Source organism: Monodon monoceros, unplaced genomic scaffold, assembly GCF_005190385.1.
Source record: "Monodon monoceros isolate NGI ecotype Baffin Bay Population unplaced genomic scaffold, NGI_Narwhal_1 Super_Scaffold_11, whole genome shotgun sequence".
NCBI lineage: Eukaryota > Metazoa > Chordata > Mammalia > Artiodactyla > Monodontidae > Monodon > Monodon monoceros.
Window position 1 is genome coordinate 10,518,831 of NW_021703767.1, and position 144,179 is coordinate 10,663,009.

General features: G+C 46.1%; 1 protein-coding gene and 2 pseudogenes across 3 annotated transcripts; 2 read left to right on the plus strand and 1 right to left on the minus strand.

Annotated features, from left to right (window-relative positions):
- Positions 1 to 18,998: 18,998 nt before the first annotated feature.
- On the plus strand, positions 18,999 to 113,922 carry RCAN1 (regulator of calcineurin 1). 3 transcript variants are annotated; one of them, XM_029214672.1, is made up of 4 exons: positions 18,999 to 19,305; positions 107,974 to 108,147; positions 109,778 to 109,937; positions 112,146 to 113,911. In XM_029214672.1, exons 1-4 carry the CDS (start codon positions 19,072 to 19,074, stop codon positions 112,316 to 112,318), a joined length of 741 nt encoding a protein of 246 aa, XP_029070505.1. In that variant the 5' UTR covers positions 18,999 to 19,071; the 3' UTR covers positions 112,319 to 113,911. The 3 variants fall into 3 exon arrangements, with proteins under 3 accessions (XP_029070505.1, XP_029070507.1, XP_029070506.1); XM_029214674.1 differs by lacking the exon at positions 18,999 to 19,305 and adding an exon at positions 73,437 to 73,485; XM_029214673.1 differs by lacking the exon at positions 18,999 to 19,305 and adding an exon at positions 104,916 to 105,254 and having other exon boundaries at positions 112,146 to 113,922.
- LOC114890799 lies at positions 35,782 to 36,521 on the plus strand (annotated as a pseudogene).
- Positions 113,923 to 122,655: 8,733 nt separating the features above from the next.
- The window catches only part of LOC114890790, a 22,151-nt pseudogene continuing 627 nt past the window's right edge, over positions 122,656 to 144,179 (minus strand).

Sequence of the window (144,179 nt, forward strand, 5' to 3'; positions counted from 1 at the left end):
TTTACGGCCAACAGCATCCTGACACAGGGCACTCTGCTTCCTATTCCTGTCCCCCCTGAAGTCTTGAAATCATCCATTGGTGGCTCTTCTTTTCCACTGACCCGTGCGGGGCAGGCACGGAACACACATCCCACATCTGCCACCCCGCACAAGTGAGCACCCAGGGGCCGAAGGTTTGGGTGTGCCCGGCCAGGTTTATGCTGGGACCATCAGCAAAAAGCCTAAAAGAAAGTCATCCTTTTCCTAGGATGGCCTTTAGCTACACATGCCCCCACCCTCCCCCATGCTGTCCAGTCCCCACCCCTTGTCTATGCCTTGTGAATAGAGTCACCTCTGGGGTAGGAGGTGGGTATACACAGGAGGGTACCCTGGAGCTTCTAAGCTTCTAGCTTGGGTGGTAGCTACATGGATATCTGTTTGATTACTCATGAATCCAGACATAGATCTTTTATGCTCTCTCATGTCTAAGATGCGTCTCACGACAAAACAAATTCAAGAGGCAGCTGGGAGGTGAGATGGGGAAGAAACAACCACAGCAGCGACCACGGTTCAGAGCTGGGGGAGCCACACTCAGTGCCTCCCCCTCGGAGACCTGCCCAGCTCCTCTGCGCCTGCAGAAGGAAATCCAAAGCCCTCAACCTCAGGCCTCCTGTTCTCCATCCACCTGCCTTTCCAGGCCTTCATCTTCCATTGCTGGAGTTTCTTCTGAAACTCCTCACTCACCATGGCCTTCAGCCTCCCCTGACACCCCGTTGCCACTGCAGATCCCCGCCTCCCCTGCAGATCCCCGCCCAGAATGGGTCTGAGGGCTCTGGGCTCTCCGGACCACGGTTGGGGTGTCATTGCACCATTTGTGTTTCCTCGTGCAGCCAGCCACATCCATTTCCTGCAGCACAGGTGATGGGCTCTACCCCAGGGCTCCCTCCCAGCTGGGGACCAACCAGGGGGTCGGTAACCCTCTGGGTTGCCCAGAAAACTGCACTCACAGGCAAGGCGAATAGGCAGCCGCAGCTGAGGGAAGATGGGGGTAAGGGGTGAGGGCAGGGAAAGACCCAAGGCCAGTGGCTCTAGTGACTGCCTCTGACTCCCAGGACTTGCAACAGAGACAGAAAGATCGTTGATTCTGTGACTTTAATACTAAGTTCAGGTCTGTGGGTCTTTGGGTTCAATCCCAGTTCAGGCCGAGGCTTGGAGGCCCTTGGACTTTGTGAGGAATCAGGACCTAATGCAGGGCAAGTGGGGATTCGAGTCATCGAGTACCGCCATGTGGGTGATACTGTGGCTGAGCAGGCAGGTGGCTGATGGCTTTGGGATCACATCAACGAGCTCTGCCCATCGTGGGCAGGGACCACGCCCTGCTGCAAGTCCCACATCTGCTCTCCAGTCCTCGGGGTGCCTTTTTATCTCGAATCACCATCTCAGCAATGGACTTTTGTAGCAGCATCCTGGGACACTTCAGGCTACCATTCTAGGCACCGCTTGTCTTCCATCCAGGTACTTGGGGTGCTGACTAGGGATCAGCAGGTTGCTTGGTGAACATGGACCAGAGCACAGACAGGCGCTTAACACGGGTTGTGAGGGACATCTGATGACATGGCATTGGCTGCACAGCCCTGGGTGCCGAGACGCTTGCACCTTCCAATTCCGGACCCCCTCTCTTTTTTCCCCTAGACTCCATACTGGTCACAGTCTGTTTCTATGGCTGTTTTAAATATTACACAGCTTTCTCTTAAATTCTGAAACCCCAAGGTTTACACAGGTCTCAAGAGGGAAGTGATCCTGTCCCCATAGAGGACCTACAGACAGCCCCCTCATCTGTTACGTGGTGAGTTTACAATGTAGACCCCCAAGAGTGCATTATCACCCCCAGCATCCAGGCTACCTATGGTAACCACCTTACACAGACTTAAATAATGCGTGCTCTCAGTGGGAAGGAATCAGACAGAGGAAGGATTGGCAGGATTGAGCAATGGGTTGGATGTGACAGTCAAGGATTTGGGATTAACAGATACACACTACTGTATATAAAGTAGATAAACAACAAAGACCTACTGTATAGCACAAGGAACTATATTTAGTATCTTGTAATAACTGATCATGGAAAAGAATATATACGTATGTATATATAACTGAATCACTTTGCTGTACACCTGAAACATTGTAAATCAACTATACTTCAATAAAAAAAAATTTTTTTAAGTGTTGGAGAATTTGAGTCCTTGTGATGGTTAATCTTATGTGTGGGTAGACTCGCCATGGGCTGCTCAGATTAAATGTTATTTCTGGGTGTGTCTGTGAGGGGCTTTCCAGATACTTAGCGTTTGAATTGGTGGACTCTTAACGAAAATGGCTCTCCGCAGTGGGGGCGGATATCTCCCAATCCACTGAGGGCCTGAACACAACAGAAGGTGGAGGAAGGACGAATTGTGCCTGGTTGCTTCAGCTGGAAATATTGTGTGATTCCACTTATATGAGGTATCTAGAATAGTCAAATTCACAGAGACAGGAAGGACAATAGCTGTTATCAGGGGCTGGGGGAAGAGGGAGAGAGAGATTTATTGTTTAATGGTAACAGAATTTACGCTGGGATTGAGGGAAAAGACTTAGGTGTAGACGATGGTGATGACTGTGCAAGCAGTTACTGCCAGTGGACTGTATACTTACCCATGGTTAAAATGATACATATTAGGTATATGTGACTGCTGTTAAAAGAAACACAGAAATGTATTTTCTCAGAATTCTGGAGCTAGAAATCCAAAATGAAGGTATTGGGAGAAAAAAGAAGGAAAGAAAAGTAGGTCAGAGATTTTATTCTTTTAAATGAAGTTTATACAATCTACTGTGATAAACCCAACATCTTAAATCCCATTGGAATAAGGTGGGGTATAAGTACATGCATACGTACTTCCCCTAAGATCTCTGATAGCGTAAGGTGTACTGCTGCTCGTGGACAGGTGTGTGGCTGTAAGGACCGATGTGCTTCCTGTCCTACACAGCTGACCCACTGGAGAACCTGGAGGAAACAGTTAGTTAAGACTGCCCGGGCCCATTCCATCATTCCTCAGATCCCTTGGAAAACAGCTTGAGACAGGTATTAAAATATCTGGTCATCGTATTATTCTGATGACCGGAATGCCTAAGACTGGTGACTTCCAGATTTTAGTGTGATTCAAATCATCTTAGATTCTTATAAATGCATATCCCCAGAAATTCCAACTCAGTAAGTCCGGTTAAGCCCAGGCGTCAGAGTGTTTAGCATGTATGTCCAGTAAGTCAGGCATATGTGGTCACTGGATCCAACTCAATAAGTCCTGTCTTAGGTACTCATTTTCTGAGGGGAAGAAATTGTGCTTTGTCAAAAGCTATTACTTCATTTTTTTCAAACTTGCATCACAACACCAGTTTCATCAGCGTTAACGCTATGATCACCATAGTCTTGGAAATCTCATGGTGGCCCCAGTAACTCAATAGAGTGTTGTAGGAGGTTCCCTTCACCAATCACTGATGCACCGTAACCGGGGTCATCTCCCTTCTCACACTCAGGGTCATTTGAGTTCTGTTGCAGGTGCAACTGAGGTTTCTGGCCTAGGGCCATCAGAGGGTGACAAAACTCCTGAGCTTCCCCCATCAGGGGAAGAGTCAAGTACAGCTGCCCTCAGGTGTTGTGACCTATTACATCAGCTCCCAGTTGGTGCTGGTGGTTTGAATGTTCTCCTTCAGAATCCATTCTCTATGTCCTTGAACCTGCAGGTAGAGCACCGTGAATTCTTCCAAGGTCTGGGTAGGGATCAGTGCTCTTCAGCCCACAGCTGCAGGCCTCTGGGAATTTCCAAGCTGTGTGTCTCTGAAAAGAGGGCTGCCAGGCCCCATATTCCAGCAAGATCATACCACTCCCACCCACCAGCTCCTGGGGAAACTCAGAAACACAAAAATACTTTACACCAGTATCCCAACTGAAAGCCAGAGCAAATGTCACCAGGCCTCTCACCAAAACCCAAGGCCTCTGCCTGGCCCAGAGGGACGCTTCATTCCAAGCCCTGGTGCCTGTGATACTGCAAGCCCTCACATTCCATCCCTACTAAGTCAGCTTGCTAACCTGAAAGGCCCTGTGGTCACTTATCCTCTGACGGTTTCTCATCCTCATGCTGTTGTCTTCCCTTCACTGACTTATCCTCCCGTCTACTGTGTCTTCAGGGACCACAGCACTGTGTAAACATGCTCCCCTACACTGTCCTGCCTCTTCTTCACTGGGGTCATACCTGGGTTCAGACACCAGGGGAGGCCCTTACAACCTCTAAGCCTCGTATAGCTGTTCATCTTTCCAGGTCTCACCTGTGGAAGGGGTGTGAGTGTTCCCATCTCTTTCAGCATCCCCTTGCAGCTGTAGGAACCAGTCTAGTTATTTTAAGCAGAAACAGATTTAATATCAGATCTATGTGCTTACAAAACCTTCAGAAGGGCCGGAGAAGCAGGCGGCAGATGAAGCTCCCAGGAATGACTCAGAGAACTAACCCGCCAGGGAGCTGCCTCTTCTACATCCAGCAGAAAGCTCCGGAATCAGGAGGCTGCACAGCCCGGGAACCTCTGCTTGCAGTGACAGAACACCTGAAGTGGTCCCTCCACACCTATTAGATCTGCCCGGGCAAGTAAAGAGAGAAATAAGTAGATGCCCCCGACTGTGCCTCTCTGTGCATCTAATCCCATTCCAAACTCAAGTCTCTCCTGGCTGTAGCTCCTCTGCAGCTCCGGAATCATGTCTAGAGCCTTGTTTGCAAGGCAGGCTGGCAAATTCAGTTTTAGCCTCTCCAGCAGGTTGGAATAGATGAATGAGATCTATCACAACAGCCACACCACCTCATAGAGGCGTTAGGAGGAATCTAGCCAGCACCGTCTGACCTTCTCCTCATTTCATTCACTCATTCATTCAGTAAGTAAGTACGTCAGTCAGTATTTATTGCCATTTATTGTACCAGGAGCTCAGTGATGAATGAGGCACAGTCCCAGCCCTCAAAAACCTTACAGTCTATGCTCTGGACTGAACTGTGTCCCACCCCAAAATTCATATATTGAAGCCCTTACCTGCAAGGTGACTGTGTTTGAAGATAGGTCTTTTAGGAGATAAAGTAAAATGAGGTCATAAGAGTAGAGTCCTAATCTTCTAGATTCAGATAGGGTGACCCAGCCTTCTCTTTTTTCCCCAGACTGAGGGGGATAGCCATTCTGGTTATCAATGATGTATCAGGAAAGCTATAGAACAGGCTGCAGACAAGCAGACTTCCAACAGCTGGCCCTTTATTGGGGCAGAAACAGCAGAGAAGAGATCCCCCTTAACTAAAAGGAGCCCAAAGTCACAGACACACCAAACCAAATGCAGCTCTGGCACAAAGGGAAAGGATGTCGTTCCTTGTGGATTATTCTATAAAGCAACTCAGGCAGGGTGTTGTGGGTGACCTCCCCTCTCAAAAAATGCATGTTGAAGTCCTAAGTCTCAGTCCCTGTGAATGTGACCCTACTTGGAAACAGGGTCTTTGCAGATGTAATCAAGTTAAGGTGAGGGAGTATTGGATTAGGGGCCCCCTAATCCAATGACTGGTGTTTTTGTAGGAGAGGGAGATTTAGAGACAGAGACACACAGAAGAGAAGGCCATGTAAAGATGGAGACAGAGATTGGAGTGATGCTGCCACAAGCCAAGGAATGCCTGGAGTCACCAGAAGCTGGAAGAGGCAAGGAAGAATGTTCCCCTAGAGCTTTCAGAAGGAGCACGGCCCTGCTGACACCTTGATTTCTGGCCTCCAGAACTGTGAGAAAGTACATCTGTGACTTTGTAAGCCTACCAGTATGTGGTATCTTATTTCAGCAGCCCTTGGAAACTGATATACAGGATAATCTGGGAAGGAGCATCAGAGGCTGAAACACTGCCTGGAGTCCCTTCATCGTAGGAAGTTTCCTCCATTAAAGCCAAGCGGCCTAGAATGGGCCAACCATTCACCAGCTAAAATGTTTCACCAGGGGCTGCTGGCAGCCCGAAGCAAAGTCAGGGCGTGGCTAACGCTTGTCCTCGCAGCCTCCCTGCTTCTTACTCCACGGGTCTCTCCTGCACCTGGTAATTGGCGTCGCTCTGCACTTTCTCTCAGCCAGGAGCCCTGGGGTCCCCGCCTCGAGCTCCAGAACCTCCCACCAAAGTCTCCATTCCTGCTCCCCCTTTTAAAGTCAAAGGGAAACATCTCTTGGTACCCAGGAAGGAGGGCTAGAAGGCTGCCTATTTCCAGATGACATGGGAAGTCTCTGGGTATAACATACCCCCAAGCGCCCCCAGGATTGCCTGGTGCACAATAGGTGCTCACTAGAGACCCACTGAATGAAGGGTAGCCGTGCCTTTTGGCTGTACCTTCTGCATCCTGTGGGAATCGACATCGATAGGAGCATATGGGCAGCATTACGTGGCAGAGATGTTTTTAAGCAGACAGATTCTGCAGTGCCTTTGCCATCACTCTTATCTGTGTAGGAGCCTTCTGGGTTCTCCAGATCTGATCCTTCTGCCAATGTCAGTCTGTTTGATGGAAAATGCTAGGGATCTGACCACGTGGGCATCCCATCCCTCCCTCTCCTTCTCATGTTCTTTTGCCCTTCTCTCATTTCTTCTCTCTCCCAGCTTTTATAAAGGGATGTGGGCCCTTTCCCAGTGTTAGTGATAACATCACAGAGTCTGACCCGTGCAAAGCCATAATCCAAGTTTTTGAAAGTCTGTCTTCTAGCACTAGGTGGCAGTGTTTCCACGGCTTGCTGCCCCTCCCTTACCCTGCAACTTGCTAGGAGCGGCCCCCATAGACAGAGGAATTTGTTCTCTCACTGTTTAAGGAGGGAGAAACCCACTCACCATTAGCTACTCTAAGACCGAATCATTCCTTTGACGTATGTTCTCCAATATTATCCCAGAGAGGTACAATTTGCAACTTGTGTTCCGTCAAGTTTACTTGGCTTTCTTGCTTTAAATCAGGTGTTTTGTGGCCATATTATTAGGCATTATTTTAATTAATATTTTTTCAGACGAGTTTTAGGTTTACAGAAAAGTTGAGCAGAAAGCACAGACAGTTCCCTTTTATCACTTCATCACCCCAGCCCTTCCAACAGCACAGTTTCCCCTCTTGCTAACATCTTGTGTTGGTGAGGTACATTTGTTACTATTGATGAGTCAATATTGATGCATTATTATTGACTAAAGTTCATAATACTTTAATCATATGGCATGACGATTCAGCAGAAGAGTGGACAGGACTTGGTGATTGGTGGTCTGGAGTGGGGGACGGGTCAGTTGGTGTGTGTGTGTGTGTGTGTGTGTGCGTGTGTAAGGCAGAGGGAGCAGTCTGTGGGATTCCTGGTTTCTTCCCTGCTGACCGGGCAGACTGCAGGGTACAGATTAAAAGAGAGCAGAGCAGGATGAGCAGGTTCGTTGAGAAAGGTGAGGACTTCTGTTTTGGCCTTTTGAATTTGAAGTGATCTTTGGATACTAACCTGTGTTTCGGACCCCAGTGATGAGCTGGGAGGGTGAAGGGCGAAGAACTCAGTAAAGCCCAGTAAGCCCCATGGTCAAAGGTCACAATCCTGGGTCAAAGAGAGAGAGTCCAGGTGGAGAGAGCTGTCCTGGGTGAGTCTTGTCCATTTCTGTTTATTTGCCCTTCTGGTTCAAGGCACTCACTGGGGTGCGTGAAAAATATTAGGACTTCTGTTTTATTAGTTTCTATCAAGAAAGAAAGAGAGGAAGAAAGGAAGGGAGGGAGGGAGGGAGGGAGGGAGGGAGGGAGGAAGGAAGGAAGGAAGGAAGGAAGGAAGGAAAAAGGAAGGAAGAAAGAAAGGAAATTATGGTCTGTCGATCTGCTATGTGGGTTGACCCAGCTCACTCTCACTGCAGGAGCCAGACTGGCAGGTGTCACGGGGGTGCACCAGGCACCCTGATGGGACATCTGGGGCTCCAGGTGGCATGGGTTGATGCCACTCCTCACACCTTCCTTGTTCCAGAATTTTGCTGTTATTGAAGATCCCAAATTCCCATTAAGAGAATTTGCAGACTATCTCATCCAGTTTTTAACTAAACAAATCCTCGTGAAAATGGACAAAGGTGCCCACTACACAATGGCATGAAGATATTTCCAAGGAAGTAAGCAGAGGTGGACCAGAAGAGGGTGGGCTGGCACTTCTCCACTCCAGGTATGAGCAACCACCAGCCGATTTATGAAGTCTGAGCCTTGGCGGGAGTTTTAAATAAATCAATGAACAAACTTAACCTGCACCTTCATGGTCAAGGCAACAACTAACAATGAGTGAGAGAGTAACCACTGTCAGGGACGTGTGCTAGGGAGAGAACATTTTGAAAACAGAAGTTTGGAAAGGTTTCTATCATTAAGTGTTGTTATTGCCAACAAATGACGTGTGAAGCTCATAGCTCACATTTTAAAACTTGGAAACACCATTTTCTAACCCATTAAAAAGCTTCCAAGGGATTCTCTGGGGTTTAAAACTCATTTGTGAAACATATAAAAACAAATAACTTCCAATTAATTTGCAGGAACCACTCTCTGACATCAAGGAGCATGAAGAAGTACTAACCGCACCTCAACAATAATAAAAATAACTTATAATAAACGTCTGCGTATTTGGCAGACGGGACTGAAAAATGAGTGTTCTGATTTAACAAGCAGGTGCACACAACACCCACTATGATTTTTCCAAAAGGATGAAACAAGTTCAATCACACCACTCTCACTAAGACATTGTTAAAAGTAACTGAGAGTAACAGAAGATTTTTGAGAAAACAGGATGTTTTTGATTGTTGATAAAGACTTTGCCTTCATTGATCTTCCAAACTAGAGGAGATGAAGATAAAAACACAGTTGAATGGGGAAATTGGGATTGACATATCAACACTACTATGTATAAAACAGATAACTAAAGAGAACCTGCTGTATAGCACAAGGAACTCTACATATTGCTCTGGGGTGACCTAAATGGAAAGGAAATCCAAGAAAGAGGGGATATACGTATGCACGTGGCTGATTCGCTTCACTGTACAGTAGAAACGAACACAACATTGTAAGACAACTGTACCCCAGTAAAAAAAATTAAAAATAAAAAAATTTTTAAACACACAATAAACATTTAAATTTGTGTTTGTTTCTCTCTCCTTACACTTTAAAATTTTCTATTTCTGTGTATGTTTTATAATATGCATCACATGTATTCTGAATAGAGCTGGGGAGACAGATAACTCACAATGTTTTAATTGTATATAATATAGATAACTCACAAATAAATGTTTTAATTGTATATAATATACACAGCTTACTAATGTGCTATCATGTATATTATCTGCATGTATTTCTATATGCACATATGATGGATGAACATATATTCATATACCATATTAAATTCATATATATTAGATACTATTGATAATTATTTTGTAGTATGTGTTATATTATACATATATATAAATATTGTACTTGTTTATACCTATTAATATTGTATATATTATAATTATATAAATGCATTTACATATTGTAATTTACATATGTCACACTACATTTGTGTGTATATGTAACCCTACATTTTCCTAGTCCATTCACCATTCACGCTCCCGCATTCTTGGAGGACTTCTTCACATTTTCTTAACACGCCTTAAACTCTCAATGCCCTGCCTCTCATCCTCACCCTCGGCTGACAGCGTTGCTTCCTATTTCACTGAGGAGATCGAAGCAGCCACAGGCAACCGTCACTATCCCCGCCTCGCTATCCCATCACCCAGCCACCAGCACCTGTGCTGAACTTGCTACCTTCTTTCCATGACAGTGAATGGATGCCAGTCTTCTATCTGGGGCCCGCCTCTCCACTCATGTACCAGGTGCCCTCCCCTCCTATCTGCAAAGAGATGGCTCCAGAAATCCCCCCCACCCCACCCAGTCATCAGGCTTTCCCTCTCTACTGGGTCATCCTCATCAGTGTGCAAACCTGGGGTTTCTTCTCCCGTCTGTAAACACCAAAAAAAACACCCCCAAACCTACAAAACTCTTCCCTTCCTCCCACTTCTTCCAGCTACTGTCCCATTTCTCTGTGCCCCTCTACAGCACAACTTCTTCAGTCACTTAAAGTCATCGCCTCCAATTCTTCTTGTCCCAGTGGCGCATTTACCTCCCACTATTTCTCCAAAATTTCTCTTGCCGAGGTCAGTAATGACTTCCAAACTGTGAAATCCGAAACTCACTTTCCAAGGGTCCTCAAAGCCAGCCTTTCAGCAGCATTGGACACAGGGGACCTTTCTCTCCTCCGTGAAGCCCTCTCTGGCTTGGTTTCTAGGACACCCCACCTGCCCAGGCACCTGCTGACTGAGCTTATACTCCTCACTCCCTCCAAGGGAATCCCTCTCGACAGCCTCATGCCTTTAAATCCCACCTAGAGCTGCATCCCCCAATGCATGATCCCAGCCTTCTCCCCTGAACTCCAGATTCACTATCCAGTGGCCTCCCTGACAGCTCCCCTTTCAAGTCTAAGTGGTCTCTCTAGGCTAAGTTGCCCCTCTGTGAGCTCTTGATAAATGCTCTCTCCCCACGTGCTCCTCTCCTAGGGTAGAGGCAGCCTCTTCCTGGCAGCTGCGCAGATCACAAGCCTTGTAGTTAACCTTGACCCCCATCTTTCTCTTAGTGTGACATATACAATAACGGTCCCCCCAGAAGATTCCCACATGCAAAAACCTGGAACCTGTGACTATGCTACCTTTCAGGCGACAGGACTTCGCCGATGTGATTAAGGTAAGAATCTGGAGAATTGGGAGAGGATCTAGACCATCCAGGTGGACACCACAGTGTAATCCCAAGGGTCCTTATAAGAGAGAGACGAAAGGGTCAAGGTCAGAGCAGGACATGTGACGGTGGATTCAGAGGTTGGAGTGACACACAGGAGCACAGCTCTGCTGACCCATTTTAGACTTCTGACCTCCAGAACAATAAAATAATTTGGGGGTGTTGTTTTAACCACTAAATTTGTGGTGTTTTGTTGCAGCATCAATAGGAAAAGAATACACTAAGGAAATCCTGTTGGCCGACCTTCAAAATATAGAGAGACTCTTAGCACTTTCTCACCACTTCAGGTCTTCCATCCTGATCTGAATCCCCATCACTTCTCACCTGGATTATTGCAGTAGCCTCCTGAGTGGTCCCCAGCTTCCACCCTTGTCCCCACGCAGAGAACTGGGCACATAGCTCCTGAGCGAGCCCTCCTGAGAGTCATAAAAAGTCAGAGCATGTTAGTTGTTTTCTGATCAGGCCTTCCGTTGGCTCCCCGTCTCAATGGTGGTGAAAGCTAAAGCATTCACTGCACCTTACAAAGCCCTTTAAGATCAGATCCTACCACCTCTCTGACCTCAACATTACTCATGCCCTGATCACTCACCCCAGCCACGCTGGCCTTCAAATGATCCCTTCAACAGGCTAAGTAGGTGTTGCCTCAGGGCCTTTGCACTTGCTCCTCTCCCTGGAATGCTCTTTCCTAGAAGCGGGCATGTTACCCTCTCCCTTCCTCAGGTATTTACTCATGGTCTTCCCTGGCTGACCTAATTGACATCCCTCTCCCACCCCACACACACAATTTCCAATCACTCTTCCCTGCTTTATTTTTTGCTCCTCAGTACTTATCAATGTACATCTACATGTCATATTTATTTATAACCAACAACTACACGTTGTCTTTATTTATCTTGTTTATTGCCCCCCCCACCCGTCCACCCCCAGCAATCACCCAAGTACATTTCATGAGGGCAGGGGTTTCTGTCTGTTTTGTGTACCACCATATCCCTAGTATTCCAATGAGAAGGGGAGTCCCCAGAGTCAGAGCCAGGGTGGGTTTGGGCTTGAATGCGGCTGGCTTGGTGTTGTCACTTTAGCCCTGCTCCTGGTGAGTTCTCCAGCACCAAGTCGCATTATGCAAAACACCAGGCACTGTTAGGTGTCACAGGCAAGTCACATGCGGCTCCTACGCTATAGGGTAAAATCAAAGAAGGAACCCATCGCAGTGGTTAAAACCATCCCTGAGCAAGGGCACTGGGAGAGGCACCTGTGATGTCCTACCTTGACCCCTAAAACGAATAATGATGACATCAGCTAGATATCAGGACAGGCTCGCCCAGCACACACAGGTGGCTTCCAAGGACAGACTGTCAATAGACTGGGTGTGAAGTAGGACAAATCATTAATGTACCATCCATCTCACAGTCTAAAGAAGAACTCATAACAATTACAATAAGTAACTCATCCCTAGACCCAGCCCCTGCCCTGGTTTCATTCCCTAGAAGCTGGCCAGAGGGGAAGATCGATTTACCTGTTATTCCTATGTTAAAAGACTTTAACATAGAGGAGAAGGGGGTCCAAGTGGAAGACCACAAGTAGAATTCCAATCCTTCCATTCTGAGCCCCTCCTCTGTGCCAGGAAGCGGCTCGACAAGGTTTCTAACCCCGGCAACACTTCTGAAAGGAAGCTATATTTCCATCACCTATCTATACGAGAGCATTTGGAGACTCCGACGCGTCAAGTGTTCCCCAAGGCCACAGAGATAATAAATAAAGGACAGAACTGGAATTTAGACCAGATCTACCTGGCTTCTGGAGCTATACAGGAGATTGTGTGATACTATCACAGGAGTGATCATTTTATGTCAAAACAAAGGGAGACATTTTGAACCATAAGCGCTCACTGAAAATGCACGGGCTACGAACTTTCAGAAATGGACACCCATTTGCATACACACCCATCCCCCTTCTCCAATGGTCTCAAGATGCTCCAAATGACAGCCTGGCTTCTGGACAGCCATTGAGGTCTGGTTTCTAGGACCTTCCCAAGGCCTGGCTGCATTCCTGCCTTTGGCTACCATGAGATGCCTGACATCTTTAATTTAAACCAGCTCCAGGGGTTTTGGTTACTTGCAACCAGAAGAATCCTAACTCAAGTAAAAGCCACACAAGTGTCAGCAATTTTGAAAGAGAACTTAGAGTAAAATGTAAAAGTCAGTGAATTTTCTTTCTAAACTCGGAAAGGCAAAGTAACCAAATTCCAATATTTCCCCCCAAACCTAATTTATAATTCTGGCTTTCTGATTTAAAAAGCACCAGAAGACCATTGAAAATAACAGGGATTTTTAGGGGATTGAGAGGTACAAACTCTTCTGTATAAAATAAGCTACATGGATATACTGTACAACCCAAGGTATATAACCAATAATTTAAAAAATTACAGGGATTTTTAAGAGGGGATTGTAAGAATGAAACTTGAGTAGGGAAAATCATTCCTTTCTCTAAAACAAATGAAAACAGCAACAACATAGGACATATTTTCATTCACTTGACAGGAGGTAATAAAATGGAAATTTTCAGTTGGGTTATTTAAAGGGTTTACTGGTTTGAGCAATCTTTGGAAAAGTTTATTCTTCGTAAAAGCAAACACTCAAAGACAGCTATTTGCCTTCTATCTTAAGTTTTTAAATGTCTATAATTTCCCGGAATGTGCAGAAATGCCTTTGGTTCATTTAATAAGCATTCAGCGGGTGCCTCCTGCACACAGCCCCCTTCCATTTCCAGAACAAAATAGGAAGAGATTGAAAGTGTCCAACAGCGAAACTTTCCCACCTGGCAAATGAATAGACTGGTTTATCTTCGCACAGGCATGTTTGCATAACTGGGCTGCGTTAGATGCAAGAGACAGGTGCTGAGAACAGAAATAACCAAATGTGGCTTTCTCAGCACCTCTTCGCCTTCTGCATTCTGTATTTGTGATGGCTGACACGAAGGAAGTGTGAGGGGAGGAACGTGAATGGGAGGTGGTAGTAGGATACACTAATTGAAATGTGCATCCCTTCCCTCGTTCCAAAAAAAAAAAAAAAAAAAAGAATCACTGACAGCAGCTCTTTACCCATGTTGGGTTCCCTTCTTTTCTGGGTATCTAAAGATGTGGATCAAATCTGCTCCTTCAAGCCAATGAGGAGGAAAGGCTCGCTGGATAGAGGCCAAAGCAGGAAGCAAGGACCAATCTTAGATTCCACTGCCACTGTTAGAAGAAGAGGGACAGCTAAGAATTCCCAAAGGATGCTTCAGGAATTTTGTATCTGTGTTATGGTGAAATAACTCTTAAAAGATTACCCTCTCAAGTTTAATTGATTTCATCCTTAAAAATGTCTGCACTTGGGAAATTCCCTGGTGGACCAGTGGTTAAGACCCCGAGCTCCCATTGCAGGGGGCGCAGGTTTGATCCCTGGTTGGGGAACTAAGATCCCCACATGCAAAGAGGTGTGGCCAAAAAGAAGACCCCTAAAAGAAAAAATAGAAATGTCTACACTCATACTTAAGTAGCATGTTTTGCTTCGTTTCTGCCTGTGCTGTTGACAGCTCGTATTTTCTGTTTTTTCCTCCTTGGGAGAGACCACTGGTTGCTGATGTTAATTGTTAGAGTCAGTGGGTGAAGGCATAAGACACAGCGTCTGCTATTCTTAAAGACAGAAGTTACTATAAAATTTTATTTTCTAGATGGAAAGGAGAATCTGACATTTTATTACTAAAGATGTCTTCTGCGGTAGGGCAAGAACCTTGGGCACCCAGATGTGGAAGGCATGATGCTAATCCTATTTATTGAGAGTGTCAGTGGAAAAATGTTGCCTGTCGTATCAGTAAACAAAGAATGTTGCAGCCATCAAGCCATCACATTACAGCCTCCCCAAAGGTGAGCCCTGAGGGAACGCATAATAGAAATAGGATGCCCACCATCAAGCCATCAGGCTGCAGCCACCCCCAACAGTGCCCCCTGAGGAGACTCACGATGAGAAAGCACAGTATACTGGCCCCAGATAGCTAAGGTGCATATCAAAGGAATGATTGCACTGAGCCCAGATTCTTGCATCTTCCCACATAGAGAAAAGTGATCAATTCTTTAACTTGACACGTCTGGTTTTCTTGATTTAAGAGTAATCTTTTGATGTTCCAACTACCTGGTCTTTTTTGCAAAGACTCCTTTATATCCTGGATCCTCCCTTACCTCTTTGGAACTGTCCCTCAGAGCAAATCCTTGGCTTAAGTCCTCAGTATGTCCACCGAATAAAACACAATTCTCAACTTTTAGGTTGTGCATTATTTTTTCAGTAGACAAGAGCTTCCATGATTTCGCTCTGATATTTTGAGAGCTCTCTCTGTCTCAAACAGCTCACGCAGCACTGGCCCTGTATGTGTGAGAGTGGGCCCTGCCTGGCCGGCTCTTCCAGGCATCATCACTTTGAACTGCCTGAACATCTTACTTTCTGCTCTCAATCCCCTTACCTCTCCCTTTCCCCTTCTTTGTCTCTGCTTTATTTTCCCTCTCCTCCACCATTTTGCTTTGGCTCCTTCCCCTTTTCTGTTTCCTATAGTCCCAAAGGGCAGAGGCAGTGCTGGGATGAGAGAAAGAAAGCTGGTGTCCTGCTTCGCCATTTGCTGTGTGTTTGCTTATGGGGAGGTCACTCCATTTCTTGGAGCCTCAGTTCTAAGGATCTGGAGTCATATTAACTGTTTGTGAGAACGAGGTGAGCTAGTTTAGGTGTACCCCCATTAACTCTTTAAGAGCCACCCAAATAAAATTGATGTTATTACTGCAGACATACAAACAACTACACAATATTACCCTCTTTGCTGCCTGCGGAGGGAGAGGAGAGAGAGAAACGTGGGACTCCGAAGTCACTGAAGGAATGTGTGAACATTTTGTGTCTTAGTGATGACTCATAGCGTTCCAAAGTCAATCACAGGTAACTTTGTCTTCGTCACTTGCCTGAAGTGGAACTTGCTCTTTCCTCTCTTAGCTCAGTTTCTTTCCTTTGTACTTTTTGTCCACCAGGCCCAGTCCGCTTGCGTCAGTGGTCTAGGGAAAGCCGGGATTGAAAGAGCTTGCTGTCCTAAGGGTGATGACAACACAGACCAACCCGGCCATGGTTTGGCTGGGTGTTACTTTTCAAAAGTGGTGCCTGAGGGGCTTCCCTGGTGGCGCAGTGGTTGAGAGTCCGCCTGCCGATGTAGGGGACATGGCTTTGTGCCCTGTTCCGGAAAGATCCCACATGCCGCGGAGCGGCTGGGCCCGTGAGCCACGGCCGCTGAGCCTGCGCATCCGGAGCCTGTGCTCTGCAAGGGGAGAGGCCACAGCAGTGAGAGGCCCGCGTACCGCAGAAAAAAAAAAAAGAAAGAAAAGAAAAAGTGGTGCCTCATGCCCTTTGTTAGTTTTTTCAGAATGTCTGGCTGAGCTTTCAGAGAGTTTTATATTCTGTGATGTCACCCACTCTGCCACACTTCATCTAACTCCTGATGGCCTTTATTACATTCTCTTTTCCGTAAATACCAGCTTTATTGAGATACAGTTCACATACCATAAAATTCCGCCTTTAAAGTGCAATTCAGTGATGGGTAGTATATTCATGGAGTTGTACACACATCACCACAATCCAAGTTAAGGAATTTAGTGCTTTTCTAAGTATGGGAAGATGCAAGAGTCTGGGCTCACTGAAATCTTTCCTTTGACATGCACCTCATCCTATCTGGGGCCAGTATCCTCTGTTTTCACATCCTGAGTTTCCTCAGGACTCACCGTAGGGAGTGGCTGCAGTCTGATGGCTGTCAGATGGCAGGTATTCTTTCCTTGCTGAGTTTCCTCAGGGTTTACCAGCTCACGTTGGAGAGCTGCAATCGCTGATGACTGTGCCATCCTTTGTTTACTGATATGGCAGGAAATATTCCATTTCTCATTCCCCCTTCTTTATTCTCCCAGTCCCTGGAAACCACTACCTACTTCCTGTCTCTATGAATTTGCCTACTCTGGACATTTCATATTCATGGAAACATACAATAGGTGGCCTTTTGTGACTGGCTTCTTTCACTTACCATCATTTTCAGCGTTCTTCATGTTGTAGTATGTATCAGTACTTCATTCCTTTTTATGGTTGAATAATATTCCATTGTATGGATCTATATCCGGTTTACCCATTCATCAGTTGATGAACTTTTGGGTTATTTCTACTTTTTTGCTACTGTGAATAATGGGGCTATGAACCTTCCTACATAGACTTTATTTTATTTTATTTTTTGCGGTACGCGGGCCTCTCACTGTTGTGGCCTCTCCCGTTGCGGAGCAACAGGCTCCGGACGCGCAGACTCAGCGGCCATGGCTCACGGGCCTAGCCGCTCCGCGGCATGTGGGAACTTCCCGGACCGGGGCACGAACCCGTGTCCCCTGCATCGGCAGGCAGACTCTCAACCACTGCGCCACCAGGGAAGCCCCTACATAGACTTTTGTGTGGACATATGCTTTCATTTCTCTTGGGTAGATACCCAGGAGAGGAATTGCTGGGTCATGCGACAACTCTCTATGCTTAACTTTCTGAGGAATGGCCAAACTGGTTTTCTGAAGTGGCTGCACAGTTTTACATTCTCACCAGCAATATGTGATGGTTCCAATTTCTCAAGATCCTTGTAGCACATTCTCTTTCATGAGTTATCTCTGCGTGCATACCACTACTCGCCTTGGATTTAAACTCCTGAAGTGCATGAACTGCACTGAGATTGTCAGAATAGCAACCACAGCACACGGCAGGTTCTGAGTAAATCTCAGCTGTTAGTTGCATAAACTTTTAATTATAATCACTACAGTTCCTAACTAGAGGCCTACGTTAGGAGAAAATACAGGTCTAATTTCATGTCTTCCAAAGACACCTACACATAAACAGTACTGCCATTTATTGGGCCCTTACTGTATTCTTACCATATATGACGTAATTTTTCAGATGAGGAAACTGAGATTCAGCTTACTTGTCCAAGTAATTAACAGCAAAGCGGAAATTTAGACTCAGATTTTCACTGAACCACATTGCCCTTCACAGTGAAGGAATTCTATTTTGCAGGAAAGGTGGAAGGGGGAGAGGGAGAGAGAGAGACACTTATTAGAGGACCTCCGTTTTCTATCTGTAAACTCCCCAAAGGAAAGGACCAACGTTTTACTTCTTTCGTTAGCTCATATTGTTCACAGTACATAGTGGTAACTCAATGAAAGTATTTCTGATTATATAAAATTTGAACAATGATATAATGACTAATAAGCTAAAATCTAAAAGTAAGGTATTGTCGCAGGGGGGTGGGATGAATTGGGAGATTGGGATTGACATATATACGCTACTATATATAAAATAGATAACTACTGAGAACCTACTGTATAGCACAGGGAACTTTACTCAATACTCCGTAATGACCTACATGGGAAAAGAATCTAAAAAAGAGTGGGTGAGTGGATGTACGTATACATATAACTGATTCACTTTGCTGTACAGCAGAAACGAACACAACATTGTAAAGCGACTATACTCCAATAAAAAATAATTTAAAAATAAAAAAAGTAAGCTATTGTTAACCACGGTCTCGTTCAATTCACTATTGCGGCTATATCTGACAATATACGGTAAGTATCTAACCACTTGCCAAAGGCCATAGCCAGGACTATATCTCGTTTAAATCCCTCAAAGTTGGCCTATGTGCCTCAAAAACGTCACCCATGGGAACCACAGAAGCGCTGATTCTCCAGCTATTAACCCTGCGCCCAAGACACTGCCTGGCGCCTTCAGCTGGCATCGGATGTCAGAAAAGCGGAACTGGCTGAAGAGACCTTTGCCCCTAACCAACATGGCCGCTCTGAGGCTTCAGGCTGAGGGCGGCAGAATGAGGATCACGTGAGAAGAATCCCGATCCTCTATTCGCTTTCTCTTCCGGACGGCGGCGGGAAATGACCCACGTGGGCCGGCCTTAAAGGGCCCACGTCTAAATCCGCCGGAGCTCCGCCCTCGTTGCCGGGCGGGGCAGGCGCGGAGCGGAACGGCGGCGGGCGGGGCCGGCACTCCGAGGCCGCGTCTCCGGGAGCCGTGGTGACCGCAGCCCGCTGCGACGCAAGCCCGAGGAGGTTAACCGCCCAGTCGGCGGACGGGAGAGCGCGAGGATCCCGTGCGAGCCCGGCACAGCCGGCGGGGGCGCACGGCCGCGGGGATGGAGGACAGTTTGGCCGGGCCCCGGCTCGGGGCGGCGGCCGAGGCGCGAGCGCAGCCCGGGGTGACGCTGCGGCCCTTCGCGCCGTTCTCGGGGGCTGCCGAGGCAGACGAGGGCGGCGGCGACTGGAGCTTCATCGACTGCGAGATGGAGGAGGTGGACCTGCAGGACCTGCCCAGCGCCACCATCGCCTGCCACCTGGACCCGCGCGTGTTCGTGGACGGCCTGTGCCGGGTGAGGGCCGGGCGGGGCGGCCGTCGGGCGGAGGGCGGACACTTGTTGCCGGGAGGAGGCAGCGCCGAGGTCCGGCCGGCCCGGGGCAGCCTCTCCAGCCGGGCCGCCGGCGGGGCGGGAGGCCACCCCCGGGGACGCGACGACGTCCCTGGCCGCCCTGCCGCGGTCCCCTCTGTCCCGGTTGGGGTGGGGGTGCTCTCCCCGAGGTCCCAGGTCCCCAGCACCTGCCGGGCCGCGCGCTGCGCGCCCAGGGGCTAGCCTTTCACCTGGGGTAGTAACCCCCTCCTAGCGACGCTCCAGTCCCCGGGTGTTAACTCGGGTGGGGAGGGGGGCGACGTAGTAGGAGACAATCGGAGGATGAATTAGCTCCCCGAGCGGCCGGCGAGCTCGTATCGTCACCTTGGGGCTTGGAACGTGCCGGGCACTTACTCCTTTGAGGAGGGGGTCGCCTCATTCATGGGGAGGAGGAAACAGACGTTGAGCGGCGACGTGACTCAGTGTTACAAACAGGACGGCGTCTCGGCATTCTCAATCTGCACGCCTGGAAGCAAAGCCAATGTTTGGGTGAGGATCCGCGGTTGCTCATTATCTTGCACTTGGCCAGTTTTGGTGGAATGGTGTTGGGGGGAAGGGGCCCATTCTCTACGCCTTTAGGACATTTAGTCTGGAATCTTGCTCCCTGAAGGGGTGACAGGAGACACTCAGTACAGGGAGAGTTGGATTTTTTTTTTCCTCTACATCCCCAGGGTTTAGACATGTTGGAGGGAGAGGGGGCAGGTATGAGTAACCAAGGGCGGTGGGAAGGAGGAATTTATTTGGAATCTGCAATTAGCGTGCAGAATAAAATTTGGACAACGTAGGCGTTGCAGAATAAAGCCTGTCTTTGAGAGAGATGCCCCATTAGGAGAGCAGCTGTCAAAGAAAGTGCTGCTTTCAGTGCTTGGCTCTGAGTCTGCATACTGTCAATGAACTGTAGTCAAGGTGGCTGCCAAGAGGAACACCACCGTGGAACAGAGAATGGTGTGCTTAAGACCCATTTATTTATAATGTATAGGCTCATCTACTCTCAGGATTTACAGTGGTTGTGTGCTTAGATAAGGTTCCATGCGTGCTTTCTAAAGGAACTATTGGCACAAATACAGGGTCTCACTCATTTTACTCTCCAACCTTTTCCCTTCTTGAGGCTAAGGTCTAACAGCATATCAAGTCTCTTTCTTAAGGGTCCTAGGCTCTCATGCTAAAGAAACAAGATCAGATCATGTAAGATGCTGCTTGTTTGCCTAGCAATTCATAGTTTTACGGTCTTCCCAGTGTTGGGGACCATCCTGAAATTGCTTTGTCTGAAATGTTGCCCCCTTTGGTAGCTCTTCATTTTAACTAATATGTGTGGAGATTCTGCTGTGAGCCGGGCACTGTTCTAGGCTCTGAGGGCACAGCAGTGAATAAAATAGCATTACTGCTTTCAGGGCTGGCATTTTTGTTGGGGGAAACAGACAGTAAACAAATAGATAGCAAATTTGTTAAGAGGTGTTGGTGCTATAGGAAAAAGTTGGCCTTGGAAGATGGGGGGGGGAGGGGAAGATTGCTGTTTTACATAAAATGATCAGGGACAGGCTTACAAGGTGCTGTTTTGAGCAGAGACAATGGGCTAGCGTTCATTCATTCATTCACTCATTCATTTATTCTTTTGCTGTTTATCGAATGCTTACCATGTTCCAGGTACTGTTTTAGGCCCAGTGGATAGAGTGGTGAACACAGTGAGCTTCCTGCTTATGTACTAGCAGTTGAGGAAGAGATAGACAGTCAAAACAAGTAAGTGAACAAGGTGATTTCAGATGGTGGTCAGTGCAGTGCAGGACATACCCAGGATGATGTGATCGGGAGTGACCAGGGAGAGGAGAGGGACCCGGTGATATCAGTCAGGGCCTAACAGGGACCCTATGGTATCAGTCAGGGCCTAACAGGGACCCTATGGTATCAGTCAGGGCCAACAGGGACCCTACGGTATCAGCCAGGGCCTAACAGGGACCCTACGGTATCAGTAAGGGCCTAACAGGGACCCTGTGGTAACCAAGAACTGGTTAATTGGGGCAGGACTGAGGGAGTGTTGGGAGGAAGTCGTATTGCTGGAACCCTAGGAGAGGAGCCTCTTGGCAGGAGCTACAGACGTGGAGGGATGGAATTGAGATGCTGAAGCCGCGAGTTGCAGGTAAGAAATACCCCAGCTTGCCCCAGCTTTCTGATCTCGTTGGCAGAGCCCAGCTGGCAGCCAGGAGGCCAGGGAGTCCAACCAACGCAGTCCGTAGGTGGGTCAGCCTTCCAGGGCCCAGAGAAGAGTGGAGAGAGCAGAGAATGGCTCTGGGATCAGTGCAGGTAAAGAGGACGTGCGGAGAGGGTCAGCCTGCGGCCGCTTTAGACTGAGTGGCCCCAGAAGGCCACTCTGCACAGCTTGGACTTGCCTGGCAGGAAGAAGCTCCTCATGTAGATTTTGTGTGGCTGGCGTCCAGGCAGAGGGAATAGCGAATACAGAAGTTCCAGTGCAGGGATGAACGAGTGTGTGCAGAGGGCCCAGTGAGGGCAGTGGTGGTGGCCGAGGTTGACACAGCCGGGGAACGGTTCCATGGGAGCCTGGAGGCCCTGGGAGGGATTCGGATCCTGTTCTAGTTGCAAAGCTAGGTGGAGAATGTCTTTGGGGGAAGGAGGTTGGGTGGGCAGGAGAGGAAGCAAAGAGGCCCCTTAGGAGGCTCTTGACTTTGGTTGTCAGGGGAGCTGTGAAGGTGTCTGGACTAGGGTGGAGACGTGGGAGACAGTGCCTGTCCTTTCCATTCAGGGGTCAGGAGCCTCAGAATGTGGACAGTGGGAGCTCTGTGCCTTGGTTGCCCATCTCCAGGGTCCTGCAGAGACCGTTGGTAAGCCTTCCAGTAGAAAGATAAATTTCTCATTTAGCTGAAACCATTCCTGCAGGTGGGAAGATGTGGCTTCTGAGATTTCAGTCTGACGGCCTTATTATTTTGAAGGCCATTCTTATTAAAGCTGGAGTGTCACCTTTGGGTGGTGTAATGAAAACATGATTCTACTTCAGGTCAGTGGTATCTGACCCTTGAGTCGGCGGACCATTGACTGCATTGCCAACAAAAGTCCCTGTGCTGGTGGTGTGGCCACATCCTCTCTTTAACCAGTCTGTTGGAGGATCATCTGGGTGAGTGATGGTGTCTTAACCTGTTAGGGCTACTGTAACAAAATGCCACAGATTGGATGGCTTATAAACAATAGAAATTTATTTCTCACAGTTCTGGTGGCCAGCATGGCTGGGTGAGGGCCCTCTTCTGGGCTGCAGACTTCTTGCTGTGTCCTCCCATGGTGGAAGGGATAAGAGAGCTCTGTGGGGTCTCTTTCATAAGTGCACTAATCCCATCATGAGGGCTTCATCCTCATGATCCCTAATCACCTCCCAACAGCTAATACCATAACCTTCGGGGGTGAGGACATCAGTATATGAATTTGGGGGAAACACAGACATTCAGATGGTGGCAGATGGTGTGAAGGAAAAAGACTATGTCAGTGTTCTTTACGTGTGTTCATATCAGTCTCTAACCTTAATTGTAAAGTAAAGAAAGAAATTGACCTGAACTGCCAATTCATTTGGGAATTTATATTGGAAGCCCGTTTTCTAACCGTAACAGTTGGATCTGATATGTAAAATTTGTTTTTGTTAGCTGGATCATCAAATTATTATAAATAATTTATAATTAACATGTTCATTAAATGTTTATCCAAAAAATAACTGAAACTGTATCGTCATTAATTTCAAGCAATATTATTAGAGAGCTTCACACCATTACAAATGAATGAAAACTTTTATTAAAATAAGGTTGTTTTTGGTTGTACAGGTATTTGCTTAGCATATTCCATTACTGTACTTTTTGTGAACTTTTTTCTTTTTACTGAGAAAGCAAAGCAGTGCTTTGAACCGGTAATTACATGTGCTTTGGATTGTTGGCAGTGGTTCGTTGGTTCCCTAGAATAAAGGTTCCTTCAGTTGTCACCAAGCTAACCAGAAAGTTAGAGTTCTCAAATAATATTGTTAGTTTCCAGGCAGTAGATATAATTTCATAGAGTAATGGAAACGAAGGCCATTTTTCTGTTGTCTGAGACCTGAATGTATATTTGATTGACAGCTCTGCTAGTGGCTCACCTTTCTTAAAACAAACGCCCACATAAGATTTATGATACTGGCGTGACTTTCTTTTTCAAAACATGAACTATTCTGATAAGGCATGAAAGGTGGTTGAGGGGTGTCCTTAAATTCTTTGTATCAGTGAAGACCCCTGAGAAACTCTCATGCCCAGGCCTCTGCAGACCAATTCCAGTCTCAGGGGCTGGGAACCACCTGGAACGCTCCCCAAGGTGAGTCTGATTGGGAGCCAAGGTTGCGGCCCATTGTCTAGCCAGAAGGGGTCTAGCCTGACCAGAGTCATTGTTGTATCATGAAAAGATTATTGAATAATTGATCATTGGTTCCGCTTTCAGCCAGATCTGTGCCTTGATTTCCTCTAGTCCAAAATGGGAGTCAGACCCCTAGTCGGGAGCCTCCCTTCTCCTAAGTGCCATTTGACCTTGTGGCTGGAAAGCAGAATGACCGGCTGTCAGCCTGAGAGCCCAGCCTTTGGGCGGGTGACACACGAGATAAGAACACATACCTGAACGTGGGGTCGCCTCGGGGCTTTTGTACACATCCTCTCTTGCTGCTGCTTGCTCTCCACCAGACGTCAGGTCCCGGGCTCGTCCCCCCAAAGCGTGTATTTCGGTAGACAAGATATCACTCAGTAGCAATTTGATGATTGAAATGTTTGAAGCTCCAAGGTGGCACAGCTGAGATGCATAGTTTCCGCCTGTATGGTTGTATATGCTTGGCCGTGTATCTGCTTGTTTCCATCACAGTGTGTTGTAAAATGTGACATTCCAGCAGGATGGTAACAGTTGGGGGTTCTATTACAGTGTAACATCCCCGCCTTCCTAGGCCATTTTCACTTTTCATCCTAGTGTCACAGGCATGTGGTTTCTGAGATTTAAATTAAGCATAAAATGTCCCCTGAAACCTCCTCAAGTGTGGAGAGATATTAAACCCAATATGGTATGGTTTCATTTATTTGGGAAAGTTCAGAATGTTGTAAGTTTAAAAAAACAACCTGCATATTATATATGTGCAAAGTTTACTTTAGAAGTTATCCACTATTTCCCTAATTTTAGAATTTCTGACTCTTAACTCTATCTATCTATCTACATATGTATATATATTTTTTTAACGTCCGTGAGGTTCTTTTGATCTCTCCTCTCCGCTTCCCTCCCTAACAAGGGTTTGGTCCCCTTTTCAGCACCATCCATTGCTCAAAGCATTTCTTCTTCATTAGCAATAGCTTTCAACGTTATTGCCAGCAACTCCCAAGACAATTACATAAGGGAGCCAAAAAAAGAAAAAAAAAAAAAAAGGCTTTGTGATAGAATAGCTAAAGCAGAGGCTGTTTGATTCCAGTGTTTATATTTCAGGCTCTATTCTTTCCTACTTTCCTTTCTAAAAATGTCATCAGATGGCACAGTCCCCTCTTTTGCATACATGCCACTGAGGGGCCTATTTGCCCTGTTCTGTGAATGCATCCCTCCTGTTACAGTGACTGCAGTTGTGCACGCATCAGTGTGTGTGTTGGGGGTAGGAGCAGGGAGGGGACTCCTCCGTGTGCGTTTTCTGTGCACAGTTGTTAGGACCCATTTCAAGGGCTGAGGGGGAGTGCCGGTCATTTGAAATACAATTCAGTTGTGACAGAATTTTTTCCTTTGTAAATATGAATCACTGTCCAAACATGGGGACGCTGACAGTTAATGAGACAGTAAGTGACTCTGCTCTATTCTCTGAGCAGTGATGGGCTATACCATGGCTGTAGGAAGTAAAAATAGCTCTTCTACCCTTCTTGGGCAGAACAGAAACATTTTCAAACTTGAACATCAGGAAAATATTAACTCCCTTAATTCAAACTTTGACGTGGAAGAAAGGGTTGGCTTCATGTTGTGTAGATTTCAGTCACTGTAGAAATCCTTTATTTGATTTAGTTGGTGTCGAGTGTTTTTGTTTATCTTTTTAACCTCTAAAGATTTCCTTGGGTTTAAAATGCTCACATTCCCCTTTGAAGTGTGTCCGTGCGGAGGCAATGCAGCACGATAGTTAAGGGTATGAATCTGAAACACACCTTTACCACTAACACCAGTGTGACCCTGGGGAAGCTATTTACCCTACCGTGCCTTCACTTCCCTACCTGTAAAATGGAGGTGCCAGTAGTACTAACACCTTATGATGTACATAAAATGCTTGTCCCAGGGACTAGGACATAGTAAACACATAATGTAAGTTGTGTATTATCTACTGCTGTGTAACAAACTAACTCAAGACTTAGTAGTTCAAAACAATAAACATTTATTATCTCACAGTTTCTGTGGGTCATGAATCCAGGGATGGCTTATCCTGGTGCCTCTGCCTCCACATCTGCAACAGAGTACCAGCTGCGGTCTCATCTCACGGCTCAACTGAAGGAGCGTCTGCTCCTAGATTGACTCACGTGGTCTTTGGCAGGATTGCATTTCTGGTGGGTTGTTGGACTGAGAGCCCCAGTTCCTCAGTGGCTGTTGGCTAGAGGCCCCCCTCAATTCATAGCCACACAGACCTCTGGCTTCCATCAGAGCAAGGGAGAAAGGGCATGCAAGATGGAATGCAGTTCACAGTCTTCTTGTGACCTAATAATCTCAGAGTGATATCCCACCACTTTTACTGGATTCTCTTCATTAGAAGTGAGTCAGTAAGTGCAGCTCCCACTCAGGGGGTGTGGGGGGCTTACACCAGGGCGTGAGTCCTGGTAAGTGGAGATCGCTGAGCCCATCTTACAGGCTGCCGACCGCCGACCGTTACTGTTTATTAGGACATTTTCTTCCTTGTAAACTTTTCTGACTTCTTGGAGCAGTTGATGTTCAGAAATGTTTATGAAGGTATTTTCTCATCTGATTTTTTTAGCTTCAGCTCTATAAAGAATACAGTTTTAGACTCTACTACTTAACATAAAATACCTCATTGATAGGTTTATAGCTAGGTTCATAGCAAAAGCCGTCAGCCACTACACTTCTGAGCCAAGAGCTCAGGAAACTAAAGCTTTTTTATGTTGAGAAGGTTCAGTACTTTTCCTTTCATTACTAATTTCAGCAGGTGCAATGTGAAGTTCCCACATGTAATCATAATTAACACCATAGGAAGAGGTGTTTGAGGTTGGCCTGAATTCAGAATTAAAAGACAAAAATGTTATTTGATTCAGAAAGCTAATTTTGGATTTTTTTCATGCGACATAACAATAGCTTGTTTTACTTTATTACCTTTATAATTTTTGTTAACTTTTCTGCTTTACTTTACAGATAATAAAATAGTTTCTATTCATTAATGTGAAGTGCTTTATGTGTAATATGTATCATTTCATCTTTTTATAAGTACTCTATGAAATAGGTACTATTATTCCCATTCTGTGGACATGGAAACTGAGGCCAGAGGAGGCCAAGTAACCTGTCCCAGATCACATAGCCAGTAAGTGCTGGCCCTATGATTCAAACCTGGTTTTAGCCAACTACAAAACCTGTGCTGGAATCACCTTGTATGCAGTAATGCACATGAATTTTTCATATCTCTCACACCTTATTTAAACCCTAGGATATCTCTATGAAGAAAGTGCTTTTATCCACAGGAAACTGAGGTTCATCGGAGTTATAACTCTGTTATTCTCTAAGCCGTTTATTTATATTTAACAGATCTATTTGAGTGCGTTTTGTACATCAGTGGCAGCCCTGATGATATTCTCGAATTCAAGTGGAAGGCAGTGCCTGGGCGCTGGAGTCAGGCAGACCCGGATTTGAATCCTAGCTCCATCACTTCACTCATTCATTCATTCATTCAACAAGTATTTCTGAGGGCCTCCTGTGTTCTGAGCACCGTGCTGGTTGCAAGGCCAGCTGTGGGACCCCAGGTGAGTCAGTCAACCTCCCCAGGCTTGGTCTCCCCCATTGCAGAAGGAGGACAATAAGCCCTACCCCACAGTCACGGTGAGGTCAGTGTGAGGGGGCCGAGGCCCTTGGTGAATGACAGACACCGTCTCTCCCTTTGTGAGGCTCACAGGCCAGCAGGGAGGCCACACACTTTTTAAATTGTGTGTGTTATGTAAATATAACCAAAGAGCTTAACAGATCCATAACAAACCACACGTCCTTGGGCAAGATATTCACCCAGACCTCAGTTGCTTCATCTATGAAGTGACCGGGGTTGAGCCCGCATCATCTCAGCGAGGTCACTTCCAGCTCTTCTATCAGTGGAGCGCTTGCTCCCCTACAGACCTTTCCCAGTAGCAATTGACTCAAGAAGAGAATCTTTCCTAGTGTGACTCTAGTTCTCTTCCATCCAGCTTCCCAGCCTCCTACCTGCAGGGGAGACGGAAGTTTACCTCTGTCCATTCTAGGTTTTCAGCTGTGGCTCTTTAACGAAAAGGTGGGTCACAAGAGAAAAACGGAAGTCATTAATGTGTGCAGTACATGTCAGGTGGGAGAACCCTCATCATGACGTGGAGGCTTAGAACTTGGCTTATGTAGCCTCTTCGGCAAAGAATAAATTGATAGAGAAACGGCAGGAGGGAGGAAAGCAGTTTCAGGCTTCCACATGGCAGCACACTGGGGAAGTAAATACGTGGGAGGAAACTGATGGGTGCGTTTGCAGATTCCTCTGTAAGAGTCTGGAGTCATCTCCATTAAAAGGGGCATTTATATCCCACCTATAAGCAGAAAAGAGGGACAAGATAGAGCTTTCTTGCATATGTGCCTCATAATTGCATTCAGCTTCAAATACCTTTTATGTCAGAGAGGCATATTTGGGGGGTGACATTCTGGTTTCCTCCATCCCCACTCTCATGCCTTGTCCTGCACTGGTCCGTGGGAGGCCTGTCTGCTGGTTTGTGGGAGAGAGGAGGTAAATTTCAGTCACTTACACTTGTGTCTGCAATTGGTCTTGGAAATTTCACCCATCGGAGAGGAACCTGTGTCAGAGACCATCTAACTGAGGCCAGCGCCGATTCTGTCCAGTTGCCATTTGAGGGTTTGCCAAATATATGACCTCGCAAAGCCAGAACAATTGAGTGAAACTTTTTTTAAGTTTTTCCATTATTGGGAACTTTTCCCAATCGCCCAACAGCTATTTCTTATGGATACGGTGACAGTATGTCCCAGTTTGTCCATCTGGTTCATGCCTGTTGTCCCGGGAAGGTTACTAGTAGCCCCCTCCTTCACTCTTAAGTTTGGGTCATCAATTATATATGTAGTTAGTAATTAAACAATTCAGGGACTTCCCTGGTGGCACAGTGGTTAAGAATCCGCCTTCCAATGCAGGGGACATGGGTTCGAGCCCTGGTCGAGGAAGATCCCCACATGCTGTGGGGCAACTAAGCCCGTACACCACAACTACTGAGCCTGCGCTCTAGAGCCCGGGAGGCACAACTACTGAGCCCGCGCGCCACAACTACTGAAGCCCGTGCGCCTAGAGCCCGTGCTCCGCAGCAAGAGAAGCCACCGCACCGCAACGAAGAGTAGCCGCCGCTCGCCACAACTAGAGAAAGCCCGCACGCAGCAACGAAGACCCAACACAGCCAAAAATTAATTAATAAATTTAAGAAAAACAATTCATGAGAAGCACCCTGTTTACTTAGCACATACTGTTTGTCAAATATTTTATGTACATCATTTCATTTCATCCTTCTTACAGCTTTCTAAGATAAATGCTATATTTGCCCATTTTATAGATGTGGAAGGCTTCTTCTGCTCCCTTTGCAAAACTCATCAGCACGTAGAATCCCGCGGCAGCTGGGCGTCAGACTCTGGGCGCAGCTACAGAACCGTGGCAGAGGGGACCTCAGGCTCAAGCCTTCAACTTCTCCAAGGAGGAATCTCAGAGCAGTGGCCACATTTCCTCAGGGGAGCTCACTAGATATTGGCAGAACTAGAATTTTCTCCCGGCCCGCTGGTTACATTGCTCATCTAATTTCCTGGGAAATGATGTCCTCGCCTGCCACACCTCCCACCCCGTGCAAAGAATCCGGAGCATGAGGCAATGAGGAGGACAGCTAGAGCCCCGGCAGCTGAAACAGGCAGAACTGTCTCCTGTGCCACCGTTAGGGGACTGCTGAAGAGCAGGGTACCTATGGTCCTTCCTGGTGGAAGGACAGAGGAGGCTGTGCGAGAGCTAGTCCAGGGCTGTTCAAGCACCAGCGCCTGCCACCAGGGGGCGGTCACCTCACATAAGTTCTGCGATGGAGTCTGGTGGTTGCCTTCGACTTTATTTCAGGCATCACAGACAGAGCGTGCGTTTTCGGAGGGAGAAGTCACTCCTTGTGCTGCAGAAGAAGCTGTTATAATGATAAGTGTGTAGCTGGAACTTTAAACCGGAGACACACCCCCTCTCTTCCATTCTCCCAGCAGAAAGCCAAGGGAGGGGACTCTCCCTGCTGCTGGGCAATGGGACCCCCTTTGGTTAGAACAGGAAACAGGGACGCTGTGCTCGCCTCAGAGAGTGACCCTCTTTCACTGTGCCTAGTACACATTTGTGACATTCTCTGCCCCGTGCTCTGATTTTTTGTGACTTACTCGGACTATGACTCAAATGATCAGCATAAAGAAATGTAAAGAGGGAATTCCCTGGCAGGCCAGTGGTTAGGAGTCAGTGCTTCCACCGCCGGGGGGCCCGGGTTCAATCCCTGGTCAGGGAACTAAGATCCCACAAGCCAAGAGGTGCGGGAAAGAAAGAGAGAAAGGAAGAAAGAGAGAGAGCTCACTCAGATGAAACAAACACTTCACTTCAGAGATAAGGGGAATTTTCTGAGCTGTCTTCAGCTATTAGGTTGCTATGGAGATTACTTTTAAAAGGCAAAGCTTGTGCTGCTACATAGGTTGTCAGCCCTGCGTGGTGGACCCCTGTCCTCGGATGAATTACCTACTGCCCAAGCCATGTAGTGACAGTATTCTTCTGGGCTGGAGTCAGGATTTGGGGGAATTCGGGTAGATCTCAGCTCTGCTCTCATAACCACTTTTGCGCCTAAGCTGCAGATCTTGGATGGTGATGGAGAACCCTCAGGTGTGGGTCAGCAGTCTATAAACTACTAAAAACAGACCACTCATCAGCGAAACTCACTGGGTTACAAACAGGTCATGAACTGGCCTGGAGACCCTTGCAAACGTTTGGCAACATCAGGGTTGGTTTGTATCTATATCTCTCTTTCCGGAACAGCCCAGTCCAAGATATATCTTTCAAACTCAACCACCTGTTTGACCCTGACACAGCATTTCCAGAGTGGATTTCATTTTTAAAATCAGTTCTGAATTTGTGTATTTCTTCGAAGTGATTCCTAAGTGCCCCTAATGTGCTCTGTTATTCAGTTATCTCCTTGACATATATTTGGGCAATACCATTAATGGATCTTCAGATACGTTGTAACCTCCACATTCGGAGTATTTCAGTTATTTACAACATGTTCAGGATAATGACCTGGTCCTCAGCACCACGAGCCTGCCTGAGACGGTGGTACAGGTTAGGTGGATGGGGATAGAGAGGTTGTATGCTGAGGGGATGACTTCCTGCATTTGTTGGGAGGTAGTTGTGCAGAGGGCAGAATGGAGATCCGTGCTTCAATTCGCGGCCTGGAATGAAGCAGTAGCAGCTGGGCCATGGCTCAGATTCTGAGCACATTCTTTATCTTATATCATAAAACAAGGGCTGGGCGGTCCTTCACCTTACTAGGATGCCTGTGACAATTAAATACAGCAGGACAGTTTGTGATAGAAGCTGAAGGCAGGAGATGCCCTGAAATGATTTATTTAGTCTTTATCAAGGACTTCGTTTTAATGTCGTTGACTGTATGACTAGAGATTTTATATTGAGTAGCCATTTAATTTTTGTTCATTTCCTTTCTTTTCCTCCTTTGTTTTCTCTGCACAGGGACTACATTGGCAAGATCACCTACTTGTAGGTTTTCTTCTTGCTACTTATCTCATTTTTATGGCTTAGCTGAGAGTAAAAATGTATAAGAGAATATACACATATTACCCGTGAGGGCCCACCTTCTTTGTGGACAAATACCTACCTTTCTTTGGAGTTGTGCATGTTAAAAAGGCAGTAAGATGCAGTAGTTAGGAGGGTGGACCCCTGAACCAAGTCAGTCTGAATTCAAATCCCAGCTCTGCCAGCAACTAGCTGTGTGACCTTGGGCAAGTAACAACTTCTCTGTGTCTCAGTCTCTTTGTAAAACGGGGTAATAAAAGTACCTACCTCATGGGGTTGTGAAGATGAAAAGACAACATATAAATAAAGGGCTAAGGATAATACCAGGCTTGTAGTAAGTATTTTGTAACTGTTAGCAATTTTATTTAAATGATTATTAAAATGCAAGGCCTACGGTATCTGTATTGCTTACTGCTATAGTCCTGTGCCTAGGACAGTGCCTGCCACATAGTAGGCACTTAAATATTTGTGCAGCAGTGGAAGTAAAACGCTAACATAAAAATAAAAGTCTTGCTCTTTTAAGTTCATTAAATATTAAGCCTTATTTTCCCAGGAGTAGTTTTAGGCACTTCCAGAAGTTGCATAAACTATCTCAGGCTAGAAGGCTCTGCAGCTTTAAAATCATGGCAGTGATTGTGTGTGTGTGTATGTGTGTGCACGCGTGTGTGCACACACGTGTGTATGAAATTAACAGGCTGAGATGTTGCTGAACATTTAGAATGCATTTAGAGCTGTATTATACCAGAAGACTAGCATGGCTTGTTATCACCTGTAATGCTTAGAAAATCATGTTTTAACATGAATGAGCATTGCTACAAAGTTGGAAACAAATTAAAAACCTAAACCCTTTAAAAAATAAATCTCGGGCTTCCCTGTGGCACAGTGGTTAAGAACCGCCTGCCAATGCAGGGGACACGGGTTTGAGCCCTGGTCCGGGAAGATCCCACATGCCGCGGAGCAGCTAAGCCCCTGCGCCACAACTACTGAGCCTGCGCTCTAGAGCCCGCGAGCCACAACTACTGAGCCCGTGTGCCTAGAGCCCGTGCTCCGCAACAAGAGAAGCCACCGCAATGAGAAGCCCGCGTGCCGCAACGGAGAGTAGCCCCCGCTCGCCACAACTAGAGAAAGCCCATGCGCAGCAATGAAGACCCAACGCAGCCAAGAATAAATAAATAAAATAAATAAATTTTAAAAAATAAAACTCAATAAGATAATGGTTTTTACATAAAGTTGCTCTGAAGCATAAAATCATTATTTATGGTGGTAAGAAATCCTAGGCTTCCCAAGCACCATTTTTTTTTAAAAATCTATAATTGAGAAATGTCATGTTTGCTGGTGAGGTTTTCCCCTCCCTGCCTCCCTATTCTCTCTCTCTCTCTTTGCTTTCCCTCTTTCCATTCTCTCTTGTTGTTCTTAGAATGACTTTTAGGGAATACACAGATCTTTTCAGAAATTCATTGTCATCTGCTAAATCCCATCTACCAGCCAGCCTCTAGCACCCTTGATAGAAGGAGGCTGGTCATTCTTTGCCAAACCTCATCCTAAGAGGGCAAAATCAACCTGTGATCTTATCTCTGAATGCTGCCCTGTTTTCCACTACGTTGTACCAGGAGAGGTGACCTTCCTGAATGAAACGCATGCTGTCTGCTTAGTGCTCAGCGGCCTGCTGTGCTTTTAATTAAATGAACCAGTCTTTAAAAACTCGAGTCTTATCCCCAAAGCAGCATGGCACTCACAGTCTATCCCCAGGTCAGACATTCCAGATGGTTACATCATAGGGTGGCACCAGTGAGCACTGAAGATTGGATCAAGGGGCTTTAGCATGGTGTGATCTGGGCTCATCGTTCTTGGAGCCGTTTCTCTGTGCTTTTGGTCCAGGATAGCTCAGCCCTTATCCAGCCTTCTAGCCAGAGAGTAGAGCCATGACATGCTGACTTTAGCAAGACGTTACCCACCACTGTATTACGTCTACACTGTGCTGGGGTAAGGGTATATTATGTCACTGGGGAAAACTTTCTGAAGATCACAACTCATAATGAGTATTATTTGCTGAGTACCAACTATAGGTTATTACATTTGTCTAGATTGCTGTGTGCTTTGAAGAGTAATTCATTGTAAAATTTATATTTGATTGTTAAAGTGTTAACTAAAAATTCCTCATCCTTTTCTCTCAACCTGTTTCTTAGAAATAACCTCTAAGTTTTATGTGTACTCTTTCACACATATTCTATATATGCCATGTGTATATATTTATAAATATCATATTACATATACTCTTTTGCTACTTGCCTTCTTAAAATATTGTGGACATCTTCCAACGGACTCAATGGAGTCTGTTCTTTTGATGACTGCCTGGCATTTCATTATAAGAATGTAACATAATTTAACCAGCAATTCCTACTGATAGACATTTAGTTTGTTTCTAGGTTGTGGGTTTTTTTTTTCCTATTGTAAACAATGTCGCAAGCAGCATCCTTATACACGCCTCCCCAGGTATCCATGGGGGACCAGTTCCATGACCTGTGGATACCGAAATCTGCAGATGCTCAAGTCCCTTATAGTAAATGACATAATATTTGCATATAACCTATGCAATGTAAATGCTCTGTAAATAAATAGTTGCTGGAAAACAGCAAATTCAAGTTTTGCTTTTCAGAACTTTCTGGAATTTTTTTCTTCCAAATGTTTTTGATCCATTGTTCGTTGAATCTGCAGGTGTGGAACCCGAGGAGCCAGAGGGCCCACTCTGCATATATCTTTGTTGACTTGTGTAAACATGCTTGCAAGATACATTCCTAGAAGTGAAATATCTGAGTCAAGGGTTTTGCATTTTGATAGATACTGTGAATTTGCTATCCTGAATGTTTATACCAATTTATATTACCACCTGTGCGGCATGACAGTTCCCCTTTCCCCACATTCTTGCCAATACAGGGGATTATAAATCATTTGGGATCATTGCCACAATCTTTGATAAGTGGAAAATAGTATCTCTTTGTTTTAATTTGCTTCAGGTTGACCATCTTTTATTCATATTGGTCATTTGTTGTTGTTTTCCTGTAAATTGATTGTTTATATCTTTTGCTATTTTTGTGGTAAGTTTTCATCTGTATTTGTGAATTTTTCAGAGTTTTGTTGTATATTAAGGAAATTGTTACTTAATCGCATATATTACTGATATTTCCCCCAGTTTGCCATTTGACTGTGGTGTTTTTACCCCATAGACATTTTTGTCCTTTTTATTTGTAGTTCTGATGTAGAAGGTTTGCCTTCCTGTGTTCTGGGCTCTTATACCTAGAGAGTCCTTTCCTGGGCCAAGGTGTGTAGGCGTATGTTTTCTTCTAGTACTTTTACATTTTTATTTGTGATGTTTGCCTTTAATTCCCTGGATATTTTGGTGTAAGGAGTAAATTCAGTTTCTGATTTGCTTTTTTGCATGTTACTTGCAGGTTCCAAATCCTACAGATTTGACATACCAGCTAAATGGTCAAGTGTTCTTGAATCAGGGCTCTTCTGTTCATCTTTTTGTCCATTTCTGAGCCAGTTTTGTATTATTTACAGTGGAGCTGATTCTCCCCCATTCTCTCTTTCAGAATTTATTTTCCTGGCCCGTTTCCTTTCCTCATCTCCTTCGCAAACTTTAAGAATCATTCTGTCATTTCTAAGTATCCTCTACCCCCCACAGAGAAGGAAAACAAAATGCAACAACCAAACCTGTTGGTATTTTGAGTGAGGTTGCTCCGGGTTTACAGTTACTTCAGGGGAATTGACATCTTTAAATATTATGTTCTTATAATGTTGTTCTACTCATTTAAGCGATCTTTTATGCCACCTGTACAGGATTGACGCTTTCCATATACATATATATATATTCTTCACATACATCGCCTATATATTTTAGTTTGTTTTAGATATTTCAGTATAAATATTTTTATGTAAGCTTAAGAAATGTATTAAAATATGAGCTCTCTCTTCCATTATACTTACTTTTACTTTTATATAAAGGAAATTGTTTCCTGCATATTAACTTTGTAACCATCTGCCATACTAAAGCCTCTTACTGTTGCTAATAATGTTACAGTTCATTCTTCTGCATTTTGCAGGTATTAAATCATATCGTCTGCAAATAGTGACGATTTTGCCATCTTCTTTACAATACCTGTTTTATTCTCTAATCCACGTGGCACTTTGACAGTAGATCATAGCGTTGGCATATGGCATCCTTGTCTTATACCCAGCTTTTAAGGGAAACGTGCTAGTGTCCTACCATTAACCTTAACCTTGGCGTGGCAGTGTGGCATTTTAACTCACCTTCCTTCCGGTATCTTTGACAAATACCTTCCTGTCCTAGACCTGGTTACACACAACAGACACGTCAGCTCTCTCATTGCTCTTTTGTAGGCTCTTACCTAGCACTCAATCCTCCTTTTAAAGAAGCGGCTTCAGCCTTTCGGCCAGAGCCGTCATCTTCCAGTAATTCATCAAAATGACCAACACAAAGGGAACGAGGAGAGGCACCTGCTTTAGGTTCTCTAGGCCTCCTAGAAAACATGGAGCTGTTCCTTGGGCCACATACATGTGAATCTACAAGAAAGGTGATATTGTAGACATCAAGGGAATGGGCACCGTTCAAAGTGGAATGTGCCCCCAGTGTTCCCATGGCAAGACTGGAAGAGTCTACAGTGTGACCTGGCATGCTGTTGGCATTGTCGTAAACAAACAAGTTAAGGACATGATCCTTGCCAAGACAATTAATGTCCACATTGAGCGTATCAAGCATTCTAAGAGCCGGGACAGCTTCCTGAAACTCGCGAAGGAAGATGATCAGAAAAAGAAGGAAGCCAAGAGAAAGGTACTTGGGTTCAACTGAAGCGCCAGCCTGTTCCATCCAGAGAAACATACTTCGTATAACAGAAACCCATGGAAAGGAGCCTGAGCTGCTGGAACCCATTCCCTGTGAATTCATGGCATGATAGGTGTAAAAAAATAAAAGACCTCTGGACTATAAAAAAACAAAGAAAAAGAAGTGACTTCAAGAACACGAGAACAATTTTTTAATTGAAGTGTAGTTGATGTACAGTATTATACGTTACAGGTGTACAACGTAGTGATTCACAATTTTTTTTTTTTTTGCCATACGCGGGCCTCTCACTGTTGTGGCCTCTCCCATTGTGGAGCACAGGCTCCGGACGTGCAGGCTCAGCGGCCATGGCTCACGGGCCCAGCCGCTCCGCGGCATGTGGGATCTTCCCGGACCGGGGCAGGAACCCGTGTCCCCTGCATCGGCAGGCGGACTCTCAACCACTGCGCCACCAGGGAAGCCCATGATTCACAATTTTTAAAGGTTATACTCCAGTTATTATAAAATATTGGCTGTATTCCCCGTGTTGTACAATATATCCTTGTAGCTTATTTATTGTACACATAATAGTTTGTACCTCTTAATCCCCTACACTTTCTTGCTCCTGCCCCTTTTCCCTCTCCCCACTGGTAAGCATTAGTTTGTTCTCTATATCTGCGATGTTTCCTTTTTGTTATATTCACTCATTTGTTGTAACTTTTAGGTTCCACATATAAGTGATATCATACAGTATTTCTCCGTCTGACTTATTTCACTTAGCATCATGCCCTCCAGGTCCATCCATGTTGTTGCAAATGGCAAAATTTCATTCTTTTTTTGTTGTTGTTGTTGTTGTTGTTTTTGCGGTACGCGGGCCTCTCACTGTTGTGGCCTCTCCCGCCGCGGAGCACAGCCTCCGGACGCGCAGGCTCAGCGGCCATGGCTCACGGGCCCAGCCGCTCCGCGGCATGTGGGATCTTCCCGGACCGGGGCACGAACCCATGTCCCCTGCATCGGCAGGCGGACTCTGAACCACTGCGCCACCAGGGAAGCCCGAAATTTCATTCTTTTTTATGGCTGAGTAGTATTCCATTGTGAAGCGGAATTTTACATTTTATTTCATTTTAATTAATTTAAATCATGACCAGCTATTGAGCACTTAAAATGCGGCTAGTGCTACTGAGGAACTGAGTTTTTAATTTTGTGTAAGTTTAATTTAATTGAAACAGCCACGTGTGACTCTTAGCTCCAGAATCAGGCAGCACCTGTTCCTCAATCATATCAATAAAGGATAGGACGTGAGCATAGAAAGGACCTACACAGTGGCTGCTCTCTGTGCCCAGAGAGGTTGAGATTGGCCCCAGATCACACAGCAAGCTCATGATTAAACTGAAGTAAGAAGCCAGGCTCCTTGTTCTTGTCTCAGGCTCTCCCCACGTTCCTTCTTTAAATGACAACCAAAGTCCAGGTGTGTACGGACCTATACACCTTCAGTAAACGTGTCTCACCCCACTGACTTCTCCACTGTGTCTGGGTTGACCCCCGGGCTGGTTCAGATGTAGAGTTTTCAGCTGCATCTTCTCGCACTGCAGGGCAAAGGCTCGCTCGCGGGAAGGACAGGTGCAGCGGGCCTGGGAGGCCAAGCCGCACGGCTGTTGGTCCAGGTTCTGCGTCTGGCCTCTCTGCTGGTGGGATTAAAGCATCATTAGGCACCGTATTCCAGCATCCTCAGGAAGATTAGTTCTGTGCCCTTTCAGTTCACATGTATTTTCTAGTCTTTTTCTTCAAAGATTGCAGGCATCCACGCTTCCAGCAAGACAGCGGGGTGTTGCTTCTCGCCCCTGTGACTAATCTAAACCTTAAGAGAATTCATGTCCAGCAAGTTAGGGAGTCAGAGAGGAGGATAAAGGAAGGAGAACCTTTGAGAAGGCCCTCAGACGGGGGCCGCAGCAGAGAAGGAGGGCCTCTCAGCAACGAAGCACCCACAGCCTTGCTCTCGAGGCATTTAGAATCTTCCTGCCTCCGCCAGCCCTTTCTTTTCCTCGGGGGTCCCTGGTCAGTCACTCAGGGTCACTGCTGGTATCCTCCTTAGCTGTCCTTCCCAGCCACTAGTTGGCTGGAGGGGAAGCAGGAGTGACCCACCCTGGAAGGAACTCTTCACGTTTTCCGGCCAACAGGAAGACCCTACCTTCGCGTCTGAAGGTCATTGGTCAGCACTTAGCAGTGAAGAGTGCTGGACCGCCTGGGGTCCAGCCCAGCTCTGCTGCCCCTTCCACGTGGCTGGGCGACTCACCACCCACTCTGTGCCTCAGCTTGCCTGCCTGGAAGTTGGGGGGGCATAACCACACACACACACACCCCGCCCAGGGCTCCGGTGAAGAGTACGTGAGTCCATAGGTGGAGAGTGTTCAGAGAGCACACCTCCACAGAGGGTCATTCTTCACACGGGAGAGGTGATGGCTCTCCCTGCCCCGAGGGCAGGTGACCTCCAGGCTCGGTGTCCCTCTGCCCCTCCGTCGGAGCTCTCGATGCAGGTGGGTTTGGGGAGCCCTGCCTGGGTGCGTGCAGATGGCTATACCCATGGCCCCAGAGAGTCCCTTTTCCTGGCTGCATCACACGAATGTCCCGGCTCGGCAGAATGGCAGCCGGTGTATCTGACAGCAGGGTCCCAGGCCCCTTGGGGCAGCTTGTCCAGCCCCAGTGACCGCGTTGGAGCTGTCGGGATGCTGGCTCGAGGCTCATCAGGTAGCATGTTGGTGTTGGCAGCCATGCCAGTGAAGCGGCCAGCGAAGGCGCACGCGCGTCTGAACCTGTTTGCCAGTGAAGACGTCAGCTCCTCAGGTGGACAGGACCCACCTGCCGGGAGCCTGATCACAGCCCGCGTTTCTCTTTCTCAGCCCGGGCTTCCACCCACCTGCAGAGCCTGGCCCCCCGGATGCTGGAATTTGTGATGAATCCGTGGGTTGTGTAATTTGCTAAAAGGTCAAACTCGGCTTGATCAGAACACAACATTTCTAGGATTCTATTCCTTCTTGCGGACGTTGCTCCATTTTCTTTTTTCATGCTCAGGGAAGAGTCTTGGAGAACTTTCTTTAAAACTGGGTAATTTTTCCTGTCTCTCTGGTGATCCTCTTTCCCTGTCTCCCAGCACACCCAGAGAAGGGAAATGGCTGTGGTGACTTTCCCCACCATCTCCTCAGCACCTACTATGTGCCGGTCCCCATGGCACGGGGCTCATGTGCATGAGTGAAGTAAACGCGTGTATGGTGTTTGTTCTGTGCCAGGCGCTGTCGTATGTGCTTAGGAACGTGGACGGATTCAATCCTCACACGAACCCTGGGAGGGAGATGCTGCTATTGTCCCCATTGGATGGCTGGAGTAACTGAGGCAAAGGGACCTGCTCATTGTTGCACAGCTGAGTTGTGGCAGCAGGATTTGAACCCAGCCTGTCTTATCCCAGAGTCCGTGTTCTTAACCGCTAACCGCCGCCACCCCACTGCCTCTCCACTCTGGTCCCTCACTTTGTTTGAAGCCAGCATCCCTGGGAGGTACACACTTGTTGCATGAAGACGCGGAGGCCTGGAGAGTTCGTGGCCTGTGGCCTGCCTGGGGTTCAGACGCCACACCCGAGGCCCTGACTCCAAACCCTGCTCCTCCCCAGGTGCCTGGCAGCCTCTTCGGCATTACCATCCCAGCCCCTGGACTTGGCCTCACCGCCTCCTCCCGTTGCCTGTCAAGTACAACCAACTGACTTCAGGGGGCTCCAGGCTCCCCTAAAGGGGGCACGTCTCTGCTCCTTCTCTATGGAACATTCTTGTATTCTTTGTTTTTTCTGCTGTTCTTCCTTCCCACATGCGTGTTGACTGGTTCGGTTTCCTCTAGCTTATTTCCTCTGGACGGCTCATATCCTTTGCCTCTTCAGCTGCTGGACTGTTTAGGCAGCTCCACTGTCCCACTGAAGGGTCAGGACAGAAATTCCTCTGAGTTCATCAATCGATATATAACATCTTTGTCCCTTTTCTGTCCTGCGACGACTCTGAAAATAATCACGTGCCCCTAATGCTGAATAAGGGAATGAGAACGTAGACCTTGTTCATCCCCCAGCTCTCCATCCAGCCTCACAATAAAAACCAAGTGTAGGGGCTTCCCTGGTGGCTCAGTGGTTAAGAATCCACCTGCCAATGCAGGGGACATGGGTTTGAGCCCTGGTCCGGGAAGATCCCACATAAGCCACATTAGGCAGCAACTAAGCCCCTGCGCCACAACTACTGAGCCTGTGCCCTAGAGCCCGCGAGCCACAACTACTGAGCCCGTGTGCCTAGAGCCCGTGCTTCGCAACAAGAGAAGCCACTGCAATGAGAAGCCCACGCACCGCAAGGAAGAGTAGCCCCGCTCGCCGCAACTAGAGAAAGCCCGCACGCAGCAACAAAGACCCAATGCAGGCAAAAATAAAATAAATTAGTTAATTAATTAAAAATAAAATAAACCAAGTGTAAACTGGCAGTCTTTTCCCTGCATATATTGTAGACGCATATGTCTGTCTGGGGCAATGGTCGTCCAGGGCACAAGCCAGTCCTCTGATCTGTACACCCATTCCTTGAGGGCGGGGCTGTGCCTAGTTCACCCTGCACCCCAACCTGGGGCCTGAAGTGCAGGAAACTTCCACAAGTGTCTGTCAAAAGGAATGGCTGTGGGCAGCTCAGATGTATTCAATGGGAATGCTCAGGAAAACAAGCTGGCCCAGAACTTCCCATGCCCACAGCAGTTTTCTTCTTAGTTTTCCAGACATTTCCCCATATGTGTATTTCCTGAACCTATTTCCTGTTCTGAAAACCATGCATACCTTTTCTGCATGTACCAGTTGGCTCTGCAGCCAGAGGGCCCCTTAGCACATCATAGAACTCACTGAGGCCCAGTTCCCCAATCTCTGGGAGGCTCTGTGTCCGTGACTATAAAACCCACACAGTTATTCCAATTCAGGCCTCCTCTCGCTCCCCTCCCCTGCCTAAGAGAGAAACCGAGTGGGTTCATGCATGAGAATGCTTCATATTCTTAGTAAATCCAAGAGACGAGACAGCAGAAATACTAGCTAACTTAGCATCCCTTCGTAACTTCCCTAAAAGGAAGCTTGTGATTCGGGGTGGGGTGAGCTTGGGACCTCAGCCCATGTCACAAGCCAAATCGAATTCCTAACAGTTTAATTATTTTACAATTTGTGATGATACATCTGGGGATCGGCCCAGCAAGGCTGAGCTTTGCACGTGGTAAAAATAGGCTGTGCCTTGTCCAACAGTGATAGGCACTCTGTAAGTACCTGGCTGTCGGGTGGGAGGGCTAATTAGTATTATATCGAAACACATGAAATTGCCAAGATCTGAGTATTTTTGACCTACAAATACTGGCACTTCGCTCTCATGCCTCCCTCTGTGATCAGGTTTCTTGTGTAAGACCATCTCACGGTGAACTTCTTCAACTAGAGCAGGATTGAGGTCAGCATATGAAGTCCCAGTCTATATACGCTCAGGTTAAGTTTTATTGTAATCTAGGTGAGGGAAGATTTAGCTCATTTTGGGGAGAAGGCCAACCAACATGCGTTTGGGATCCTGTCCAGCGCTAGCGCGTGACTGGGCTCATGGGCCCTCGGTGTATCGAAGCCCCTGTGACTGCTTAGAGCTCAGGGCCCGATCCTGTCTTCAGGCCTCCAGATGCGCTTAAAATGATCAGCACCGTGTCCCCTTCCCAGGTCCTCCCGACTCTCCAAATTAAGTCAGGCCATTGAGGTTTTCCTGTGATTGTAGTGTGACGTCTCCTATAAATCACTAAGTGAGCAGAAGTCATAGGAAAATCTGGTCAGGGACAAGATGGCCTGAGCCAAGCAATGTTTCTTCTTGGAATCAGAAATCACAAGGAACAGACGACTGGGTCCTGTGTGCTTTTGTAGGCCTCACAAATCAACGTGGTCCTTGATACATGTCTGTGCTCCTGTAGGCTGTGGGTCCCAGTGTAGGACAATGACAGGCCCCTCGACGGCCCCAGAAAGGTGGCTCGGATAGAAAAGGAGGTCTGGGGTTTGATGGGTGTGTGTGGGAACAAACTGTCCCACTGAGTTGACTTGCCAACTAATCCTGGTGCTGGGAAAACGGGACTCCCCCTCTCCCACCCCCAACTTTAATCACCTGACGGATGTTGTATTCAGGGCAGCAGCCTAAATACCGATCCTTGGGTTTTATCAAATCTGTTTTTAGCCAGTCAGTCAGGGACGTGGCCAGCTGGGTGTGGCCATGTGCTTGGGTGCTGTCACGCTGAAATAAGGAAGGCGGGGCTATTTGCGGAGTAGGCCCCAGCCCGGCAGGGGGCGTCCTGGCTCTTCTTGACCCCCAAGTGCGCTGCGAGGCTGGGCGTTCCCCGCTTCCCCTCCGCCCCAAGCAGCCCTCCTCTCCAGAATGAAACTTCAGATATTTGGGTGAATTGGGTTCGTTTTCTCAGGTTTTTTGGCTCCCCGTCGTTTTTTTTCATCTATCTAGAGAGGAAGATTTGGTACAGACGGTGGGCTCTGAAAGCCTAGCAGGGTGCAAGGGGGTGGGAGAGCACCACTTTTCACCACTTTTGATGGCATTTTTACAGCTCAAATCCTGGGCTTGCTGCAGCTTGCTGTGTAACCAGCTGTGTTGTACTGGAGGTGGGGAGAGGGGATGGGTCGGGTTAGATGACGGCTCTTCCGGCCACCTCCTGGGAGCTGATGGCCCTTCGGGTATTAGCCTGACCATCATAAGATCCAGCTTGTGGGGACCGCGAGCCTTTAGGTGGATCAGTTATAACCGAATTGTGATTCAGCGGCGTTTAAACGACTTAAACTCTGTTTAGTCTCAAAGTAGTTGTGTTTGAAGCTCAGCTTTAACTTCCGTCGCTTTATTCATACCCTCCAGGGTTTCCCTTGTCCCCGGAGTCCAGCGGCATCCCTGCAGTGGCCGGTTCCTCTCCACTGCCTCCATGTGTCCCCAGGCCTTTGTGCTTGCTCTTCCCTCCTCCTGGAGTAGTTTTCTTCCAGAAAGCCGTAGCTGGCTTCCTCACCCCTCTGGATCTTGGCTCAAATGTCACCATCTCAGGGAGCAAGTCCCTGGCCATCCTATTTCAACTGTACCCCCTTCCCCTGCACCTTCTGTCCCCCCCCCCGCGGCTTTGTTTTCCTTTGTGCCACTTATCCCCACATGACATGCCACTTGTCTTACTTATTTTTATTTTACTTATTTATTTTTGGCTGCGTTGGGTCTTTGTTGCTGTGCGCGGGCTTTCTCTAGTTGCGGCGAGCGGGGGCTACTCTTCGTTGCGCTGCGCGGGCTTCTCATTGCGATGGCTTCTCTTGTTGCGGAGCACGGGCACTAGGCGCGCGGGCTTCAGTAGATGCAGCACGCGGGCTCAGTAGTTGTGGCTTGCGGGCTCTAAAGCACAGACTCAGTCATTGTGGCGCACGGGCTTATGCTTCGCAGCATGTGGGATCTTCCTGGGGTCTTCAGTTGCTGAGAGGGGGAGGTTCGTTAACCTGAAAAAACGTGTGTCAGGATAATGTGGAGAAAAGACTCAGTTGAAGAATGCAATTTAGAAAGGGAATTCAGAACGTTTTTCCTTAGGTTTCCGTTCTCAACCCCTTTTAGGTCAGAGCCCTGAGGTTGATATCCTGTGAGGCGTGCTCATCGGACATTCATTTATTCATTCACCTGTTCGTCCAACCAATATTTACTGAACTCTTCTGGCAATGTCCTGAGACCCAGGGGAAAACCAAGCCATGCCTTTGCCATCAGGGAATGTACACTTCATGGCAGAGACAGATAATTTTTAAAAATTTTAAATACTGCTGCAAGTAAAGCCAATGGGGAGCTGCGAGGAGCAGTAACAGGAGGGATTTCGTGGGGGCCCGGAAGTTTCTCTGAGGAGGTCTGAGGGGTGCAAAGAGGCAGGTAAGGTCCAGGCAGGGGGATGGCTGGTGCGGAGAGGCCTCAGCAGAAAGAGTGCGGGGCATTCACCCAAGAAGCCAGTGTGAGCAGGAAGTAGGGAACAAAGGGAAAGTGGGTAAGTATTGAAAAGTGTTTGCTGGACTTCTGTATTAGTCAGCACTCTCCAGAGAAGCAGAGCTCAGAGGAGAGATGTGTATCTACAGGCAGACCTCAGACACAGTGTGGGTCCAGTTCCAGAGCCCCCTAGAAAGCAAATGATTGCAATGAAGCAAGTCACGCGAATTTTTTGGTTTCCCAGAGCACATAAAAGTAATGTTCACACTACACTGTAGTCCGTTAAGTGTGCACTAGCATTGTGTCTAAAAAAACAACGTACATACCTTAATTAAAAAATACTTTATTGCTAAAAAATGCTAATCATTATCTGAGCCTTCAGTGAGTCATGGCTGTTACATCAGAGACCGCCAATCACAGGCGCCATAACAAATGTGATCATAATGAAAACGTTATCACAAACCTGCGATCCGTGAAAAAACGCAGCATCTTCGAAGTGCAATGAGACGAGGTCTGCCTGTATCTGTATGTATCTATGTGCCTGTGTACGTATAGAAGCGAAGCTAATTTGCATATTTATAGATATCGGTATAGATAGCCTTACTCAGATGTCAGTTCCTCAGAGAGCTTCCTTGAATCGCTAGCTAAAGCGCCGTGCCGTCCCCCTATCCCTTCCCATCTGTCCTCACAGCTGTCTTCAAACAACTATATAAAACTTTAAACCATTGCCCCTTCAGCTTGCGGAACTGGTATCCACTAAATGCACATCAAAGCATGACCCTCAGATAACAGATAATTCTTGTCTTTAGTACCTAATGTCACACATTTACGTGAGGCTGGAGGGAGTAGTATGTAGTGTGCATTTAATTTTTGTCATCTGCATTCAGGATGCTCTTATGAATCCTCTGGTGAAAGTCAGACTTAGGAAACATAGAGGTTTCTTCTCAAAGAGACTATCCCCAGGAGGCAAGCAGTTACTTGCTTCTGCGGTGGTTTGAAGAAGTCTGGCCTGCGAGCATTTTTTAAAATTTGTAAGCACATGATCCAAAGTTAAAAACAACTTAGGATCTTCTCAGTATTTACCTCCTTTGGAGTGATGCCCTCTGCATCCTTTGTAATTCCCCCCCCCCCGGCTGTCCCTAATTATGCCAGCTCACCTAGCAATTTGATGAAAATCTTAGTAGGTGTTAATATCAACAGGATTATATTTCGTAGGGGAATGTAATTTTCCACTGCAGTCAGCGATGAAAGAAGAGGAGGTTGGTGAAAGAAAACCTTTTGCCAGAAGGATGTATTTGAGGAGTTTTTCACAAGAACACACCATAATTATGAAGTTTTATTTTTACCGAGACCAATTTTTTTTTTTTTCACCATGGTAATGTCTGTTTTCTTAGATTTGGTAGAAACACTAGGAAAGAGAAATACTTTTGATGTTGGAAGGCTTGTTTTTCATCATTATTTTGCTGTGACGTTGTTTGCTGCATTCATCATGAATGAGAGAGGCATTTTGGATACTTCGGGCTAACTGAGTTTCTGATTTCCCTCGGGTTCTTAATGTCCTCTGAGAGCCGGGATGGGATATGAATAGAGATTTCTTGAAATAGGTGTGACTTTTCTGCATCTAGAATTCGGGCAAAGGTGAAGCTCAGCAAATTGTTGCCTGATGGCAGGCAGCGGGCTGGGCATTCCAGAGGGCTCTTGTAAGCTGTCTCTGGCCAGCCCTGTCCTTGGGAATCCGTACAGGAGCCGGAGCCACTGTGCCCTTCAGCAGGAAGTTCAACGAAAAGTTGTTCTTAGGTAGTTGGGAATAAACAGGTAGCTCTTGGTTAGACTTCTTAATCTGTTTAACTTCACGTGCCTGTGCCTACGTGCGTGCGTGTGTGTGTGTGTAGTTTTTTTTTTTTCTTTTTTTTTCCAAGAAGATGTTGGGGGTAGGAATTTATCAATTTATTTATTTATTTTTGCTGTGTTGGGTCTTCGTTTCTGTGTGAGGGCTTTCTCTAGTTGTGGCAAGTGGGGGCCACTCTTCATCGCGGTGCGCGGGCCTCTCACCATCGCGGCCTCTCTTGTTGCGTAGCGCAGGCTCCAGACGCGCAGGCTCAGTAGTTGTGGCTCACGGGCCTAGTTGCTCCGCGGCATGTGGGATCCTCCCAGACCAGGGCTCGAACCCGTGTCCCCTGCATTAGCAGGCGGATTCTCAACCACTGCGCCACCAGAGAAGCCCCACATAGTTTGGTTTTTTAATGGTCAGCCTTCAGGTCTCTACAGTGGCTGATCTGGTAACGGGATCTCTATAAAGTGTGGTTAAGTTTATCAACCTACAGATATTCAAAACAACATAGAGGCTCTTGGTATTAATTTGCCAGGGCTGCCATATCCAAGTACCACAGACTGGGCAGCTTAAACAACATACATTTATTTTCTCACAGCTCTGGAGACTGTAAGTCCAAGATCAAGGTGTCGGCAGGCGTGGTTTCTCCTGAGGCTTTTCTCCTTGGCCTTGTAGACGGCTGCTTCTTGCTGTGCCTTTGCCCTGTGCGTGTCTGTGTCCTAATTTCCTCTTCTCGTAAGGACACCAGTCATATTGGATTAGGGCCCACCCCAAAGGCCTCACTTTACCGTAATCACCTCTTTAAAGGCCCTATCTCCAAATATAGTCATACTCTGAGGTACTGGGGGTTAGGGTTTCAACATATGAATTTTGGGGGGTGCGTCACAATTCAGCCCATAACACTATTAGTGTAATCTTAGCTCTCCAGCTGAAACAGAGTGTAGAATGGGGGTTATCAGGACTTGGGGGATGTGGGGGAAATGGGGAGATGTTGGTCAACGTCTTATAAGTTATAAATTGGTCTTACAACTTATGGCAGTACAAGATGTAGAAGTTCTGGGGACCTAGTGTACAGCACAGTGGCTGTAGTTGATACTCCTGTAGTGTATACTTGAAAATGTGCTAAGAAAGTAGATCTCACCATGCACGCGAAAAAAGGGGGTAACTATGTGAAGTGATGGATGTGTTAATTAGCTTAATCATAGTAATCATTTCACACTGTATGTGTATATCAGTTCATCACGTTGTACACCGTAAATATATACAATTTTTATTGTCAATCAGACCTCAGTAAAGCTGGAGAAAAAAAAAGTATCCACAGGAATTTATTAGCACTGTTATTCCTAAAACACGCAATAGGCGTTCTGCCTTTGACCCTCAGCTGCTTTCCCCACACCTCACATCCAGCCCAGGTGCGAGGCCTTTGGGTGTCTCATCAGAAGATGTCCTGAGTTCACCTACTTTTCAACTCCACCTCCCTCTCCACCATCTAAGCCAGCATCATGGATTGCCTGGATTATTGCAATGGCCTCCTAACCCTGTCCTCCACCCTTGCCCCTGCTGGAACTCTGGCTCTCCACGTAGCAGCCAGTGGTGGTTTTTGTTTTTGTTTTTGTTTTTTGCGGTACGCGGGCCTCTCACTGTTGTGGCGTCTCCCGTTGCGGAGCACAGGCTCCGGACGCGCAGGCTCAGCGGCCATGGCTCACGGGCCCAGCCGCTCCGCGGCATGTGGGATCTTCCCGGACCGGGGCACGAACCCGTGTCCCCTGCATCGGCAGGCGGACTCTCAACCACTGCGCCACCAGGGAAACCCCCTCCAGTGGTGTTTTTAAAACAGAAATCAAATCCGGTCACGCCCTTGCTCAGAATTCCCCAACTGCATCCCAGCACATTTAGTGCAAACTCCAGAATGCTTTCCTGGGCCTATAAAGTTGTCCATGAACTGGCCCCTGTCTGCCTCTCCTCCTGGTCTCTGCTTCGGTCATGCACCCACCACACTGGCGCGTTATTTCTCCAACGCGCCAAGTGTGGTCCCTGCCCCAGAGGCCTGGAATCCTGGAATGTTCTTCCCAATCTGCACACATGGTATACTTCCTGTCTTCTAGGTCTCTGCCCAGGTGTAACATCCTCTGAGATCTTCCTTGAGCCCCCGGCTAAACTAGCACACTGTCCCGCACCCCGCCCCTCCCGTATGTACTCACAGCTGTCTTCAGAGCCCTTGTGGCTCCCCGTCCCTCCACTGCCACATCTGGGTACATAATGGCGTATTTCCTGTCTGTGCTGGACTGTAAACCTCCCGGAGGCTTCCGTCCTGTTGACCCCTAGATCCCAGCACCCGGAACAGCACCTGCTAATGAATGGGTGGGAAATCACAACTGAAATTCTGGGGCTCACGGGAAACTTTGGTCAAAGGCCGAGAACGCAGAGTCCCTTTGCCCGTGAGCAGACCGCCTCTCTGGTCCAAAGTGGTCACAGGGAGAAACCTTCCACCCAGACTCCACTGGGCCTGGGCCAATTCGTTGAGAAATTACCTGCAAGAGTAATGACCCCTCTGGCTTGAAGGAGAGCAGGCCTGTTGGCATTTTGATAACAAATTCAGAGCTGGGAGGTCACAGACAGTCTGGTCCCTAATTCTGGGGCTCAGTGGAGAGGCACCTGCTTTGTAGGAATGAAGCAAGCCCCCCCGCCCCCAAGGAGCCACCCAGAATGCACGCTCAGCTGGCATGCCGGCCACTTCCCCATCTTCCTTTTTTTTTTTTTTTATTAATACCCTGTTGGAACTGTCATGCAAGGTATCCTGATTGGGTTTAAATTTTTCAGATCCTGTAAGCAATGGGGACTTTTCATCTCCAGTGAGTTTTGTCACAGATGATGGGATTGCCATCTGGGAATAACCGCTCTTTTCCTTTGGGGCTCTTGGCTTCCAGGATCAGAATTTAGCAAGTGGTGCCAGGAGAGTTGGGGGCTTGCAGGGGAGGGAACTTCCTGAATTTCCTCTTCCTCCTCCCCCTTCTTCCTCTTATTTTTCTTCTTCTGTTCAAGGGAACTTTTCATGTAAGAGGAAAGAGCGGGTGTGAATAAGACTTTCTCAGACTGACAAGATCTTTTTTTTTTTTTTTGTGGTACGAGGGCCTCTCACTGTTGTGGCCTCTCCTGTTGGCTCACGGGCCCAGCCGCTCCGCGGCATGTGGGATCTTCCCGGACCGGGGCACGAACCCATGTCCCCTGTATCGGCAGGCGACTCTCAACCACTGCGCCACCAGGGAAGCCCTGATTCATTTTGTGAATCTTGGAGGTGTTCATGTTTGTGCTGCTTTGCGTTTCAGAAGGCTTTACACTCTCCTTCCTTGCTCTGCCCAGTTCCAAGGTATCTGAGCAGAGGCGGGCAGGACCCTAGAAACAGCGTCTTGATTTGACTGGGATGTTAGAAACGGCATCTTTCAATTCTAAGACACTCTGACGAAATGATAAGGGAGGCTCAAACACGTTGGTTACCTAAACTCTCCAGGTTGGATGCATGTCCGGTTGCTCTTTCCCACAGAGAGGAAGACAAATCTGGGGCGACTCTGGGCCCGGCTCTAGAATGGCCTAGAACTCCAAACTCACTGCTCAGTGCTTTTGTTTTTTTGTGGTTCTTCTTGTGCTTGTATAAAGGCCATATTTGGGGAGAGTGGGATGCATTGGGAGATTGGGATTGGTATATACACACTACTATGTATAAAATAGATAACTAATGAGAACCTACTGTATAGCACAGGGAACTCTCCTCAATACTCTGTGGTGACCTAAAGGAGAAGGAAATCCGAACAAGAGGGGGTACAGGTATCCATATAGCTGATTCACTTTGCTGTACAGTAGAAACTAACACAACATTGTAAAGCAACTCCAGTAAAAATGTTAAAAACTAAAATTGAAAAATGAAGGCCATATTTGAAGTTTTGGCCTAAAACCCCGCCCTGTCCTCCTTACCTGTCCTGTTCCCAAGCCTCCCCCGTGTCGCTGGCCTTTCTCTGCTCTGCCTTGACTCACAATGGTCTTTCATACCCATGTGAATGGGACACAAGCAGAGCGGTGGGAGGCCCCCAGGTCTCAGGCTTCAGACCCAAAGGGCCCGGGCTTGGGGTCCCTGCCCTGTGCAGCATCAGTCGGGTCCCTTAATCTCTGCGGGGTTCGATTCCATCATCCACAGAGCAGGGCGGATACCGCACACCTCTTAGGATCACGACGAGGCTCCCACCGACGCGCGCGGCCTTGGAGAAGCTTCCAGAGCCCTGCCGGGCACTCGGAGGGTGAGGAGTGCAGGCGGCCACCCCCCCGCCCCGTCACCTCCCCACCTCGGTTGTCCGGAGCCCATCCCCCTCCTCCTGCTTTTGCAAGTCCAGCTGCCTCGAGTCACAGCCCATAATTCCTGCAGCCCCAGAGGACGTGCCTGGATGATATAGCCTGTCAAGTGAGCTGCACTGATATTTGAACACGAGCCTCGATCTGATTATGCTTCAGTCATTCAACCCCAGGCAAGAATGGATTCATACTTTCCACTGCTGCCTGCGCCAGCCGGTTTCCATATCAGCTGGAGCCTCAAGAAGATGCAAGGACACACTGTCATTCTTTCCATCCCTGCTGACCCTGCTTGCTATCGGGGTGAATGCCGGCACGTTTGGCCAAAGGAAGTTGCAACTGCTGACCGGGCCATGCAGACCGGCCTCCCTTTCCAGCACACTTGGGGAGAGATAAGCTGCCTCTCGTTGTTCTAAAGCTGGACTCGCCTTGCCTGCGAAAGCAAAACGAATTCTCCTTGGGAATTCTTGGTCGGGTTCTCTTATTCTGAGCTGTCGACGTAATTGCAGTGCAGACGCTTTGAGTCTGAAAGCAACGCAATATGACATTCTCCCCTGTGTTCCCTGGTGTTAGTTGTAAAGAGTGAGATTGATAGCAAATTCCATATGGATTCTTCCCAAGAGCCCTGGGAGACAGATTGGAGGTTGTTATCTCTAGTTTACAGAGTAGAAAGGCAATTTTTAAAAAAAGAAAGAAAGAAAGAAAAATTCTTCTGCTCGGGAATATCACTGAAAAACCAGTGGCCCAAGTGGAATCAGAGTTCACGGCCCTGGACCTGCCAACCCTGCCCCTCCCTCCTCTGAGCTCAGGGACGTTGGTTGCTGATTCTGTTTCAGTGTTAGAAAATTTGTTCAAGGGAAATGAGACACGGGTCTATTTCAGGACCCCTGACTAATTTCGTTTTATTCTGTTTTCTGTAAAGCAAAGAGTTATTCATCAGTGAACATAGGCGACGTCTGAGTGACGCAAGCACACTGGGTTAGGTTTGGGGTCACGGTTATTGAATTGGTCGTGAGCATTTATTAAGTACATGCATTGAATCATATGGTGTAAGAGCTGGGAGGAACTTAGTAATCATTTAACCCAGTGGCTCCCAAACTAGGCTGTTTATCAGAACCACCTAGAGAGCTTATCTAAAACACAGGTGCCCCAGAACCACTTCAGGCCCCGGGTCAATGACCTGGCCTGTCTTTAGCATTGCATTTCTGATGAGCTCCCCAAGTGCTTCCTCAATAGCCAGCCTAAAAGTCCCTAAAGGACCCGCATTTGAGAATCACTAAATACAAATCTTTCTTTTTCTCATCTGCTTGTTTTTTTTATTTGTTTGTCTGCTTATTGCTTTTGTTGTTCTTGGGGTGAGGAACCCAGGGCCCAGAGGCTCAGTGACCTTGCCTGGGGGTCACACGACTAGTCAAGTGTCAGAGTTGGGACTGGAAACCCGGTTCTGCTCTTCCCAGGGCATCAGTGTGAACGTAGCTCGACAGCATGGCCAGCAGAGGCTGGTGGCCAAGACGCCGTCTGCACACCTGGTGACGTGTGCCCCAGGCTCCTGCAAAAGTCGCTCTGGCCAGGATGGACCTCTCAGAGGACCTACTAAGTTCAGGAGATTCTACCCCGACGCTTTGGAAGCATTGCTTGTGGGAGTGTCTAGAAAGCCGTCTCCGTCTCTGCGCAAGCCCACCTCCCCAGGGCACAGATTGGACCCACCAAGACCGGAGCAGGTGCCAGGGCTCGGCCCTGGAATAGAGCTGGTGTGTCCAATCTACCTTCTGCCCTGCGACAGCACCCTGCCTGGGAATCCTGCTGTTACACAACCGGTTCAGTTGTTGTAGATAGTGAACTTCGCCTGTCAGTGCCTTCAGTTATATGGCCCATTTAATTTTATTAAAAACTTTTTTTCTAAAAAAGAAAAAAAACCCAAACCACTTTTCCCCCCAGTTTTGTTGAGATATAATTGACATACAGCACCGTCTAAGTTTCAGGTGTGCAGCATAATGATTTGACTTAGATACCTCGTGAAATGACCAGCACGGTAAGTTTAGTGGCCATCGTCATCTCACATAGATCCAAAGTCAAAGAAAAAAATTTTTTCCTTGTGATGAGAACTCCTAGGATTTACTCTCTTGATAACTTTCACAGATAACACAGGGCAGTGTTAATTATGTTGTACATTACATCCCTAGTACTTGAAGTGGCCCATGTAAAAATGATTGTCCAGTTGGCTTTGGCGGGGGCACCGGCTATCTAATTACTTCTTTGGCTCAGTGGAGAGGTGATAAGAGTGTGTAGTTTGTCCTGTCTCAGATTTCCAGGGGGTCTGGCTAATTGCTACTAGGAGTAGGAGAACTACTAACCTATGATGTAATACATTGGTTAATTTCCTCCTGCAAGATAATCCTGATGCTTCTCTTCCATCCCTCCCCCTTCCTGGAGTTTCTCAATCTAATATTCTAACTTATTTCGAGATCAAATAGGTAGAAATTTTCCATATTGTACCCACCCTTGGTACTCATTTAACATGGATTCCAGTATGATGTCCTCATTGTCTTACCTAAATTATGCGTATTGGTGTGTGTCGGGGGATCATGAGGTGAGTAATCAGAGAGATACAGGGGCAAGGGCAATGTAAAATCATCTATTTCCACTGCACACGTCTTTGTGTGTGTGGTGTCTCTATTTCTTTATTCCCATTCAGATATAAATACAAACCTTTCTGTTCAGTTAAGAGCAAACATGTCAGTATATGTTAATAACTAAAGATTCCAAGGTCTAGGAACCGTATGACCTGAATTCCATCCTTACCCATGGTGTGAACTTACTGCCGACTCTGAGCTAGCCTCTGCCCCTGCCTCTCTGGATCTTACGTTCTCCATCCGCAGAATGAACGGCTGACTGAATAGCTGCTAAGGCTCCCTCCGACTCTAACATTTGAGAGTCGCTACCCAAAAGCCACACTTTTAACTCCTATTCGATTGTAAAAACATTGCCCATTCAAGTCATAAGAGTAGGAAATCAAAAGCAGAGAAATGTGTTTACAGTTGTCTTTTAGAAGTTGCAAATTCAGATGTCTACAGGTGACAGGCTTGCATGCAAATGGGTGAAGCCAACCATGAGCACGTATCTTGGGAACCAAGGAGCACATGCCCCGTCTACAAAGGGCAACTTGTCAGCTCCAGTCTACTGTCGCCATGCAGGAATGCAAGTCACCATATCATCAAGAGAAGTCAGACACCCAGCCTTTTCTGTTAGATTTCCTGATAGTTAAATCTCCGCCACATGCCCCTTACCCTTCTGCCTTTTTGAATCATCACCTCCATGTTGGTTTGTCCTCAGGACTCTAACCGTAGCTGCCTTGGCTTCCTCCTCCTGTTACCACTCCCGGTATTCTGCTGACTGACACATCCGGACCCCTCTGCAGGGCTGTGGAACCAGCTAGCCACCTTCCTAGGGGACCCTCCACTCGGACGCTGGCAGGCGTTTCAAGCTCTGTGTGCTAGAACCCTGGCCGTTGTCTTTACCCCTGAACTTGCCATCCCTATTTTGTTCCCTCCCATCCACTCAGTTGTTTGTGCCAGAAACAGGGAAAATGCAGCCACCTTCTCTCTCATCCTCATTTAATCAGCCGAAAGTTTTGTAGATTTCACATCTGAACATGCTTTCCATGTGTTTCCACTTTCCCATCCTCTCTGTGCGTGCCTCAGTTCTCACAATACCTCTTGCCTTAGTTACTGCATCAGCCTCCTACCTGGCCCTCCTGTTCTGGTCCGATGACCTCCAGTCCACCTCTAGCCTGCTCCTGAGGGATCTTTCTAAGACCTATTCCCTCATATGCTGCTTTTAACAACTCTTCCACACTTATCCCTCTGGTCTATAAGGTAACGTTCAAAATCCTTACTTTGCAAATACGGCCTTTTGTCTGCCCCTGCTCGTGCCTCTGCCCTATTCTTGCAGTTCCCGAACACATCTCATCAAGGCAGGGGTGCAGAACAACCAGGGGTCCCCAGAACACAGCGCGCTGTGTGCTGGAAACTGACGTTGACTCCACCTGGGATGCCTCACTCCCCTTCCGCATGGAGCAGACCCTTTCCAGTCCTTCTGATAGCCTTTAATTTAAAAAACAAACAAACAAACAGACTTTCTGTTTTAGAACAGTTTCATGTTCACAGCAAAATTCAGTGGAAGGTAGAGGGGTTTCCCGTGTACCCCATCTCCACACGTGCCTAAGCTCCCCCATTATCAGCATCCCGCACCAGAATGGTGCGTTTCTTATACCCGATGAACCGACATTGACACATCATAATCACCCAGAGTCCACAGTTCACGTTAGGGTTCACTCTTTTTTTAAAATTTTTATTTCATATTGGAGTATACTTGATCTACAGTGCTGTGTTAGTTTCAGGTGTATGGCAAAGTGCTTCAGTTATCCATATATCTATTCCTTTTCAGATTCTATTTCCCATATAGGTTATCACAGAGTGTCGAGTAGGGTTCCCTGTTCTGTACAATAGGCCCTTGTCGATTATTTTATATGTAGTCGTGTGCGTATGTTAATCCCAGCCTCTTAATTTATCCCTCCCCCGCACCTTTCCCCTTTGGTAACCATGAGTTTGTTTTCTAAGTCTGTAAGTCCATTTCTATTTTGTGAATAAGTTCATTTGTATCCTTTTTTTACATTTCACATAAAAGAGATATCATGGGATATTTGTCTTTCTCTGTCTGACTTCAGGGTTCACTCTTGGTGTTGTACGTTCGATAGGTTTGGACAAATGGATGAGGACATGTATCCACCATGATAGTATCACACAAAGTAGTTTCACTGCCCTGAAAAACCTCTGTGCTCTGCCTGTTCCTCCCAAGTAGCCTTTCTCCTCCCAATTAACTTCTGATCTTCTCAAATGAAGAAACAAAGAAACTGTCTAGTATTGCCAGTGCCTAGCACAGTTGCTTGCAGTGTCCTTTATTATTAACAAGTGTTTGGTGAATGAATGAATGAGTTAGCAAGTCATTTAAAAACCAAGTCATAGAATTGACCCAAAGGGGAAAGCATAATTCATTAAGCATCTTTGCGTCTTCTCCCACCTGCTCCCTCATGTGTATGATAAAATTCATCTGACTGCAGTAGATTTCCTGCCGAGCAGCAATTAGACCCGCTGGAAACCTGCCCAGTTTAAACTTTTACCAAATTGTGCAGATTTCTCCAGTGCGTGTGCATTATTCTCAACCCGCTGTAATTCGTTTCTTCTAAAGACGATCCTTGCTGGCTGGTTTGGGTTTTGTTTTTAATAAAATTCATCCTTCTTCCTTAAAAAGGAAGCCTGAGTTTAAGAGCACACAAGACAATCAGGGAGTGATTTAAAGTAAAAAGGCTGAACCCCTAACAGCTGCCCACCCGCTGCTCGCCTGTTCTGAGTTGGATGGTGGCTCAGGGGCTCTTGTCTCCTTGTCACAGACTTGTCTGGAAGGCGGCCAGAGCCCTGCCCTTGGAGAGGCCACAGTTCTCATTGCTGGAAAGAACAGGTCAGGGAGAGGACTCGGCTGAGGCTGGGGGTGCAGGTGTGAGACTGTGGAGCTCGTGGACTTGGTCATTGACCTGCTCTGACAACGACGGTGCAGAGCAATCCTGGGCCGGGCAACGGAAGGAGGAACCTGGGGGCCACGTATATTGATAGAATCATGGAGTTTTGTCTTTGAGTGGTTCCCAGAGACCATCTACATTGCTGAGTTGTTGGATGCAAATCAAAATCTTCCTCAGGCTTCCCCACACGTTGTCATTTTTTCTCCTCTAGTCGTCCCCGAGGGGATGCAGCATTTTGGAAACATCTGGAGTGTCCTGGTCCACTCACTCATGCACTCTCTCACTCACTCAGAGTAAGCGAGACTTAACCATCCCAGACAGCGTGGTGGAGAGAACCCCAGCTCTGGTGCTATACAGGCCTGGTTGGGGCCTACTCAAGTCCTTTGAGTTTGTTTCCTCATCAGTAAAACTACACCTCAGAGTTGTCCCAGGGATTAATGAGCTGGTGTGTTTTTGTTTTTGTTAAAATTTATTTATTAATCTATTTAGTTTTGGCTGCATTGGGTCTTCATTGCAGTGCGTGGGCTTCTCATTGCAGTGGCTTCTCTTGTTGCAGAGCACGGGCTCTAGGCGAGTGGGCTTCAGTAGCTGTGGCTTGCGGGCTCAGTAGTTGTGGCACGTGGGCTCAGCAGTTGTGGCGCACGGGCTCAGTTGCTCCACGGTATGTGGGATCTTCCCGGACCAGGGCTCGAACCTATGTCCCCTGCATTGGCAGGCGGATTCTTAACCACTGTGCCACCAGGGAAGCCCTGAGCTGGTGTGTTTGAGGGTCACAAAGTGGCTGCCGTTTCATCTACTCTTCTGGGTTTCAGCTGGTGAATTTTTATGCATGTCCTTGCTTAGGAAGTCCTAACACTGCTCTTTCTATGTTAAATGCCTTTTAGAAAATACTTCTACTTTACATCTTCCTCTCTGTCGCCTCCAGGCATAGAGTCTTCAGGCTCTAGGTGTGACCTTATTTAAGATGAACCCACCTTGAGAGCAAGACCATCTCGGCCACAATGTTTGGCAGAAAAAAGAAGCTCCATGATCAGAGAGGAGAAGGGGAGGGAGGGAGAGGAGGGCAAAGGAGGGAAGAAGGGAAGTATGTCACTAGCAAGTTGAGTGGGTGGTCCCAGGCAGGGCCGAGGTGCAGAGCTCGTGTTTGCTTTCCTGTGGAGTATTGCCATCCATGCTGAGGTGGGCCTAGGCCATTTGGAGCCACCCAGGCATGGTGGCAACGAGGGACCAGGTACATGTTACAGAGAGTGGCTCACACTGACCGCATCTCTGCAAAGCCCCACCACCGATTTTGGTAACAAGTGATCCATGCTGCTGTTGGAAAACTCTTTGGATAGAAATTAGCCAGTTTTAGCAGATTCCCTCAAATTCTGGAATCACGAGTTTCCACCTTCCTTTTCCCATCATTTCTTCTCAATTCTCTCTGCCTGTCTATTTCCACCTTCTAGCAGTCATACTTTTACTTTTAGGTGGTTAACATTTGCCCGTGTTTTATTCATAACTGGATTCTAAAACCTGAACATCAGTAAGTAGGGTTTACGCTATTATAGCTATAAAAATATTCTTCAGTGCTGGGCCAAGCAGTTGGTTAGGGTTACATTTCCTTCTAAGCCAGTCCAACTTCATGACCCGGAGGCACTTGAAGAGAATGTATTTAGCGTCAAAGGCAAATGCAAACTCCTTTTATACACTCAGAAAGCTGCCAATTTAAAATCATGTGACGCTATGCTTTACTTCATATTTGGACCTGACTTTCTTGACAGACTTTTATTTTTCTTAGAGTTCCCGTTATGTTTGTTTGTTCGTTTTTAAGTGTCACGCTGCTTCATCACAGTCTTGAGTTTGCGAGAGTCTTGCACCTACATCCGCACAATGACGACAGACATTCTGTTTCTCTCGTTTTGCCTTCTGGACTGACTCTTCTCAAGATCTGAGGTTTACCTGCCACCCCCGGGGAGTTTCCGTCAGTCCTTCCCTGCTTTCTCTTGTGTGGTTTACGCCTTCATTTTGCTGGACTTCTGTCACATTAACTTCTCCCCTTCCCTAAAGAGACAATAAAAAGTAAGTTGTCTGATATCTTGAAGATATCTTGAAATATGTGTATTTTTTTAAAAACATTGCACCTGAGTGCTAGTTTCTCTGCGTGTAGAATTCTTTAGTGAACACTGTTTTCTCCAGAACTTTTAGGGAAAGTTCAGTGTCTCCTAGGGTCTAGTTTGGCTGACGTCATTCTGACTTATACACCTTTGTAGGTAACTGCTTTCTTTTTTCTTTTCAAACATCTCTCTTCGTCTTTGATATTCTGAGATGCTCTACTCATGTTTCCGTGTGTAGGTCTTTGTAAGAGGTAGTCTTCATTTGGTAAGTTCTTTCCGTCTGAAGACTCATCTCCTTGAGACCTGAGGAATTTTTTTTTTTTTTTAAGCATTCCTCATCTCTTCCCCTTCATTTATTTCTCTTCTTTCTGGATTCCTAGGAATTGAATGTTGGGTCTCCTAAATTGTTCATCTATATCTCATAATTTCTGTCTTTGTGTTTTTATGACACGGGTAATTCTGGCATTTTTCTACTAATTAGAGAAGCTTGTATATTGTATAATGTATATTGTAACAGCAACAACAAAAATTACAAGTAGGAGTAATTACAAGACGGATTCAGGCCTTGGGGGAGGCAGGAGGGAACAGAATTGAGGGAGCAAATGAAGGCTTTATCTTTGGGAAGGAGGAGGGATGCTTCTTATTGACAAGATAGACAAGGAGTCAAGTTAAGATACAGAATAATGTTATAGTAACAGAGGGGAGAGGTTGACTCAAGTTTCGTGGCCTTGATAATCTTATAAAGTAGAAGTTGAGGTCCTCTACTTAGACTGAAGACTGGAGGGTATGAAAAGGGATGAAACATCTGTTGGAGCAACAGATGGTGAATGGAAGTTTGACCCAGAAGCCCTGAAGACCCATCTGACATACACAAGACGTATTTGTAGTGGGACCGGTTGGCCAGGTTTTGTAACGTCCAATATTTAGGGGCTGCGAGCAGGAGGGGGATTGAAATTTGACGGCAAGCATGGTAACAGGACATGGATGAGAGGACTCAACCAAGGCAAAATATTTCCATCAGTGATGTTAATGCGAGAAATGAGCTCAGTAATCTTGACTTTATCCAAGTCGGTGACGCAGTGTTCTCTGTGTCCTTCCCCTCTCCCTTGATCACCGTCACCATGCCAAAGGGTGTCCCAGGAAGAACTGAGACCAGGAGGAAGCTGGGAGCTTTCGGTCCCCAAATTTGAGGGTCTCTGCCACAATCTTTCCATTTACATCAAGTCCGTGTCCAAACATGATCCTTGGGTCACCATCATAAAACCAGGCATTTCTGCTCGCTCACAGAATTTCCAGCTTGGATCTAGGGGTGCAGTACAGATAAGCCAAATTCACCCACTTTCATGGACTTTAGAATGTTGAAGCTGTTTAGAGGTCCAGCTCAGTGCTCTTGAAATGGTCTCATTTGGGGTGTTGTTGTTGTTAATGAAATACCTTTTTTTTTTTTTTTTTTTTTTGTGGTATGTGGGCCTCTCACCCCTGTGGCCTCTCCCGTTGCGGAGCACAGGCTCCGGACGCGCAGGCTCAGCGGCCATGGCTCACGGGCCCAGCCGCTCCGCGGCATGTGGGACCTTCCCGGACCGGGGCACGAACCCGTGTCCCCTGCATCGGCAGGCGGACTCTCAACCACTGCACCACCAGGGAAGCCCTGAAATACCTTTTTTTAATGAACTCTTCCATGGAACCCAACCCATAGAGTGAAGTGCAGCTGCCCCCTTGTGGAGCAGGGGTCTGCCCTGCATCATCACCACAGACCCACAGGATTTCCCCTTACTTTTTTTTTTTTTTTTTTTTTGCGGTACGCGGGCCCCTCACTGTTGTGGCCTCTCCTGTTGCGGAGCACAGGTTCCGGACACGCAGGCTCAGCGGCCATGGCTCACGGGCCCAGCCGCTCCGCGGCCTGTGGGATCTTCCCGGACCGGGGCTCAAACCTGCATCTCCTGCATTCGCAGGCAGATTCTTAACCACTGCGCCACCAGGGAAGCCCCTCCCCTTACTTTATAATCGATGAAACTGAGCCCAAGAGAGGGCAGGAGAGATCAGAACTGCACCCAGGCCCCCGGTGTTTTGTTCTCTTGTGCTGTGTCCCTGCCACCGAGAAGCATCGGGTTCTGGACCCGAAAGAGCTGTGGATAAATCCAGACCTTTGACATTCTAGCCTCGTCGGGATGAAAGGGGATATCTCAGGAGAGTTTTAATCCTAGGCTTTTTTACCTTAGCCTCTTATGAAATCCCTCGGTCATAGGGGAGTTAACTGCTCGTGTTCTGGTCCCACAGATGTGTATGTGCCCTTCAGATAAACTGTAAGTTCATTATGAAGATTTTCCAGCCTACTGTCCTTGGCGCTGCTGGGTACCATGTTTCCTTCATGACAAATAGGGCTCTTGCAATATGGTGATCGTTCTCTGCTTTTTCCTGGTCACCAATTATGTTAGTGATCATTAAATTAGGAATGGTCTTTGATAGGCATGCAAGTAAAAGCAGTTTGTTGTAATTTACCAAATTAAATAAAGTGTCTTAATAATTAATTGTAAAGCCATTTTAAAATTGTATCTGTATCCTCTGTATAGTTTTAATTTTAAATGAATTGATTGGCATTATTAGGGAAATGTGATTTCATTAATTAAAAGTGCATTTGTGTTTTGGCATAATACTTATTTTTAAGAGGTAGGTGTTAGCTTAATTTTTAAGTAGTGATTTTTTTTTCAGGAGAATTTTGTCAGAAAATCAAACTATGTTTTGGCATATTTAAACATGTTCCAGTCATTTAGAAAGCAACTTCCCTCTGAGAACTCTTCAAAATCATGATTAGTTTTTGTGGGTCTTTGTTAAAGTTTGCAACGTGCTTGAGTCTGTGATTGGGGAAAGGGTTTCTGAAAATATATATATTTTTATACAAAATCATGTAAATCTCTAAAAACGAGCGTTTTCTTGTGCTGTACTGAAAGTAATTTGTAGGTCTTCTTTTCAAATTGTGTTTGGAGCAAGTTCACTAAGTACCTGAGAAAATTAGATGGGGGTTATGATCACATGCTATTTTGGGCTTATAATAGTGTTACTAGGTTGACAATGTACTTCATGTACCAAAATTTTGGTTTCAAGTTTTCAAAAAAAAATAAAAAAGAAAGAAAAGAAACCAGATCCGCCATCATCAAAGGACAGAGATGTATCATCAGAAAGATGTGCTATAGATAATACAGAAAATGTCTTATAGATGATATAGGCAATATGGAACGTGACTTCCAAAAGACTTTTGAGCCATGAAGCACGAAGTACTTGGACCACATGCTTTATATATTTCAGTGGTGGGGTGCTAATTCAAGACTCCAGCCAGGCTGCTCTATAGCCTAAACTCTTATTGTTACCAAGCCCAAGCTCACTCTGCTCGCCTCACGACAGGCCGGTGAATCGGAGACAGAGGTGTTGAGGCAGGGAGTACGAGTGTATTCGGAAAGCCAGCCGGCAGACTGAGAAGATGGCAGACTAACGCCTCCAAAAAACATCTTCTTGGGGTTTGGGTGCCAGTTTCTTTTATAGCACAGAGAGAGAGAGGAGATGAGGAAGTGAAGTAAAAAGGCCGTAAGATTTGTAAATGTCCCCTGGGGATTTGTTAATTTCTTCTTTCTTGCAGCCATCCACATGTGGACAGGGTCAGGATGTTTCCCTGAACAAAGGCACTTCGGTGTAACATTCAGGCAGAGGGGCAGGGTTCCTGAGGCAGGCCATTGTGTATAGACAGTATCCTATTAGTGTATAGACAAGTATCCTTTTAGTGAACAAAAGCAATGGGAAGCAAAGGTTAAAGTAAAAGAAACAGATGCAACATGTAGTCAGATCTGGCTCTTCCCTGTTACCTTCTTGCCTAAGAAATTGTCATTTGCATCCTGTTCTTGGGATTTTCTTCCATATTCACGAGGCCCCTTACACCACTGGTACTTAAATGAATGGAAGTTAAATGCAGAAGCAAATCAGCTCATTTTCTGGGGAACTCGAGGCAAAAAAGCTTGCTCGGGCTTCCCTGGTGGCGCAGTGGTTGAGAGTCCGCCTGCCGATGCAGGGGACACGGGTTCGTGCCCCGGTCCTGGAAGATCCCACATGCCGCGGAGCAGCTGGGTTCGTGAGCCGTGGCCGCTGAGCCTGCACGTCTGGAGCCTGTGCTCCGCAACGGGAGAGGCCACAACGGTGAGAGGCCCACGTACTGCAAAAACAAAAACAAAAACAAAAAAACAAACAAAAAAAAAGCTTGCTTGATTTCCTTCCCTCCCTCCCCCACCTTTCTTTCCTCCTTTCTTCTTTCCTCTTTCTTGTTTCTTTTTTCGGTTATTATTCATTTACTTGATTTGTTCTTTTTTATTTTCTCCAGGGCATATTTTACCTATACCAATTTTTTTTTTTTTAAACTCTTCAGTTTTAGAGAGGAAAAGGCCTTTTTCATTGTCTGGGATCTTCTAGATTGATGGGTTTTCTTTACAATCTCTACAGGCAGCGTACTTACTGAAGACTCAGTTCATACGAGGGCCTCGGGTTCTCATGCGGGGCCTGGCGGCTGTAGTCACAGGCTCTCCCCTTCCCTGTCCCCTGTCCCTCAGCTTCAGTCTGTGGTTACACAATGAAACAATGGGAACAATGGGAAACAATGGGAACGCCCCCGCCTTCCCCACTGCTGCCTCCGGCCTCCTCCAAGGCCTCTCCCCTCCCTGAGATAACTTGCCCTGAGCCCAGTGATCTTTGGCTTCAGAAAGGAATTAACTGATGAACTCAGACAAGGCCTTAACCTCTTTGAGATTGCTTCCTCTTTTGTAAATGGAAATAACACATATCAAGATGAGAAATTTTAAAAGATAATATGTATGAGCACCTACGCACAGTTGCTGGCACGTAGGATGTGCTTAAATTGTTAGTTGCTTTCCCTTCCTTTTCCCTCCTTTTCTCTCCAGCTATCCCTCCACTTCCACCCCCTCACTTGTTCCATCCTGGAAGCTCTGCCTTGGGACATCACCCCCAACCCAAGCAGTGCCTAGAGGGCGCACACAGCAGGAAATGCTCCACTTCTCAGGGTGGAGGGAACGAGAGGCACCTGCCTTCTGTCTGAAGCTCTGGAAGTTCTTTCCCACCAGATCATAGTCAGGTTGGGTTTCTAGTCTAAGATATGCTAATGTGCAAAGAATCACCACAAAATAAAGGTAGCATTCGTTTTTTAGTATTTGTATTAAATTATTTTAAAATGACTGAAGGGAAATGGGCTCTTTTTTGAGTTTCAGTCTTTCAGGATTTATGGCAATTCCTATACAGCAATTCTCCCAACTTCAAAAAAGAAGTTATTTATTTGTTTACTTGTCTGCGCCAGGTTTTAGTTGCAGCGTGCGGGATCTAGTTCCCCGACCAGGGATCGAACCCGGGCCCCCTGCACTGGGAGCACAGAGTTTTAACACTGGATCACCATGGAAGTCCCCTCAAATAAGTTTTATTTCAAAAAATTCTCTTGTGAACCTGCCATTTGGGACTTGGGAGGCATTTTCCCATGTGCCCCTGGAAACGCAGGTCCAAACATGTCTATTCCGTGGGTTCCACCTCAGCAGTCCATGAGCACAGCAACTTAGAGAAGCAAAGCTCCCTTCTGCTTAGAGCCTCTCACCCTTAAGCAGTCAGCATGGGATTCCTCCCACTGATGTAAGGAGACCCATCTAAGGAGCCCCACGTACTGTAGACGTCAAGGAACTAAGGTGGCACCAGCACACCTTCGATCCCTGGCATCGCTGCCATTCCCCACCAGCAAATGCACATTTTAGACTCAGTTGCAGCTTCACATCCTTGTGAAGATGGAAAACAGAATTCTCAAAGTTAATCGAAAAGTTAAAACATCCTCTACTCAAGGTCAAGCTCTTAACAGCCGATCTGATTATGTTAAAAAGGTCTTTCGATGGATTTGGTGAGGGAGGAATTGCATCAGATATAGAGTGCCTTTATTTGCCCTTTCTCCTGCCTAATGGGAGCACAGAAAAGTGTCTACCTTTCAAGCCTTTGGAATTCTGACTTTGGGGGTGGAGGGCGATGAGGCGTTAGCGAAGCGTCAGCAGCCAGTGGAAGTGCTGAAGTAGGAGTCAGCTTGCAGTGTGCATATCAAACTTCCGTTAATAGGACCATGGTGTGCTTTCAACGCTGGAGCTCAGGTCCTGAGTGGAAGGCTTACGTCCCCGTGGACGCTGCTTTAAGTGCATTGCCACACAGATCTGTCAACACCTCCCCCGTTCTCAGGGCTAAGACGCTTTTAGGCAGAACCACCCAAATGCACAAGAGACATTGGACAGTATCTATTTCACCCTGATTATCTTCTGTCCACGAAGCAGACAGAACTCTGGAATATAAATGGCAAGAGAGGGACATGCTTCCTCCCCCCTTTTTCCTGTTATGTTACTATTTCATTACACCAGCAACAGCAAGGAGTAGGAAATTCCAATGAAGGCTGTACTTGCTAGAGATGTCTTTGTTGTAGGTTTAAACCTCACAAAGATTTCCCTAAACATTTTCCCTGTCAGTAACTGGGCTGAGGTTTTCAGTTTCAGAGTTGATTTGAGATTAGTCTGAATGGCTGGTTACCTTTATCTAACAGAGGGATACTCTTAGAGCTTGTGTTCTCAATCTTTTAAGTATTCAGGGTTTCCTTTTACTTGAAAGCATGTGGTTTGTGGCTACACCACCTCAAATTGTAGAAACACGCAGAATCGTAATGGGGTTTGGGGGCGGCCTGGGGTGGGAGGAAGGCAAAGCGATACCATCTATCAGATTTGTAGTTTAAAGCCTTCAGGTAAAGAACGCTGAAGTGAGAGTGCTTGGCGTGATTCTGACCTCTCCTTGGCCCCCTCTCCAGGTGAGGATGAGGCTCACTGGCCCTGTGCGTCCCCTCCGGGTCGGAGGCGCTCTGACCCCATCCTGCTCCACCCGGGGAGCAGTGATTGGTCCAGACCTGCATGCGTGCGCTCATGCGCATGCGCAACCGGGATGCGCACGTGTGCAGGTGTCCATGTGCGCCTTGCGCACCGGTGTCCGTGTGTGCCTTGCGCACATGTGTCCGTGTGCGCCTTGTGCACATGTGACCGTGTGCGCCTTGTGCACATGTGTGCGCGCATTGGGAAGGGAGAAAGGAAAAGGATCAGGGAAGAAGAGGCAAGGAGAGTTTGGTTCCTTGTAACTGAGAAGCTAGAGGACAAAGGAACTGTGTACTTTTGGGGGTGGGGTTGGGAGGGAACCTGGCAGTGCTTGTCTTGTAATCAAGAGCTCAGTAGACCCTGGCAATGGGCACCGGCCCAGGACCCAGTGCTTCCCCACAGTAGACCTCCTGTGTCCACACCTGCATGGCCCCAAGGAGACATGTCACTCAGACCCTGCACCCCTCCATTAACGCCACATTCAGGGTACAGGACCCTGCAGTTCCCTCCCCAAATGACCCAAATCCACTTCCAAGGTCTGTATGGACCTCTTCCCCAGACCTGAGCCCTCACCATCCCAACCACCATGTAAATGGTGCAGCAGCCCAGATTTGGGGGCAGGGGCTAAGAGGCGCTGCTAGCGGCCAGTTGGAGCAGGCAGCCCTGTGTGGACCAGGCCAGCTTCTGAGAGCCCCCAGCTGTGCAGTGTGTTTCAATCAGCATTTCTCAAACTGTCTGCGAGGATGACCTGCTTTGTTCCAATTTCCAGTCTCTTGCCAACTGATAAATACAATAAAATAAAAATAAATTACTAGAAGAAAGAAGTGGAACAGGAAGACGTACAAAACCCAAGCCTTAATGTTTTATTATTAGATGCAACAGACACGCAATTTTTCTGATAAACTGCTTTGAAAGTTTCTAAACACTCCCAGTTTCTGTTCTGACCTCATTGCAGACTGGCCACTGTCCACAGACCACACTCAGGTAGCATTACCCTAAATGACAGTAGGGGTCAAAGCTTGGACTTACTTAAAATTATAAATATGTGTATGTATCATTGCAAGGTTTTCATAAAGTTTCTAGAAAAAGGAAAATCAATAAACATCATTTTCAATTTGCATTACTTTAAAATTTATGTTTAAATCTTTTCCAGTGAACAAACACACATGTTACATAGTTATGATCCTTAACTGGGTGTTTATTCTGCTATTTTATTTTGAAATATTTATTTAATTATTTAGGCTGCACAGGGTCTTAGGTGCAGCGTGCGGGACCTAGCTCCCTGACCAGGGATCGAACCCGGGCCCCTTGCATTGGGAGTTTGGAGTCTTAACCACTGGACCACCAGGGAGGTCCCTATTCTGCTTTTGTTCACTGGCCCTTTTCTCAGGTGTGCATCCCCGGCGCCACTGCCTGGGTCCCAGCCCTCCTCACCTCCCGCCTGGTCACTGCTCCAACCTCCACACTGTTCTCCCCTCTCCCCTCTGTTCTGCGTTCAAGTCAAGCTCTACAAGGTGCCCAGAGTGGTCTTCCCAAGTCACAAACCCCGTCTTGTTCCTTCCAGTGGGCTCACAGTTCTCATAGTACAGCGCCTACAGCCTTCTAAGGTCTGACCTGGACCCTACTTGCCTCTCTGACTTCATTTCTTATTTCCCATGCCACCATCCTTCCCACCACACCACGTGTGCTCAGCCACGCTGAGTTCCTTGCGGTCCTGGAAGGTCCCTGCCTTTTCACACTTCCCGGGCTGTGGCCCTAATAAACCAGCTCTCTGCACCCAGCGCTCAGTGAATGCTAGCGGTTAGTTCTTGCAGATAACAAGCTTCCCGTTTTGCTACATTTCCCCAGATATTTTTCTATCATAAACAGCACTGACGTAAGCATCTTTAGACTATTTGTCTTTTTTTTTTTTTGATATAGGAAATAATTCTCCCAAATGGAATCATAGAGTCCAAGATTATGGACCTTATAAACATGGTTGCACGTTGCCGACTTGTTTTCCAGAAAGGCTGAGCCACTTTCCAGTGTCAACGGCAATAAATCATGAATTTCAACTCAGAAATATGGTGCCAATATTGGCTGCAAGATAAGTTTCACACTAGAGTGTACAGTGAGTTCTTAGGTTTGTAACAGCTAACGTCAAACGAATTGGCTCTCTGCTTTGGATGTTAGTCCTGCAAAGGCAAGGGCCTGTCTTCCAACATTCTTTTTCCCTGAAAACAGTGGACACCTAATCAACACATGATGGCGACGGTGGTGATGACACCCAGCCTGACGCTGAGGTGAGTAGAAGTTAAGATAAAAGGTTTGTTGAAGGAAGGTGTCCCTCCTGATGTGCCCAGCAAAGGTGGAGCTAAAGAGTAACAAGGATAGCCAGGCATGCTGGTGGCGGAAGGTTGACCTGGATGCGCCATCAACAGCATCTTTGATTATTTGGGGTAAGGATATCTAATTAACACATGTGCTTGTTTTAATAGGACCAGCACGGTGAGCACTTTACATGTTTCCTGTTGAATCCCCTCCACAACTGTATGAGCTAATACCCGGGTGTTCTTATCCCTTTTTACTGAGGAGAAACGAAAGCCCATAGAGGTGAGATAACTTGCCCGAAGGGGTGGGTACACAGTGCACAGAGTGAAGCTGGGGTTCAATCCTGGGCGGCCCGGAGCCCTGACACCACCCTGTGACAGCACCGTGCTGAACTTCTGCATTTGCCTCACTTATAGTTCTCTTTTTGTGGTGGTTGGTATAGAAAAGTCACAAGTTCAATACAAGTAACTTTTTTTCTGAACCATTTGAAAGTAGTTGCCAAGCGTGCCCACCACCCCTGAATACAGTAGCACATCCCCTAAAACAAGGACACGCTGCCGAATAATCACAATACAGCTATCGGGATCAGGACATAAGCACTGATACGTTACGGCCCTGTAATCCTGAGACTTCGTTCAAAGTTCTCCATTTGTCCCAATGGCACCCTTTGGAGTAAAAGGATCCCTTTGAGGCTCACGAGTGGCGAGTGGCTGTCTGACCCCTTGAGTGTCCTTCCGTTTAGAACAGCTCCTCCGTCTTTCCGGAACTCTCAGGACCCGGACACTTTTGAAGGGTACGAGACCTGTCATTTCATAGAATGGCCATCAGTCTGAGTTTTGAGGATGTTCCCTCGTGATTAGATTCAGTTCTCGTATCTTTGGCGTTTTTTTTCTTTTTTTAAGTACAGTTCAGCAGTGTTAAGTATATTGACGTTGCTGTCCTAGACACTTCAGGTATAAGAAGGCAGTGGGAGGATGCCGGCCCCTTGGCCCCACCTTCCCTCCCTCCTGTTCTCCCACTGGTGTAATCCCTCTGCCCTTGGCGGGGCCTCCCCAGGGCGTTGCCACGTGCCTTTCTTCCTGTGCCCCCTGTGTGTCTGCCCCCCGCCCCCGCCCAGAAAATACGGCTTCCTGGGAGCGCCTGGCTTGTAGTAGGTATTCAACCAGTGATGACCAAATATTCAGAATATTTGGGGATCATTATGGAATATAGAGTAATTTGATTTTTCAGGAGCATGAGAATATGTTCCCAAACTGATTGCTGCAGGTGAAATCAGGGCTCCAGGAAGTCTTTATTGATTTACAGCCAAAACGTGACCTTCGGAGATTACCCCTGAGGGAAATAGAGCAAGATGATTATTTTATGTGCCCTCATAATGGAATTCACAGAACACTCGGTCAGATTTTCTTGAAGCGCTTGTTCTGCCTGAAATCACAGAAAATATGAGGCCGATTTGGGAGTGGCCCGCTTTAGTTAATGCAGTCACATTTAAGAGAATGTAATGGAGTGTAGCACTAGTGCACTGGCGTCACGCACGACGTGGAATTTTCTGGGTAGTTCCCTGAATTGGAAAAGATAGGATCTTGAGCCTTTGAAGGAGCCAAATCCCGAATCCTATGCGCCTGTGGAAAATTCGGTGGGCCAGGAGCCAGCCCAGGGCACATCAGCTATTTGAACAGCAGGACCATTGTGGTGCCCTGACATGGGACAATATTGACAGAACAGTTCTGAGTTAAAATTCAGGTTTTATTGCTGTTGACACCGTGTATGAATTCCTTTTTGGCTTCTTTTCATAAACAGATGACTCAGGTAACTAACTTTTATGTAATCTAATCCAGAAAGAGGGAAACATTTTCCAGAGAGAGCTCGTCCTTGCAGTTCTGCTGTCAACTATTCAAACAAGCCAAGTAGAACTAACAACAATATTTTTAATTCTTGGAGGAAAAGAAAAGTATTCAGATGTATTTTTGTTTACATAGAGAGCATCAGAATGGTATTTAAAGTAAAGAGGATATGCAGGCAGGTCGCTATTTTCTTTTCCTTCTTTTTTTTAGTTTTTTGTTGTTGTTGTTGATTTTTTTTTTGGCCGGGTGGCATGAGGGATCTTAGTTCCCCCACCAGGGATCGAACCCTCACCCCACGCCCCGCAGTGGAAGCGCAGTCTTTTTTTTTTTGTTTTTGTTAATGATTCCAATTTTATTTTATTTTTTTTTTTAACGTCTTTATTGGGGTATAATTGCTTTACAATGGTGTGTTAGTTTCTGCTTTATAACAAAGTGACTCAGTTATACATATACATATGTTCCCATATCTCTTCCCTCTTGCATCTTCCTCCCTCCCACCTTCCCTATCCCACCCCTCCAGGCGGTCACAAAGCACCGAGCTGATCTCCCTGTGCCATGCGGCTGCTTCCCACTAGCTATCTACCTTACATTTTGTAGTGTATATATGTCCATGCCTCTCTCTCGCTTTGTCACAGCTCACCCTTCCCCCTCCCCATATCCTCAAGTCTGTTCTCCAGTAGGTCTGTGTCTTTATTCCTGTCTTACCCCTAGGTTCTTCATGACATTTTTTTTCCTTAAATTCCATATATATGTGTTAGCATACGGTATTTGTCTTTATCTTTCTGACTTACTTCACTCTGTATGACAGACTCTATGACAGACTCTAGATCTATCCACCTCATTACAAATAGCTCAATTTCATTTCTTTTTATGGCTGAGTAATATTCCATTGTATATATGTGCCACATCATCTTTATCCATTCATCCGATGATGGGCACTTAGGTTGTTTCCATCTCCGGGCTATTGTAAATAGAGCTGCAATGAACATTGTGGTACATGACTCTTTTGAATTATGGTTTTCTCAGGGTATATGCCCAGTAGTGGGATTGCTGGGAAGCGCAGAGTCTTAACCATTGGACTGCCAGGGCACTCCCTAGATCACTATTTTCAACATCAAACATCGTCCAACCATGGCTTACGGGTATACTTCGGGGAGTTTTTTTGTACTAAAAATAAAAGTTTTAAAGTAACCACTTAACAGAAAGTTTTTTGGTGTATAGAAAGTGGCGTAGATTGGGAACTTTTATCTTGTGTTTACACGGATCATGATTTCAGTATTCTCAGAGAGTCTTTGCTGGATATTACTCTTTTTTTGTTTCTTTATTTCGCCATTAATTATCCATATATATATATATATACACACACACACATATATATATAAACACACACATAGACATATATATATATATATATATATATATATATATATATGTTCTTTTTTAGATTCTTTTCCATTATAGTTTACTACAAGATACTGAGTATAGTTTCCTGTGCTATACAGTAGGTCCTTGTTGGTTATCTTTTAATTTTTATTTTATACTGGAGTATAGTTGATTAACAATGTTGTGTTAGTTTCAGGTGTACAGCAAAGTGATTCAGTTATACATATACATGTATCCATTCTTTTTCAAATTCTTTTTCCATTTAGGTTATTACAGAGTATTGAGTAGAGTTCCCTGTGCTGTACAGTAGGTCCTTGTTGGTTATCTGTTTTATATATAGTAGTGTGTATATTTTAATCACAAACTCCTAATTTATCCCACCCCTCCCTTTCCCCTTTGGTAACCATAAGTTTGTATTCTATGTCTGTGAGTCAATTTCTGTTTTGTAAATAAGTTCATTTGTATCATTTTTTAAGATTCCATGTATAAGTGATATCATATGTTATTTGTCTTTGTCTGACTTACCTCACTTAGTATGATAATCTCTAGGTCCATCTTTTTTCCTGCAAACGGCATTATTTCATTCTTTTTTATGGCCGAGTAATATTCCATTGTATATATGTACCACATCTTCTTTATCCATTCCTCTGTGGATGGACATTTAGGTTGTTTCCATATCCTGGCTATTGTAAATAGTGCTGCTATGAACGTTGGGGTGCATTTATCTCTTCGAATTAGAGTTTTCTCCAGATATATGCCCAGGAGTGGGATTGCTGGATCATATGGTAACTCTATTTTTAGTTGTTTTAAGGAACCTCTGTGCTGTTCTCCATAGTGGCTGCACCAATTTACATTCCCACCAGCAGTGTAGGAGGGTTCCCTTTTCTCCACACACTCTCCAGGATTTATTATTTGTAGACTTTTTGATGATGGCCATTCTGACCAGTATGAGGTGATACCTCATTGTAGTTTTGATTTGCATTTCTCCACAGAGGAGTTCTAAACTAGGCTTCTCGCAGAAACTTCCAGCCCCTTCCAGTGTGGGTGCTTCCTTCCTAAGCCCCTTCATGGGTTGCTTGCATGTGTGCCAGCATGTGCCTTTGATCAGCCCACACCTTCAGACTAAAGCATGCTTGTCAGAGTCATAAATCACACACCTCTGTTAATAGTTTAGGCAGATTTGGGGTTTGTGCTAGAGTGCTCAAGAGTGCCTAGAACCTTACTTCTTGGATTAAAAGATTAATTGGGGGAAAAAAATTTGTACTGGTCGGTTAACCCTATCTCAGTTCAGAGCCTAAGACGTGAATGAGCTCACAAGTCAGTGTTCCCTTTAAAGTCATGTTTACTGACTCACCACAGAAATCTGAGGGCATGTGTGTATACCTCAACTATGCCTTTTTTGGTACTGTCTTAAGGATTTACAAGAAGGTGTTTTTGGGTACAGCCATTCTGGGTAATAAACAGTCAGAAGGCATGAACATGCATGTAGATGTTGCCAGTAGGAGCTACATGACCTTGGGCAAGTGATCTGAGCTCACCGAGCCTCATTTCTCAAAGGTAAGGATGAGAATGCCTTCCCTATATCCTCCAGAGGATTTCCAGAAACTCAAATGAGTTAGTACATGTGAAAGGACTTGTAAACTGCAAAGTGTATGTTGAATGTAACTTAAAAATATTATTATTCAGAGCCTGCATAATAAACTGGAAAATGGGAGGTACGTTCTCAGGAGATCGTCAGTACCTTCTATGGGACCCGGTTCTGGGTATTTTGACTGACTCAATCCATGGAACAAGGGGATATTTGAGAGCACAGCGTCTAAAGCGTTATTAGGCTGATTAGACCGTTGCCAGCAGGACGTTTGTTCACCTTACAAACAAGTTCTTTATCTTCTCCCTTGGCTATGAAAGTTATAGAAACGCCTACATAATAGGAGTCTTCATGGAGCTTATTAACTTGAACTTGTCTGAACTCATCATTCACAAGCGGGCCAGCCACTGTCCAGAACAAACAGGGTTAGATAAGAGTTCTTACAGAAAGCATCCTGGGCTGTGACTCAAACACAGATTATATTAAGCTTCCTGACACTACTTAATTTTTCAGGCAAGTTTTCTTTCTTTTTTTTCCCCCCTTATCCTGACCTTGTATGAATTTTCCAACGATTCCTGGAATAAGTAGGCTACATTTATCTATCTTTGCATTCTCACAATTTCCAGTGATTCTAACAGAAATTTCATGCAGCTAGGATGACAGTAATTTATGGTTTTTTTAAAAAAATTATTATGATTACTCGGAAGCTTATTTTTAGTATTCAGGTGAAATGGGTTTATAGTACTCCATTAGCATAGATATTAATACATGAGTGTTAATATCTCTGCCTTGCTTTCCCACAATTTGTTCCATTATATAAGCTGAATTATGTTATAGGTGATTATGATCTTTCCTGTCCCTGCTGTCATCCTTTTGGATCTCCTTTACCATTGATTTTGCAACAGATGAGACAGATCCAGGGAGGTGAAATGTTCAGCCCAGCACAGCACAACTTGTTTTTGCCAAAGCTGGGGCTAAAGACCAAAACTGACTCCTGGACCAGTGTCCTAAGATGCCATAGCTTCTTGGGAAACCAGCGTAAAACCTCTGCTCTTCAAAATCCTTAGATAGCCAGGTTTTCTGTAGAAAAAGGATATAATGTTCTGATCATTAGAAGTTTAATGTTCAACTATTTGGGGATCAGTGTCTAAAATGGACAGTCCAACCCTGCCTTAATCTTAAATAGGGCTGAAAGGATTTTTTCTTGAGAATTTCCTTTCTTGGTAATCCTTGATAATGCCTTTCCTAGGTGATTCCACCTCATCAATCACCCCGAGCCTCGATCACTGTGTCTTGCCGTACGTGGAGGTGGTGTGGTGTATAAGGTAAGGAACAGGGCCTGAGCCTGAGGCCCGCTTTCTTACAGAAGGTCGCCGGCCTCGCAAACCTTTTCATCTTTGTCTTTCTCTAGCGTGTTCCTTTGTCCGCCTGTCAGTGCAGGATGCCCGTGTGGGGTAGCATCTTCTCTGGAGTGGCCAAATGTCTCGTGAAGTGTCAGCAGCATTAAGAGAATTAAGCTTTTTCCATTAGTAGTTCATGGGACCACAGGCGTCTCCTCGACGGCTTGATCTTGTCAACATAGTTGGCCACCAGGTATGATGGATCATTCTTCACCATTTTAAGAATTTGTGTTCGGCCGGGTACAGTTTCATTGTCACTTTGCTTCAGATTCTCATTCCAAGTCAAGCATCCAAGAGAATTCGGCATGACCTGTAGCCTAATTCAGTTAGCCTAATTCGCGGACAGTTCCTCGGCTGTGAAAAAGCAATAGCGCCTCTCTCACAGAGAAGTTTAAGGAGGAAGAGAGAGAACAGATGCCGAGTACCCGCCCCCGAACCTGGTAGTTGCCAATTTGAGAGCTACTGCTTCCCCTCCTCTTCATCGTTACCATTGTTGGCTGCCGAGGCTATTAACGTCATCTTCTCCTGTGAAAAATGGACACCACCTTTCTCATCTTCTAAGTGGGTTCAATGTGAAAGTTGTTGTAATGTTTTTTCTTTTAAAAAATTATCTGGAAATTTAAAAACCCGCCACCTGATATGTGCTAATATGCATCTGAATATGTCACTCAGTTCAGCGTCTTCCCCAGGCTTGGAACAAAGTAGATCGTGATGGTTAACACTACATGCTGGGCTTTCCAAGTGTTGGATTGGGTTTTATTTCCGGCCCTCCTCTTGAGTCTTTCTCTGACTTGGGTGATCATGTGATCTGCATCAGTCTTTTCATAGATGAAATAGAAACAGACAGTTGCCACCTCCACACCTCACTGGATTGTCGTGGGAGTTATGAGTTAGTGCCTCTGCAATGGGTGGCTGGAGTGAGCCATGCGGGCATGAGGTGTCCCCGTGGCATATCCGGTCGAGTGGACGTTACCCTTACCCATGGCTCCAGTGTGGTCGTCACAGCTTTAAAGTACCATAAAGCATCCAGTGTTTCATCAACCGTGTAGTTAGAGCACCCTTCTCAGCATGGTCCTTAGACCTTAGTCATGTGACTGACCTGACCCGGGCCTGTTACACAGTAAGAAACAAAAACTTCGATACTACTGGGTCCTCATCTGAAAGGTGGACTGAGATGTTTCTTTGTACCTGTTTTCCAGCATCTTGAAAGTTGTTCTAAATATTTTCCCTGTTGTCTGTAGGACAATACTTGCAAAAAAATAAGCCATGTCCAAGAGAGTTAATGTTGTATACCTTGTGTCAGGGTATGACGTTTTTCATCAGAGACCTCGCTCTCTTGAAAAATTGCTAAAACTTAAAAATTACGTACTTTCAGCTTTTGTGAATTATACATTTTATTAGGAAAGCCATCTTATACCATGTCTGTTTAACATTAGTACAGGTAGTGCTGACCTTATCTTAAATCCCCTATCAATTCTTCACTACTTTTTAAAAATAACTTTGTTTACGGAGGTTTTCAAACACTTACAAAAGTAGAATGAATAGTCTAATGAACTCAACATGGACTCAACTCATCACCCAGTCTCAGCATTGATCACCACATGGAATTTCCCCTTCCCATCCTCACACCATGGGGTAATTTTAACCATACCCCCCAGACATCATATCATTTCAAAGGTATGCATCTCTAACAGATAAGGACTCTTTTCTTTTAAAAAAGAGATAAAAGTACTTTCTAAATATCAAATACCGATTCCGTGTTCCAATTTCCCAAATTGACTCATGAATCTGTTTTTGTCCTTAGCATGTTTGGGTCAGAGTTCAAATAAGATGCACTGATTGCACTTGGTTGATATATCTCTTCTGTCTGTTAATGTCTGGGTTCCCCATCCATAGTCATTTGTATTTGAAGACTGGGTCATTTGTCTGGTAGAAAGTCCCTTTTTAGACATTTCCTGGCATTTGCACCCTGTTAGCACATTCCTTTATCCCTCTATTTATTGTAAACTCGTAGGTCTGGGAAAGTGGTCAAATCAGTGTTTTGCTAGTTTTGTTTTTGTTTACGTGAGATGTCTTGTTACTGCCGTCCATCGAGAGGTGCATAATGTCTGGTTGTCTCCCCTTTTGTGTGTCAGATCAGTCCATCTCCGAGTTGAACTGTGGTCAGTCTGATCCAGCTGATAAAATTCCCCGTCAGCTTTTCACCTGATGGTTTTAGTTGCCATTCTTGACCCTGGCCTCCGGAATCATCATTTCATTAGGGGTTCAGCACCCAACGCGTAACTCATTTTGAAAGATTTTCCAAAAATGTTCCTTAGTGGATATTAGAAATGCTGAGTGATTCTGATAAGATAATGATTGCATGATTCAAAAATGCTTTCACATTTTTATATTAAAACACATACTTTTCAGGATGTTAACTAGAAAAATAAAAATAATTCTAAGTCTCAAAGATAGAAGATGAGTATGAGAAATAATTAGTAAAGAGTTGGCTTGTTTACTCTTTTCCCAGAAACTCTGACTAAAGAGTCGAAATGTGCACTGCTTCTAAGGGGTTTTGTTTTTTTAGAGAACAAAAGTAATTTTAAAGCATTTCTCTTCCTTAAAACACGGGCAAATCAAGGCAATTTAGAGTACTCAATGTTAAAAGAATAAAAAATAAAATAAAGTATTCCATGCTCCTTTTGATAATAATGTAAAACATTTGGGGATTAAATAGTGAAATGTTCTTTTAAATGAAGCATGATGATGATCCCATCTTATAAAACAGAAGGGTCTATACGGCTTCTAATCCCTTTTGCATCCTCGTCGTACTTCATCCCGACTTCAGACTCCTTTGTGGTCTGAAAATATTTTTTTTTGGGGGGGGGGTGGTTTGCGGTATGCGGGCCTCTCACTGTTGTGGCCTCTCCCGTTGCGGAGCACAGGCTCCGGACGCGCAGGCTCAGCGGCCATGGCTCACTGGCCCAGCCGCTCCGCGGCATGTGGGATCTTCCCGGACCGGGGCACGAACCTGTGTCCCCTGCATCGGCAGGCGGACTCTCAACCACTGCGCCACCAGGGAAGCCCTGAAAATATTTTTGCTTTATAGCCTATTTGTTTCATTAAAAGTAGATCTGATTCTGAATTGAGTTCAGTAATTTTGATCGCGAGCCCAGTACTGTGTTATAGCCTCATCTACTGGAGTGTGTGATGTCCTTGTGAAACCCAGAAACATGGGTCCATCTGATGAATTTATGACAAAAGTTTATTTGGGACCTAGAGTTAAGATTTTTAAATTGTACCTAGGTTTCTGGATTTTATATATCATTCCACGTTTTATGTGGAATAACCTTCATCAGAATCATTTCAGGAAATGAGAAAAGTAGGATATGGTTATGAGTCAGCCTTGGAAAACTACAGCATGGAATGAATTAGTCAGAAGAAGGGTTTCAGTGGCCAACATGAGCTGTGCGCTCTCAGGAAGTGGTGTGACTTTCCATGATTTTATGTACTGCAAATCATGTGGCATAACGCTCCAGACACCTGGAGTCTTTTTTTTTTTTTTTTCAATCATAAGTTTTGAGATAAAATTGAAAAGTACCATGGAGTGAAAGCACAGCCCTTTCAGTACTTGTGGATGCCTGCTGTCAACTCGAATGCATTTCCACTCCACTCCCACTCCATGGGGGATACGGACATTCACCCGAAAGCCCATTGAGGCTGCTAGGTCAAGTCGGAAAAGCAGCTCATCTTGACAGAGGTGCTGCTGCAAAGGGGTGGCATCTGTCCTTTTGTTTCTAATACCTTTTTTCGTACTCCTGGTGTTGCTGCTTATAAGGCAATGTCATTTACAGTCTGCAAGAGAGTTGCTTCTCCCTGTGTTGTGCTGTGTTTTATTTATTTATTTATTTATTTATTATTTTATTTGCGGTACGCGGGGACCTCTCACTGTTGTGGCCTCTCCCGTTGCGGAGCACAGGCTCCGGACGCGCAGGCTCAGCGGCCATGGCTCACGGGTCCAGCCGCTCTGCGGCATGTGGGATCTTCCCGGACCGGGGCACGAACCCACGTCCCCTGCATCGGCAGGCGGACTCTCAACCACTGCGCCACCAGGGAAGCCCGTGTGTTTTAGAAGGGTGCTCTGAAGTTGAGAAGGAGGCAGTGTGATCTGGCCTTCTATCATCCTGTTAAAGAGAAAAGAGAACCTTGGGGAAATGGAGTGGATTAAAAGTTTGGATCATATAGGTTTCATAAAGCTACATTGCTAGAGGAAAATGTTGAAAATATAATCAACCACTAAAACTAAACATGGAGGGAAATAAGTTTGTTGTTTTATTGGCAATAGAAGCCAGTTAAAGATAATCAAGTAATCAAGCCACCTCTTCCCTGTCTGTTAGACTTGATAGGTACACATAGCATTCACTAATTACAGCTTGGGAGATAGATGTATATAGAGATATATACATATAGATATATAGAGAGATAGAGATATATGTATAGAAATATAGCATGTATATTTTAACCAGCATATCTAATGGAACAATTCAATGAAGAATGAAGCCTGCATGTGAATTCCCAACTTTCCATTGAACAACAGTGAAAGTCCAGTTGACTCTGATGCCCTTGGCAACCTGGTAAACATCCCTCTGGAAGAATCCTGCCAACCAGGTTTGCCTTGTTTGCCATGTGTGGCCATCTGGCAAGGTGTAGAGAATCATCTGTCCCCAAGCTAACCCAGGATGGTTTCATGTCCTTGTCACATGGTATCACTGAGCAATCAGATGGTAACAATGGGCGTGTTCTTCCTCCCCTTCCAGCCTAGACCTCACTGTATGCCACAGGTGAATGCTGGTCTCCCCTGAAATTCACACATTAAAATCCTAACCCCCAATGTGATGATATTAGGAGATGGGGCCTTTGGGAGGTGATTAGGTCAGACAGCAGAGCCCTCACGAATGGGATTAGTGCCCTTATAAAAGAGACCCCAGAGAGCTCCCTGCCCCTTCTGCCATGTGAAGACACCATGAGAAGTTAGCCCTCTATGAACCAGGAATTGGGCCCTCACCAGACACCAAACCTGCTGGCACCTTGATCTTGGACTTCCCAGCCCCCAGAACCGACAGAAATAAACACCTGTTGTTTATAAGCTGCCCAGTCTTAGTCTGTTTTAGCACCCGAACAGACTGATAGCATGTGTGGGCATCACCTGGGAATCGTGTGAAAATGCAGACTCTGCTTCAGTGGATCTCAGGTGGGGCCCGATGTTCTGCGTTTCTTACAAGTTCACAGGTGAGGCCAGGACTACTGGCTCAGGGCTGCCCTGTGAGTATCTAGACCATCCAGGCCAGAGCTGCATAAACAAACTATATCTGCAGAGTTAGCAAAAATCCCAACCCTAAAGGGTGTCACCACCTGATGCCAATACCTGCAGAGCTCTGTATGTCCACAACCTCGAGTCTCTTTACGTGACATTCATACCTCTCCCCAGCAGGATTGGGAAACACCCCAGGGTGGAGGGACCCTCATAGGCACCTGGCAGGACTCCCCTGCTGGCCTCTTCACCTAACATCTCTTACTATATACTTCATGCTCTGAGCACATGCACAGTTGTCTGCCCCGGACTCTGCCTTGTAAAGATCTGATCATTCCTTCCTTTTCTCCACTGACTGGACTGTTTCTTAGTATGAAGAAAATTTCTAGAACCGTTGGTCATCTGAGTCTTCTCATGGGACCCACGAGCCCTACTCTTAATCTTCATTCTAAGATTTTTTATCACCGCCCACTTGTCCTCAGCCTCCAATGTGCTGGGCTCAGAAGGACAAGAAAGGATTTCAACTTCAGTGGCCAATGGAGAAATGCTAGAAGTTCTACAAGTGAAGATTTGAGAGGTTTAAGAATTCCTTAAGGCTGATTTAATGAAAGAAAGAGGAAAGAATGGTCTTCAGGGAGGATCCCAGCCTAGGCACTTCCAGCAATTGCTGTATTTCAGAACCACCCATTGTCAGAACGTGGGTTTCGGACTCGCCGAAAAATCGTGAAGCCGAAGTGTCAGCTGCTTTCTGCCGCCTCCTTTTCCCTTGACTGCTCCTATGGAAATAGGTTAAATCTTTAATTGGTTATTTTATTTTATTACCATGGAATTTTCAAATAAACCAGCAAATCAACATCATTATTTTAAGATCCTAGGAAATATGATTCAGGGCGTGTCATTATTTTTTCCAAGGAAGAAACAGTTATAGATATTTTCTTCAAGGGTAAATTTCTGTGACTTTTCCAGTTAGAAGCCAGCCAGCAACCTTTCACACAGCCCGTTTGAAAAGAAACAGTGTTCAGAATGTAGGATGCACTCTTGGCATGCATGCATCCTCGTGGGTGGCTTCCTTGGTGTAATGGGTGCCTTTGAACGCCTTTCTGCTATTTTCCTTGGGTCTTTGTTTAGTTTAAAAAAAAAAAAAAAAGCTCCATTCCAAATGATTGCCAAAAATGTGGCGTTTGCAAAGGCGAGTTTAATCATTGTCATAGAGTTGCCTGTCTTACTTTATTAACATCAGAGAGTTCTGTGGTTTTGCATACATGAATGACTGACTTACAGCTTGGTACTGGATGGTGGCGGAATGTGAATTCCATCAGATATGTGGCAAATCTCTGCGCGCGCCACTGATAGTGTCTGGGGGTAGCTGGGTGCGCGTTCCAGTGCTGACATCTCTGTCTAATCGTTTTCTTCCAGACACTTTTCCTTGAAAACATTCAGGCAAACCGTAGATAGGAATTTGTGCTTCTGCAGAGACCTTATATGAGGATTTTTAGTAAGAGTGGTAGTTCAACATGGGCATCGTTTATATGGTTATATACTCTTAAGTTGGAGGTCGTATTAGTTTGCTAGGCTATAGCTGCTGTAACAAAATACCACAAACCGCGTGGCTTGTCCAACAGAAGTTCATTTTCTCACAGCTCTGGAGGCTGGAAGTCCAAGATCAAGGTGTCAGCAGGGTTGATTTCTTCCGAGGCCTCTCTCCTTGGCTTACTGGTGGCTGCTTTCTCACTTTGTTCTCAGGTGGTCCTTCCTCTGTCTTGTGCACCCTGGTGTCCCGCTGTGTGTCCACATTTCCTCTTCTTATAAGGACACAGTCTTATAGGATGAGAGCCCACCCTAACAGCCTTATTTAACCTTCATCACCTCTTTGAAGGCCCCATCTCCAAATACAGTCACATTCTGAGGTTCTAGGGGGTTTAGGAATTTGGGAGGGGATGCAGTTCAGCCTATAACTAAGGTCATAGAAACCACTTTGAGATTGCAGAATTATTTCCTAGGCTTGGACTATTTTGCAGTCCTTCCATTTCTTTTCAAGAATGGTTCTGTCACCGTCTTAGCAGAGAGATGGCAGATCTGGAATTTTACTGTGGAAGTAAGAATCGCAAAAGCAACATCATTCTCTAAGTGGTATTTCCGGCCACTGGAGAGGCTTTCACTGTGGGAGAAGATGGATTTGGGAGGACATCTAGGATACTCTAAAGGTAACAGCGCGGACCCCTGCCACCTGGGAGTCTTGGCTGTGCTTCTCCTGTTCTCACTTGCCAACCTCGCCAGTCAGGGGCAGTCCTGTACCTGCAGGGCATCTGGGGGCAGGCCCTCAGAAATACACCTGGATTCTGTGTTCCGTAGCTCCTGGGGTCAGATTGGGTGGCCATGTCTGCCCTGTGGGCCTCCCAGCTCCTCAAGGAACAACAGTAGAGACATATCTGGGCCCCAGCACCTGGCCTAGGCCATGCCTGGCCTGTGGTAGATATTCAACGAATGGATGAATTTCAGAAGCATGTCAGTCATCAAGGCTACTGACCTCCCGTCCCCTGTCATTTTCTCCGCCCTGTGCAGCCCCTTTAGGGGCCGCTGCTATAGATCCCACTAGTAGAGTTAACCCTCATCTTTTTGCTTTTAGGTATATTGGAAGCAAGGCGGTATTGTGCAGTGAGGGTTTAACCTGGACTGGAGGGGCACCAACACCACCTTGGCCGGGAGAGAGTATTAATTTTCCAAGTTTACCTCCATTATCGGTCCTTTTGGGGTCTTAGGCGCCCACCATTAATACTGATTTCGAGCAACCACAGCACATCACGTAGTAGCTGCATCTTCAAACTCACCTAAGCCACCAGGTGCAAAAATGCCACTGCTATGAAGAAATAAAAATAATAATTATACAGAGTTATAGGCTGTCCTAGAAAGTGCCTTCGGGCAGATTTGGCCTTTTTGAACGCAGGCTGCTGTAACCATGGCTGCTGGCCATCTGACTCTCGACTTTCCCCCGGTACCTTTGAGAGCCACCGACAGCCTGAGTCGGAAGACGCCAGGACCCAGACAGAGCAGGCATGGGCACGACGCCTTAGTCATTGGCCAAAGACACGTGGCTGCCTTTCATCATGTAGGAGGGAGACAGGAAAGAGCAGAAGCAACGGAAGGCAAGTGAAGGCGAGCTTCAGACACGACTATTTGGTCGTATCCCGGCATCCGGCAAACGAAATCTCACGGTCCCTCTCCTGGTTGTTGACCACAAGACGGTTTGTTGGCAGCGCAAGTCAGCAACATCATGGAACCTACACAAAATAAGAAACCAGCATACAGAATAAGCACAGAGAGGAAAAGCGTGCCTTTCTTTGTAATTGCTTTGTACCGTGATAGTCTTACAATATCAACTGGGAAGAAAGTTTTCTTTAGGTGGCACCAAAACAGAATTTGACATTCTTCTGCCAGCCCGTTTTGCACTAGACATGAGTAGATTTACTGAGAGATGTAGACATTCATAAGAGCCTTTTAAATGATCACGAATAATGTTTTTCAGTTAAAGCATTATTTCTCGTGATGTTAAGCAAAATATCAGTTTTATCACAACATAAAGACAAAGATATAAAAAATACCGTAATGGTGGGCTTCCCTGGTGACGCAGTGGTTAAGGATCCACCTGCCAATGCAGGGGACACGGGTTCGATCTCTGGTCCGGAAGATCCCACGTGCCGCAGAGCAACTAAGCCCGTGCGCCACAACTACTGAGCCCACGTGCCTGCCTAGAGCCCGTGCTCCACAACAAGAGAAGCTACGACGATGAGAAGACTGTGCACCTCAATGAAGAGTAGCCCCCGCTTGCCGCAACTAGAGAAGGACCGCGCACAGCAACGAAGACCCAACACAACCAAAAATTTAAAAAAAAACAAATAAATAAGTTTTAAAAAAAATACCGTAATGATATTTAAATTATATCTCCATAAAGCTATTTAAAAAGTTCTATGCTCGGGCTTCCCTAGTGGCGCAGTGGTTGAGAGTCCGCCTGCCGATGCAGGGGACACAGGTTCGTGCCCCCGTCTGGGAGGATCCACGTGCCGCGGAGCGGCTGGGCCCCTGAGCCATGGCCGCTGAGCCTGCGCGTCCGGAGCCTGTGCTCCGCAACGGGAGAGGCCACAACAGTGAGGGGCCCACGTACCGAAGTACTATGCTCAACTCGCTGATATAGAGAACAAACGAGTGGTTACCAGTGGGGAGACGGAAGGGGGGAGGGGCAAGATAGGGGTAGGGGATTAAAAGGTACAAACTATTAGTATAAAATAAGCTATAAGGACATATTGTAAAACACAGGGAATACAACCAATATTTTATAATAACTATAAATGAAGTATAACCTTTAAAATTGTGAATCACTATATATACACCTGTAACTTATATAATATTGTATAGCAATTACACTTCAATTTTTTAAAAAAAAGTTCTATGCTCATATATTTCACACATTTCAATATTGCAGAGAATTTAAATCCTGAGCAGGTACTGACTTAACCTTTTCGATCACTTTTACCCTTTTGAAACCTGCACTTTCGCAAGTTTAAATCTGAAAACTCAGCTTTCCCAGTTTAAGAGGTCATTAAAGAGCTTTTGCAGAAATCAGAGAGATGTCATTTCATTAAGAAAACTGATTCGACTGTTGTGTGTTAGTTTCAGAAATCTGAATCACCCAGCACATATCTAACCATGCAAAACAAATTTCATATATAGCTTTGAAATCAAACAGCACCCTGTAATTAAAACACATTGAATGTCTTAATTCAGTGTTTCTCACAAAGTGATAAAGTGCAGTTCTTAAGAACATGAGCTTAGAATCCATAGACTTTGGTTCACAGTCCTGTTCCAAAGCTAAGTGATAGTGAGTCTTTTTAGTTCGGGCTGCCGTAACGAAATTCCATAGTCTGGGTGGCTTGAACAATAGACGTGTATTTCTCACAGTTCTGGACTCTGGAAAGTCTGGGATCAGGCACACGCACGACACAGGTTCTGGTGAGAACTCTCTTCACCTTGCTGGTGAGGCTGAAGATGGCTGTCTTCTTGCTGTGTCCTCATGTGGCAAAGAGAGAGTGAACTCTGGTCTTTCTCCCTCTTCTGGTGAGGATCCTAGTTTCCATCGTGCAGTCTCTACCCTCATGACCTCATCTAAACCTAATCACCTCCTGAAGGCCCCACTTCCTAGTACCATCACATTGGGAGTTTGGGCTTCAACATATGAACTTGGGGGGACCCAATTTAATCCATAGCACTGGGAGAGGTACTTAATTTCTCTCATTCTCCTGGCCCCTTCATGACAGGTTTTTACTTTTTCTGCTGGGACCATTGTTGCCAAATTTTCTGTCTCCTAGAGGGTATTTGCCTACATGGCAGGGAGCAGGTGAGGAGAGAACTGTGGAGATAATAGATCACCCATGAAAGCTCTTCTCTTGGTTCCACTGGAAATACCCCAATCTCTCAGGTGTGCTGGGAGAGTCCCCATGCCTGGGCTCAGGTCCTGAGATGCCCGGGTGCTGGGGACCCTAGTCCTTCCCTGACACCACTGCCCCTTGGTTCTGGGGGTGGCATGGCTGCAGCCTGGTGGAAATTTTTCTGTGACCCTTTGGGTTCCAAACAAAACACCGCCACCAAAATCCACTGTCTTGCTTACTACGTAAGCCTTTCCAAAGCAAGGATCCCAATATAGAGGTTGTGGGAAATGTTCATTCATGCAGGTATGTCCCTGTTATCCAGAAAGTCATTTTTAACAAGTCATGCACTTATGACTAATCATTTCTCCACCTTTTAAATTTTCCAGATAGGATACAGTAATGGGAGAAGCTACTTATACCCTTCCTGTTTCCCCTTTTAGTGGGAAAAACACACTGTTTCCATATCTAAAATGGAATTGAACATTTCTTGTAAAATATACATCTCAGGGAAAAACCCATTGCTATTTTGAACATGCTTCCTCCTATTCTTCGGTTCCTGGTGCGGTAAATGCCTTCTGACTTCTACTTTCTGAGCTGGAGAGTTACAATAACTTAGTATTTGAGAACATTGTGTTTACCTTCAAACTACAAAGACAGTTTTAAGCTACGGCGATTTTTCTTTCATGTTCATAGGTGTAGCACCTTCTTTGTATCTGCTTCGAAAATAAATAGTAGTTACACACCTGTTGACGATATAATAGCAGCATTATTGGGATTTTTCAAATAATTTAATGCTCAATTATCCCAGTAAATGATTTTAAGTTAAAGCCTGCTTAGTTTGAAACAAAGAAAATGTTTTTTACATTTAAAACAAAACCTAAGGGAAAGGAAGAAACTGTGAACAAGGAATCGAGTCAGTATTTTTATGTCATTTCCTCTTAGAGCCAAAGTGTAGTAAGTTCTCAGCCTGTTGGCAAATGTTTGGAGCGGGACGTTGTTATTAGGCAGAGTTTTGGGGTGGTTTTAATGGAAAAAGTGAACTTTGGCCTGATGTGATTTCTAGGCATTTTCTGAGTCACCAAAATGTTCGTTATCCGTTTTATTTCTGTAAATCACTTTCTTTTACCATCCTTCTAATGATCAAAGAGCATGTCATATCTCTGAGGGATTTCCTCTTATTCAAGATGCACTGAAATCTCCCAACATTTTTCCATGTGTTCAGCTGAGCAGTTGAGACTCGGACAGTATCTCCTTTGGACCCAGTTGAAATGACATGTCTCAAAGGAGCTCTATATTAAAAGAGGTCATTCCTTCCTGTTGAACAAGACGTTAAGTGAATGTGTTTGGCGCGCTGGGGCTGTTCTTAGGACGTTAGAATAATCCTGCTTGATTTTAGATCCCAGAGTTCTAAAATCCTCCTCCCAGGGACGTTTGCAGATCCGTGGGTGACGCTGGGGTTGCAGCAGCGACGGGGAGAGCTGCTGGCATCTGGGAGGGGGTCACTGAAACAGTCTAGAATGCAAAGGACAGGACCCCACAGGAAGATCTGTTTTGTCTAAAACGTCGTGAGTGTAAGCGTTGAGAAACGCTGAGACAAGCCATAGGCTCACAGACTCTTAGGACATAAAGGATCTTCCCATTCATTCATCTCCCCCCTTCTTCACAGGGACAGGCTGAGCGAACTCATCTCTTTTCTCAATTTTCTTTCACCCGTGTCCCACATTGCAGCAGCTTTCATCAGAAACCACAAGGAACCCAAAATACACTTCCTTATTTCCAAAATGACCTTCTTAGTCATGGCTCAGATCAGCTTTCAGTGGGGATCCACTGTACGTCACTGGTACAAACTTTTGTTGGAAAATGTCAAGTCGGGGTTCAGATTGTCCTCCGGCCGGGTCTTGGAAGGGTGAGTGGCACGTGCTGACCAGCCCACACTTCCCATTGTGTGATGCTGTAGTCTCCCGACCAGAGCGAGAAGAAAACTTGAAGTGACATGACATGGAAACAAGGCCGGGGTAGAGGGGGGCTGCTCTTGTGAGTCTGCTTTGCTCTCGCCTCCTGGTTTAGCTCATATCCCACTGAGAAGTCGCCGGGGTTGCTGACCCAGACGGCCAGTAAGCCCACCCCCAATTGCAGGCACAGAGCACTGGAAAGGTGGTCCCAGTGGCTCTCACACGGCTGACAGCGCTGGAGAAGAAGCTTCGTCCACATATCAAATGCCTCCATCTATCGAACTGCCCACTGGCCTTCAGGGATGGATCTTGGAGTTCGTGTAGCACAGCCTTACGAGGCTTCCCGACCTGCACCCAGTGGTACCCTGGGCTCCCTTTCTTCCGCACGCATCACTCATACTGCTGTTTGCTAAGACTTAAAGGGTAGTTCCGAGTACCGGCCTTTTACTCTGACCTAAAGTGGGTGCTTCCCGAGAGCAAGGCGGTGTTGCTTCACCTGCTCTCTCTCGGAGACCAGCTTGGCTCCTTGGACAGGGAAGATGCTCAGAAAGATGCTTGTTGAATGACTAAGGAAAGGAATCCCCAAATCAGATTTTCCGTCACTCACTCATTTACAAGTCTTCAAAGCTACCAGGGACTTCCCTGGTGGCGCAGTGGTTGGGAGTCCGCCTGCCAGTGCAGGGGACACGGGTTCGAGCCCTGGTTTGGGAGGATCCCACATGCCGCGGAGCAGCGGGGCCCATGCGCCACAACTGCTGGGCCTGCGCTCTGGAGTCCACGAGCCACAACTGCTGAGCCCGTGTGCCGCAGCCGCCGAGGCCTGCGCACCTGTAACCTGTGCTCTGCCGCAAGAGGGGCCCCCGCTCGCTGTGATTGGAGGGAGTCCGCGCACAGCCCGCGCGCAGCGGGAAGACCCAACGAGCCAAAAATAAATAAATTTTTTTTAAAAGCACTACCAGATATCTTTTTCTTTTCTTTTTTCTAAATTCCTCTTTTTAGATCAGTATTTTGGAGTTGACAGAGAGCGTGGTCATTAATTCATTCGGTCACTCAGTCAACAGAGAGTTGCTGAGCTGGGACCCGGGTAAGATGTGGCAGTGTGGCCAGCAGCAGGAAGGTCATTTTCCAGCCCTAAACCCCAGACCAATTACCGTTGTCATATGTGCCAGGAAGGAAAAGGAGTACTTAATAGAGGGCTTCCCCGTGTGTGTGGGGCCAGGGGCAGCTTCTCTGAGGAGTGATGTTTATATTGTTATTCAAGTAGGACTCAGCCCAGAGCAGATGCCCGGGAGATGCTCCAGGTAGACGGCAGCCCAGATAAAGGTTCTGAGACCTGAAGACCAGCCTGGGCAGCATCGATGAACCAGGACAGTGGCCGGAGCTGGACTGTGTCGAGGGCGGGTCCTGCACCAAGAGGCAGCAAGAGCCACTTGTGGTCATGATGCCGGGTTTTCTCCTGAAAGCAAATGGAGGCCATAGAAGGGCTGACGGAGAGAAGGACAGGCCATTTCTAACACCCAAGTTGGGAACGTCTCAGAGGAGAGGACGTGGCAGTGCGTTTTCTGAGGCTCACTTTCCAGCATCCTTCCCAAGACGCATCCTCCTCTCTGTGCTCCAGGTCCTGTCTGTGGACCGTCCTGCAGAGAATCGGGTGGAGCTTCCAGCCATGCCTTCAGATAAACAGGCTTCCCTAAGTTCACGCAAAAGCGTCCTTGGCCATCCACACGTGTTACCCTGCACCAGGACCCTCAGGAGAGCCCACTGTGAAGGAGTCCTCACAGGAGTAGAGGGGGTGGGGGGAGGGGGATGACACAGGAACCAACCAGAGAGATGGAAAGAATGATGCAGGGTAAGAAACTGGCAAGGATTTTAAAAGGAGAGAGAAATCCTAACAAATATGTCAGATACGAATCCAGCTAAATCAGTAAGCACTTTGAACGTCAATAGTCAAATGCACCAATTAAAAGACAGAGATTGTGACAGTGGATCAAAAAACAAGGCCAACCATATATTGTCCATAAGAAACCCACTTTAAATATAAAGGTACATATAGATTAAAAATAAGTGGGTGGAAAAAAATAAACCAAGCTAACACTAATCAAAAAAAGAGTCAAAAGGCTTCCCTGGTGGCACAGTGGTTGAGAGTCCGCCTGCCGATGCAGGGGATACGGGTTCGTGCCCTGGTCCGGGAAGATCCTACATGCCGCGGAGCGGCCGGGCCCGTGAGCCATGGCCGCTGAGTCTGCGCGTCCAGAGCCTGTTGCTCCGCAACGGGAGAGGCCACAGCAGTGAGAGGTCCGCGTACCGCAAAAAAAAAAAAAAAGGAGTAAAAAAAAAGCTGGGAGAAGTGAGAAGGATGCAGAAGGATGAAGTGGAGGAAGATGATAAAGGGGACAAAGGCAGGACCAGTTCCCCTGACCCCCCATCCCTGTGCCAGGCCCTGTGCTGAGTCCCGGGCATGGCTTTACAGCTTCATAACCACCCAAGGAGGTAGGTCCTGCTTTTATAGTTTCAGAGACTCTGGTCAACCTGCCCCTGCTTGCAGCTTCTCAGAAGATGGGATGTGGTCCTGCCTTCCCTGGCCCACTTCCCTTCGAACTTTCCTTCTGCCGCTGCTTTATGGCTATTAGCTCCAGCTGCCCTGGACTCTTAGGTTGAAGGGGAGAAGGGAAGTTTGCATGGACCCCTTGTCTGGTGTTTGCAGAATGTCCAGGGATCAGTCTGATCTTACACCTGAAAAGGGCACATGTGGAAGATTTTGTGCGTTCGTGCTTTTTAAAACTTTTTCAAATGCAACTAAGGAGCGGAAAGATCCTTAGAATATATGATAGGACAACCACAGCTGTTGCTCACGCTACCTAACGGCGCCAGGCCCGGCTGTGTGGGCCCTTTATGGACGCCAGAGGTGCTCAAACTTGTGTGTGCCTCGCAGTCACCTGCAGGGCTTGCTAAAACACAGAGCTTCTGATTCAGTAAGTAAATTCTTAGCTGCATAATGAAATACCACAAATTGAGTGGCTTAACGCCACACCCGCTTATTAGCTATTAGCTGACAGGTCTGTAGTCGGGACTCAGGGTGTGGTGTGGTTGCCTTCTCTGCTCTGGGTCACACAAGGCTAGAACTGAGCCATAGGCTGGGCTGCCTTCCTTTCCGGAGCTCTGGGGAAGAATCTGCTTCTGGGAACAGATCCCTGTTTCCTTCCGGGACTACCCTCCCTCCGAGAGGCCACTCACATCCTTGCCACTTGGCCCCCTCCTCCTTCAAGCCAGCGACAAGGGATCTCTCTTCTCACACGTCAAATCTCTGCCTTCAGAAGGAGCCCGGTAGCTTTTAAGGGCTCAGCCTAGCTAATCTCCCTTTCACAAAGGGACTTTGTGGGGCTTCCCTGGCGGTCCAGTGGTTAAGACTCCTTGCTCCCAATGCAGGGGGCATGGGTTCGATCCCTGGTCGGGGAACAAAGATCCCGCACGATGCAGCACCTCCCCCCCCCAAAAAAAAGTTAAAACAAAACACTGTGCTGTGTAACATAACCTAATCATGGGTAAAATCCATCATGGCCATGGTCCTGCCCGCCGTGTCCCCCAGGGAAGGGGGGGAATGGGCCATTTTAGAATTCTACCAGCTACAGTAGGTGAGGCAACATTTTGCACTTCTAACACATTCCCAGGTAATGAGATGCTGCTGCTTTGGAAATCACATTGTGAGAACTACTTACCTACACTAATTCCACCACCTTTGACTTCGATTGCGCCTAATTTACAGAAGAAGACACTCAGAGTTTTAAGCCTAGAGGTAGTAATATTTGAAATTCATAGCAACTAGGAGCTTGTGGGCACCAACCAATCAGGAGGGATGTCAAGCCGATCAGGCCAGATTCTGGCCATGTATAACCACTGTGGTCTTGCTGGCTGGTACCCATTGATGGATGATTCCCAGCAAGCAAGGGCTGGAGTTAGTGCTCATACCAGAGCCGGGGCTTCGGCTACTCCGCAAGCTAAGATTAAAGAGAAAATGTCCCACCAATGCTAAGTCAGGAGATGAGGAATAAAGAGATGTTTTATTGATTCCAAAACCCATCTTCTTTTCATTCTATCTGCTCCATGTTCTATAAAGCCACCTTCCTCAAGGTTAAAATCTGGATTAGTTTCCTATTGCTGCTGTAGCAAAGTACCACAGATTTAGTGCCTGAAACCACACAGGTTTATTATCTTACAGTGCTGGAGGTCAGAACTCCAAAATCAGTCTCAGTGGGCTAAACTCAAGAATCTGTTCCCTTGCCTTTCTCCAGGTTCTAGAGGCTACAGCGTTGCTTCACAGCCCCATATCACCATGATCTCTGCTTCCAACATCATGTCTGGGTCCAACCCTGATGACCCTCCTGCCTCCTTCTTATAAAGACCTGCCCCCAGACAATCCAGGATCGTCTCCCATCTCAGGGTCCTTAAGGACCCTGTGCCTCCTGCAAAGTCCCCTCTGCCATGTGAGGTCACATGTTCAAAGTTCCAGGGGTTAGGACATGGACGTCTGAGAGGCTGTTCTTCACCCCACCTCACCACGTAAGGCCGTTCTTCAGCCCACATTTCTGCGGATCACAACGGCAGACATTTTCCTAGAACTTCCTTAGTGCCAAGCCCTTTTTAGACATTAGGTCATTAATGTCACAACCACCCTATGAGGTAGGTCCTGTTATCGTGATCCTCCTTTTACAGACAGAGAAACTGAAGCACGTGGGAGTTCAGAACCTTGCCCAAGGTCACACAGCTAAGAAACGGCAATGCCAGGGCTCCAACCCAGACAGGCTGGCTCCAGAGTCTACACTCTTATGTACCTCTCGTCGATGGACAGGTGAAAAGCAGGCCACTTTATATAAATGGCAAGAAGCCAAAGTCACCGTCCCAGCCTCAACCCCTCACCTACCCTTCCTCTAACTCCTCTGCCTGTTAAGGATCCTACTCTGGGTGGGAAAGCAGTCAGTCACGTTGGTCTTTCCTTCCTTGCTTTCCAAGTCTAATCAGTTACAGAGGCCTTGTCACTTCTGCCATCTCTGAAATGTTGTTCCAGTTACTATTGCTGGGAAAGAAACCACCCAGAACTTAAAGGCTTAAAACAGCAACAATCCTTTATTTTGGTCATAAATCTGCAGTTCGTGCGGAGATGGGTCTTCCCTCCTCCATGTGGCGTCTGCTGGGTTTGCTTAACTGGACGCCAGGGAACCCACTCTCAAGATGTCACACTCATATGGCTGGCAGGTCGGTTGGGAGCTCAGCCAGGGCTTTGGGCCAGGGGCCTCAGTTCCCCTCCACGTGGGCCCCTCCACGGGCTGCCTGGGCTTCCCACAAACACGGTGACCAGGTTCCAAGAGAACAAGGCGGAAGTGCATGGCTTTTTATGACCTAGCCTCGGAAGTCATACGGTGTCATTTCCACCATACAGTGTCTTTTGAGACACTCACAAATGCCCTCCCACATTCAAGGGTGGAGGATACACACCCCTCCTCTTGATGGGGGAATGGCAAGGTTCTACAAGAGCATGTGGGATAGGAGGTTTGTGGCAGCTGTCTTCAGAAAATGCCATCTACCAGAATTGCCTTTAGAGTAGCCCGCTGCGTCCTCCTCTGCCCGCACACTGATGGATACATTATTCCCCAAGCCCCAGTTTGGCTATGTGAACTAACAGAAGATTTTTGTCTAATATGTTCATTTATTTTGGTATTTTTACCAAAATGTTAAAAACATAGCCACATGTATTGCACGAATCGTTTGTATTTTAGGAATAAAACAAAGTAACAAAAGTAGGATTTCCCAAGAAATCCAGGACATGAGATTAACAAATACCAACACTTAACCAGTGCTGCACCAAAATGCAGGCAGTCAAAGAAATTTGTTCAAAATGAACAAACTGTATATGTCTTTTAATAAAAGCAGCTCCTTATTTGATTCTGCACGGATGAAGTGGATGAAGAAAATGTTAACTTTCCTAATACCTTTTATTCAAGTAGTAATGAGAAAATACAGGAATATATCCTTTCCCCACCTATTTAAGATCTAACCCTATTCTCAAGGCCTTAATCCACAGGACTTTCTGTAACTGGACTAATGGAGTATTGAGATAGGATCATCCCTGGTCACCGCCCTCCAACTCCAGTATCCTGAGCTCTTACTGCCTGCAACACAGATGGGGCTCATGCATGTTATCACATTACTGGAGTGGCAGTCTTATCTCCCAAGCTTCAATCTTAAGCCCCTGTAAGGTCAGGCGCTGTGGCTTAGGCTTTTGAACCCCCTCGTAGAGTACGGGACACCTGGTAATGGCTTAGTAAGAATTTCACGATGGATTTGACTGTGAGTTCTTGAAGGAAGAGTCATGCCCTTCTCTTCTCTGTGTCTGCAGTGAAGAGTCAGGTACTTAGCTGCATGCTTGATTCAACAAATATTTATGGAGGGTCCTAAGTGTTCCAGGGTCCATGACTTGGTCTGCCCTTAGTTTAGTGGAGGAAACCAGTTAAAATATGATAAATACTAAGAACTAGAGGTCCCCAGTGTTATGAGAATATGTAATAGGTGTAATTTGACCCAGCGGTGGAGTTCGAGAAGGCACGGAGTAGATCCTTGTTAAATGGTGGTTGAACAAGAAACAAATGAGTGATTTTCTTTAGGCATGGAAGTCTGTTCTTAACTCCAAACAGCCCAGACAAGAATCTGCTCAATGTAGATGCTCAAAAAAATGTGTGTCTCATTTCCAGGTAGGCAACACCCGGCCCCAGAAGAGCCCACCTGTCCAAGGAATTCTTCCCTATAACTGACTTCCTGTGTGGAACTTTCCCCCTTAGTGATGCCTTCCATGGGGGCTGAGACTTTGATCTCCAGAAGTTGCTGATTAAATACAAATTCTCTGGGAGGTCTTATACATTAGATAGCTGTCATCATTAATGCAGTCACGGTGAAAAGTTCATTAGGTACGTTCCAGTCTTCTTAGAAGGGAGATGCAGAGGGCAGGACTGTCCCAGGGAGAGGGAAAAAAAAAAGACCTGGATGTGATTCTGGGACAGAAGAACAGAGGAAAAAAACACAGGTGAGGAAGCAGTAGATGTGGTGACATGGCAGTGACAGGAAAGAACTTGATAGTTTTGCTCTGAGAAGGCATCACCCTTGGGAACATTTGAAAGACCCAGATGGGAGATTTTCCCCCCGAGATCAGATATTCTCAGATGAGCACACTCGGGAGCCGTGTGAGGTCTGCTCACACTAAGGCAGTGCTCAGCCTAGCGACCCACACTGTGGAGCCGGACGGGATCGCAGGACCCTGTGCTGGCCAGTGCTTGACCTCGACTCCGTGGAGACTGCTCCAGCACATACAGCTGATGAGTTGGGCGTTTCACCAGATAAAGATGGCTGGCAGGAGAGCTCGTCAAAAGAAAAGCAAAATAAATATTTCCTGGTGAAATCCCTGTCTTTACAGGTATTTAAGTAAGACGTGGGATTTTTCCAACAGTTGGCACTCCGAAATATTAATGAGTTAAAAATACCAGGTTTGGGAATGGTGCATAAGGAATTAAAATTCATGACAGCAGACTGCTATGCAAAGAAAGGAGTAGATTTCCTCTCTGACTAACGTTCCACCTTACTTAGTGTATCTGTTAACCACGGTTTCCTTGACCATTGATATAGAACATATAATGGGGGGAGGGGAACGAGAAAAGCCATTTGGTTATTGCAAAAGTAATAAATGTGCGTTGTAGAAATTCTAGTAAGTCCAAAGAAGCGAAGAAGGAAAACGCTGCGATCTTCTTTAATACTAACGTGCATGCTTTTTCTTTTCACCAAATTGGAGTCACAACAGTAAACACTGCTTTGAAACCTGCATTTCTTTTCTTAACAGCAAGTTGTGAACATCGTTTTATGTCGTTAAGTAGTTTTCACTTCCTTCCTGTGAGGTGTGAGTGGCTTTATAGTCATTGATTCAGCATACTTATTAGCTGGTCACTGATAGGATGGTTAGCATGTTCTAATGTGTTATTTGCATAAAGAATATGCAAATAACAGGGAATGTATTTGCATCTAAATCTTTGCCCACAGCCCTGAGGATTTCCTTAGAATAAACTCCTAGGAGGGAAACGGTTGAGTCATTATTCAAGGTTTTAGTTGACCTGGTTTACACTGAAAGTTTAAACTATCGAGTGTACTACAGTTCACTACCATATTCCTTTAGAAGTTCCTTACCTGGGGAGATGGGCTAATGATTTGGAGTGGAATCAGTCGTATTTTCATGGTGTCCGGTTTAAAGTCTGTCGTATTTGTCAGAAATTTCAGATGATTGACTTAGGGTGTAGATCTTTGAATTTGGGTCTTGTTGGTTCGTTGACTTTGGGTCTGTTTCATTGGTTCATTGGTTGGTTGGTTGAGGGACACAGTGACACACCCAGGTCCCTTCAAGAATAATGGATTTTTCCCCCAGCCGCCCTGTCACTTGCCCCCTTTGGGGATGACTTCAGCTGAGAGCCACCCCGCTAAGTCCCCTCCTTCTCAAGGTACCGCCCCCATCCCAGAGCTGACCAATGTGGGGTATCAAGGCCCAGCCCTTCTGCTCCAATGAGGGTCATCCTGTCTTCAGAACACCCCACAGGACCAACCAGCGAGGCTGCCAGTGGGATCACGTGTTAGCCCTACTCTCCCTCTACCCAGACTCTTTTTCTCCCCTCCCCTCCCTCCCCTCCGCTTTCCTCTCCTTCCCTGGGTGTTGATCCCAGAAGAAGCCCCTAATAAACCTCCTGCACAAGAAGCTCTGTCTCAGAGGATACCTGTTGGGTTTTCGATTGGTTGGGGGGGGGTTATAAGAGCAGAAGTGGGGCTCAGCAGACCCTGACGGTTGATCACTGTATGTGCCACGTAATTTCTCCTCCACAGGGCCAATAGTGCCACCACGACCTCCCTCGGGATGGAAGCGCCAGGGCAGCTCAGACTCAAGGGTGAAGTCAGCCTCCGTCTTCCGACAGTTAGTTCAACATAAGAATATTGATCAAACTGTATCCTAGAATCTTACAAGAGCAGTTTAAAATGCTGTCTTCTCAAAATGATCTTTTGAAAAACTATCTTAGAAGGCACACCCTGAGAATACCTGTATCTCAGTCTACTTTTAGATCATCTTCCCAACCGTGTCATTGAATATTGGCCATAACAAAACCCTTCTGTCTTCACTCATCGTAAGCCAGTTTTATAGAAATACGTTAAGTTCTGATTCCCAGTCGTGCTGTGTGCCTCCCTGGTATGGCCCAATCATGTCGCCCTAATGATGGCTAAAGAAACCAACTGTGGTTTGAGCGGAATCTAGGTCAGCCCTATAATAACGTCCCCGCCATTCACTTGCATGAGAGTATAATTTCAGGAGTAGAGAGAACATCCTGCAAATGCCCGGGTAGTCACCCGTAGAAATGTGTTGAGCCAGAAAAAAAATAAAGAATTGCTGTGTAAGGAGCGAGGGACACACTCTCTCAACGTATTATTTGGAGTAGATTATGTGACACAGAACATTTTGAGCCACGGGGATATGGATGGGTAAGCTGCTTTGTGCGTATCCCTACCTCTCAGTATCTGGCTCAAAGCAGGTGACTGATCTATTTTTGATGACTTACTAAATTAAGCTAGAGGCCAAAAACTCAGATGCTTTTGGGGTCGGGAGCACCAGGGCCACTGGTATTCGAAAAGCAGGGGCTTAGCCAAGGGTTCAGCCGTTGCCGAGCAGACCTCTGGGCCCATTATTGCCACATCTTCCTTTTTTTTTTTTTTTTTTTTAATCCCAAAGAAACCAGAAATTCTATTTCTATGTGAAACCTCCCAATGTTTAAATGTTGACAACTAATATTTTTATTTGGGGGAAGGGGGGCTGCCAGTTCACAACCAGTAAACTAACCTGGCCATTCTAGACTTGATGGAAAGGAGGCAGCTCTCACTTCTCAGATGCTCTGGTGCAAAGATGGGTGTGCAAATTTTAAGTCACTTGCCATAAACACCCCAATTTTCCTAATGAACAAAGTTGGCATGATTGTTCTTGCTTTTCATGGTGAAAAGCATGATATCCAAGTTGTGGTGATACCTTGTTTGTCCTGTGTTTAGAGTTTATTGTTTGTTAAGTATGTTTTGAATCACTGTGTTACCCTCATGGAGGCGACAGGAGATGGTTCCTCAGGCGACTTTTAAATAATCCTCAATGAAGGCGATGTCAGTGTGAAAAGACAGCATATGCAGTGGTGCTGTCGGTAACTTCCCAACAACAGACACGGAAATGGGGCCTGGGGGTGGTAATGGAAAGAGTAGGTAAGAACACGTAATACTTTTCTCTTCTCCCAAACTTGGCAAAACAACGATTTCTGAGCTGAGATCCTGAGATTGAAAACTGGGTGTGGACACAAAACTCTTCGTAGCCAAGTTATTGAAAACTGAGTTTCACATCTGGTGCTAAAGATTTACAGAGTTCGGTTTGACCTCATTCTTTTCCCCTTCCTCTTTTTTGACCTTCGACTCTGGTTTGGCCAGTCACTCACCTGGTATTGAGGGGGTGTCTGCGTGCCCCCAGCGCTGTGCCAGGTTCCCTGGGAGAACCTACCAGAACCAGAACAGGATCCGGGCCTGCCTCAAGGCAGCACATGTGCCCCCCAGGGTTTTAGTTGTGTCAGTTCTTCTGAGATGAGTATGGAACATAGAATGAGAGGAACAGGGCTTTTCCGTCAGCGTTCACACAACAGTGTCGAACTCATCCTTTGAATGTAAAGGGATTTACTGGGTGGGAATGAATCGGTCTGGGGTTGTGAAAGCTGTTTGTAGCTGGAATGGAAGATAACCAGGTCCTGGTGATCGATGAACACAAGCGCAGCCTGTCACCAGCCCACCCCTGTGTGAGTGTTCTTTTTTTTAATTTAAAGTTGAGTTTTATTAGACCATAGTCTCCCCCAACATTCTGTTTCTTTAGCATTACTGTGTTTTTTTTCTTTTTTTAATAAATTTATTTTACTTATTTATTTTTGATTGCATTGGGTCTTCGTTGCCGCGTGCGGGCTTTCTCTAGTTGTGGTGACGGGGGGCTACTCTTTGTTGGTGTGAGCGGGCCTCTCATTGCAGGGGCTTCTCTTGTTGCGGAGCACAAGCTCTAGGCGCATGGGCTTCAGCAGCTGTGGCACGCGGGCTTCAGTAGTTGTGGCTCGCAGGCTCAGTAGTTGTGGCACGCAGGCTCAGTTGCTCCGCGGCATGTGGGATCTTCCCGGATCAGGGCTCAAACCCGTGTCCCCTGCATTGGCAGGCGGATTCTTAACCATTGCGCCACCAGGGAAGCCAAGCCCCTACACCAGTGTTCTTGTCCACGTTTTTGTCACTGCAGGATTGTGCCCTGGCTTCAGAACAGCTTCAAAGCAGAAGTGAAAATCAATCATTAAAGCAAAGTGGGTCTGGAAAGGAATAAAGAGAACAATTGAGGATGGATTATTAGGGGGGCTTTGGCCCCAGCTGGCTTTAAATAAATGTTACCTCCCTTAATCCGGGGCTGCTGGTCTTCAGGTCATTAAGTATACTTTTGATTTGCCTATGGCTATTTCTCCATCTTAAGCATTGCAAATAGTGCATTTCCAAGAAGTGACAGAGGGGGCGGTTAGCCTTCATGTACTAGGGAAAGATTGAGGTAATAAGGAAAGGGCTGGGATGGGGAGGGTGGGAGGGAGGGAGACGCAAGAGGGAAGAGATATGGGAACATATGTATTTGTATAACAGATTCACTTTGTTATAAAGCAGAAACTAACACACCATTGTAAAGCAATTATACTCCAATAAAGATGTAAATAAAATAAAATAAAATAAAAAAGTTAAAAAATAAATACATAAAAATAAATTTTAAAAAAAAGAGTTAATGGGATTTCAAGTGCACACGGAATTTAACAAACAAGATGAAATCTTGGATGAACTGTGACTTCTTTTTTAAGGTATCAATTTGAACATGCTTTCCTCCCAATCAGTTGGTTGTTTTATTTTACTTTATGTCATTTCTTTCTTTCTTTTTTTTTTTTTTTTTTGAGGGTGATTGCAGTTTTCCTTCATTTCCACCACAAGCTTTAACAGAGTATGATTGCCATTCTACTAAAACATGCGTTTAGCATTTTCACCACTGCTTCCATCATTTGTGGCACTGGTGTCAATAAGCCACTTTTCTTTTTTTTTTTTTTTTTTTTTTTTTTTTAGCGGTACGCAGGCCTCTCACTGTTGTGGCCTCTCCCGCTGTGGAGCACAGGCTCCGGACGCACAGGCTCAGCGGCCATGGCTCACGGGCCCAGCCGCTACACGGCATGTGGGATCTTCCCAGACCGGGGCACGAACCCGTGTCCCCTGCATCGTCAGGCGGACTCTCAACCACTGTGCCACCAGGGAAGCCCAATAAGCCACTTAAAAAAAAAAAATTAAGTAATAGGAAGTTCCGCGTTATCTCAGAAATAGAAATTATTTGTATACTATCTTGTACTATTCTGTGTAAAGTATCAAATGATATTTCAGGCTTTTCCTTTTTTTTTCCCAAAGTATCAAAAATGACCCAGGCTGAAGCTTAGTATCAATATCACTTCTTTTGTGTTATCCTACAGATTCAGAAGATTAATGGTTATTAAACATAAAGGTGATTTTCATTAAAGATGGTTTTCTCAGCTCAGATTTAGAATTCATAGGCATCACCTTCTGTAGTGGGAGACAAGGGCACTCTCTTGTCTAAGGAGTTCTGGTTAAAGCCTTCTAAGTCCCACAAAAAAAGGTTATCAGCTTTGTTTTACATTTTCTTTCATACAAGGCCCCTCCCTGTGGCCGAGCAGATCTTACCAGTAATAAAGCAATTCTATGAGCAGTAAATTCCCGAGCCCACATCTGGCTCTGCCCGGCTCCCCAGCCCATTCCCTGATTACCCTTCAGAGAGAACAAAAATGGAAACGCCTTTAGAAATCAGAAAGAAGAATATTTTCCTGTTCTCTTTCTTACACGTGATCGTCACAAAAGAGCAGAAAATTGGGAATTTAATCACCCTACTGCTGAGACAATAGGCCTTCAAACATCTTTGATCATGAACCTCATGGATGAAGGATTTTTGGTACATCTGCCAATAAAAGCATTTTATTTGTAACTTCTATACAAATTCTACTCCCTACTGTGCACCTTATAAAACACACCCTAAAAAATAGGCATTTAAAAAAGACAAGTGAACATATATTAAATTGAACACGTTCTGCCCAAATGACAAAGCGCTGTCGAGACCCCAGCCACAGACCCCTAAGGAGAGTCACAAGGCCTCTGGGAGTGTCCAAGGGGTGAGGCCTCAGAGTCTGGAGCTGGTGGTACAGTCCCATGCCTGGACATCCTGCAAGCCACCATGCAGCAAGGACAGAGGAAGTACACCCTGGAATGTGACCAGCACCCGCTGAGCAAACTTGTACCTTTACCACCCCCTGCAATGAAAAAGAGGTCTTTGTTCAAACCAAAGGCACTGGAAACCCTCCAGTTAGGAACACAGATGGCCTTGGCCCTTTGATGGCTGGTGGATGCTGGCTCTTTGCCCGTCTCAGATGGACCCTCCCTGGTGTAGTCCCTGAATTGCACAAGCATTTATCCGCATCTCCAGGGAGTGGCAGTGGTGCCCTCAAGCAGCTCTCACTGTAGTAGGGAGATTGCCAGGCAAGAATATAACTAGGCTGCCAGGCAGACTGCACTGAGAGCTGGGGGGTGGGGGGGAGAGGTCACAGGGGTTAAAGGAGGGAGAGAACATAAAGTCCGGAGGGGTGCCTCCTGGAGACCGGATGTTTGGTGATGGGCTTTGAAGGATGAATAGAAGTTTGGCAGGCAGAGAAGAGACTAGGGAGGAGCTGGCTGACGGAACTGAGGAAAGCAGGCAGAGCTGAGGGCTGCCTAGAGGAGTCATGGGCTCTGTAGTCAGAGAAGGTCTCATGCCTTAGGGGTGCCTTGCCCCCAGCCTGTCCCTTCCCTCTTTTCTGAACCCAGACACTGGAGTGGTTCTGTTGCATGGAAGTTAGTTCATGCCTCTCCTCTGCTCAAAACCCTCTGATACCAGCATGCAAGCCAGAGACCTTCCAATGGCTCAAGGTCTCGCGTGGCCCTGCTCCCAACCACTTTCTCCACGTCCTTCCTCTACAGCCATTCTGAGCCTCCTGCTGGGCCTGGACATGCCAGGGGCCTTTGTGCCTTCTGATCCCTGGCCTGAGATGCTGTTCCGAGCATCTCACGGTTCACTCCGCCACTTCCTTCGGGTCTTGATGTACCCACCTGTCATCTTCTCAGGGACACCTTCCCTGGCTAGTCTTCCTTCCTTCCTTCCTTCCTTTTTCTTTCTTTCTTTCTCTCTCTCCTTTTCCCAGCTTTTCCTATCCCTCATCTCTGCCTTATTCCTAGCACTTACCACTATCTAAACACACTCCATGTGTGTTTAGCTCCATGAGGGCAGAGGGTTTTGTCTGTCTTCATCTCTGAACCCCCAACACCTGGAACTGTGCTTGGGTGAAAGAACAAATGGGTAGATAGATGCATGGATCGACACATGGATGAATACCAAGTGAAAATCTTCCCCTTTAACCTACAGAGCAATGGGAAGTCACTGAAATCTTTACAGTAGGAGAGGAACGTGATCAAGCTCAGCTTCGGGCAGTTTTATGTTGTGGGAATGACGCACTATTTTGGAGCAGTAAGAAATTGGCCACAGCGAGGCCACTTAGAAAGGTACTGTGGCTGCCTGAAATGGTGTGCAGGAGTGCCAGGTGGAGGATGCTACAGAGAACCTAGAGACCCCTCCATTGACCAGTGGGGCACGTAGGAGAGGAAGCCATCCAGGATGCCAGAGGGACTGAGAGAATGGAGATGGGGAAGTACCAAAGGGCACTGCTGCGAGGCAAGCATAGTTCCATGGAATCTGCAGTCAAAGGATCGGGGTGAGTCCTGACTCCTCAACACAGTGAGGCCCTCTGAACCTCAGTATCCTTACCGACGAAATGGGAACTAGAAACACAGCTAACATGCATCAACCACTGATTGTGTTGCAAGCATTACGCTGGGCACTCTGCCTATGTCAGATTGTTCAGTCTTCACTGCAGCTGGGAAGTTGATATTAACCTGGTTTCCAAGTGAGAACAAGAAGTGTCCCCTCAGTTAATAACACCTTTTAGACTGGGAAGTGATAAAGATGACTCAGAGGCCCCTGTGTACAGTAACTTAGGTTGGGGGAACAATGCTCCACATTATAAAGGGAAGGGTTACGAATATTAAATAACAGTAAAGCTATCCCATTATCTCAGAAGCTAAAAGCTCCATTAAAACACAAGTTTAATTGGCATTCAAGATAAACTCTCTGATACCTTTGATCTCAATCGGGTGTGCCATTTTCCCTCCCAGGAGATCTGCAGATTTCTTCTTCGCTCAGCTTTGATTTGCACAGCAAAGTCAGAACTCGGTTTCTCTCTGCGGTCATTCTGTAGAAGGCTTCACTGGTGGCACATTCTTGGCGTAGTTGTAAACTCCTTGGGGTTTATAATGGGCGTGCTGAGGTCATCCTCACTACGCTTTAAGAGTGCTGTGATGGGAATGATGGATTTCGACATAAACCTCAATTGTTCCTCACTGAAAATAGAAACTTCTTAATGAAAATATGCTCTCACTGCTTGGAGCCACAGGAAGCAAATGCAGGTTGAAGAGATTCATTTAAGATTTTTAATGGCGCGAATAGAAGAAATGCAAAACATCTAAAGCTTTCAGCGGACTCAAGCATTTCATTTCTTCTCTAACTTCTGGTTTCTGTTTTACTTTTTTTTTTTTTTTTTTTTGCGGTACGCGGGCCTCTCATCGCTGTGGCCTCTCCCGTTGCAGAGCACAGGCTCCGGACGCGCAGGCTCAGCGGCCATGGCTCACGGGCCCAGCGGCTCCGCGGCATGTGGGATCTTCCTGGACCGGGGCACAAACCCACGTCCCCCGCATCGGCAGGCGGACTCCCGCGCCACCAGGGAAGCCCCTGTTTTACTATTTTAAGTGCAATTTTTAGTATGCTTTTCAAGAGTTCTAATGAGACGTTGCTGTGGGCCCTGCTTTCTTCAAATCACTTACATCCAACTTGCAAACAAGAATCAAAAAAGTACTTGCCTTTCAAACCACAAGGGATAGACAAATACCATAGGACGTTTAGAAGTGCAAGTTCATGTCTAATAGACGTGCCGTCGAAGAGTGGACATTCCTAGCAAGAACTGTCAGGTGAGCCGGTAAAAGGAAGGCCCTCTGGGTTCAGGGACAGGTGTCTGTTCCCTTGGCCAGCCGGGGCTTTGGAGCACCACGAAAGGTCCATGCTCCGTACCTCTCACGCTGTGGGAAGCCTGTGTTATTGGACCCTAGGTGCCATCTCTCTCAGGTACACTTTGTGACCCGGTGGTTTTTGCCAGCTTCCAATCCAGCCTCCCTACAGTCGGCCACAACTTTGAGCCCCTATCTCTGATCTAGAAATGGAAGCACTCAAGTTCCCTAAATATGATTCAGATAGAGCTTACCATCAATTCAAAGGCATGTACAGAACTGCATGTTTTGGGAGGCTTTCTGGACAGCCTAATGAAAGATCTATCATTTATCATTTATTTCTAGGAGCAAAGACAGTTGAACCATCTTCAAATACCTCACTATTCCTTTTTTTTTTTTTTTAATCCCATCTGTATTAATGAAACCACAATTGTAAATTTGGGTGAGTTCAGTGCTGTTGTCTCAGATGAACAGAAATGTTCCAGATTTGCCCACATGACTGAGTTGGAGCTTCATGTCATGCGTTTTAATAGGACGAGGAGGAGATGGTGAAATTAACCTCCTCTTCCTCCTCTGATCTCCTTTTAACCCTTATTCGCCAAGGTGGACTCCAGGAGAAAGAGAAAAGGAGGGACAGCCGCTCTGGAGGAGTGGAATGCACTTCTGTGCCTTCTACCTCCCGTGCCTTTCCCCTTGGCCTCCCATACCCCCACTGCCACCCCCGGGCCACCACCAAAGCCTGCATGTGCCTCCAGGGTACGCTGCAGGCTGTGCACCGAAATGCAGCCAATCCCAGGGCACAGTTCCCGGAACCAAGCACCACCCAATGGACCATTTCCTCTTGGCGTTTGATGCATGCCATACTATCTCACAGCGTTCGAAACTCTTCTAGAACACATGCACTTAGATCTCTTGGGTTGGCAGTTACGGGTAATTTGGCAAAGCAAACACCATAACTGGTCTCTTGCATAACCCTACAGCTGGCAGCAGGGCACCATCCATGGAGATTAAGCAGTGCTCACTCATGCAAGAAGACTTCGCATTTCCTTTTATGGAGGGATAAATGCTCTGGTTTGTTCTTTCCCATTGCATATATTCTTTTTATTATTGGCTGACATTAATGATTCTTTGTAGTTAATTTTTAAATGTGAATAGCAGGATTCAACTTAACTTTTGGAAGCTTAAGAGGTGTCCGCCTCTAGACTAGAGAATGTTTTTATAAATAATGAGACAGCATTTAGGTGATAATGAGTAGGAAGGACCTAGGACTCACACTGCCATAGGGACCTAAACTAGCAAAGTACTTGGAAGTTCAAAGACTTGCAGCCTTTTAATGGGATTAACAAATACATACGACTATATATAAGCACAGGGAACTACACTCAATATCTTGTAATAACCAATAAGGCAAAAGAATCTGAAAAAGAATAGATATAGATATGTAGAACTGAATCACTTTGCTGTACACCTGAAACTAACACAACATTGTAAATCAACTATACTTCAATTTTAAAAGTAATAAAGTAAAAAGTTGCAAAAAAAGAGTTGCAGCCTTTTCAAAGAACGGGCATCCTGACACCCAGTGTGCTTCTCCAAGACCAGACATCTTACCTGAAAAAAGGCCAACTGAACTAACTTTTCAATTGTAGTGTACATTCTTCCTATTTCTTCTTCCTTTCCTAATTAAAGTAAAAACAAAAACCTTCAGTCTGTGAGTCTCTAAGCAGACAACCTCTGAATGTTTCTTTTCTCAACTTCAGAGGCTAGATCCTCTAAAATATTTTTGTATCTTTTCCCGAATTTAGCAGCTGTTAGAAAATGATCAACGTGCTGCATATTCCTGGTTCTCAAATTACAATAATAAAGTTTTCCAATGAAAATCCTAGGATCTCTTCTCACATTCTCACTGTGGAATACAAGTGGGAATTAGGACATTCCTCCAATAAAGTTTAATCAGAAAAAAAAAAAAGGCCGTATTTCAAAATGAAGTCCACTTTTTCTTTAAAAGCAGAGTTCATTGACCAAGACTGATTTCAAAATGTTTTCTCTAATACCCCAGCATCTGAAACTTTGATTTAAGCGTTCAGGAAATTACAGAGATCAAACAACTTGCCAAGACTTCGGTTTCCAGGTTTCTCCAAGCCTTGAGAGTTCCCTGGAGGCTAATTACTGTTTACTGCTGTAGACCTTCCTCCTGTTCCTCTGTCACATTTTCCATCTTAAGAAGGGTCGTCCCATTCAGCCGAGGAGCCTGGTGACTGAGTGGCTGAATGGAATTACTACCAGTGGAAACTATGCTGCAAGAGGGGTAGATAAAGCAGCTGCACAGCAAACCTCGGCAGTTTTTTCCATCCTCCCCAAGCAAAGTTAATTAGCATAGGGAAAATGACTAAGGTGTTGACGTCACCTCTTTCCAGTAGAAACTTACACTCTGTCTCTGCCTGCCTGCGAGCAAGTAGGACTTGACTCAGGAATTTGGTGTCCAAACAGGATGCTCTGGAAGCGGTGCTTTTTTTTCCCGGTGGGGGCTGGACCTCGGTGCTTTATAAGTGAGGGCTCGAGAAAGAACCTACAGCCTCTGGTAAAGGAACCTTACTTGGGGCTTGACTGCGGGAATTGTAGCTTTCTCTGTAAGAAAGCAAGATGCACTTTAGAAACTTTAACTACAGTTTTAGCTCCCTGATTGCCTGTGTGGCAAACAGTGAGATCTTCAGCGAAAGTGAAACCAGGGTAAGGCTTCTGATATAATGTGATTTTTGAGAGTTTTCAAACTATTATGTTAATTGGGACTATTAGCTGAAAGACTTGGTGGGGTATGTGGCTGTCTTGTGGGTTTGGGGGTTTTGAAATACATCCAGAATGCTTTGAGCCTTAAAAATCAAAAGGTGTTGCCTGAGGAATTAACTGTGAAGGAATTTTTAAAGCTCTCAATATTTAAAAGCATCTGTGTCCCTTGACCAGTTAGTAAGGGAGGGTTTGGCGTGGTGTTTTTTCATTCTGTGTGGGCTGTATCAATAAGTAAACTTTTGGAGGGAGGACTTTTCTGACAGTGAACAGAATGTTTCACTTTGACATTTAGAGTTCAGGATACATTGATTTTTATCTCAGAAAATCAATATTGGAAAGATATTTGAATGTTTGCAGGAATTACAAGGGCCTGTCTTCAAGTTTCCAGATTTCTCTAGCTGGAGAAAATGCAGCCATAGCAAATAAATAATAAAACTGGATACATAAGTTAAGTGTGGGATGAGTATACCTCCTGGGAAGCAGCTCTCATTGATGGTTATTAATATAATTAGTAATTTTAATTACTATGCTTTTCTTCTTCATTTGATTAAAATGTAAGATTTTCATCAGTAGCTACGAAGCTATCTAATTGATCTCTAACAATATTATATATGAATGAATTCTGTATGTTCTGTTCGGGGGGCAGTGATCACGTTATACCTTTATACCCAAAGCCCTACTGAGACATCAGAAGGTTCCTTTCTTTTTTTCTAATCAAATTTAACTCCATAACTGTGTACGATGCTTGCGAGCCGGGACTGTAGTTTTTGAACTAGATATTAGAGCATGTTCTACGTGTAAAAGTACTACAAAGTCTATGTATTTAATGTTAGCCTTATATGAGTAAAATCACTGATTTACTTAATTAAGTAGAGATGCCATCCAATAACTATAATTACTAGGTATTGGTTATTGGAACAAATAAGATTATTTTATAAGAGAATACTAATAACATAATAGCAATATGAAATTAACAAGATAGTGTGGGTTCTCTTGGGTTCTGGTCCTAAGCCCTGACTTGTATTCTAAAAATATTCAGCAAAGTCATCTCTCTTAAGTTATGAATGATAACTTTAAAACTAAGCAGTTGGTCACAGTGCCTATGGATGAGGTCGTGTGAAATTCCAGATCTGCGCAGACACCCTTACGCCCCAGACTTGCCCCGTGCTCGGGAGGGGTGGAGAACAAGCCACGTGCAGCCAGATGAAATCGCAGCTGAAACATCTGCTGTGCATTCTTTCTCATTCTTTGCCTCTGCAACACCCCTCGTGGGAAAGTCACAGACATTTCCATCAACTAAAGAGAAGCCGGCGAATTCGAAGAGAAGACGGTTGTGAGCTGTTCCCACTCCCCCTGAGCCACCTGCCTGGTGGAGACACCAGCCAGCAGGGAATGCAGGACCTGCCCACAGCCCTGCCCTGTGGACCAGGCACTGACCGACAGGAGGGCCCCTCCCCTCCCCCGCTTTCTAGCCATGAATATCCTCGAAGATGTTCTCCCTTCTTGTTGGGAATCCTCTCTCCCCTCTGCAGAAGCACCGTGCTCTGCATAGGTCTCCAGGGTACTTGTAGGCTCCAGGGCCTCCCCTTCTCACCAGTCACCTGGGTGGAGGGCATGCTGCCCCATCTGGGCTCTCACCGTCTGCCATCCCACCCCCATCTGCCTCTCACCATCCTCACAGTTTAGTCTGAAAAAAGATTCAGAAAGTTCGGTGACTAAAAGTCCCTGCATAATCTTTCTGGAAGTTTCAAGACTGTCCATCACCTCCCTCTCTCGTCAGAAAGGTTTCAGTGGCCTCCCAGGTCCCCCCAAGGGCACCCGCACCCAGGACCCCACCGGGGGTCGCTCCCTAGAGCTTTTCCCAGGAGTTGATGAACGCTCTCGTGAATCTAGGCTTTTTGTCCTTGAACTTGGGCATTTCAATTCTAAGAGCTCATGCTGTTTTATAGTGTTCACTAGCTCTTTCAACACTAGAGCTAGATCTGTACATATATTAAAGCCAGCGTGCAGAAATGAGTTCATTGGCAGAATGTTAATTTTTGAAACCACTACTATTTTAGAGAGTTAAAACGTAACAGATTGAATGGGAAAATAATAATGGGAATTTTTTAAAAACTGCTTCCTTTACATTAAGAAATGCAAGCCTTTTCATTAACTTCATTGGTTACCAATTCAATAATAATGTTTGTTGTTTTTTTTTTTGAAATTAGCTCCAGTGCTTTTAAGTCCAAAAGCAATATCTGATGGACAAAGCAATGCCCTGAGCTGAGTGGTGGGATTGGAGCTCACTAGACTGGGGGGGGTCACAGGACAATAGGGTCTGGCAGGCCAGAAGGGTGACAAATGACCAAATGAAAATGTTCCTTCTACTTTTAAAAAGAATGTTTCCGTGACTGTAAGAAGTGTTGAAGTATTGGTAATTGTTCAGCTGATTAAATGAATTTAGTAAATCGTACATTCTTACTTTTGTATAAAATCACATATATTAAAAGGGCAGAATCTCCCCAGAGGAGAAAGGTGGGTTTTCTGTCTTCTCTAAGAAAAAAGTTGGAAGTTCTTGACATGATTAATAATTTGGTTCCTCCATAAGAAATGTAATGAAGTCATCCAGTCAAAGGTCATATGCAGGTAAATTTCAACTCCTTTTATTTTTATTTTTCAGGCCAAATTTGAATCCCTCTTTAGGACATATGACAAAGATATCACCTTTCAGTATTTTAAGAGCTTCAAACGAGTCAGAATAAACTTCAGCAACCCATTATCTGCAGCGGATGCCAGACTCCAGCTACATAAGACGGAATTTCTTGGAAAGGAAATGAAATTATATTTTGCTCAGGTGAATCGAGTTCATTGATACCCATCCTTCTCCCTCCTCCCTCCCACCCTTAAAAGTAGCTTAGACATCCATTACGTATAGGCTGATTTAAAACTCCAAGAAATCATCTTGAGAAGGGCAAAAGTCATACTCGAAATTTTTCATGTCACCTATTTTAAGAAGACATCGGGGTGTCTTTGAAAGTGCCCTCAGAGATGACCTTATGGGTTGAGTGATGAGGGGAGAAAGAGAGCCTTTCCTGACTCAGGAAGGTGGAGGACCGCAGCGTCGTGGGCGTGGCTACCCTTGACCCCACCCCGGGCCAGAGCGGTTCGGCTCTGCGCTGGGTCCCCGCAGCCCGCTCACTCCTGGAGAGCTGGTATCTGCAAGCCGGTCCTGCGCATCAGAACGGGGCTGCCAGACCCGGCCTGCAAGGAAAAAAATGGGTTCACCAGGCAGGTAGCAAATGCTAAGAAATACTTCTGGTAAGCGGGGGTCCCGGCCCCAGGGCATTCCCGGGAGCTGTGCGGCGGGTTTGCTGTTTCTCCTGCATCACCCTTCCTGCCTCCCCGGGCAACTGCCTTCTAGGTAGCTCACAAAGTTCCATTTGATGATGTTACCGGAGTCTAACGTCTTGGCAGGGGGAGGGGCAGGGGCTCTTCGGACGCTGCTCCCTGGTGAAAGAGACCCCCATTGGGGCCCTGAGTTCCCCTTGCCAGTACGGGAGCAGATCCTGTAGAGGGGCTTCCTGACCTTGCGCGAAGGTGAACTTGCCCTTCCAGGGTAAATGAGAGCCGGGATGCCCTGCCCCCTGGTGGTAAGTGCGAGGCGCAGGCTTCAACCTTGGATCCTTAGGAGCAAATTCCCTTCTACGTTTGGTGGGGCTCCATATAAGTAATTACTTGGTCTCTCCACGACTTTTTCTGGTTTATTAAAGTAAATGCATGTTCATTGTGATTTTTCTGGGGTGGGGGGAGGATACTAAAGAACAAAGAAAATCCAAACTGGTAACATTTCGATGTAAGATCTCTCCAAACAGCCCTCTAATCACTGGTATAATTTTTAAGCCCAAACTAGGATCTTGGTCATTGTTCCTTATCATTATTGTTTTAAATATGTATCCTGGAAGGCAGATGTATTTTTCCTTCCTCACTTTTGGCATCTGATTCAGAGCCCCAGAGGGAGGGAAGCCTGAGAGCGTGGTGGGCAGGAGTCCTGGGTCATCTTAGAGATGTCGCTTAGCCTTTGGAGCTTCTGTGATATGATGTGATGCCACCGTAATATGAGGAGCTGGAAGCAATTGATGCTGAGATCCCTCTTGACCTCAGGGACAGTGCTTTACTTGTCCCATGTTTACTAAAACTATCTCTGTATATTTTCAATCAGTCTAATTCAAGCGTAATTACTTGCAATCCCAGTGCCTGTGAGTCCCTGTCCTGCGAGGGGCCTCTAATCATGTTTGCACCATAATCCAAGTTCCCTTCCCCGCCCTTAGAAACCGTATTGCGATTCATCCTTGGGCTGCACCTGTTCAGCTGTCTGGACATGGGTTTGTCCTTCACACCTGTCTTCCGTAGGCTGCCATTAAGTGCGATTGCTGCTTCAGTTCTTCCCCCGAGGAACACCCACCTTCATTTATCTCTCTCCTCAGACTTTACACATAGGAAGTTCACACCTGGCTCCACCAAACCCAGACAAGCAGTTTCTGATCTCTCCTCCTGCCTCGCCGCCGGTCGGTTGGAAACAAGTGGAAGACGCTACTCCCGTCATAAATTATGACCTTTTATATGCTATCTCCAAGCTGGGGCCAGGTAAGCAGTGCCCTCGGGTGGAGAGGGGGCAAGGAGACGTGGAGAGATTGTGGTCAAGGCAGAGACACGCCTGCAGCAGGAGTGGCCACGACCCCATTGCTCTTTCCACTTCTCACGTGATCAGTGCCGGTGTGTGTTGTGAATTGTCTCTATTTGCTTTCTTCTGAATCGAAGTAACCCATGCCCCGGGGTGGGAGCGTGCACGCCTGCCTCTTACTTCATCCATTAGGAAAGCATGCAAGCTGGTCCAGGGCACCAAGTACCATGACCCCTCTGGGCCGCATCACGTGAATCCATCCCCTCACCCACTGAGCACAGCCGGTGTGAGGGACTCAAGACCCGGCCTCACGTCCTGTTGCTCCAAGTGGGGATGAGTGATTGGATTTTGGAAAGGGAAAACAGGCTTTCCCCACTTTTAGACATTTCATTTTTAGTCAAGGTAATTTCATCTATTGATCTGCTTCTCCCCTGACCTTTTGAATGTGTGAGGGAACAGAGACCCATAGATCGTAGTGGAGAAAGAGCCCCAGTCACGAAGCCCAATAGGGAGGGGTGCTCCCCTAGTGAGCTTGCCAGGGGAAGAAGAGGTTCCGGTCCTCAGAAGGAACAAAGGTGTGAGCATTTAGGAAGAAAGGTACTCTGGCCTCAGGCTTCTCATCCAGAAAATGGGTATTACCGGGTGGAATAGTAAACGAGATCATCGTGTGAAAAGCACTTCATATAGTGCCTAGCTTATGAGCAGCGCTCACAACATGTTTTCTGGAAACAGTACAATGTTGGAGGTTCCTGTCCTACCTGATAGGGTTTGGATGAGCTGGCAGGTGCAAGCGGGGTTCTTGGGGGTAAAGAGGTTTGAGCCCCCCTTCTGCCTTATTCGTGGAGCAAGTGCAATAAATGCTGAGGCCATCAGCTTTCTCCTTGACCAGCAATCTGGTGTTCCTCTGAGGGGACGGTTTTATTTTCTTGGACTATTAGCGGTTTCACATGGAAAAGATGACATCTCTGTAAACATCGCTCTGACGGAAATTCCCCCTGTGGTAGAAAGCAAGAATCACATTACTTACTGCTCATCGTGGCATGAAGGTCAAGACGGAAGTGGCCAGCGCTCCTCCTGGCAGCTCCAGGTCAAGGTGTATTAGGTAGCGGAGGGCTGAAACCTCCTGGGATGTTAGAGAAGGGAGGAAGGGGACGTCCACCTGGGGAGAGGCGTCAAACTGCTCCAGAGGCAGGAAGTGATGCTAGCGAGCATTCTTCACACTCTAGAACCTACCACTTCTTTACAGACGGCTTGTTTTAGAAACCCTTCTGGAAAATAGCCATAAGATCAATTTGCCCTTCGTTTACTTAGGGCTTGTGACCTTGAATAGTCTTTCTTTCAACAGTTGAAAGATTGCAAAGATTTTGCAAATATGATCCTGTCCCCATGCTCCCTGGATTGCGACTCCTCAGCAGGTACATAGGGATTTGTAAAGGGGATCGTGACCCACATTTTGAGTGATCTCTCTGGCCCTCCACCTTAGTTGCCCCCAACCCCGAGAATGCTGAGGCTCTTTCCCCCTTTCAGCCGCAGTTACAATAGCATTCCAGTCTCACGCGTGGGGTAGGGAAGAGGCAACACCTTTTATGAGTAAAAGCATCTTGACTGAACCTGATAAAATTCAGGCTGACGGAGAACAACAGGACACTCCTGGTTCAAGGGGTTGATAGTTGTGTGAAAAAGGATATGGTGTGGTCAAAAATGTTTTCAGAGCACCTGTTTCAACCAGCACACCTGTGCAGGGTTGTGCAGGGCCTCCCCGTGCTTCCTGTCCCTATCGTGGGCTCAAGAGGTCCTTTCCTAACGCCTTTATTCATGCACCGTCTTTTCCTGAACGGGTGCTCCTTGCGCCACACCGGGGAAGTCCTCTGGGTAGCTTAGAGGGCCTGGTGAACATGCTAAGTGTAATTAAAAAATACACTCCTTCCATACCTTCCATATGCCTGGACTCAGAGTGTTTGATTGAAAGCTGAGTCATTTACGGTGGTGAGATATAGAATGAGCCACCAAAGAAGCACCAATCCAGAGTGTGGCTGCCTGTGGCCCTCAGTCCCCGTTGGATGCCCACGGAAGCCCGGCTGAGCTGACCTCTACGTGCGTATCCGTTTGCTCTTTTGCTTTGACCCTCGGGTCCTTGCCTGAGTTACCCTGCAATTGTTCTCTTTCCCTAGGGGAAAAGTATGAATTGCACGCAGCAACCGACACCACTCCCAGTGTGGTGGTCCACGTGTGTGAGAGCGACCAGGAGAACGAGGAAGAAGACGAGGTGGAAAGAATGAAGAGACCCAAACCCAAAATTATCCAGACCAGGAGGCCGGAGTACTCGCCCGTCCACTTAAGCTGAACTGGCACCCGGATGAAGTGTTCTGAATCATACTCACGAGAAGGAATCTTTTACTGTGGAAGCGGCCCGGTCACAACTTTGGAGATGGCAGCCTGTGATCGCTGTGGCAGAAATTCCATGTTGCTCAGAAGAGAATCGAGGCTTTGTCTTCTGGTTCTAACGCTGCGCATCAGTCAATGTTCATGGCTCCTGGGAATGTCCTGAGCCAATCACTGAGTTTGGGGTGATCGCACAAGGACTTCTGGGAACGTCTCGAGAAAACCAATAACGATAGTGTTTTGTACTTGTTGTTTTCTGGTAGGTTCTGTTTTTGCCAGGGGTAGATTGATCAGTGGGTCCAGGGAGAGCCTTCTGTTTCTAACCAGCCTACAAGGTAGACTCTCTCTCCCAGTAGGAAAAGGCACCACGTGAAGCCATAAGGTGTCTGGTGCAGAAAGGTTGTGAAGACAGCAATGCAATGTGGAAATTGTAGTGTCTCATTTTTCCCCCTCACGTTCTAATGTTTGTGCATGTGTATTACTGATTTTCAGAACTAACCTTTGGTCGTATATAGAGTTATGCCATTGTTGTTTTACATCTTTGGGGAAGATAGGAAAGCATTTGCAAAATCTGTCACCTTACCAGATTCAATGACTGTCTTTGCAACAGCACACACAGGGGGATTCTACCGGTAATACACCCACTCAGCATCCTATTTGATGCCACCTAGAGCTTGTGCTTTTGCAAAAGAAGTCGATCTGAAATTCCTACGTAGCGTTTCGCTTATAAAACTCAGAAAAGAGCAGTTTCACTGCCAACTTTTAGGGGGTGAGAAATTTTAGTGTAGATGTTTTAGGTCAGACAATAAATGGGTTTCATTTATTTCTTTTACGTGGTGGTTTATATACATGAACCATAGCCAAAACCCTTTTTTGGGGGAACTTTCAGTTGAGATCATTGATTTTTTTTTTTTAACCCCACTGAAACATCAAGATAAACTTGTAAATAAAGCTGATAGCGTATATTCATACCTGTTGTGCCCTTGGGTGAGAAATACGGCCGTGGAAGACTAGTGTAAGATGTATTAACCTCCCTGTGAATCGTATGTTATAGAAAATGCCTTTCAGCTATTTGACAGGACCTGAATTCAAAGCATGTGAAGTGGACAGTAGATGCGTGGTGGTATGAGAAGGATGCAGTGCCTTTCCCCATTCATTCCTGACGGAATTGTCACACTAGGTTAAATGTTTGTAATTTTTTTCTAGTTGTCATGTGTGTGTCTGGTCAATAGGTATTCTATTTTGGCCTTACAATACCGTAACAAGGTTTGTCCTTTTGAAATACCTAATGCCAAGTAACAATGCATGCTTTGGAAATGTGGAAGATGGTTTTCTTTAAGAAGCAAAGGTATGTGGCTGTTCATATCAAGACATTGACTGAATGTTCTCAAAACCCTGTTTACAGTACTTGGTGGGGGGGTCGGGGCAGATGAGGGAGAGACCATTGCATAGCTGTTCAAGTGTCCCTAGTTAAGTGCTTTTAAACTGGAGAGGCTAACCTCAAGATATTTTTTTTAACTGCATTCTATAATAAATCAACACAATATGCTCTTTACGGAAAAGTTACCTGTTTGTCATTTTATTTCTAATTGTCAACCTGTGCACCCTTTGAATTCTGCAGTCTCAGAAGGACGCATCCCTTCATCAGTTTGAGTTTGGAAACTCCCAGATCCTTGCTGTGATTCACAGAGGGTCAACCACACTAATGCTGCATCACCTAGGAAAGGGGAAAATGGAGAAAACTGAAATCAGAAGTCTGAGTCTTTCCTTTGCCCAGGGAGAGGATACTCTGATGAAAACCCTTTTCGCCAGCAGATCCACTAAACGACAATCTCTCTGATTGTCCATTTAAGGAGTTTTCTTTCCTGTTAGAAAGGATGCCCATGGAAGATTCTAAGTTACAAAGGCCAGTTATGTTCAGAAAATCTGTCTGTAAGCCTCCTCTTTGAATCTCACCTGGAATTCTTATTACAAATGGTGGTGAACTCCTGGCCAGCCCCCAAAGGCCTAAACAACCCCATGTTTATTTGCCGAACTAGAGCAAATGGTGTTAATCTTCATCGAGATAAGCATCAGGCATTTTTCCATGAAAATTCACTTGCTCCTCTGTTTTCCTTGTACAAGCAGCCTCATTCTGTCATTCCCCAACAGCATTTGCCTATTTTAAATTCATATACGTTTGGGGTTTAAACATGTTGGAAAATCCACATTTCCACCACATTTCCAACAATCTGATTGTTGAGGAGATTCACTAATTAACCACGGGGGTGGGGGGAAGGGCTGTTACTTGTCATCGTGTTGAATAACTAGGAGCCCCTGCAGAGCAGAACTGAATTGGGAAGTGCGCTGGTCCAGGATCCTGTTTCATAAATAACCCTGGAGGGAGTTCCCTGGTGGCCTAGTGGTTAGGATTCCGGGCTTTCACTGCCGGGGCCCAGGTTCAATCTCTGGTGGGGGAACTGAGATCCCACAAGCCATGCGATGTGGCAAAACAAAACATAACCCTGGAATAAAGTTGAATTGTGTTGTCAGTTAATGCAGATTTCCAACAGTTCCCCTTACACAACTGGGGAAATACAGGTGGCTGGTCCCACTGCCCGGGAAGCCGTCAGACCCTAGAGTAGAAATCACAAGTCAACAAACAGCCTCACTCCTGATGGACGATGTCTGATGAGTGGTTCTGTGGCAGGTACAGCCTCACCTGAAATTCCAAAGCCAATAATGCTCCCAGTCTGGTTACCTGGCAGACGATTATGAAGGGTCCCAAATCACGCACGTGCCCAGGACTCAAGCACCTCGCCAGCCCTGCTAGCGAGAGGGCTCAGTAAAATGCAAAACGACAGGCACAGACAGGCAGAATCACACGGGACGCATCCTTTGCCATTGATTGGATGTGTTCCTTAAAGAGATTTTCATAGACTATATTTCTCATCTGATGATAAGTAGCTTGGAGCCATCCACCCAAGAAAAGAAAATCAGCCCCTCAATGTATGCTACATCCAAGCAAAGGAGGTAAATGATGGGAGAAGTATAACATTTCGTGCGGCTATCAATACTCGGGCTATAAACATTGACTTGCAGTCAGCAAGCATTTAGGATTTTTCATGTCCAGAATCTTGTGAGAATTAGTGCCCGCAGGAGATGTGGGTTTTTGGAGAGCTTTAATTTTAGGTGAAATTGTACAGAGCTCACTACCAACTAAATAGATTTTCCCAAATGTTCATTGCAAAGGATTAAATATACTATACAGGCATGTTATGACCAAAAGTGCATCGGCAGTTGGGGTACGTCGTATTTTACAGCATTTAAATAATCCTGTGGAATATTTGCATTAAGTGCCTATCAAGTAAAGTTCATCTAAAGGTCAACAATTCAGATGGAAATTACATAAAGAATTTACCTTAAAATTATCTGAGAAGAAGTTAGGATATAATAAGAAATACATGTTTTTCTTCTCCAATTCTCGTGTCTTCTGATTCTAAAGTAGGACATGTAGGGAATTTTTTTTCAAGTATGCCGCCACGCTTGGCAATCTCTAATTCACATCTGAAATTCTCACTCTCGTGACTCACCAAAAGTTACACGGCAATCAGGTAGATGGATTTTATTCTCACATATCTCATTTTCTTCAGCACTCCCTCCCGCTGTTCGTGAAAGGTCATTTTAATCATGACTACGTTTATGAAAGCCAGAGAAGATTATTTGGAAGTGACTGAGATGCGGTGCCTGCATGCACCGTTTCTCCTTCTTTCAAGATTCTGATTAGGGATCCGATGACCATTCTATACAGCGACTGACAGCCAAGCCGCTCACAGCTTACTGTAGCCCCTGTTCACAGCTGTATCTTGCAAGGCTATCAAGAACGCCCCTCCTGGCTGACATTCATATTCTGGTCATGTGGAATTTGCAGTGTTTCTAACTCACTCTGTTCTGTCTTCCCTGTGCTCCACTGAGATGTTCCCTAAAACATGCCACTGCCCCAGCCCCGCCTGGGCTAACTCCACGATGATGTGTATACCATGAGAAACGTCCCATGTCTGCCCTACTCACCTCTGTCTGAATCACTAGCAGCTACCACGGTGCCCAGCCTGCAGTGCTCAATAAATTTCCTGAAATAATTAGCCGACTCATTGATATTTGTCCTACGTCTCCACCATTAATGTCACTTCCCCTGAGAATCCCTCCCAGCTACTCCTGCTATGTCACCCATTGTGTCCCATACTTCCCTGTTGTAGTATGTATTGCCTTTTTAGCATAATTGTTAAATTGTCTGTCTTCGCTGTTAGAACATAAATCAAGTGGAGATGGGATTCCCGGTGGCCTTTGGCTCAGAGCAGACATTCAAAAAAAGTTGGATGGATGGACAGGTGGGTGGGTGAATTGGTAGATGAATGGAATGGATGTATGGATGGATGGATGGAAGGATGGACGAATAGGTGGGTGGTGAATGGATGGACGATTGGATGGATGGATGGATAGATGGATGGATGTGTGGGCAGATGGGTGGATGGATGGATAGATGGATGGATGGATGGATGGATAGGTGGGTGGGGGGGGATGGATGGATGGATGCAGATTTCAGAGGATGAAGAGTGAAAAGGTCACTGAGAAAAAATAGAAAAATAATAAGGCATGTTTCTCTCTCCTTAGTCAGTAGAGCCAATAATCAGCTCAGTGCTTTAATTCAACAAAACGCCAGGCTGCTAGAGCAACAAGAATGAAAGAAGGGCTTCCCTGGTGGCGCAGTGGTTGAGAGTCCGCCTGCCGATGCAGGGGACATGGCTTCGTGCCCCGGTCCAGGAGGATCCCACATGCCACGGAGCGGCTGGGCCCATGAGCCATGGCCGCTGAGCCTGCGCGTCCGGAGCCTGTGCTCCGCAACGGGAGAGGCCACAACAGTGAGAGGCCCGCGTACCGCAAAAAAAATAAGAAAAAAAAAAAAAGAATGAAAGAGAAAGAAAAGGAGACATAATTGTGTTGGAGTAAAGCAATAGATGAGAAAAGAAAAAACTCTGCTTTTAAATTTTCTTTTCAGAACAGATTGATTGGCTAGAGGATGAGTGACTAGAAAGGAGCATCATGGAATTTTTCAGAATGATGGAAATGTTCTATATCTTGATGGAGCAACACAGTAATAACAGCAGTAACAACAACACAGTAGTAGTAAAACAAGTTTATACATTTGTCCAAAACAGATCAACCTGCATACTTAAAATGTGTGCATTTTCTTTTATGTAAAGTATGCCTCAGTAAAGTTGATTTATTTTTAAAATCAGGATAAAGGAAAAATTTAAATCTTAGACAATGGACAAAAGGTGGGGGAAGGTCTTAATTCTCACTCTATCCTTATAAAAGCATTTTTCAAGTGTATAATACTTTCATAACATTCTTAGAACGCAGTATTATACAGCAAGGCAAAGCAGCTTCCCAAATTAGAGTGTGAGCATTCCGATTAATCTCTTCCAGAAGACCTTGATATGTCCATGACAATCTGTTAACTTTAAAAAGTAACTTGGGTCATAGTTCTTTCCCTAACGTTTAATATATGACTAATTTTTCATATGTTCAGAACCAACCAATTACTACTTCAAGAATATATTCATCCATGGGACTTTGCTGGGGGCGCAGTGGTTAAGAATCCGCCTGCCAATGCAGGGGACACGGGTTCAATCCCTGGTCCGGGAAGATCCCACATGCCGTGGAGCAACTAAGCCTGTGCGCCACAACTACTGAGCCTGTGCTCTAGAGCCCGCGGGCCACGACTACTGAGCCCATGTGCCACAACTACTGAAGCCCGTGTGCCTAGAGCCCATGCTCCACAACAAGAGAGAGCACTGCAATGAGAAGCCCATGCGCTGCAACAAAAAGTAGCCCCCGCTCGCTGCATCTAGAGAAAGCCCGTGCGCAGCAACGAAGACCCAACGCAGCCAAAAATAAATAAATAAATAAATAAATAAATAAGAATATATACATCCACATGTAATCCAGTGGTAAATGAAATTCATCTTATCACCTCTTTAATGTCAATCCACACTCTCATCAGACCTCGGGCAGCAGTGACGTACTGTACCAGGAAAATACATCTGCAATGATGCATTTGAAATTAGTGAATTATTAGAAAAAGAAAAAAAAGAAACAAACAAAATTGCACTATGTTTCTGCAAGGTCAATTTTATTTCTGAAGCTTCTAAAACATTTTTCCTGCAAACTGTACAAAATGTGCATCAATCTTTTTCTTATAGAAATAAAAATTTAAGCACCATGAATACTGGGCAAATAACTTACAGAAGCTATAGAAGATCCTCAACAACCATTATAAATAGTGACATATCATATCTGCATGTTTATGCCTTCCAAATCTAATATTTATATGTGGTTTTATTATAAGTTGCCAAATAACTTCTTTTAACTGAGTTAACTTGAATTCATGCTTTTTATAAGGTAAAATTAGTCCCAGCTTTAGTTTTTGGTATTTGTGGCAGATCTTTGGTGAGTAGAGGTACTAATAAGTAGGTATATAACAGATTACACACAGTCCTGCCAGACCCAGGAGACAGACAGGAAAAAGGGGCTTAAAAACCACAACAAGGGGGCTTCCCTGGTGGCGCAGTGGTTGAGAGTCCGCCTGCCGATGCAGGGGACGCGGGTTCGTGCGCTGGTCCGGGAAGATCCCACATGCCGCGGAGCGGCTGAGGTGAGCCACGGCCGCTGAGCCTGTGCGTCCGGAACCTGTGCTCCGCAACGGGAGAGGCCGCAGCAGTGAGAGGCCCGCGTACCGCAAAAAAAAAAAAAAAAAAAGAAAAACCACAAGACGATGTGACCTGTTTTAATTTGGTATCTGGCTGCCAATCTACTGTTTCCCTAAACCTAACTGTGCAGTGTTCAGCCCCCGAGCGGCTTCCACTTCAAATCAGTTACTTCAAGTTTTCTCTGCTGAATTTCATAAATGATTTGTCTTCCTGTTTTGTTGAGAGCTGCTCTGTTCCAGATTCTTGATGGATTTAACCCTCACAGTGCTTGGGGCTTCACCAAAACAGGTGTCACTCTTCTCCCTGAAGTTACTCAGTATCTCTGACCGAGTCTACTGTCATAGCCTGTTGAGAGGTTATCCTCTGCACCGATGTTTTTCTTTTCTCTTTTCCTCTTTCTACCCCTGCAGGCTCATCAGGAAAACAATGGGAAGAGTTTCCCCTTCCAAAGTGTTGAACCAGGATACTGTGCTAAGGCCGGGCTTCATTAGCCTCCAGATGAGGTCAGCAAGATCTCCTTGGATCCTGGTGTCTGGGGCTCCCCTCTCTGAAAGGTCAAGGTCTTCCTGGTGGGTAGTCAAGCTTCCAATGTCTAAGAAAAGAAACAGAGTGAAGAATCTGTGCTCAGAGCTGGGAGGTTCGGGTTGGGGTGGGAGAAACAGAAGGCGGGGCTATAAAAGGAGAGAGCTGACCTTGCAAGAGATTGACTCATCCTTGTGAGGGTTTCAGGACCAAGTGTGAAGCCAAACTTGGCATGGCTCGAGTCACTGGCATCTCCCACTAAGGATCCTCTTCTTGGCCTGGGTCTTGCAGGCCTGAGCAAGGACCAGAGGCAGCCCCCGTCAATCAAGGACCAGGCCCTCCACGGTGGGGGGCTCAGGAGGCACAGCCCCAGGCTCCCTGTGTTCATAAAAAGAGCCCCGTACATTGACCTCCACTGAACTGCCGGCCAATCTCAGGAGGCGAATTCCTGAGCAAATTTCATTTTACCCTGTGCTCGGGATGTTTGGTTTTTTGTTTGGTTTTATTTTGCTTTTCATTTAGACAAAATGTGCCCAAGTCCAACATTTCTTTTTTATCTTAATTTCCACGCAGGACCCTTAGGCCTGTCCGTCCTCCCATGTTCCCATCAGTGGTAACACCATTCACCCAGCTCAGCCGAGAAACCCTTTGTCTCACTCTCCTCTCCAACCCATTAGCAAATGTTCTCCCCTCAGTCTTCAAAATACATCCAGAATCTCCCTCCTTAAGGTCACCTGGCCCTCTGAGGTCTCTGCCCTGGGGTGCTGCAGAGCTTCCTGTGTGGTCACCTGCTCTGCCCCTGCCTCTTCCAGTCACTTGTCCACAGAACCAGAGGGACCCTTGTTACAGTACATCAGATCCTGCCACACCCTTGCATCACTGCCATCCCCCCCTCCCGCACCACGACTTTCTGTGTGATGGGCTGGATGGTGGACCCCAAAGATATCCAGGTTCTAATCCCTGGGACCTGTGGATGTGACCTTACAGGGCAACGGGAACTTTGCAGGTGTGATTAAGATAAAGATTTAGAGATGGGGAGATTATCCTGGTGGGCCTCACGTGTAATCACAAGAGTCCTGATAAGAGAAAAGCAGAGACAGATGTGATGACAGAAAAGAGATTTGAAGATGCTACACTGTTGGCTTTGAAGATGGAGGAAGAGACCATGAACCAAGGGATGCAAGAAATGCAGCTCTTGAAGCTGGAACAGGCAAGAAAAAGGATTCTCCCCCAGAGCCTCCGGGTGCACGTGGCTCTGCCCACACCTTGACTTCAGCCCAGTGAAACTGATTTTGTTTGTTTGTTTTGTTTTGTTTTTTTTGCGGTACACGGGCCTCTCACTGTTGTGGCCTCTCCCATTGCGGAGCACAGGCTCCGGACGCGCAGGCTCAGCGGCCATGGCTCACGGGCCCAGCCGCTCCGCGGCATGTGGGATCTTGGCGGACCGGCGCACGAACCCGTGTCCCCTGCATCGGCAGGCGGACTCTCAACCGCTGCGCCACCAGGGAAGCCCTGAAACTGATTTTCGATCTCAGCCCCCAGAACTTAAGAGAGTAAATGCTATATTAAGCTACAGTGCGTGTGGTAATTGGTTATAGCAGGAGTAGGAAGCTAATACATACCCCCGCTCCCCGATTTAGAATTTAAAATCCTTACCGGGCTTTGAGGCCCTCTTGCTCCAAGCCTTTGTCCTTCTTCTCTGACCTCCCTGTCTACACTCTCTCCCTGGCTCAGCACTGGCTGGTTACACCAACATGCTAAACACACTCCCCTGTATTCAAGTTTGCCAAAGACACTAATTACCATGAAGTTCCCAGGACAGGACTGAAAGGAGTGTGGATGGTGATTCTCAGGCCTTTGCCTTGGGCCCCAAATACCAGCAACTACTGGATTTCCTGTCCGGAAGAAAGTTACACCCTAGACTAATGTTGCCAGACACCCAGGGCAGGAGATGGCTCATACTGGCCCCCGCCTGGTTGTGCCACATGGGCTAGGCAGCAGGTGGGCCCCCGAGCCAGCAATGGAAATCACGAATTACCAAGAATTCAGAGTACTTTCTGGAAATGAAGTTTCCTCCCCAGGAAGCAAGGTGTTTGGATCTTGACAGGGATACACTATTGGCGCGTTCCAGGGATGGTGGTCGCAGGAAGGTACTGACCGACAGATGTCCTTAAGGGCTCAGGCTTAAGGGGACATTAATGGGGACATTCCCGGTCCTAATGCCCAGTCTTGGGTGACTGCAGCAAAGATCTCAAGGCCTCCAAAGTAAGGGTTTGGGCGGCCAAGAACAGGAGCTGTACAAGGCCATATATGGTGATGGGCTGCCCCCCCCCGCCCCCCGATTCCGAGGGTCCTAGACTCAGGCCACGTGGCAAGGGCATCTTGAGGGACGTGCTTTGTTCACCCAAGTGAGTCTGAGCCCCACTCACAGCCTCTTCCAACTGCAGAAGCTGATGGAGACCTGGAGGAGGGAAAGAGAAGGGGAAGGTGGGGTAGAATACAGGATGGTCATGGCGCCAGGCAAGGTCTGCGTGCAGCGGCGCATTGCTGGCCCGCAGATCTCAGGGCCTTACCTGCAGGCCTGTGGAAGCTGGTGGCCAGGGCCCGGGGACCCTCTTCTACCACCAAAACGACAAGCCGCTCGGCCTGTCGTGAAGGACCCAGAAAATTGTGACCTGGAGCTCACCCAGTGGAGCTGTGCTCAGGGGGAAGAGACTAGAAAGAATGCCTGAGACGGCCCCGATGAGAAGAACCTACCGCCATGATGCGAACACTGCAGTGTGGCCGGGAGGGGGCCTCCAGACACAAAAAAGGGACAGGAGAAGGAGGCAGCGCAGGCCCCTCTTCAATCAGGGACCATCCGCTTCACTCTCCATCCTCGCAGCCACCGCCAGACCACGGGCAGAGGCGGAGGCGTGCTCATCCGCCAGCAGGGACCTGGCCATGGAAGCCCCCTACCCTTGCACTGCCACTCCCCTGCGGCAGGGCTAACTCCCCTGCAGAGACGCAGGCTGGGAGGGAGGAGACCTCAGGCATAGGCACGGCCCGCCTTCTCCTGGGAGAGAGCCGGGAATCGAGGAAGAGGCGCATGGCCTTGGGATGCGGTTGAGCTCCCGCCTTCTGGGACTGCCCGCCAGCCAAGGCCGGCAGCGCCCCCTGCTGCCCGTATTGAGCTGTACACACTCAGGGAGTACGGAGGAGAGACGTGCAGCAGCGAGCGGGGAGCGGAAGTTCTGGGGTGGAGGCTGACATTCTGGAAGACGGGAGGTGAGGCAGACAGGTGACCTGGGCAGGCAAGGGGGCTCAGCAGGAGGCCATCCCTGGTCTGATGAGACAGTCCTGTTGTCCCCAGTAGTAAGAGAGTTCCCAGAGTTTAGCAGAAGTCCGGCTGAGGCCGCGCTCCCTGGGGTTAGAAAGGATGGGGTTGGTGAGAATGCAGTTGTGAATTGGGGTCGAGGGGTTGTGGTCGGTGGACTGACGAGGTTGACCCCCAAGATTCCCACCGCCATCCCTGGGGAACAAGCCCCTCCCTTGAGTGTGGGCAGGCCCTGTGATTGTGACGGGCTCTCACCCCCATGATGATATCACCTTATATGGGAAAAGGGATTTCGCAGTTAGAACGCAGTACCCGACTCAGTTGACTTTGAGTTAATCCAAAGGAAGATGCTCCCGGGTGGGCCTGACCTAATCAGGCGAGTCCTCAAAGGAGAGCAGAGCCGTAGCAGGGTTTTCCTGCTGGCCGGGAAGAGGCAAGCTGTGAGAGGAGGGCCGCGTGCCAGGCACCTGGGGGCAGCTTCTAGAAGCCGAGAGCAGTCCCTGGCCAACAGCCAGCTAGAAAAGGGGATGTCAGTTCTACAGCTGCAAGGAAATGACTTCTGCTAACAACTGCGTGAGTTTGAAAGAGGACTCCGAGCCTCAGGTGAGATCGCAGCCCTGGCTAACACCTTGACTCCAAGGGGGTCTCACCTGGGGAGAGACCCTGAGCAGAGGACACAGCCATCACAGACCTGGATCCTGACCCACCGAAACTGTGAGATGATAAATGTGTTCTCTGAAACTTCCAAGTTGGTGGTAATTCATTGAGCAGTGATAGAAAACTAATACAGAGGTGTAAGGTGTAACCTCAGAAGGGAGGTGTGGCATCTTCATCAGGCCAGACTCACAGTGCCGCATGACCTGTCCAAGGCCAGCTCCTCTGGGGCAGCCTGTGTGGCCCTGTGAGCTGTCAGCCCCCAATGAACCTGATATCTCCTCAGGCCATCCCTTTGTTGCACGCTGCAGGCCATGTGGACTCAAACACTGATCTCTCCTCTCCCCTTTAATGCGGCATTTATAAACATATTTTAATAGTTACATTAAGCTCTTTCCTAAGCAATTTTGCAACAAAATACAGCCTTGAATTTGGGTGGGTTTTTGGGTTTTTCTTCAAGGATACAATACTCTTAGTACAAAGCATTGTTATAAAATGTGCAGGGCTTCCCTGGTGGCGCAGTGGCTGAGAGTCCGCCTGCCGATGCAGGGGACACGGGTTCGTGCCCCGGTCCGGGAGGATCCCACATGCCGCGGAGCGGCTGAGCCCGTGAGCCATGGCCGTTGAGCCTGCGCGTCCGGAGCCTGTGCTCCGCAACGGGAGACGCCACAACAGTGAGAGGCCCGCGTACCGCAAAATAAATAAATAAATAAAATGTGCAAAGTAAGGTTACTGTGATTTTAAAAATCAGGCTGCCCATGATTATCAGAACCAATGGAAGAGTAGAAGCCCAGATAGTGCACATAGGCCACTGCACTATTGTCATGTTTCACTCAAGGCTCACTCAGGAAGTATTTATTCAGCATCCAGTGCCAGGCACTGTTGGCACAGCTGGAGATGAGGTGATGGAGACCAACACAGAGCCCACTCTCACAGAGCTTAGTAAGAGGAACTAGACAATCAACATGCAAATAAATAAATGAAATAACTTCAGATAGCGAGAGATGCCATGAAGAAGACAAAGAAGATGCATTCATTTCCTATGGCTGCTGGTAGCAAATTACCACAAACGCAGGGCCTTGAAACCACATACATTTATTATCTTACAGCTCTAGAAATCAGATTTCTAAAATAAGGTGCCCTCAGGACTGCATTCATTCCGGAGGCTCTAGGGGAGAATCCTCGCCTCTTTTAGCTTCCAGAAGCCACCTGTGTTCCCTGGCTCATGACCCCTTCCTTGCACACCAAGCCTTTGCTTCTGTCATTGGTTTTAATCACCTCCCCTTCACCCTCTTCATGAAGGAGGGATTCCTACCCCAGGGTTATGGGGATGGATGAACACACAACACCCAACACAGGACAGATGAGATAAAAATCAGCTTATTAGTCACACACACTCGCGGCCCGGGAGAGGGGGATACTGCATACCATGCAGGGGCACATGGGGGTTACACTCAGAACAGAGTGAACAAGCAGGGCAGTGGAAGGCAGGCTCTGTAGTAACAAGAGGGTGGGGTGGCCCCTGGTTCCCACGGGAGAACGTGACCGGCTTGTCTGAGTAATTCTACCAGCCGGGAGGGAACGGAAACCCACTACTCAAGAGTAAGCAGGAACTGAGCCTGATCTGTTTGATAAGGGGTCAGGGGGCTGGGTGTTTAGCTGGGGGACCTTATCCACAGGAACAGAGTGGGGAGGGAAACTTGCTGTTGGGCCATAAGAGGGCCTCCAATTTCACCAGATGTCAAGACCACGTAATCTTGAGTCTCATTTTATGTCTTACGCCACATGGTCACATCTATCGTCAGGAAGTGGTTGAGTCAAAATTTCAACCTGTATTAGTCTGACGCCAGATCTGTGGTTCTAACCACTTCACTGCTCATCCCTCTTGCACTGTGAACCGTGGCAGCCAGTGTGCAAAGATGGCCCCCAAGGAGCCACACCTGCCAGCATCAGTGCCCTGGGGACATCTGCTCCCGCACTGAGTCTGCATTGCCTCTAAGACTTGACTAAACGAACAGAACATGCTGAAACTGACACTGTGCCTGTTCAGATCCTGAGAGGGCTTAGCAGCCTCTGCTTCTGCCCTCTTGGCAGCCAGCTGCTGTGTAAGAAGTCCAACTACCTCTTGTGGTGAGAGGCCACACAGAGAGACCCTAGAGGGTAAGACCCCCTCCGTGGAGACAAAGGCCACAGGGAGGAGAACCAAGATGGCCGAGACGTCATCTTGGAATGTTCTAGCAAAATAGAGCCCTCGGAGACTGTACTGCTAGCCAACCTCATGGAGCAGAAGAGCTGCCAGCTCACACCAGCCAATCCACAGCCCAGTGTGAGAGAATACAGTGGTGGCTGTTTTCAGTCACTAAGTTTTGGGGTGATTTTTTACTTCTACATAATTAAAATTCCAGTTTATATCTTCTCTTAGCTAACTTTATATCAGTACCATTAGTGAAGCATAAATACTTCAGACCAGTGCTGTAGTAAGGAACATGACCTGATTCTCTCTGTGTGAGAAGAACACTTGGGTGAATATACTCATATATCAATAAAAAAGGGTGAAGAGGGCTTCCCTGGTGGCGCAGTGGTTGAGAGTCCGCCTGCCGATGCAGGGGACACGGGTTCGTGCCCCGGTCCGGGAAGATCCCACGTGCCGCGGAGCGGCTGGGCCCATGAGCCATGGCCGCTGAGCCTGCGCGTCCGGAGCCTGTGCTCCGCAATGGGAGAGGCCACAGCAGTGAGAGGCCCGCGTACCGCAAAACAAAAAACAAAACAAAACAAAACAAAAAGGGTGAAGAAGGACCTCTAGCTGTATTGCATTTTTTATCATATATATTCACTTCTATGGATATTTTTATAAAGGTGTCCAGTGACTGCTTGCTCACTCTTTGCATATTTCCCATGTTTTAAAAAATACATTCTGTCCTAATGTTTGATTATTCTGAAGCCTTTCAAGAGAGAGTTACCTCATAGATGTCCTTCCAGAAAACACCAAATCGTGAGTTAAACCGATTAGCTAACCTAGACCTGAGGGGATGAGTTAGGCTCTTTGTATGCCTCCGAAGAAAGATGGCCTGTGGTTCTAGATGGTGCTGTCATTGTGCAGTCCCTGGTCTAAAAACATTCTAAAAGCCAGAGTAAGTGTCTCTAAATTTTTTCAGATGCTAAAGCTGCTGGTCACCAGTGGTCCTCTCACCTCTTACATGGTTTGCGATGCAGTGGAGTTTTAAGGCCAAGAATTGTATTAAACTGAATAAGACCTGCTCAGTTTCATCTCATCACCGACTTAGGTCCTCTCATGGGCAAGGGAGAGCCTGGGATATGCTACCCCTGCCCCATCATTTAATCCCCCCAAGAAAGATATTCAGGGCTGACCCGCTGATGTGTGTTTATGTCTCGCACCATCAGAGGTGTGCTTTCCTTCTTTCAGAAAGAAGTCTTGACATGCTTATGTGGGTCAGGCCCTTGTTCCCTGCACACTTTTCCACCCAGCCCTCTCTCAGGAACTCCAGAATTGCCTATCCGGCAGGGCTCATTGACTTCCCATCCGCATTTCCAGATCTCAGCCCTGTCCACCCAGTGACTCAAGCTAGGGCCATGGAAGGCGGCCTCTGTCTCCTTATCCCCGACTTCAGTCACTTTTGCAAGTCCCGGTCCCTCTCTGTTCTATCTTTAGGATGTGCCCCCTGTGTTCCCACCCCATCAGACCCTCACCCTTTCTCACTTTATTATAGGCAAAGCCTCGCCCATCCATTCTCCACACAACAAACATCTTGAGTGAGCTTTCTAACACGTAGGTCTGATCTTCATACCTCCTTCATCTTCATCCTAAAGTCCAAACTCAGTCTCCTAAGGTGCATCCACTTACACTGGGAATTCTTTCTCACCTCCCGCAGAGACAGCAAGCACAGTGGGCATCTGCGCTTCTCTGGACGTGCGTGCCATACTTCCACATCTGTCTTCACCTGTGATGCCTTTCTCTGACTTTCCAGCTTCTAGTTGTTCTCAGGGAACTTCTCAGGCATCACATCCTTTGGGATGACTTGCCTGCCACTTGCCTGTCCCATCAAATGGAGCTGTGTGTCCCTGGGACTTACCTGGCGGTCCAGTGGTTAAGACTCCGAGCTCCTACTGCAGGGGGCGTGGGTTTGATCCCTGGTCGGGAAACTACATGTCCCTGCCCCGGCTCCTGCAAACCCATTGAGTTCCCAGCACAGCTCTCACCCCACTGATCTAGACCCCAGTGGTTGGCCTCCCTTCCAACCCCCAGCCAGTTCGTCAGCTGATTTATTTGTCTCTGGTTTCTCAGCACCTAGCAGAGCCTTGGAATGAAATCATCACTCAATAGCTATTTGTTGAATGAATTGCTTACAACCCAGCTCGATCCCTTTTTCTTTAACTCTGTATGGATGTAGTTCCCTCAAGCACTATTGAGCGGGCCGTGTCTGTGGGAGGCTAGAACCTAAGGCAGACGATGCACGCGAATATTTCACCGGGGTGTTTTCTGGGTGCAGACTCTGTGCACCAACATGGAAACGCGGGCCTGGCTTTCCGCAGATGCATCCAAGAGAGGCTGGTTCTTATCTCCACGCCCCCAGCTGTGTTCACATTGTGATCTGCCCGATCTATCCAACCAGCGGAGTTAAGCTAAAGCAAGAAATCACTGATGAGAAAACATTTTATTTCTCACATGGAAGTATGACATGCACGCATGAGAAAACAGTGATGAGAAAACATTTCAAAGATATGATCAGTCTAGACACCTAGCAGTTTTCTGAAAGGTTGTCCCTTTGGGATCTGCAGGGCCCGCCTTAAGGAGCTGGGACAGAAGGGACATTCCTGAGTTTTTGACCTGGACCTGCAATATGGAACCACTGCAGCCACAGAATTCTTTTTTTTTTTTTAAGAAGCAACTATTTATGTATTTATTTTAAATAGATAAGGGTTTATTTGTTCACATATACGCAGAAGCCCAAAGATTGGCAGATCAGATCTGACACAGTGGCTCAAAAATCAACAGGGGACCCAAACACCTTCCCATTTTTCTTGTTGCAAGGCAGTCTCTATTGTGTCTGCTCTTGCACTGTCTTCCACGTGAAGAGCATGAGTTTGGAGCCTTAGTCTGATTACGATGTTTATTTCAATTTTTAATACAGTGAATATGTAGCATCACATATATGGAATTCAATTGATGTGGTTATCTTTGTTTCTTATAAAGTAAGGCACAGTCCTTCGGTCCTAGATAAATAATGTACTCTTAATATATTAAAAACTCATGAGAAGTACGACCTTCTGCATCGCCATTTGATGGGTAGGAATAATAGTTGTAAAACTTGGTTGCTGAATTGAGGTGTTCTTTTGTAAGTGTCAAAATGGTAGCATAGGGAAAGAGTACAGGTTGGGGGAGATATGCATTAAGAATCTTGTTACTGTTGCCATCTAAATAGAATTGAATAAACAGGTTATGAATACTAGTATTTATAAAGATAAAAACAATGCAGCCACATAATTCTGAATGCACAATAGTGATTCGTTCCTGAGGAAATCCCTGTTGGGTCTGAAAACAAAATAATCTCCGAATGTGAGGCATTTAACATACAAGTGCTATACAACTCCACTGACAAAGAGTATATGTTGAAATTACTTTTAAACAATGCTCCTTAAAAAAAAAAAGAAAACTGCCGTTAAAAAGTTTTTGCTTTTGTTTTTTTTCCCAGAAACTTCTGTCTTGTCTCACTAAGCTCAACACATGGGAATTTTTACCAACTTCGAGGTGGAAGCTAGGTGTCTTGGGGGTGGGAGTAACTAGGAGACACCCCAAGCCAAGGTGTTTTCAGGGGTGTAGTCTCGCCTCTTCTGAGCTGGAGTAACCAGTGGAGTCTTTGCATGCACGTTATTTCACTTTTTCTCAGACAAGAGGGGAGGAGGAGAAATCTACAAGATGATACTCAGTGGTACTCAGGACACATTGACAAAGTGAGTACAGAGAAACCAGCACATTCCCAGCTCCTAGGGATTGCAGTGTGGATTAGAGGACATGTTTGCACCCTGATGTCAACCGGTACTGCTCGGGTCTCTAAGACCTGGGTGAGTTCAAACCCCAAGTCCATAGCTTAGGAAGCCCTGAGCCTTGTATGGTGCCTGCTGCTTCCCGCCTCACTCCCTCCTCACCTGCCTCTGCCTCTATTGGGACCCACACCTCCCAGGTTACAAAGTGTGCCTCAGTCACCAGCTGCCACAAGAAACCAAAAGGACAGAAAGAAGGTCTTTGATTTTGTTTGTTTGTTTTAAACGTCTTTATTGAGATATAATTCGCAGACATACAATTCACCCCATTAATGTGTACAATTCAATGGTTTTTGATATATTCACAGATATGGGCAACCATCACCACAGTCAATTTTAGAACACTTTCATCACCTCAGAAAGAAGCCCCAAACCCTTTATTATCACCTCCCTTATCTCCTCGTCCTTCCCCTGCCCCCGCCCCCAGCCCAGCCCTAAGCAACCAGCAATCTACTTCCTGTTTCTATAGATTTCCCTATTCAGGAGCTTCATACAGACAGAATCCTATAACATGTGATCTTTTCTGACTGGCTTCTTTCACTTAGCACAGCATTTGTTAGGTTCATCCACATTGTAACATGTGTCGGTACTCCATTCCTTCTTATGGTTGAATCATATTTCATTGTACAGATATACAGTGCGCATTCACCAGTTGATGGGCATTTGGGCTGTTTCCACGTTTTGGCTTTTATGAATAATGCTGCTACAAACGTTGATGTGCAGTTTCTATGTGGACAATTGAAGTTTTGTTTCCCTTGGGTAGATACCAAGAGTAGAATGGCTGGGTCATAGGGTAACTCTATGTTTAAGCATTTGAGAAACTGCCTTTCTGTTTTCCAAAGCAGTTGAACCCTTTTATACACCCACCGGGAGTGTATGAAGGTTCTGATTTCTCCACATCCTTATTGTTTCTCCAAAACTTATTGTTTATTGTTATCTGATTTTTTCACGCCGGTCGTCCTAGCGGCAGAAGTGGCATCTCATCGTGGTGTGTGTTTGCATTTCCCTGATGGCTAGTGATGTTGAGCATCTTTTCCTGTACTTAATTGGCCATTCATTTTGATTTGAGAGAAGCGGGTCTCATCTTGCAGAACATTCTACCATTTCCCTCTCCCTCCCCCTCTTCCTCACCCTGTATCCTCCTGAATCCCACCCACCCACAAACGCTCACCTAGGTCCAAACTACATGGAGTGGCTTCCTCTTCCTCTGAAGGCCCTGCACCAGTCAACACAAGGTCCAGGGCTCAGCGTCTGCCACACGTGGGCTCACCTGATAAAGGCTGGGCTTCTGACACCAGCTGCTTAGATGAAAATTTCTCTATCTTGTTGCATCTGTGTAACTGGAATATGGGAGGGGTTTACTAGGAAATAACTCTTGGTATTTACATGTGTTTGAATGTGTGCATTTCCTGCTTTGGAGTGTTACAAATTCACAAGGGGAAGAGCTACTCCAAAATTTCAGAGCGAAGGAAAGAGTTTGGTGGCATATGTTGAAATTCTGGATGCCCAAAGAGCTCACTTTTTGTAAGGATGTACTTCCCTTAAAGTAAAGCAGGTGGTTTTCTAAAGGAGGTGACTTTGGAAGATGAGAACCTCACCCATGCCTGACAGTAGCCATGGTGAGATTGTATGGAAAACTCAGAAATTCTAGAACCACCTTTCTTAAGGCAAACTGCCTGGCTTAATAAGGAGTATTGTGACCTCTGATCATGTGGTCATCTGACCAGCCCTGGCTGAGTTCCAGTCTCAGGCCAGTGCCCTTAACAACTCTTTGCACTTCACTTGTCTAGGTCGAGAATAATCGACAGGATGTCCTCAATGTACTCTTGTTGATTGATGGAGGGACCAAGTCTTCGGGTGGGGTCAGGTGAGTGAGTACAGGGGATGGGGTTGGGTGGGGCATGAGTTTTCCTCATTGTCACACAATGTGAGCTCCACCCAGGTAGCCACTAGGGATTATTAGGTGTGACCAACAACAAAAACTCCATGGTAAGTCTACACCTGTATGAAGGACAGGACATGCCCTGAAATGAAAAAGCCAATCTGAGTTTTGGTCTTTATTCCTGGTTGGTTCAAAGAGATGAGAAACTAACAAGCTGGATGACTTTGTCAAATGGGCAAACCACCCTCAGACTAGTTTCTGCACCTGAATTCATTCATTCATTCATCTCTGAACAGTTATTGAGTTCCCTGATGGCTAGTAATGTTGAGCCCTGAAACCTGCAAGACCTCAGCTAGGTGCCCAATACAGGGCAAAATGATGGAGCTAGAGATGAGTCAAAGTCCTTATAATCCAGACAGGATGAAACCAAGCAGGACCCTGTGGGACCCTCCCGAGTACAAAAGCCTTTCTGTGTCCCCCATTTCTTGTGTGGGGGAAAATGGTTTCAGCCTCTTAGACCTTCCCTGAGTTCCAAAGGGCAGATTCAAACAGTCACTAATTAGAGGAATGAGGCAATGCAGAAACAAAGGAAAGGCAGTCAAGAAACAATAGTGCAGGGATGGGGCAGGATCCTGCTTCCTCCTGGGGGATATACATGGCAATATGCCTCTGGGTTCTTCTATTGGAACCAAGGCCCCCGTCCATGAGGACCCCAGAGTGGTTGGAAACAGAAGGCTGAACACCAGCCTGTTACCTCACCACCAGTCAATCAGAGGAAGGTCACATACACTGCAGCCCACCCCCAAATTTTGCCATTAAAAACTCTTCCCCCCCGGGGTTCCCTGTTGGCGCAGTGGTTGAGAGTCCGCCTGCCGATGCAGGGGACACGGGTTCGTGCCCCGGTCTGGGAAGATCCCATATGCCGCGGAGCGGCTGGGCCCGTGAGCCATGACCGCTGAGCCTGTGCGTCCGGAGGCTGTGCTCCACAACAGGAGAGGCCACAGCAGTGAGAGGCCTGCGTACCGCAAAAACAAAACAAAACAAAAGAAAGCTCTTCCCCCCAGATCGTTGGGGACTTTGGGCTTCTTTAACACGAGCTGCCTGTGCTCCTTGCTTGGACTTCCAGTAAACTTTTCTCAGCTCCAAACTCTAACGTTTGGGTTTGTTTGGCCTCACTGTGCATCAGACACACAAACTTGGTTCATCCACAAGGACTGAATGCAAGAGGAAGGATTGGGCCATTCGACCTAAGGGGACCCAGGAAAGGCTCCTTCAGCAACGTGATGCTAATGTTGACTCTTGGCAGACAGGAAGGACTCTGCCACATGGATCAGAAAAGGAAAGGTGTTTTCGATGGTTGGCACAAAAGCAAACTCATAGAAATGGAGTGCTTATCTCGTCTGTCCCCAGTTCCCAGGGCATCAACATTCCCACTCTCACCAAGGTATGGGACTTCCAGGTCCACACCCACTGGTTGGTGATAACACCAAGCTCAAAGCCCACCTTGGGATCTAGTGCTACCCAAGGCTTACAGAGGTTCCAGATTATTATTGAGCTCACTCCTCCTGGAGTCCAGAGTGTAGCTGAGGTGTACCTTGACTGGAGAGTAACAGATGCTGCCCATCATTAGCTTGCAGAAGTCATGGACACTCCAACTGCAGAGTGGGGGCCTGCGGGGATGAGGTTATAGTTCAGGGGTGGGTTCTCTGTCTGGGCTTGATCCTGGCGCACTAGCATGGAGCCCATGGACCTAGAGCTTTCTTCTGTGTACCCACCTGTATGGTCCCAGGCTCTAATGGCTCTTTAAGACTCCCCTGTTCTCACCAACCACACCTCTTGGACCCAAAGACTGTAACCCATCTCATCCACCTCCACCCGACCCTCGGGGTCCTGAAACTTATTTTTCAGGCCCTGAAACCTGCAAGATCTCATGATCTCATCTTCTTTCTCAGACAGTTAAGTATCAACCTCTAGGACAGTAACAAGAGTGGAGTCCAGGAGATGGGCATTTCCTCCCAGACCAGTGGGTGCCTGTCCACACTTCCATGCTAAGAAACCCCTTTCCCATTCCCAGTAGAGCTGTGAGCAGCAATCCTCAAGTTCTACCTGGGAAGTTGCTCTCATCTTTTCCTGGAGCAGACGACTCCTGTGTTTAAGAATGTGGGGGACCTTTTTCCATCGCTTTTTCTTCGGGCAGTAACTTACTATAGCGGGTAACCCTGACTTGCCTGGTCTTACTCTCTGCTGTGATATGTATATGAGTTCCTGATCCCCCTTCCATGAGATTTGGGATGGCCTGCACTGGTCAGCTCTTGTGTGCTTATTGGGCAATCCAACTTCCATGGCAGTGCATGTCCTACCTGGCCTTTACATAAGCTTATCCCACTTCGCTAGAGCAGGAGACAGCAGTGGCAAACCAGAACCAGTCCTATAGCTTTGGGTCGAGGGTGCCTGAGTCTGGAGTGATGCCCCCAAAAGTCTCACCTCCCTCACCCACTCCCAAGCAGAATTAGGCAGGCAACACCTAATGTTAAGAAAAATTAAAATTCTCATGCCTTTGTCAAAGCAGGAAGTTACAACTTGGAGCCAGAGAGACAGGGAGTCAGGGTACCATCCTCCTTGATGTTCACATTTCAAAGAGACGGCTCCAAGGCCCCCAAGAAAGACGTCTCTGGGGAGTCAAACTGGTAAAGGGTTATTAGGTTTTATTGAAAGGCTTACACACATCTCAAAGAGACAGAGAAAGGATTGTAAAGGAAACACCCTAAGAAAGGGAGGGAGGGAGTTCTCTTTCCCTTCTGGCACCAGGGAAAATCTTTTCTTTCCATTTGTAGTTACCCTTACACCGCCTAGGGAAAAAGGAGCAGGTGAAGATCTGCTGAGGGGCCGAGCTGCCCGGGAGGATGGTCCCCCCAGTGGAAGTGCCCCTGTAGTCCAGGAGGATTGGCCCTCCTTTTCCTGTTCGCTGGCTGCTTCACTTCTCGGGCCACTGGTCAGTCCTGGGGCTGCTGTCTATCGAGGTCTCACAAGCACCCTCCCAAGTCCGGGTTCCCACATTTCCCTTCCACATCCCCATCCCCATTTCTCTGTCTGAAACCTACCATATGCTGCATGGAGTGACCTTGGAAACACAACAATTTTTCTTCTTTTTGTGCTGCTGGAATCTGCAAATAGTTCAAGAAGGTGTCACCAGGCCTTGGGGAAGTGAACTAGAACTCTGGATACCTGGGGCCCCCCCAGACAGATTAAACCAGAACCACTGGGCAGATTTTGTTTTTGGTTTTTTAAAAATATTTATTTATTTGGCTGTGCCGGGTCTTAGTTGCGGGAGGTGGGATCTAGTTCCCTGACCAGGGATCGAACCCAGGCCCCCTGCATTGGGAGTGCAGAGTCTTAACCACTGGACCAGGAGGGAAGTCCCAACTGGGCAGGTTTTAAAGCTCCTAAATCTTTAAAGGATTCTAAAGTGTAGCCAAGGTTGAAAACTGCTGGCAGGGGCAGAACGTGAAGGGATCTTTTGTGTATTATTAGGGAGTCCAGGCTGGAGCCTTTTGAGAAAGGGAAGACCTTTGAATTTTTGTAGGGAGAAGGATAGTACTGATAGATTGGGGATTTTGAAAGATGCTCTGGCAGCCGTGTGAAGGGTGCACAGGAGAGGAACAAGCCCAGGGAACCAGGTAGGAGACTGTTGGGTGATCCAGATGAGAGCCTGGGCTGGAGTGGAGGCAGCAGGACAAAGAAGAAGACCCTCAAGGTCGTCCTTTCCCTGTCTCTCTGCTCTTAGGTTTCCGCAGCCCCTAAGTCAGTTTCCAGAAGAACAGGAGTTAGCGTTCACATCTAGAAGTGAGGCAAATGTCCCCTCATGAAGAGGCAGAAACATCTGCTTATGTCACCCATCAAATTCAAGTGTAAGGTAATTCTAACAGAGCAATGATAAGGGAGAGAGATTCTGGATAATTTTATCTGTTCTCAATTGTACGTGTTTTTGTAACATGGTTACATTACGTAGGTATAGGAAAACCAAATTCGTGATAGTGAAAAGCATCATTAAACAATTTCTTCTCATGGTTAACATTCTTGTGGCAGATTTGAAGTTCCTGGGATGGAATGCTGGAGATTAAACCGGGACTGCTGTCTTCAGTTTTCTTTGCCTTGTTTCTAACAGTCTGTGAAGGAGAATGACCAGGGTCCCAATCTACTTGGCAGTAGAATTCCCTAAAATGGAATAATAGAGCCTTTAGTGTGGAGCTTAAGTCCTGGGAGCGGGCTGAGGTTCACGGAAATCTCAGGTGTTATCTAATCAGCCAGTATTTCTTCCCAGTAGGGGGCAGTGTTTGCAGCTCAGTCCTCCACAATGATGTAAGGTGCCACCTGCAGGGACTGACTGGTGTCTTCTCTTCCTAATTCATCCTGTTTGTTCCTGTTTCCAACCATTGCCACAGGAAAATGTTTCTCCTGTGTGAGAATTCAGCAAGAATGATGGTTGCATCTCTTTTTCATCTGGAAAACCTCGATCTACTTTTGCATCTTCCTCTTATCAGACATTTCGGCGACCCTTGCCAGTTAACCACTCCCTCCTTCTGGAGGCGCTTTATTTTCCTGACTCCCAGGGTGGTGTTTTTCCTTGCTCTTCCTCCTACCTCGTGCTGTTCCCTCTTAGTCTCCTCTTCTGCTTTCCTCTCCGGAGAGACTGAATATACAAATGGACAATAGTCAGATCATATATAAAAAGAGAACTCTGACCGACAATCTGCAGCAACCTGTCCAGGAAAGCAACCCCTTGACTCCAGTAACCAGCCCAGGAAGCCAGCCTGCTGTCAGTCCGACGTGTAGGCAGCTAGACTGCCATCTCCAGTAACAATACAGGAAGTTCATCAATAAGTTCTGCAACAACTGACCCCAAATGGCCAGGACTTAATAACTGACAGCTGCCCAATTTTTGTCCCCGCTTCCAACTTCAGGCCAACAGAGAAAGCCAAATATGCACCCTAAGCATTCACATAGGATGCCCCGCTCTAATTACCCCACCTCCGGCTTCCCCAGGCCCACAGCCTCGAATCAGGGACACTGAAGCCGTCCCCTTCTTCCACTACGAGGTTTTCCCGCTCTTCTGCCTGCCTTTGAGTCTGCCAAAATGCAAGTGATGGTGGCCAACTCCCTTGCTGCAGAAAGCTCTGGAATAGCTTTGTTTTTCTCATTTGGTTCCACACTCCTCTGTGAAGCTCGAATCCCTGGAGCGTCTCCAGACTTGAACCTCAGACCTCTCTTCCCTAGCTACCCTTTCTCCATGGGGGTCTCATCAAGTCCCCTGGCATGAAGTACCATCAGTATACTGATGACAACCAAGTGTATATCTCCTCCCTGATTCCTCTCTGAGCTTCAAATTCAATATACAAGCGCCCACTTCTAGACCTGGACTTTGAAAGGCATCCCAAATTTCCCGTGTTCAAAAGAAAAACTTCCTAAATTTCTCCCTCACCTTCACCATCTCAGTTCATGACACCAACCTCCATGCAGCCACTCAAACTTTGCTGGCAACCCTAGCTGACGTCCTAGATTCCTCTTCTCATCTGTTGGAGTCCTGGACTCTGCCACATTATTCAGAGCCATTCAGCGACTTCTGAGAGCTCAGTCTCAAAACGTTTCTATTTGTTTGTTGTTCTCCCCTCCCCCACTCCTCTGCTACCAGCCGAGTTCAGACCCCATCATATCTCACATGGTCCGTGCTGCAGAGTGAATGAACAAGCAGCTGGGTTGCTTTCTCATCAGCCTCCAATATCTGACTGTTCCCAGTGGTACTAAAGAGCCTTGTCAGCAGATGTAATTTATCTTCTAGGAAAATTTGAATTACATTTCATGAAAGATATGTTATTAACAAGGGGGTGGTGAAATGTAAAGGTAATTAATCTTTGAGTTAGGCTCTTCATAAAAAAAAAGCCAAAAGTTTCCATATTGCAAAAGATTTACGTATCCATTCATCCTCAGAAACACTGAGGCCAAGTATTGATCACAAAATACTTATTAATTCTCCTAGGTTGTTATTGTTCTATATGGTATTGGTTGCATGTTCTTATACCCCTTTCTCTCTCTCTCCCTCTCTCTCTCTCTCTGTATACATATGTACAAATATATGCAAGTGTACTAGGAAAAGGAACAGAGGTTAAAATCATGATTACCCACGTAGCTGAACCCAACTATATCACAACTTGACATCTTGTAACATGTATTCCAGATATTTCATATTTATAAAACATTATAAAGACCCTCCACACCCCACTCCTTCGTTCCATTTCGGTTCTTCCCTCTGCAGAGGCAACTTTATCATGAGTTCACTATTTATAATCTCATGCGTGTTTTTGTACTTAGACTGAATTTTATAAGTCTGTAAGTAAGATATAGTTTGTTTTACTGATGGTATGTTTTTTAAATTGGTATATTTTAGGCATTATTTGGCAAATTACTTTTAAAATTCAACATTGTTTTTTATGTTTACGCATGTGGAAACATATTCGGATTCATTCTTCAGGCATCCTTGTTTTCTTTCCATCACTGAGGTTTATTGAGTTGTACAGAAAAGTAGAAAATAACGAGCATCAGCTCGATCAATTTTCATAAAGCGAACATATTCCATGTGACCACAAACCGGGTTAAGATATTGAATATTAATTACACCCCAGAAGCCCTCACATGACATCACCTGGCCATCATCTACTCCACTTCCCCAGAGAAAACACTTTCCTAACTTCTCAGGCCATAGTTGCCAGTTCAAGAACTCTGCATGGAGGAATCAGAGTTTGTAGACTTGTGTCTGACTTCTCTTGCTCAACTTTATATTCGAGAGGTTCATCTATGTTTTACGCATAGAGGTAGTCTGTTCATTTAAAATTTTCCCTTTAATAGACTTTACTTTTAGAACCATTGTAGACTGTCAGAAAAATTGGGAAGATAGTACAGAGAGTTCCTATATACCTCATCCAGTTTCCCCTATTACTAACCTCTTACGTTAGTATGGTACATACTAATGTAACTAATATCGATACCTTATTATCAAAAGTTCATAATTCATTTCGATTTTCTTAATCTTTACCTAATGCTCTTTTTTTTCTGTTCCAGGCTCCCACGTGACATTAGTTGTCAGGTCTCTTTATGCTCCTGGTGGCTGTAGCAGCTTCTCAGACTTTCCCTCTTTTGATGCCCTTGAGAGTTTCTGTGAGCTCTGGTCAGGTATTTTGTACGGTTCCCCAATATTGGGATTTGCCTGGGTTTTATTTTATTTTATTTTATTTTTGCGGTACGCGGGCCTCTCACTGCTGTGGCCTCTCCCACTGCAGAGCACAGACTCCGGACGCACAGGCTCAGCAGCCATTGCTCACGGGCCCAGCCGCTCCGCGGCATGTGGGATCTTCCCAGACCGGGGCACGAACCCGTGTCCCCTGCATCGGCAGGCGGACTCCCAACCACTGTGCCACCAGGGAAGCCCTGCCTGGTGTTTTTCTCATGATAAGACTGGGTTTAGGTTGGTGGGAGCCAGACCACAAAGGTGAAGTGCTTTTCTCATAACACCATAGCAAGCATATATACTGCCAACATTATTGATGACTGTTGACGGTGGCCTTAGTCACCTGCCGGAGGTAGCGTTTGTCCGGTTTATCCCCTGTAAAGTGACTCCTTTTCTCTCACTTTCTATGTTGTACAGTTTGGAAGGAGGTCACTCTGCACAGCCCTCACTTACAGAGTGAGCAGTTTTACTCCCTCTCCTTGGAGGCAGAGTATCTACATAAATTCCTTGGAATTCTTCTGTATGGGAGAGTTGTCTCTTCTTCCTCATTTACTAATTTATTCAGTCATTTATTTACATCAGTATGGACTTGTGGATATTTACTTTATTTTCTGGGTTATAATCCTTTGACCCCTGGAACTCTTTCAATGGGCTACTGTGGTCCTTTGTCCTTTGACACACCGGTCAATGTTTTATTTTGTTTTGTGTTGAGCTCTTCCTCACTTTCAGGGACTACCAAGTTATCCAGGCTCATCTTGTGTATGTCCTGCCTAGTCTTAGAATCAGCCATTTCTCCAAGGAGCCCTGGTTCATCTTATTGGAGAACGGTGTTAGAAACCAAAATTTGGGTACTAAGCCATGCTTGATACCGGGGTGTCATTTCTTGTTAGACTTCTCTGATGACAGAGCAAAAAATATATGTGTACTAAGTGGTGTGTATATAGTGAAACTATAAACCCTTGTATATGTAACCATCTGTATCTATATTAAGCAAAGCATGAGTTCGTATTGATATCTCAAATCCATTACTACATGGATCCTACCCTTGTTTATCCATAAACTCCCATTCTAATACTGAGAAACCTGGCTCCACCATCGGCCATACGTTGATGTGATTGTTCCAGTCTAGTATACATATATAGCTGTATCAGAATTGTTAACCAGTACCCCGAGGGAAACAGCTTTATCCACTAGTGTACAGAGCTCGTATGCAGTTCCTTTTGCCTTTAGTCTTAGAGATCTCGCTCATTTCCAAAGACACTTAGGTCAACACCTCTCCCCACCCCACCTACCCATCCCCTTCAGTGAGGTTGTTTCTTGTAATAGTTAACTTGAGAACTGCAATAGTTAACAAGTTAGGGCTTCCCTGGTGGCACAGTGGTTAAGAATCCACCTGCCAATTCAGGGGACACAGGTTTGAGCCCTGGTCCAGGAAGATCCCACGTGCCGTGGAGCACCTAAGCCCGTGTGCCACAACTACTGAGCCTGTGCTCTAGATCCCGCGAGCCACAACTACTGATCCTGCACTCTAGAGGCCGTGTGCCGCAACTACTGAAGCCCGCACGCCTAGAGCCCATGCTCTGCAACAAGGGAAGCCACCACAATGAGAAGCCTGCGCACCGCAATGAAGAGTAGCCCCTGCTCGCCACAACTAGAGAAAGCCTGCGTGCAGCAACGAAGACTCAATGCAGCCAAAAATAAAATTTAAAAAAAGTTAACTAGTTAACTTCTCTTGTCACAGTCTGCATTCCTTCCTGAGGTCCCCCAACTTCTTAAATAATTTTTTTAAAAATTTGCAGTCATCAGATTTCACTCTTTGTTCTATAGATTTTGACAGATGCATAGTATCTTGTATCCACCATTATTGTAATTTTACTGCCCTAAAAACTTACATTACAACAATTTTACTGCCCTAAAAATCCCCTGTGTTATTCATCCTTCCCCCCTTCCTCCTGAACCCTGGAAACCACTGATCACTTTACTGTGTCTACAGTTTTACGTTTTCCACAGTGTCATATAAGTGGAATCATACTATATGCATCCTTTTCCTACAGACTTCCTTTACTTGGCAATATGCATTTAAGTTTCCTTCATGTCTTTTCATGGTTTGATAGTCATTCTTTTTATTGCTGAATAATATTGCATTGTATGGAGGCACCACAGTTGGTTTATTTGTTTGTTTAATCAGTTCCTGCTAAAAGTGTGTTAAAATTCCACCCTGTTCGTAGATTTGTCTTTTTCTTCTTTTTTTTTCTACACTTTTTGCTTTATAAACTGATGATATATTTAGTACATACAAATATAGAATTTTTATATCTCTCTGATGAATTGAGTCTTGTCATTATGAAATTCTCCTCCTTATCTCTAGTACGCTTCTTCTGTTTTGTCAGTTATTAGCATCCTTATGCCAACTTTATTTTGTTTAGTGTTTGCATGGCATATTGTTTTCTGTTCTTCTGCTTTTAGCATTTCTGTACCCTTATATTTAAAAGGTGTCTCTTATAAAGCCCATATAGCAGGCTTTATGTTTTTATCCTGCCTGATAGTCCTTGCCTTTTAATTGAAGTATTCTGTCTTTTATGTATAATATAATTACTGATGAATTTGGGTTTAAATCTACAATCTAAACAATTATTTTCTGTTAGTTTCACTTGTCTATGTTCCCTTACTTTCTTTCCTTTTTTGGATTACTGAAGTTTTTATTTCATATTTCCCCATAATTAATTTATTATCTATGCATTCTTTCATTATTATTTTAGTGACAACACCAGAGATTACAACATGCTCCCCATAATTAATTTATTATCTATGCATTCTTTCATTGTTATTTTAGTGACAACACCAGAGATTACAACATGCTCCTTGAATTATTAAGATCTTTATTTTGCTTTCAATTTTAAAGGATATTTTCACCGGGTATAGAATTCTAGGTTGGCAGCTATTTTCTTTCAGCACTTTGAAAATGTCATTTCTTTTTTTTTGGAGGGGGAGATTCTATCATTCCTTTTGAGAAATAAGACATATATTTTATTGGTGATTCTTTAAGTTATGTATCTTTTTCTTCCCCCATCTCATTTTAAGAGGTTCTCTGTCTTTTGTTTGCTGCATTTGTATTATGATGTGCCTACAGGTGACTTTCTTTGAAGTAATTCTGCCTGACATTTTTAATATTTTTTTAATCCGTGGCTTGATGTTTTGAAATCAGTTTGGGGAAATTCTCAATCTCTACCTCTCCAAATATTTCTTCTGCTCCATTTACTTTCTTCTCTACTTCTAGGACACCAGCTGCACTTGTGTTAGTCCTTTTCCCTGTATTTCTTATACTCCTTTTTTGTACTTTCCATTATTTTTTTTCCTTGTGCTTCACTCTAGATATTTTTAACCTACTTCTTCTAATTCATGAACTCTTTCTTTAGCTGTGTCTAATCTACTACTAAATGTATTCATTGAATTGATATCTTTTAATAGATTCTAGCTTTCTGCTGAAATTGTATTTATTTATGAATTAACTTTGGTAATTTATTTTTTGCTGGAGAAATATTTCATCTAAATATTCAAATTTTGTTTATTGAGTGACTTTTCATTTAGTTGATCCTTTCTATTTTTCTTTGTTCTCTTTTTTGTTAATTTCTGTTCTTGGCTTAAATTTTAATTTATTCTACTTTCTTTAGTTTATCGCATAGTTTTTTTTTGTTTTTTTTGTTTTTCCACACTGTGCAGCATTCAGGATGCTGAACAGGGATCAAGTCTGTGCCCCGGGTTAGTTCCCTGACCAAGGATCAAACCCATGTCCCGCTGGCATTGGGAGCATGGAGTCTTAACCACTGGACCACCAGGGAAGTCCCTCTTCTTTTGCTTTTTGAGTTTAGTTTCATTTATTCATATTATTTTTCTTTTTAAAAATGTATTTAATGCTATAAATTTACCTCTAAGAACCACTTTATGAACCCAGAGGTTTTCATATATAGCACTCTATGTCATTTAATATCTTATTGTTTCCACTGTGTTTACTTCTTCAATCAATGAGTTAAGTAGACATATATTGATTTTTTGGTTCTCAGATATAAGAAGGTTTATTGACTATGTATTTATTATGGATTCATAACTTTTTAAAAAATAACAAACAGTATTTATTTTTCTATCAAATCTCTAATCCATGTTCCAGCCAATGCATGGAGTGTAAATCAAGCCCCATGTAGACTCTTGGTAAAAACAATTGTAACTTTCTACAGGGTAAAAAAAAAAAAAAATCAGCATTTTTTTCTTTTTTTTTAATTGGAAAAAAATTATATTTTGGAAGAACTCACTACATAAGGTGACAGAATTCCAAAATCAAATTACATGAAAATATACATCATAATTTCTTTGTACAATAGGTGAGAAAAATCTGCAGTATAGAGAATACAGGCAAAGAAATATGAAGGGCTGAGGAAAAGGGTATGTGGTTAAACAGCATTTTAAATAGCAAACCCAGAAGTTAAGTAGAAAACCTGTAGCTGTGCATGATTAATTCATCCAATATTCACATTAGGTAACTGAGGGCAAAAATAAAACCAAATCAGAATTTTTTACTGTTTGGGGTACATTTCAATAATGTTAAATCTGAATTGAATTCAGAGCCAACCCTTTTTAGTTCATGGGGATAATGACTGAATTCAAGAGCTTTCAACAACGAAAACATGTTATTGAAACATCCAATCCAAGAGATGGATGCAAATATAATACAAAAGGGACAAAGCACCTAGTGACAACCATTCCTCTGAAGTCATCTTTAAAAATCAAGTAGTTGCTTATTGAGTGTTTCAGAATTTGCACTAAATGATTTGAAAACTTCCTGGTAGACAGAGGAGATTAAAGCAAAGGGAAGTGTGTCAAAACAAAGAAGATACATAGTTTAGTAAGTGAAAAGAGTTTAATGAAGCTTCAATAGTTTAAAGGAAGTTACATGGAAACTTTTAATCCTAATTGCTTTTTATCTGACATGCTTTAAGGAGTCTTTTAAAACTGATAAGAACAATGAATAGGGAAAGAAAACCTGCTAAAATCTTTTTAGAATTTACATGATTCTTATTTTACTACAAGAAAGCATTATTGGGTACAAGGTGTGTTTGTGGATGTACATGAACGGTATATATATTTTCCAGATCATGTTGTGCTATGTACAGGTCTTTACAATTCTTCCTGAAGGTTAAAGCAGTTCTTTAGAATTCAAAATGCATAATCATCTGTAAGTTGGCACTTGTTAGGCTCCTGTCAGCATTGATACTGGCATGTTTTATTGCAGCCCAGTTCCAGCCAGTGTTTGCCAAACTGTTACAACAGAAGTCCAGCAATAGGTGGGTAGGGTGCAGGAAAAACAGT

Excerpts from the sequence above, each read along its gene's own strand:
- RCAN1 (XM_029214672.1), top strand. The coding sequence starts at position 19,072 with ATGGAGGACAGTTTGGCCGGGCCCCGGCTCGGGGCGGCGGCCGAGGCG. Across the intron at positions 108,148-109,777 it reads TGAAATTATATTTTGCTCAG|ACTTTACACATAGGAAGTTC; the intron begins GTGAATCGAGTT and ends CTCTCTCCTCAG. Across the intron at positions 109,938-112,145 it reads TATCTCCAAGCTGGGGCCAG|GGGAAAAGTATGAATTGCAC; the intron begins GTAAGCAGTGCC and ends CTCTTTCCCTAG.